Source organism: Grus americana, chromosome 1, assembly GCF_028858705.1.
Source record: "Grus americana isolate bGruAme1 chromosome 1, bGruAme1.mat, whole genome shotgun sequence".
Lineage (NCBI taxonomy): Eukaryota > Metazoa > Chordata > Aves > Gruiformes > Gruidae > Grus > Grus americana.
In genome coordinates, this window is record NC_072852.1 from 75,384,959 (window position 1) to 75,508,912 (window position 123,954).

Genomic DNA, 123,954 nt, shown 5'->3' on the forward strand with positions numbered 1-123,954 from the left:
ATGTGTATACAGTGCCTCCTTTGTGCCTGACACTGAACATCCCTGACTGCTGCTAATAGTTTCGGTCTGCCAAGTGCAAGGCTTTGCATGTTGCTTCTCAGTAGAAGAGAAATCCACAATTTGAAATTGTGGCCTAATCAGGACAGAGTTTGCTGTATTTGTACCTAGTCTAAAGCAATTTATACCTTCCTCTATCTAAAGCGGTAGATTTAATTATAGATTCATACTGCTCATAGTCTGCTATGTCTTCTGAAACTGCTCCTGGAACATAGCCTGATATAACCCCGTGTAACTCAGAATTAGCAACCCAAAGTAGTAGTTACGTGCCATCTTGGCAGCCGGTGGGAACAGTGCCATCTAGTGCCATTATTATAGCAGCGTTAACACCGTGTGGTACAGAGGCAAGTAGTAATCAACTGAGAAAATCATGGTCAGAGGTGCAATAAGAACTCTGCTTAAATTACCCTTCTTACTCTAACAATGCTGTCAAAATGCGTCCATTGAGAACTCAGTAAAATCACCCGCTGTTTTTACTGTAGACAGATTTCTAGACAGTTATCTATGATTATTGCACATGAAATAGCTTCTGCAGATGCCATTATGCTATTACTGCTTGCGGTTTCTAATTACTGCATTTTTTGCTCCTTTTACGTTATGTTGAATTCAAATTCCTACTCTTCACAGAGCAAGACTTGCAGGTATAGAGCAGATGGTAGTTTCCCTTTAAGTGAAATGAATCCCTTGCGCCTCCTTGTTGCTCATCTTCCTTTCAATGTAAACACGCTCCCTCTGTTGAGGCCTCAAGCTGGATGGGAAACAAGTACAGTAAAGTGTTGTTGTTTGGACCGGTTCCTATTTCTAATCTCATTGCTGGCTGATGACCCATGGAGCAAGCCCTAGATAGAAAGCACATGCGCAGCCTGAACATAATTTTGCAGGGTCAGATAAATAGTCCTCTGAATAATTTCTCTATAAGCGTGTGAATCACTGAAGACTGTACAAAAGATCAGGCAGAGATCAGGGTCTCCTGATACCACCTTTGTAATTCCCGCTGTTAGAAAATCTACGTCCCACTCCCCATTGCTTGCGCAATAGAGTAGAGTCAGAACGTTCTTGTTGCTCTCGTGCCCCTGCGTTTAGCTAACTGTCTTCTCAGACCCAGAGAGATTTTGTGTCACATTTCCATAGGGTCGCTTGCCTCAACGCAGCTGCTGAGACTATTGCAGAGCTCAGGTCTGCACGTACAATCTTGCTGTTTCACTACAATGGGAATTTTTGGAAGGTGGTTCTCACGCTCTAACTGATCAGTTAGCAAATGGTCATTTTGGACAACCCATGCAAGCGCATGAGCCGCATTTCACTCGTAATTGCTGCTGGGAAGGAAAGTCATTGAATACATATTTGCAGAGACATACAGCCATAGAACATTTGTGATAAATTTTGATTTTCCATTAACACTCTCCAGAAGTAGTACTATGCTGATTGTGGAGTAAAGAATTATTTTATTTTGTTAATGAAGACATAGAACATTCAAAGTATCTGTAATATAAAATGATTTTATAGATTTTATTTTTTAAAAAACAGCTTCAGTCATCAATTTTGATTGATTTATCCCTGATTTGCAGTGATCAGCTTCAACGATGCAATTTTGGTTGAAGTGCCTCCTGAGGAGAAATAGGTAGCTGAGGTGGACATTATGGCCAAGAGGTGACTAAAGGGACATTAGGTGACTCATGTACTCTGGACTTTTTCCATGCTATGTCTTGGAAAAGAGTTGGACACAGAAACATCTACTTTATAGAGACAGACATTGTCTAGTCATCTTATTGTCTTCCATCTTATAATACCCTTACCCTTGCCTTTGCAACATTTTTGTCACTTTTCAATAAAATCTCTGAAAGCAGTTCAGGACGTTTTGGTAATATGGTACTAAAACCTCAGTCTGCCCTACCATGTAACCTCAAATCATCTTCCAAACCCCAGTCCAAGCCTGGTCCAGAGCTGGTCTTTTAAATGTTCTACCCTTCAGTACTACACAGTGACCTGCTTTCAACTATTTGGGCTACAATTTGCAGGTATTCTACAGCATGTGTTGTATACCATGTCTTAAAACAATTTAGGAGATTCACAACTGTTTGTTCTAAGTGATCTGAAAGAAAGATCTCCGTTCAAGTGCAGGAAGGAGCTTTCCCGGGAAGTCTGAGGCAAATCAGACATCACTCCTGTGCCTTGTCTCTAATGAAAGGACTCCTGGAAAACACTAGTCGCTATTGACAATACAGCACTTGCAAGGACCTGTCCAGTGAATAGTGCCAGTTAGATCTCTTACCTTATAGTGTTTGAAATGCATTACCTCTCCTTTAGCTGTCACTAACTGTGAAAAATACCTAAAAATATATCTTTGACATGGAAATAAGTGTTTTGCTTAGGCTGGATTAATTGTACTCAGGCAGAAAGTGCAGAGAGAGCTGCAAGGGGATACCGGTCTGGAGCCAGAGCTCCTCCTGGTGCTGACCACGGCCACACTGACCACAAGCATCCAACTATTCTGTCAACCATTTTTGTCTTCAGGCTAAATTGCTCATGTAAATACAATTGCAGGCTAATTTTACTCCTGTCTGTCTTGCCATTTTCCCTAATCAAGTACTCTATTAGCACAAGCCAAGAACTTTTTATCTTCATTGATGTGTTTCTTAGAGCTTAGAGGGAATGACACCTATTGGTCCGATAGCAAGCAGGGCTGATGATAGGGAGGAGGAACTTTCCCCTGTATCACTCGCCTTTCTTCCACAGCTCCATATGTAGATAGAAGATGCCTGAATACTGGTACACTTTGTTTCGGTACCAGTGTTGAATGCTTCAGACTATGTATGAAAAGGAGGTTGTTTTAAAATTATAGTGGGATCAGCATTAACAGTTACAGGCCAGGAACTTGCAGGAAGGTACAGCGGCAGCAGGCAAACTCACCTTCCTTGGGAGACTTCATCAGCTTCTGTCTGTGCAAGAAAAAAGTTTATAAATTTGAGACTGTTAATGCTTTTGTATTTTATTTATTGAATGAACATAATAATGTTTTAGCTTCTGAGATTCCCGCAACCTCAATACTTGCTTCAAAAGGACTAGAGGAGAATGTTGTTGTAGATATCTATATAATATAGTATTGAACATTTTTATTGGTGATAGCTGATAATGAAACACAGAATGTTTTGATAAGTGAACTATTCTGCCATTGTTACAAGCTTCGTAAACTTTCATGGTGAAAGCTGAAATGCATATTTGCAGGAGAGAAAGCTTTCTGAACAATAATCGTGTTTTCTGTTCTTCAAAGTGTATCCAGAAACTGTGGTAAATGTAGTGGGAATATTATCTATTATAAAATAGTATTTCAGTTTGGTTTATTTATCAGGATCTCATTTTATTCAGTTTCCCAAGGCATAATAAAATATGTTAGTACATTAAGTAACTACATCTTCCCATACATTCCCCATCTTCTTTTACTTCAATTAATATATATCTCTCTTTTTAGCTCTGTAAACTTCCTCAGAAAATTTGATTCGTAGGGGTATCAGGAATCTGCATCTCCTCCCAGCTTCAGTGAGAATGTACTTAGAAATGTTAGCGCTGGTTCTTAAGAAGGCAAGTTAAAATTTTCAAATATGGGGCCTAAAGTTAGCATTTTGCATTTTGAAAATGCTGAAACAAAAGTCATAGGAATCAGAAAGATAAATTTTTCATACATAAGACTTTTTACAATTTTATCATAATTTTCATCTCAGCAAATATGAGATACTAAGGACTTTCAAAATGCCAGAAAAAAGGCTTTCCAACTTCGTCCTCTGTGTTTTGCTACTAAAAAGAGGGAGGAAATAAAAGAGGGAGAAACAGATAGAAATAGGATGAAAAGGCTGTATTTTTCATAACTAAAAAGTAAAAACATTACAAAAATACTTTTAACTTTTTTTTTTAAATAAGACAAAAGCTTCTCAAAGCAAAATTCCAACCAACTCTATTAGTCATGGATTTCCTATCAGCTAGTATTGAACCATCTTAATTACATACTAGTTACCTGGGCTGAGTGGTAAGGATTAAACAGCATACAAATCTGAGAAACTTCAGAACACAATGCTGCTCCACAATGGACCTTCTCATCTTCATAATTCCTGAAAGTGACCAGATTCCTCCCTCTTTTTTTCCTTGGATCTCACCTTTTGAGTTACTTTAGCCAAATATCCAGTTCAAGTGAAGACACCCTGTCTTACAAGAGGGTCTGCTCAATGAAGGTAAGAAGGATGTGCAACTGTATTTTTCCTCAAAGACACAAATGTTCCTGGAGACATCCTCTAAAATGTCTCTCCTTTCTCTTCCCCTCATTTTTTCTCAGTTTCTTTCTCCGGTAGCTACTTTTTCCAACAACATAAAATTGCCATAGCAACAGATAAAGTGAGTTTGGGGTTTTTTAGTTTAAATAAAAGAGTGCACATACACATCAGCTGCTCAGGACACAATACAGTGTATGAAATACATACTGGACATATTGCATTCTGATTTAATGAACTCATATTTCCATCTAGGATTTTCTGAAGAGGGAAATGGGAGTTTGACCTCCTGAAGATATAATTTCGTCTGTTCAGACATAGCATGTCATATGTTTATGATTCGTATCACTAGTGGATGTTGTCTTATGTTTCAAATCTAAACCCAATTATATTCAACTGCTGTCAGACATCCCTCAGCCATGTCTAGCAGTTAGTTGCCACAAGTTGGCTCACAGAATCTGTCTCACTATAGATAAAAAACTACCCTTTAGTTGGAAACATCTGCTGGATGATGACACATCTACAGACCAGATTTGGATCTGAGTTGTACAGATTTTTAATTGCAGCTGGAGTGATAAGCAATACATTACTTAACACATAACACACACTCGTGCACATTCTAGCTTGGTCTTCCTATCCCTGAGATAACTGGGAGGAGGGATAAATTAGTTCATCAGAATAACTTAATGCAAGATCATGTGGAGTCAATTTACATACCAATTCACAAACTAAAAATTTGGCTCAAGTGATTCTGGTTGTATTTGTTCAATGATCTCCAGATTGCCTCAACATGTCAGCATTTCATATGCAAAGTTACAAAAGAATCCATTAGTCCACTTGAAATGAGATACTGCTCCCTATCAAGCCCATGACTGCTACAGGGACAAGATCTAAACCAGAGAATGAACACTGATGAAAGTCTGTTTAATTCCCTTTTGCTTTTCTCAGACCATTTGCTTTATTACAGCAAATATGATTTAAATAACCCTGAAGTTATATTAATAAATCTTATATTGTCTGCCAAGAGTCTGCCTTGAAGCATTATACACTTCAGGGTGGTGTTTTACTACTACTGTTCTACAGGACCGCTATTTTCACTCCAAAGACTATTTTATTTTCTATAATTTTGTACCACATGGTATTATCTTGTTGCTGTCTTGGAATTGGACTGAGTTGTATTGTAACAATTTATCCCACTTTTTCTTTACTTATATGAACCCTTTGATCATGCTATCAGACTGCTGTCACAGGCTCATGATGAAGTATTACAGAAGTACCTTAGATATATCCTACCAAGGCACATCAGAAAGTGTTTTGGGAGAATCTGTGGGGGCGCCATTCCTTGTGACATAATGTTTCTGCAGTGTGCTGATTGCTGGATAATTTAGGAAATTTTTGTTTGTTTTCATTAATGTGCTTTCATGTCTTCTGCTAAGACATTGCCTTCCACTGCTGTGCCATTGACATGTCCTACTGTAAAGAAGTAGAGTTATTTTAAATTAATCTTGATCCCTTTGACCAACTTCTATTCCAGATTTTAACCCACATAAGTATGGGGTTTAGTAAAGTTCTGTGTGCTCTAAGATGGACTTTAGACTTACCTTATCATTTCCCAGTTTCCAGCAAGGGTCACAGATGACATCAGCAAGAAGAGAATGAGAAAAGATCAGAGATCCAGGACATCAGTATTTAGTACCCACTGAATACAGGGGTTTCTAATAAGGCAAAGAACAGGGCAGAACAAATTAAAGCCTCAATTATTACACTTACACTGCAGTAGTTAAATTATGCAGATGACATATTATTAACTGAAATACAACATGAAGTGTGATGACAATGATTTTAAATATATTTGGGGTTTGCCCCCAATGAAAGTGAATTTTAATATAAGTTCTTTTTTGTTCCCAGAAATCCGAACAGAGACTTTGTTAAAAAGCTTCCAGCTTTGAGATATGCAACTTCAGAGATTGGAGTATGAGGATTTAGATAAAAGGCAGATGTGGGACCCTTTATGGTTGAATGTTTTTTTGAAAAGCAAGGCAACTGCACTACATATCTTGCCTGAAAAAGAAGATATGGATCTTCTTAAGGATTGAATGCATCCTCTTATGGCAGTGGCTTTTTGAAGAATGTATCATATATAGTGCAAATTAAAAAATAAATTTAAAAAGCTGCAGTTTGTGTACAGTGGATGTCAGATTTCAGGATTACTATAGGCAAATTAATTTCATCTTTTCCTGTAAAATACATTTCCTACAGTTTTGATGATTCATCTTTCTTTACGCAATACATTTATCCCAGCATAGAACATAGCACTGCTCAAGTATGACAACTTCTAGAATTACAATCAGTGGTGGACATGACTTCTACAAGATACTTGTCATGATTATTACCCTTTGATCATATTTTCTTCCTGTACACAATAACATAATGTAGATACATGCAAAAATGTCTCAGGCTGAAAATTTATTTCCATACCTCAAAGAAGAAGAGAAGAAAAATATATAGGGTAATATTTTCAAAAATCTCTAGTGATGTACGTTCCTTTCCAAATGTAGCATAGCATGCGTAGCAGTAGGACTCTGCTTCCCTAATTCTATGTGTGAGAATTACTTAAGCCGCTAACAATCATATAGACTCTGTCCTTCTCCATGGGGTGAGACAGTCGTATCCAGAGGTGAATGAGTTCCCACTGTTTAATATACTTGTTTTAGGATAGAAAGAATTATCATCTGAAAATGTATTTTTCTCTCCAAATGCCATATAGGGAGTCTGTGCAAGGGCAGAGACATAAGCAAACAATTATCTGCCATCTAACCCTGGGTGAGGCAAATTTTGTGTTAAGTTTTTAATTCCCCTTTCAGGCATTCACACTGAAATTAGACACCTAAACGTCTTTTTGTTTCCAAGTACTACGCATCTAAAAGCCAAAATTTGTAAATGGAGCTGAACAATCTAGGTGCCTTGTTGAGTTCAATGGGAGAAAATGAACCTGTTCCTGGTTTAGCCTTGTCTTGTTTGCAGAGAGGATAAAATCTGACTGGTAGGTTTGCTGGCTCAGAAATAAGTGAATATTTTCTGGGCAACACACAAGAATAGTCTGAATTGTTCAATGTCAGCCTAGAGGACGCAAATTCAATACAGCACAGATAGAAACAAAAAAACAACTTTCTTCCAGCTACACACAGACACACACACAGACACACACGCAAAATCCACAATGTCATTGTCATCTGTAATACAAGTGGGTCTATGGGTTTGGTAGAATTTAAATTATGGTACAAAAAGTCTACTTTATGATATTTAGGATGAAACTCCTCTACGCTTGGAGGATGTGGAAATCTTACTTTGTTCCTGACAGCCTCAAAAAGCCCTCCAATATTAAAGAATAGAATCATAGAATCTTTAAGGTTGGAAAAGACCTCTAAGATCATCAAGTCCAACCGTCGAGCCAACACCACCATGTCTACTAAACCATGTCCCAAAGTGCCACGTCTACACGTTTTTTGAACACCTCCAGGGATGGTGATTCCACCACCTCCCTGGGCAGCCTGTTCCAGTGCCTGACCACTCTTTCGGTGAAGAAATTTTTCCTAATATCTAATCTAAACCTCCCCTGACACAACTTGAGGTCATTTCCTCTTGTCCTTTTGCTAGTTACTTGGGGAAGAGACCAACACTCACCTCACTACAACCTCCTTTCAGGTAGTTGTAGAGAGTGAGAAGGTCTCCCCTCAGCCTCCTCTTCTCCAGGCTAAACAACCCCAGTTCCCTCAGCCGCTCCTCATAAGATTTGTGCTCCAGTCCCTTTAGCAGCTTCATTGCCCTTCTCTGGATATGCTCCAGCACCTCAATGTCCTTCTTGTAGTGAGGGACCCAAAACTGAACACAGTACTCCACATGCGGCCTCACCAGTGCCAAGTACAGGGGCACAATCACTTCCCTAGTCCTGCTGGCCACACCATTTCTGACACAAGCCAGGATGCTGTTGGCCTTCTTGGCCACCTGGGCACGCTGCTGGCTCATGTTCAGCCGGCCGTCAACCAACACCCCCAGGTCCTTTTCCACCGAGCATCTTTCCAGCCACTCTTCCCCAAGCCTGTAGCATTGCCTGGGGTTGTTGTGACCCAAGTGCAGGACATGGCAGTGAGCCTCGTTGAACCTCATACAGTTGGCCTCAGCCCATCGATCCAGCCTGTCCAGATCCCTCTGTAGAGCCTTCCTACCTTCAAGCAGATTGACACTGCTGCACAACTTGGTGTCATCTGCAAACTTAACCGAGGGTGCACTCAATCCTCTCATCCAGATCATTGACAAAGATATTAAACAAGACCGGCCCCAAGACTGAGTGCTGGGGAACACCACTTGTGACCGGCCACCAACTGGATTTAACTCCATTCACCACAACTCTCTGGGCTTGGCCTTCCAGCCAGTTTTTTACCCAGCGAAGAGTGCACCTGTCTAAGCCATGAGCCGCCAGCTTAGACTCATGGTCTCAGGTTTTGTGGGGGTTTTGAAGCAAAAAAAAAAAAGAGTGTAATCCAAACCATATGTATTTGGCTGCCAATGTGGCTGATTTTTTTAAAAGAACCCCAACCTTTATCAAACAGAACAAATAAAACTGAAAGGTTATAGTGTATAGCATCTAAGCTGCAACTTTGCACGCAGATTCAGCCAAGGCTAAGAGCTACCATGAAAAATCGCAGCATTGCATTTGGTGCCTCTGACTCCAGCATTGCGCCACTTATGCACAGTTGTCCATCAAAGATCAGAAGGTTTGTAAATCCCTGTTCAAGTCCTGTGGCTTTATACACCTTTTATAGCGATGAACTCTAAGGTCTGGGGTTGTCTTGTAGTTCTCCATATAGAGTTCTTCTCTACTTAGGTTGCTCTGTTGAACTTTTGCTGTATATATTTTCCACAACAGTTTTCCCCATAGAAACCAGGAATAATAACTTTCAAAAAAGCTGTGGAAAATATTTCAAATAATGCTAAGCTTCTACTGCTTGCCCCCTCCAAGTTTAATCACAATAAATATTTAAAAGGGATAGAGAAGTTATTCAAAGACCAAGCTGCATTTTCCATTACATTAAAAAAAAAAATAGAAAATTGAGTCTTTGCTACTTCATTAACATTTTCTTGGTAGCTCCATAATTTTTTTAGAAAAAAATCAGCAATATGTAATTAAAACAAATGCAGCAAACCTTTTTTTTTTAATAGGGTTGTAAGCGTAAATAAAATTAATCTTGAAGCTGTGTCACTAATCTTTTTATATGATGGCACGAGTTCTGACACAGCACTATGGGGATTCTGTCACTGTGACAAATTTAGAAGTAAAACAAAGACTTGATAGACCATAACTTATATAATTCACTCCGAACATTCGTTTATATTGCTATATTAGCGTAAAGTCCTGGTATAAATGATATACATAGGTTTAAAATAAGTCAAGTAATTTATCCCCACTCGCTCAGCACAATATCCATGAGAGGTTTTCTCCAAAACGGCTACTTTACTGTCAGCAGTTCAAACAAAATAACCTGCCCGCCTGGGTGAAATGATGGTGATTTTAGCTCTTCACCTAAGAAATGAGACAGATGAGGAACCTGCATGCCGCTACCTGAGTTTGGCTAAGGAGCGGTAGCTTGTTACGGCCCAGTGACTTGACTGCTCGTGTCAGTGTGCCATGAACTAAACATAGAGGGAGACCTACGGACTGGTCTGCAATATGGAAAATGGCGGAGAGAGCTGTTGTCAGCTGAAACCAGAATAGTTTATTATGTGAACACTGCCCAGAGTACAGATACCCTTCCTTTCCTGTTTAGTGAGTTAAATGAACCAAGGCAATTCAACTGGAGAGCGCTCAGCTGGGAGCTATGGGGAATGAATCCATACCCACAGCGCCTGTCAGGTCATTTTCCTCACACTGCAAGTCATAGAATCATAGAATCATAGAATGGTTTGGGTCGGAAGGGACCTTAAAGATCATCTAGTTCCAACCCCCCTGCTGCAGGCAGGGACACCCTCCACTAGACCAGGTTGCCCAAAGCCTCATCCAACCTGGCCTTAAACACTTCCAGGGATGGGGCCTCCACAACCTCTCTGGGCAACCTGTTCCAGTGCCTCACCAACCTCACAGTAAAGAATTTCTTTCTAACATCTAATCTAAATTGACCCTCCTTCAGCTTAAACCCATTACCCCTTGTCCTATCACTACACTCCCTGATAAGCAGTCCCTCGCCATCTTTCCTGTAGGCCCCTTCAGGTACTGGTAAGCCACAATTAGATCTCCCCGGAGCCGCCTCTTCTCCAGGCTGAACAGCCCCAACTCTCTCAGCCTGTCCTCATAGGAGAGGTGCTCCAGCCCTCTGATCAGCTTCGTGGTCCTCCTCTGGACTCACTCCAACAGCTCCATGTCTCTCCTGTACTGGGGCCCCCAGAGCTGGGCACAGTACTCCAGGTGGGGTCTCACGAGAGCGGAGTAGAGGGGCAGGATCACCTCCCTTGACCTGCTGGTCACGCCTCTTTTGATGCAGCCCAGGACATGGTTGGCTTTCTGGGCTGCAAGCGCACACTGCTGGCTCATGTTGAGCTTCTCATCAGTCAATACCCCCAAGTCCTTCTCCTCGGCGCTGCTTTCAATCCATTCTCCCAGCCTATAGTCGTGCTTGGGATTGCGACAACCCACGTGCAGGACATTGCACTTGGCCTTGCTGAACTTCATGCGGTTCGCACGGGTCCACCTCTCCAGCCTGTCAAGGTCCCTCTGGATGGCATCCCTTCCTTCCAGCATGTCAACCCCACCACACAGCTTGGTGTCATCGGCAAACTTGCTGAGGGTGCACTCGATCCCATTGTCCATGTCGCCGACAAAGATGTTGAACAGTGCTGGTCCCAGTACCGACCTCTGAGGAACACCACTCGTCACCGTTCTCCACTTGGACATTGAGCCGTTGACCACAACTCTTTGAGTGCAACCATCCAGCCAGTTCCTTATCTAGCAAGTGGTCCATCCATCGAATCCATGTCTCTCCAATTTAGAGACAAGGATGTCATGAGGGACAGTGTCAAATGCTTTGCACAAGTCCAGGTAGATGACGTCAGTTGCCCTTCCCTTATCCACCGATGCTGTAACCCCATCATAGAAGGCCACCAAGTTTGTCAGGCACGATTTGCCCTCAGTGAAGCCATGTTGGCTGTCACCAGTCACCTCCTTGTTTTCCATGTGCCTGAGCATAGTCTCCAGGAGGGTCTGCTCCATAATCTTGCCAGGCACGGAGGTGAGACTGACCGGCCCGTAGTTCCCTGGGTCTTCCTGTTTACCCTTCTTTAAAAATGGGGGTTATGTTCCCCCTCTTCCAGTCGGCGGGAACTTCGCCGGACTGCCAGGACTTCTCAGATACGATGGAGAGTGGCCCGGCCACTTCATCCGCCAGTTCCCTCAAGACCCACAAATGCAACTCCTCAGGTCACATGGACTTGTGCACCTTCAGGTTCCTTAGATATTCTCAAACCTGATCTTGTCCTACAGTGGGCGGTTCTGCATTCTCCCAGTCCCTGCCTTCTGCAACCTGTGCAGTGTGGCTCAAGCATTTGCCAGTGAAGACTGAGGCAAAGAAGTTGTTGAGTACCTCAGCCTTCTCCATATCCTGGGTAACCAGGTCACCCATTTCATTCTGGAGGGGACCCACATTTTCTCTCATCCTCCTTTTCTCACTAACATACCTATAGAAGCTTTTCTTGTTGTCCTTGACATCCCTGGCCAGACTAATTTCTATCAGGGCTTTGGCTTTCCTAACCTGATCCCTGGCTGCTTGGACAGTCTCTCTGTATTCCTCCCAGGCTACCTGCCCTTGCTTCCACCCTCTGGAGGCTTCTTTTTTTTTGTTTGACTTTGCCCAGGAGCTCCTTGTTCATCCACGGGGGCCTCTTGGTGTTTTTGCCTGACTTCCTCTTTGCTGGGATGCATCGCTCCTGAGGTTGGAGGAGGTGACCCTTGAATATTAGCCAGCTGTCTTGGGCCCCTCTTCCTTCCAGGGTTTTATCCCATGGTATTCTACCAAGCGGATCTCTGAAGAGGCCATAGTCTGTTCTTCTGAAGTCCAGGGTATCGAGCTTGCTGATTTATTAAAACCATTTTCCCCTCCCGCTATTCCTCCACCATGTAGGTCCCTTTGGGGTTAGCCGGTCAAGCTGATGGAAGCCTACAACAGCGTGGAAATCATTGCCAGCTGGGCCGTGGATCTCGCCTGCCTCGGAGCGAGAAGCCAAAACTCAGCGGTTCCGTTAAGATCCGCTCAGAATTTTTTGCACTCCCTCCAGCCATCAGCCGAAGCAGCTTCTGTCTTTAAGCTGCCCATCCGCCACGGCCACGTACGCCCGCTCCCCATCCCCGGGGACAGGCGGGGGCGCGGCGGGCGGACCGGCCGCCTCCAGGGGGGTGCCCCCGCCGCCCTAAGCCGCCCGCCCCTCCCTTCCGGGCGGCGGGGCCACCTGCCCCAGGAGGGAACCCCGGCGCGGCGCGGTGAGTGCCCGGCGGGGGAGCGGCGGGGCCGGGGCCCTCGGCGGGCGGGGTGGGACGGGGCGGGTGGCGCATCCCTCCCCGGCCGTGTCGCCGCGCCGGCCGCCGAGCATCGCCCCCGAGCAGCTGCCCCCGGCCCGGGGCCGCCCGCCGCGTTGCTGGCCGTGCTGGTGCCCGGTTTGGTTCTGCACCGCCGGCACCGAAGCAGCTCCGGCTTCGGGAGATGTCGGTGACGGAGCGCTTGTCTGCTGGAGGGTGACGTGGGAAAATTGGTGACGTGATGTACGTGGGGATACCTGAGAATCGGCCTGTGGTTTTTTTCCGTTCACTTACAGGTCCAAACATACACTGAAACATTTTGAATTCCTGTTATTGCTTCCCCCCCCGCCCAAATTGAAAATCCCAGATATAAAAGATCATTTCAGAGCAGAGCAGAATGTGTTCTGACATTTTAGAGATTTCATTTTTATTAATCCTTTTAAAAATGCATTTCAAAACATTTTAGCTGAAGCATTTCATTTAGAAACAGGAAAATCAAACATGCTGGTTGCTTCCACATTCATTTTATCATTTTTACATTCTTTTTTTCCTTCCTGTTTAAACAACATGGTAGAAATGACAGAGCTGAATGACAGCGAACCATATTTTCATGTTTTGGTAAAGAAAATTGTGACCATAAATACTACTCACTTCTGTCTGAAATTATACATATGTTTAATGTATATACATATATATGTATGAAATTACATATTTTCAGAAACATCACATGACAGTGCTATTTTAGATGATGATGAAATGAGTTAAAGATTTTATTTTCTTTAATGAAACATAGATATATAGCAGAACTGAGAAGCTTTCAATCCATGATCTTTTTTTTTTTCTAAAACATTGAGCTTTAATACATGAATGGGAAGGAAAAAAAGAGAAAAAATGTAAATGCAAGTAAAACATTTCAAGTGCCATGGAGGACTGCTGAGGACTGTCTCAGTTGCTTAGTGTAATGCTGTGTTGATGTTTCAAGTCAATGGGAGATAACAAAAGGCGCTAATTTTCTCTAGATCTGAGGTTTCCGCTTTCTTATCCCTACAATCACAAGGTAAGAAACATCACAGAAAAAGGAACAAGCTGGGTTTGCCAAGATTTTGCCGAGTCCTGCCAGTGTTTGGCCTCAGCCATCCGACTACATTCTCAGCTCAGAGCTCACTGTAATCCCTTCCATGGCATGAAAACGTCTTTGACCGCAATCTGTTGGCAACCATTTACTCTCTAGCAATCTAGATGCAACCCCTGGGTTCTGCAAGGTCTAAGCAAATTCTGTCCCAAGGGCCTCCAGCTCTGGTACCTAACGACTGAACAGCTGTGCCCAAAACCACCCTGCACTACCACATGTCCTGTGATGCGCCACCAAGTCCTGGATCTTTGCTATTTGTGGCCTCGAGTTGTAGGGCTCACGTGAAACTATCGTGATGGAAAACTGAACCTTGGTATATCTTGGTTTGATGGCACTGAAGGAAAATGAGCAAACAAACTAACTGACTGCATGTAGGCGCTCTCTCGGGATTTCTTTCTCGCTAAGTAAATATATACAATGCATTTTGCAGCCAAAAAATATTATCCCTTGTCACTAAGGGCTATTGTATTGAAAATTATATTCCTGGTGTGAGCATCAAGTTAGTTTTGAAATTTATTTCAAGATTTAAAAATCTGTTTCAAAAGAACCAGATCTGTGTGGTCAAAAGTGTGATCAAAAAGTGGGTCTGTATTTTAAGCAGAAATGTCTGGAGGGATCTAGGGTAAAGTAAAATATCTGAGTAGACTTCTCTTTTCTCTTCTGCTCAAGATGATGGAAGACGTGCAAAATTACGCTGTCAAATTCAAATTAGCCAAGATTAATTCAAAAGAATTCCAAAGCCGAGGGTCCCCAAGCCTGCCAAAACTTAGTCTACCTTGTCAAAATCAATTATTTCAGAATAAGCATCTGATAATAGTCCGTGTGCTGTAACACAGCCTCTTGGAATCTTACTACTCCAGTGAGGGAAAAATGAAAATAAAAGCAAGCAGAAGAAATCCCAGGGGACTGTAGCTTCAGGAGGCGAAAAATTGGTGCTTTTTTCTTGCCTGTCTCTTCCCAGTTTCCTGCCCCCTTCAGCGTATGAGAAAGACAAGAAGAGTTTGTGCACTTTGGAAACTCGATAGGAGGCAGCAGCTGATCTTCCCATCACCAGCCTAAAAATAATCCACTCCAGGGCTTGGAGCGGCTTCACTAAGTGGAGGAAAATCCTGCCATCGGGATGATATTGATCACATAGCACAACCGAGTGACAATTTGGGTTGGTATTTTGTTTTTGTGTTTACAAAGGTAAGCTACAGAGCTTGATCTAACATTCAGCAACCAAACGGGGCATGCGATGACCCTCCCCCATTATCTCCCACTAACCACCTCCTCCTCCTTCCCTTTATATCTGTGGGACAGGGCTGCTCCTTGTTCTTTCCTGGGATTACAACTCCAATCTCTTTTTCCTTTTCCTTTTCCATTCACAGGCATTCTCAGCCTTTACCGTCCCCTCCTGCTGATGTTTTCTTTGCTGCTGTTCACAGGGTTACGTTTCTTTTTTTAAACTGTCCTGTCTTGGCATGTGAAGTCGAAGGTTTTACAGCAGGCAGTGTAGCACGCTGATGTTGGAAATCGCATTGTGTTAAGAAGCTTACCAAACCAGAAGAAAAGCAAATGTATTACATCTGTGTGAGACCACTGCAGATGTTTGTGTGCAACGCTTTGCAGTGCCAGTAGCCTGTTTAGCACCACTGCTGTTGTGATTTTCTCTGTGTTTGGAGCCTGATCCAAAAAACCTACTAAAGTCAATGAGATTCTTTGCATTGACTTCAGTAACGTCTGGATCGGGCTGCTGGTATATGCCAGTGAGCCATGTGAATGCTGACCAGTATCAGAGGTAATTCATCACCTTAAGGCCCAAGGTAACTGGCACAGTGCTTAGCAAGGAAGCAGGGTCCGTCTGGAATAGGTGGTCACAGCTTAAATCGGAATAAAGAGGAAAATGATGTCTTGTACGGGATGATTTTTGATAAAGTAGATTTTAAAGGGGCAGCACTTTTTGCCAGTACCTTAGCAGAACTCTTTGCAAATAGTGCATAGACTATAGATCACATAGGTTGCATTAGGTCCAGTGCTTTTAGGAAGGTGAGAAGAACAAACTAGTAGGTTTATACCTAGAAAGGAAAGAGATTCAGAGCACTAACCTAAAATCGGTGGCAAAATTCAGAGTTGGGCCTTCCACTGTGCTTATCCAAACCTATACATTCGTAATTTGAACATAGTTAAAATATTCTCTGTGAAATTCAAGAAAGACAGACAAATTCTTGCTTTTGTAATGACTTAATTATTCAGAAGAACTAACTACTATTGTAAAACTCTGAGTACTTTCTCTATCCTGCATCTGTATGCATACACGTATATATATACACACATGTATATATGCATATATGGGCATATAATGCACATTATATGTAAGACAAAAAAAAAAAAAAAATCCGAACTGAGACCCAAGTATGCTCTGCAAACTGATTTTAATTAGGAAGCGCAGCTATTGTTGTGGTGGGGCTTTTTGTTTGTTTGGGGTTTTTTGTTGTGTTTTTTAATATAGGCAAGAGAACTACTGAAATAAATATTTTTCAAAATATTCTTATTTCCCCCATACAAGGTCCACCTGAGGACTGTATTTATACTCTTTTTTTTATAGTCATAAGTATCTTGCAGAGCATGCTGAACAGAGTGATAATTCAGGTAAGATGAAACTCTTGAATATGAAGACTTTTAAGTGCACTTTAAAAGACCCTAAGGTAACTAAAATGTTTTTAATTAGAATTCTTACAGTTTTGCACTTGGTGAGAATGTTCTCAAAATTTTTATGGAAATTTGAATTATCTGCTATTTTCCCATTGTCTTCTTCACAATTGCTTATGGAAAATATATCTCAGGAACTGGCTTGGTGCCCTGAGAATTCCCATTTATGCTTGTTAAAATGAGATTTGTAAGTGTTTAGGTTCAATGCTACATCATATTAATGTTTACAACTTTGTCCTTTTTTTTTTTTCTTCCCAATCCCCTTTTCTTATTCACAGTGAGTATTTATTCCTGAATCTCTTTTGTACTGATTTCTTTTCATAATATTGTAACAATGTCAGCACACCTTAACCCAAAACCAGAAAGTCTCAACTTGCCAGTGATGGGGATTTTAGGATGAAAATTTAAATGCTTAAAGGACATACTTTTTTTTTAGCTAGTTCACATCCTCATTAAAGTAAACCATCAGGGAATCAGATTCCCAAATGATGTAAAGGAGAGCTGAAACTTGCCTTCCACTGGCACCGTCATGGGCCCATCCTCCTGACTGTTCTTTCCGTTCCCCTCTTCTGTGAAGTTTTGCTCATGGCTTTAGCTTGTAGCTGACTGCTCAGCAAAGTCCATTTTCAAAGGGAGAAAGAAAAAACACCTCTGAAAATTTCTGACCAGTTCTAGAGTTTGTAAAGACTGAAGTTAAAGTGAGGAATTTGTCTGTAACTTTGAAGGACAAAGGCCTTCCAGCCTACAAGTGTTAAAATAAAAAATTCCCTGGGGTTTGGCACCTCTATTAGGGTGCTGAGTGTAGCTGGTACCCTCAGGTAGCATGTGCTTGTTATCTGAAGATCTTTATCACATCACTGCACTTCCCATGACTGAAACACCAGGTTAAACCTAGTATGCTTGGCAACATTATTAAAAAGTATAAAATTCTTGCTGTAATAAGTAAAGCGAATCCGTTATAATGCACTCACTTTGGTGTAATCACCCCAGCATAATTTGGTGACCTACTATATTCAACAGAAAGAGAGATTATCTCTAAGAAAGCCATTTTTTGTAATGACTATGAATAACATTGTCTTTTTAAATGAGTATACAAGGATCTCAACAGTTATTCTGAAAGGCTGCTACTACCTGGTGAGAAATAGTGGACAATAACTTCAGATGACCAGAAATTTCAAAACAACTTACTATCCTTTCACCTGTTGTCTCCTGAATATTCATGTTTGGGCTATGCATTTTATTGTTTTAACATGGCAGTCGGACTGCTCCCATTTTTTGGCAGACATTGCTGTTTGTTAGACAAAGCCATCTGCCTGTAAAGAAGGCTTCAGCTCCAAAGTTTCCAACCTGAGCTTGTGCTTGGCAACCCATACGAGAAGAGGCCTTTGTGCTTTCCAGTGGCTATCCCTTCCTTTGGGATACTTAGATTTGCTAAGAAATTAGCGGACATTTCTCTGCTGTTATGCCCCATGGGTTCCTGACCTAGTCCTGCATGACCTAACTTTGGAATTGAAGTATGGCAGCTCCAACGCTTGCTGTGAGCTGGGCTTCTTATCTTGGGAACAGCACCATGGTGATATACAACCATTAATTCTAAGACTGAAATAATATTTGCCTGGCTCTCCACTAGACTGTGCAGCCTACAGTGAAGCAGGCAGCTGCCTAAAGCAGCAGACAGCTGGGGATGGTAAAACCATCTGGCTTTGCTGTTTAATTCATCTATGAACAGTTCCAGGAAGCCCAGCCCTGTGCTCTTGCTGGTGCTACCAAGGAAGGGGTCTGGGCAGGTGTAGAAGGGCAACTGCTGCTAGGGAATGTGATAACCTTCTGAGTTGCAGCAATCGCTGCTTTTCTCTCTGCCATCCTTTAACAACAGAAGTCTCTTCAACTCTCTTAGTGTGGCTCTGCAGCCCAGTTTTTCCTCTTTGATCTCTCCTGGCATGCTTACTGTGGCCTAAAAAGTCTGTCTCCTCATCTTTGGTAAGGAGAAAATCACCTTTGGCTACACTGTGGGAAACTTTGAGTCAACTCTGTATTCTGACTTGCTTAGGGCTACTTCAAAGATCTTCGGCATGACTATTTGTTACAAGGTTAGACTGTTGTGCTTGGGAAAAATATAAAAAGTCTTCAGTGTGTTTAATTATGTACTTGCACAATGCTCAGCACTGGATGAAACAAACAGCACTTCCCCACGTGGGCAAGAGACTTCTATTCACCTCTCTGTAGAGCTAGTTCTGACTGAAGCCCAGCATTGGCTTACGAGAAGAGTTAAAGCCAATGGAAGAATAGTTTAATTATTATTAAGGGATCCAAATTTGGTCAGCGATCAGTCATAAAATTGTTCCGTCTTCCTTTCTAAACCCAGCTGCAGTTTTTGATGAGTTACAATGGTAAGCACACCTGCAATTCTTTGGTTTTTTTCTAAATTTGTTATTCTTCCATTTCACATTTTTGTTTCATGAAGTGAAATCTTACGGTTTTACAGAAGAGGATGGAATAGTGCCTTTTCACTCTGCCTTTCGTTGGTTATCTGCAGTCAAGGTCTTCCACACTGTCTTCATTTCCAGGCTCAGTTTTTTGAGTGAAAATTTTCAAAACTGGGATTCATTAAAACTCACTGTAGCTGAGACCTTTTAAAACTCTTTGCAATTTTCAGAATTATTAAAGATCTCTTTAGCCTTAACTCCCAGTACTGAAATACTGTTTGAAAATTCAGCTTAGACTCTCAAATTACTCTGAAGCTTTTGAAGGTGCTACTTGCACTGTTTGCAGCCCTAAGAATGTGTTCATCTGTAGGTATGCTGAACTTTGCAAGCATGGGATCTGAGTGTGGGCAGAAGAAATTTTTCCTTTGTATTATCAAATTTTCCTTTGAAGAAGACTGAAGGCTACAGTGTTTCCTTGGATGAGCAATTGCATCTGGAAACCTGTCATGGTCCAACTCCTGTTAATGTTGGTGGAGCTGCACAGGCATTGTTGTAAAATACCCCATACTGTCTAGAGAAATCAAGGACTTGTTCTTCTGCCTTAGGGTCTTTTCTTTCTGTCCTTCTTTGGAAATGAACACATCTTGTTAAACCTTGAGGCCAATGAAAATAAGCTTCGGCAGACATGCCCTGATGCAGCAGAAAGTAATGGCTATTTTCAGCTTTGAACCAAACGGGAGTCTCACTCGCATTGACTGCAAAGCATCCTCCCTTACACGTCAGTAAAATTTCATCCAATATATTTCCTCTATCTGTGAAACTTGAGCGAAGAAGTAGAAACTACATGACATGTTTTATGCCTGGGGTGGTGGGCCTGTGCATCAGTGCATCTCCAGAGCCTCCTATGTATGTAAGTTTTCCAAAAAAACAGAGCAAGGTCCAGTGGTTTGGGTCACGTTGGCAAAACTGTGGAGGGTATATTGGATTTGCCTTCTGCACCAGAAATGGATGGGAAGGGAGTGATGGAGTGGTTTCTTGCTCCCTGTGAGGCACACTGGAGATAAAATGATTTCTTAGAGCTGTAATATACTGCAGTGTATTTTCATACGCCACTCTTGAAGATACAGAGAACTGCTAGCAGTCTGTCTGTGTAAACTTCAGAAAGTGTCTAGGAAAGTTGGCATACATCAACAGGTGCAGAACACGAGTCCTCCACTTCCAGTCGTAGTTCATTTCTAGCACAGTGGTGATGGACAAATGGGTGGAAGAAAGGAAGGGAGGATGGAAGGATCGCTGGACTATTAATGCTTCTACAGTTCTTTTCTATTCCCTGTCAGTGCCATACTGTACTAGATGTGTGTCCTGAAGTGGGTGCAGCTAAAAAGGGAAGGTGAGCGTTCTATGAGGCCAAATCATAAGCTGCAGTGGGTCACAGCATTATGGCACTGATCAGAATGTTTTGATAGACTTTAAGCCTGTGAAGGATTAATAAACGTGGTCACTGGATGTGCTGATCAATGATAAAGTGTTTTCTGATTTAAAAACATAGGAATTTATTGTCAATTAACCTATCTCATTTCATTGGCAATGAAATCTTTTTTGTTTTCTGGTTGTTTATTTTTAACAAACTAACCAACATAGGGTATTTGATTTTCTCTCTCATTTGAAGATAAGACAATAAATTTCTACCTCTTTTTTTGAAACAAGCCTGTAACAAAAGTATTGTGAATAGACTACTTATACCCGCTCTTGAAAATCATCAGCAGTATGATGGGACATCGTCCCTATACATCAGTATTAACAATAGGACCAGATTCTTTCCTCAGCCCTGCCAACGTGCAAAAGACACTTGGTTTCACGAGTGTGTTATTGGACATACTCCATCACAAAACTGGGCACAGCACAGACTCTTGTGAAGATGCAGATGTGATTCTTGAAAGATGCATCTTTCTTGAGAGCTTCTAGGGACTATTCTTTGAGGCGTGATATGAAACTTCTACAAACTGACGGTAGGTCCTAGCTAGCAGATAGCACTCTCCATGCAGTTAATAGTCGTTTCTTCCATGGGAACGTCTACTGCCTATATTCTGTTTCCCTTCCAGAAAAATGGAAAAAACCCAACAGTTCCCTTAGCTTCTCTTGGACATGGTTTTAATCCTTTCTCCCAGATTTATTTTTGTCTAGAAGCCAAAAGCTACACTGGAAGTCAATGATTCAGTGCTCATTTGAACCCAGGATCCTCCTGCCTTTCGGTACCAATCCAACCACTAGACCACAATAGCATCTTAGGCTGTCTCAGAAAAGAGTTGTATTTGTGGGAAAGGGAGGAAAATTCCCAGCAGAACTCCCTTGGACTTCTGACCTTCGATAAAAATGAGGAAACAACGCTTCTGATTTTCAAGAGATTATCATTACAATTATGTTTTTCTTAAAGGAGACATGTCAAACTTTTACAAATTAAAAACAAAGACTCTCTCTGTAGTTTTTTGAAAAGTTCCATATTTGCTTGGCTAATAACTCCTCAGTCTATTCAGAAAGAATTCATATTAACATAATGTTTCTTTCGTGTTACTAGTCATATGCATGTATGAATATATTTTTATATAAAAATAAAATAATTGAATGATAGTGGTCATATCACTCTATTCGTTATAGAGAATGGGCCACACTCTCCATTCAGTTGTGTTCTGCTGAAGATTGAGTGGGTTGCCTGTCAGCTTTTGCACCACAGTAAGTAAATGCATGCATTTTTGCAGGATGTGGTCCACAGTATGACTCTGAGTTATGCTTCTGGCAAATCTCAGACAGTAAATTGCTGATATGTTTGGAAAAGGGACTACATTTGTCACATTCTTTTAAATTGAACTCCTTTACAAATTTCACTGATATATTTCAATATGGATTATGCTTTTCAGATCCAGCATAAAGTTAGTTAAAAGCAAAAAGGGGGTTTAGCAGAGGTTCAAAGTGCGTCTTTGAACTCTATTCTTTTGAAGATCTGTATGTTTCTTTTTCCTCTAAGGGAGTACTTGAGTAGTTTATGCTTACCTTGTTATGCTTAGCTTCTTTAAACAACTAGGCTCTTAGAACTAATCTGAACTATTTGCAGAAAGAAGGAAAGTCTTTTTCTCCCCATTCAACTAACTTTTTTAAAAACTGTTCATGCATTATTTGCATGTCTGTATTGCTCTGATACTGCAAAACTCATTAATGCTAGTGTTGTTGCAGAAAGATGCATTCACCAAAGTATACGTATGCTTTGCTGAATTAAAGATATTCTTTCCATTTTAGCATGAAAATTTGTGAAAAAAGATGTGAGCAAATGAGTTCATACAACCTATTCTACAGCACTATGTTGCTGTGTATAAGTCTCAGGAAAAGAAACCAGCAAGGAAACATTTTGGTTGCAATCTTGTTTCATCTCCCTGTAAAGAAGAATGAATAAATAAGCCATACACGTGTTGATAAAAAACAGAAGCTGGCCATAACTCTGAGTCATACTATGGCACCCACTCTGCAAGCACGAATGCATGAGCTTATCTTGGTGCTCATAATCTCATAAGATATCATAGAAGATAATCTCATAAGAAATCATGGAAGCCAGAGAACTGCTTAGATGAAGCTAAGCATGTGCATAAGGACTTGCAGGATCAAGCGTAAATGCTGATTTACTGCCTATGCAATCTTCAGTACAATTTACTTTGATTAAGAGTTTGGCAATTATCTGTAATGATTAGTGTATGTGACCATTGTTCTATAGGACAAAGAAGAAATACAAAATATCAGTGAATGCAAAGCTGCCAAATCACAAATATCAAAGGTTCAGAGCTTGCACTGGGAATGCAGTGCAACAAATCATATGAGCAGAGATGCTGAACAGAGAATGTTGGCTCATCAAAGAAGCAGTCACACACAGGAGTCAGCTTATGTGCGTTTGACTTTTCGTATGAGAAAGAAAATATTTTTTTTCCAAAAGTTTCTTGTTCTTTCTTTACATTCTCATAAAGAACTTGCAGCATAACATTTGTGCATAAAGTGAACACTAGAAGACATTGCATAGTGTATTTAATGAATATGTACTAAATAGTACATTCAATATAAACACAGCCTTCATTCTAATGTGCTTATACTTGATGGGGCCCAAAAGCATTTTCAAAATGCAACTAAATTATTCTCTATGGGTTGTTCAGTGTGCTCCATCTGTATCTCTTTATTTTGGTTATTTTGTGTTTAGCTGAAAGGAATGCTAGTAGTCTTGGTAGTCAACCATTGCTTCAACATGTCTCTTTTTTGTAGTAGTCAGACCTTCTGGAAGCGATGAGGCTCGCATTTTGTGGTAACGACAATGCTTCAGCCTACAACATCAGTGCTGGTGTCCTAAGGAATGTCTGCTTTGTGGATGCCCTCAACTTGGTTCCCCATGTCTTCTTGCTATTTATCACCTTCCCGATTTTGTTCATTGGTGAGTTATTCCACAGAGCTGTGCAATCCTACAAACACTTGAGCATGTATTTACACTCAGTCATGTTTATATGTGCTTGGAGGCCTGCGGTGCAAACCGTTGGATGCTTTGTATTTATTAATTTTAAAAAAGAAGAGACAGAATGGCTTGGCCCAGAGGACCCTAAGCCAACCCACTTGAAATGTTGCGAATTTTCGATATAAATCTGAACTAAGCAGCATGAAAAGATGGATGAGAACCAGAGAAATCAGATCCAAATGCTTTGAAACTTCTCTCTGGAGAAGTTTTCTTCAGATATGAAATTGGCAACTTGCAACCTTAGCTATTATTAGATATTAGAAGACTTAGGACAGTGGGTCTGAATTCCCTTCAAGTTATGTGAAGTTCAGAGAATATCCAAACTGTGCAACTCGGATCTAAGGCTAGGAGAAGTGTAGGAAACTTTTAAAACAGATCAAATCCTTCGTTTGCAAACATTTGTAAACAGAAGTAGAGGAAAGGAGATAATCTTTTTCCAGAGGAATGAAAATAAGAAATGATAAATCTCTTGAAGAATTTAGGAGAGTGGGGTGTCTCTAAATTACATATTCTTGTTAAAAAAAACATCTAAACTAGTACTGTCATGATACTTTTTCTCTATAGTTGTCTCTCTATCCCATTTATTTGCAGTGATGAAATAAATACATTGTAATGCTTTTTCAGAGCTGTCAAACAGTGACATTCTAACTGATTGTGGGAGATAAAGAGACTTGAATAACCATCAAAAAGGCAATAAGTATTAATAAAAATAAATATTCTCCTGACAACTGCACGAGAAATGGCATGTGACTTCATCCATGCTACCTTCCTGGTGTTGTGTATACACATAGTAATAAATTTCTTCCATGAGGAAGATTTGAATTTGGGACTATATTTAAACTAGAGATTTAAGGACTGCCATTATGCAAAAAGACTCTGAAGTGATTGAATAATAGGCTACAGGCACTTGTGGGCTAAGACACTCAGGACCTAGCAATCAAAAATATAACAATATCCAGTGACTGAAAACTAATTAAATAATTACGCAAGGGAATAAGAAACAAGTTCTAACAAAAGAATAACTAAAGACTGTGAAAAAATCCCAAGAATTATGGAGGACTGTCCAACAGTGCTGGATCTTTATGTCAGTGCTGGATCTTTCTTTGAGATGAGATGCAAGTCATCCTTGAATTACAGGGCTTTCTGCAGAAGTGTTTGATGGAAACTCAGTGCAAGGTCTGGGGGCAGAGATAATCTTTTACAACATTCTGTGTTATGCATCAAGTGGTAGCAGACTGCTTTAATATTTTACAGGTATTAGCCAATCAGTTTTGAAATAGCATTGCAGCCACTGAAAATTCCCTCTATTTTCTAACAATTTTAGGAAAAAAAAGGTAATACTTTAAATTGTATGGTATGTATGTATGTAATTTCGTACCTTGATTATCAGGACAAATAGTTGTTGAACAGAGCATTAAAAGCCAATGGGAGTCCACAGTACCGACTGACTCCAAAACCAAAAATTGATGATGAACCGTGTTTGTGCAGAAGTATGGCCAAAGAGGAAATAAAAATGAAAAGCAGCTTGGAAGACACAAAGATAGGAGCAAGGCCAAAAAAAGCCACATTTGATTTGGAAAATCTCAGGAAACTATAGAAAATGCTTGAGATAGATATGGAGAAGATAGAATATGTTGTTTCTGCAGCACTTTGCATATTAAACAAGGATGAATTGGTGAAATTCTGAGAGTTTCCAAGAATTAATAAACTTGAGCTCTGGTTTATGTGTTTTGGAGTCACCTGATGAGCCTCTAGGCATGATGAGATGCTGCATCCTTGTATATCAAAAGCATGTCCTGGATTTTAAACTCAGTTCTGCAGTTACTGAAAGAAACAGGTGCAATGCTCACTGCCCTAGTTAAACTTCTTTGGTTTTAGTTTTGGTTTCTTTTGTTTTGTTTCTTTACTTCCCCAAAATGTGCTGTTCTTGGGATTCTGTATGGGCTTTGGTAACCCTGTCGGGGAATTCCAGGAGCTGCCTTACAGTAAGAGGGACATGTACAGCCATTTGGGCTGACTGACTCCGGACGGCCCTGTACCAGGGTTGGAAGGGACAGAGGACAAAGCAACATGCATGACAAGACTTGCCATCATGAGAGGCTAACGTCTGATCAGTCCTCAGCTCCCCCCAGCACTGTCACATCCATCAGGTCCTTGGTGTCCTGCTTCTTGCCAGGTTGCTGGCTTCAGAGAGGATCTTGATTGAAAAGGATAGAATCATAGAATCATAGAATGATAGAATGGTTTGGGTTGGAAGGGGCCTCAAAGATCATCTAGTTCCAACCCCCCTGCCATGGGCAGGGACACCTTCCTCTAGACCAGGTTGCCCAAAGCCTCATCCAACCTGGCCTTGAACACTTCCAGGGAGGGGGCACCCACAACCTCTCTGGGCAACCTGTTGCAGTACCTCACCACCCTCACAATAAAGAATTTTTATTTGTTTGAATTAAATATATCTCTCTGAGGCCTCATTGGAGGATGCAACTTTTATATCAGTTGGAAACTTCACCCACTCTTGTCTGTGACCGGGAAAGACATGATGACACCATCACTTAAGATCTGTCAGTCCCTGTTGTGCAAGGGTGAGACTCTGAGATCTTTCTTTTGGTTTTCTCATCTTTGTTCTTGGCCAGGGACCTCTTCTTTTTGGGAAGTCTGTTGACCTGTTGTCTACAGGATCAGATCTAAATTATGGGGGGCTACATGGCAACTCAGACACTCCTGGGTCATCTTATTAGTAACAACGGCCCCCCATAGTCTTGTAAGTTTGTTTGTGTTGATCATATACTATTAAGTGTGACCTATGGATTAGATCGAGGAATTGATAACCACATCACTCACTGGCTGGCTGTGTGATAACTTTCCTCTTTCATTGGTATTATTTCCCAGGCTGGGGAAGCCAAAGCTCCAAAGTCCAGATTCACCACAATACCTGGCTGCATTTCCCTGGACACAACCTGCGGTGGATCCTGACGTTCACCCTCCTGTTCGTACATGTGTGTGAAATAGCAGAGGGCATAGTTTCTGATACGTAAGTAACAGTGTCTGGTGGATAGCTAATTGCATTCATTAATGTATACTGATGATGTGTGACAGGCTGGCTAGTAAGGTGTAAGAAGTTTTTCCCTAAAAACAATGGGACATCATTTCATGAACTGTCCATATTTTAATGGGATGAAGGTGAAACAATTGTTCTAGCACATTGTTATTCTCCTCTCAAACTACAGTGGTAAGTAAATATTGACAAGTTAAAGAATTCACATGGAAAAAATCTTTTTGTGTCTAGGAAAGTCACATTTTTCCTCTTAAATAGATTAGCAGAACACCTAGGAATATAACAATGGTGAAAAAAGACACCGAATTCACTAATTTATACCTTAATTATTTTCAGACAAATGAAATCCCGCCATTTGCATCTCTTTCTACCAGCTATAATGGGATTTGTGGCTGCCACAGTATCCATAGTCTATTACCATAATATTGAAACATCTAACTTTCCTAAGTTACTGTTGGGTAAGTCTAAGTCTGATATTTATGTACTCTTACAAAACCCAGTAGTTTAGCCAAAGTCAGCTTGCTTAGATTGAAGAGGATGGTGAAATGCATGAGAATATTAAAAGAGAGAGGAATAATTCTCTGTTCTTCGTACTAGTATTATTGTAGGAGTTATTGTACCTTTTATAAGCTACACAATGAAAACTATTTTAAAAAATTATCACAAAAGGAAAAGCATAGTATGCCTATTGTATTTATAGCATAAGCTTTCATGTATTTTTTAACACTGCTCATTTTTTTGAGGCAAAAACTTGTTTTCATTCAAAAGGGCTATTTTAAAAGGCCACTTTTAGTAATAATCTGATCACAAACCATCCTGTGCAGGTGGCTGTTGTTTCTCAGCATCCATTGCTGTTGATTCTGAGATTACCCAATCTAATGATGAATTCCACCTCTAATTTTTTCCCAAGGTGGGGGGAGAGGGTTTACTTTTATGAAATTAAATGCTACCTGGTATTCATGATATCTGTCTCAGTCAGGAGATGGTCAGAAGAATTTAACTAGACATTGCAGGATAATGTTTCATAGAAGTATACAATCTGAATTACCTATAACTCAACAACCTGAAGTAGCCATTGACAGATATGAACCAGGATGAATGATATAATTAAATTAAATGAACTCTTCTTCAAAATGAGCTTACCTGCAATGCACTCTGGTTTTTCAAAGAGGCGATATGATATTTGTCAAGTTAAGTGACTTTTTCTTCGTTTCAATAACAATATTCCCCTTTGGATTATCTTCAATGGACTTTTGTAGTTGTGTGAAGACCCACCATTGTGGATCTCTTTGAAAGGTGGTGGCCCCGGAAAGAAAATAGTGACCTGGGAAAGGAAAGTGCAATGCAAATCTCTCAAACCCGAGTTCCTGACTTGGGCTGACATGACACTGTGCCAGCCTGCAGGCTGGTGATACAGAGGATGCTTGCATTGAATTAAGGCCTTTTTTTCTGTTTGAGAAGGCTAATATTTCTGCAGCACTGTTATAGCTAATTTTGTTTTGGTTTGTTTTGTTGTTTTGTTTTTAAATTATGCATGTGGACCTGTTTTACAGCTCTCTTTCTTTACTGGATAATGGCCTTTGTCACCAAAACGATCAAGCTTGTCAGATACTGCCAGGACGGCGTGCCTTTTTCTCAGCTGCGTTTCTGCATCACTGGAATTATGGTCATTCTCTATGGGCTGCTGATGGCTGTGGAGATCAATGTCATTCGAGTTAGGGTATGTGGTTTCTTTATCAGGATCTGAGAAGATATCAGTAGTATCTCGGGATGAAGATGGGTCTTTAGTCCCAGACACTGGCTTGTGTCAAGTTTAGGCCCAAGTTTAGCTTAGCTGTAAATGTCTGGTTAATTCTATAGAAATCAAGGGCACCTGGTATCTCTTTAAAATGTATGTCCTTGATGTGTCCCTGGACGTGGTATGTGCGTGTGCCTGTGTGTATGTATACACACAGAGTGCCTACATATTTGTATAGATAGATATAGATGCGCATTTGTGCATGTAAGGGTCTATGTGTGTGTTTATGTGATCTATGCAGTATATGCTGTGTTAATGCAGATAAACTATATATGTAGTGAACGTATAAGTTAGCACACGTTCTTACCCATGATAGTTTAAAATATAATTATATCCCAAGAATTCTTTTTTGTTGTTGTTCAGCTAGAGATAGGTGGTCCTGGTAGGTTACAGAGCTGTGTCCACATCCCATATTGTTCAATTTCTTGCCAATTATGCTGTCGAAATGGAAATGCTCCTATTTACATCCAATTTATATTTAAATTCAATGTATAATTACCTTTAAATACAAATTTGACACTGTAGTCATATTATACATATTTTTTTCTAAAAATTGCCGTTAATAAGATAATTAATTCCTGAACACGTGCTGTCTATTTTCTCCTCTCCAGAGGTATGTATTTTTCATGAACCCTCAGAAGGTAAAGCCACCAGAGGATCTACAGGACCTGGGGGTGAGGTTTCTTCAGCCATTTGTCAATTTGCTCTCAAAGGCGACTTACTGGTGGATGAACACTCTTATTATATCTGCTCACAAGAAACCTGTGGACCTGAAGGCAATTGGAAAGCTTCCAATTGCAATGAGAGCACTGACAAATTACGTTTGTCTCAAAGAAGCGTATGAGGAACAAAAGGTAACCAAAGATATTCATGTCACTCTTTGGCCTTAGAAATTACAGTGTAATTTTTTTTTTTTTTTTTTGGTGCTTCTATAAAACCTTAGTTTTAGGAATTTTTAACTTAGGACTGTTTGTTCCAAGGTGAAACATGGCTAAGGAAGTTCCAATCCAATGGTTGCTGTTTGATTTTAAGTGAATTTACAGCAAGGGAGAGTTGCCAGATTGAGAGCAACTGGAAACTAAAACCATAACAGACTGATCAGTTGCTAGATTTCATTTTAAAAGTGAAAGCTTTGTTTAAATCTTAGCTACTTATGACAGCATCTTAAATTAGAAGACATTGTGTCCATAGTTTCAGCTGGAAACACTCATCCTCTTTTTTTTTTTTTTCCAGAAAGAGAAATAGCCAAAACCACACATCAAGAATAGCCAAAACACTGGTGTCTTGTCAATGGTGTTTTTAGTCACCAATCCAAAACACAGCACCATACGGGCTGCTATGAAGAAAATTAACTCCATCCCAGCCAGACCCAGTAGAAAAACCATGGCTGGGCAAACTCACTGGGTAGGGCAGGAGTTTCCAGAGAAACTTCTGGATGCATTTAGGTAAAACTGTGGCATTTCATTTGTGCTGAAAGCTGGTGATTTCTCCCGAAAAAAGAAAATACTTTGTTTTGAAGAAAGGAAAGAAAAGATTCGAGAGCCTGCCTCCCTGATTTGTACATATATATCAATTCTCAAGCATAAACAGAGAGAATACAGGCATTGAGAGGCCACTTTGGAAAATGTAGCACGTATAAATCCCTTTCCTGCACCCACCAGATAAACGCATTTCCAAGCCATGTACAGTTGAGAAATGCAATGCGAGGGGAAGCCGGGAGAAGCAGCTCTGCTCCCAGCAGCTGACGGAGCTGCAGACTCCTTTCTGTGCCCTCTGAAACGAAACCATAATTGGGACAATTGTTTCTGTTTTAATAGATTCAGGTTGCTTCTCTTCCCTTTTGTAGTCAATGCTTACAGTACTAGAGACCAAGACCCTTCTGCTTGAAGCAGAAAACTACTGAGTCATTGGGCCTGACCTTTTCATAGCAAAGGAGAAGTGCATCCCTTAGGCCAGCTCCTTAAAGAAGCATTTGGTGCCTGAATCTCACTTAAAGAGACCAAAGAGTCTTAGGCACCTACATGCTCCAAGGATCTGAGTCTTTGTGCCATTCTTAATGACAGGTGTGATGACTGGGTGCAAGAATTTGTCTGTAATTCATTTACATCTGCAGATACTGTGTGTGCCTGCACAAATATGCGGTTCAGATGCCAAAAGGCAAGTTAAGCGTCCTATTGCTCATGTGCACGAGCACAGACATTCAGTGGGTAGCTTCCCTCGGCATGCGTCATGCGCATATGAAGTCTTGCATAAACGTACCCATGCAGCTACATGCACCGACATTTATATAGCTGGCTAACATCAGATTTTTTTGTTTCCGTAATTGTTTAAAGTCTTGAGATTACCACAGCCTCTAGCACATTTGTGCTAATATTCGAAACCAGGCTATAACCCTAAAATAAACTGATACTTCATAGATAAAGTAAACCAAAGGGCTAAAACCAACGCCAAGAGCCAGGCAGTGGAATTCACTGCAGTTCACTCCCACGGAGAAATGTTTTGGTTTGTGCATGGTTGGCCCAGAAAACAGCCACAGAGTTAGGAAAATTCTTCAGGTTGAAGTGTGGTCTGCAATCTGGAAGAGATGATATGTCACTATCTCTGTTGCCAGGGTGTATTTTATGCTAATCTTCTGCAGCTGGTGAGGGGAGCCCCCCAGCATCCTCTGGATTAAGTGGGGTTACCCCCGCCTATGCCTGGAGATAACTGATCTCAGCCGTGCTCCGTGGCCCTGCAGAAAAAAGCTTCTGTTCCTTTCCAAACCCTTCTTATCACGCCTTGATGAAAGATGCTGAACATGACCATGCATACTCTGTATTGTAAAACGCCTTTGAGATAGCTCACATGATGTTGTCTTGCTATCCCTTCTGCATGCTATGAAAACTGACACCAGGTGAAGTTCTCCACCAAATAATAGCACACGGGAAATGAGTCAGGTTAAATTTTGACGGCTCAAATTCACTGTTTTCCAAACCTGTGTCCAAGCATACAGGAATGTAAACTAGAGGGTCTGAGATTAACTTTTTATGGCTGCTATATTCTGCTAAAATAGCATATTGCTACTTGATTAAACATGAAGTCTGTGAACAGTGGATGGAACCTTTTCTTGTTTTCTTTGATGTCATTGCACAAGTCCTGAAAGCCATATTCAACTATTTAGATAGAATTCTTCTGACTTTTTTGCCCAATGGCACATGAGATCTAAGGTACCACTTCTCAGTGACAAATCTGAATTCATTATTCTGTTCTGTGCTTTTTTACATTTTCAAATTTTCATCAAGCAGTTCTTAGCATTATGAATACAGTCACTACTGAAAATTCTTTAGTTATAAGTAATTTTTCAAAGCATCAAGTAATTTAATTTTAATATCACTTTCATGCTACATGGTGTTTTATAGAATTTTAAAGTCAGGTATCAATAATTTTATTATAATATTAAGCAATATAAACCAACACAATACAAGGTTAAATAACCAGTGATCGACATTCTTTTAGACAAAGACAAGAAAAACCTAGGCAAGTGCCACAGGTGAGAGCAGTGATCCAGCCTGGTAATTCACACAACAACAAATGCTACCAACCATACCAACAAAAGTAACCCTTGCAAATTTAAACAAGGCACCGAGACGCGTAGTTGTGTAAACTGGTTAAGCTCACATTTGTGTTGCTGCAACTCTTCTCTGCCTTTATTCCCCTCCTTTTCTGTAACTGGATCATTTTTAACATTAAGTTTTAAGATTCTTTTTCTCACCTTCCAAAAGGAAAGCATGTCCTTCCAGCCTCCCGTGCCCAGGAGGAGAAGCTCTTGGCTTCGGGTGGCTTCCCAAGCCACAGAGGCTTAAAGGGACTGGAAAACTGCAGAAAATAATCATCATGGTAGTCGTGCTTTTCTGATGCCGAAAGCCCAGACAGAGCTTTTTATTTAGCTATTATGACCTTGGCCAAACTTTCAATTGCAGATTTACTGAAACATGTCAGTGGTCATCAGAGAACTATAATGAATGGTGATTGACAGATCATCCTTCAGCACCTAAATAAAGGATAGGGTTGGCACATACGACATACTATATGCAAGCCCATAACACTGGGCTTCAAGAACCATTCTGGAAAAGAGCATAAGATTAGAAGAAAAATCCGCTGTCCTTTCCCCCTCCCCATTAGATACTTCAGCTAATTTGAAGTCCTGATTAAAAAAGAAGAAACGACTGTGTTTAGCAATAGAGATTATTAGATAATTTAATTTAATTTAATTAGTATTTTTTTCCAATGAAAGGTAAATAGATTTCATGTAATGATGACAATTATGTGAATTGTAGTAGCAGTGAAAATGGCTATTGAAATAGTAAAATCTTATTAAAGAAATTAGGACTTACCGTTGCCGTTTACCAAATTTACCATTAATTGAATGCTGAGAATAGTATGTGCAACTTTTTCCAAAAGATGGCAGATGTGTTTTCCTATGAAGCTAGCTTAGCTCCTATCAAGCTGTTAAAGTGCATATTGTTTATTTGAGGAGGATGGCAGTAGCCCTGTAGTGCAGTCTAGCCGAAAGCCCATTAGGCAACAAATTCAGAGCCTTTGGTCTGGGAACCTCACATGAGGCTCTTGTGTTCTTTCCCTCATCAGAAGAAGCAGTTTAATTCTTACCGCTTTCTGAAGTGTTAGCTCTAATTTGTCCCAGTGCTGCTCATTTCTCTGTAGTGAGCTTCTTGGCATTAGGTATGACCAGCCTGGCGTAATCTCTAGAAGCCAGTAAGCAGCTATTTGGCCCTCCTGTACACTTGTACATTTTTGGCACCATGCACATATTCTATCTCACTGTTGAAGTGGCATAAAAGGAAAAAACAAGAAAAGAGGCAAAAAAAAAAAAGACTTGAGGCAGCCAGGCAGGGGACAGGCATACTCACTTTTCTTTGGTTAATTTGCTGGAGCGGGGGGTTGTTATTACTGGGCTATAGTTGAGATGTCTCTGTGAACACTCAAGAGGGCTTGGCTTGGGTCACAACTTGCAGGCATCCGTGCTACTTGAAAAATGACAGATGCTTTTTTAAAGTGTCAAAAGCCGCTGCCTGAAGTGCAAGAAAGCACTCTGCAGACCATGGATCTGTTAAATAAAAATCTTTCTTCTTTAGATTGAAGGACCTCAGAAATATCAGAACTCCTCTGACTAGATACAGCAATATCTGCTGGTTGGTGTTTTTGGGCAAGAGATGTGATACTGCATAGATTCACAGAACTGAAGGCTAGAAAGGACCCTTAGTTGATTTAACCTTACCTCTCAAAATAGCCTGTTACTTTCACCTTTTCAAGCCTTGTAATTAGTGATTGGCTGAAGTGTGTCTTCCTGGAAGGCATCCAAGAGACACAAAAAATCCAGATAAATTAAACTATATTCTTGTAGATGTCTGTCCATGTTTTTTTCCTTCAATCTCTTTCTCACATCAGGAGCCTTTACTGGATCAAGTGGTTTCACAGCTACCATGAAAGTCAAGATAACCCATATGAGCAAGGGCTTGAAAGATCAGATCTTTTCCTGAGTGCATGTGGGAAAAGCAGCGATGGCTACGTGCCAGTACAATTAATCTGTGTTTGCATTCCTGTGTTCACAGGTTCAGAAAAGTGTTAGGATTTAGAGGTTGAGGAACCACAGTTACCAAGAGGAGGCAGAATTTGAATTTGCTGTGAAGAACATCTGAAATCTGTTGATATCTACAGCATTTTTGCTATCTATCTCATCTACTCCAAAGCACCCTTCAGGAACCGTTTAGGCATGCAGACAGGAATGAAATGGAAGTTGCTGTATACAGCCAGGGAGGCTGCTTCCTGGTACATTGATACCTGTTTCTTTGTTTTCCAGAAAAAGGTAGCAGACCAGCCCAATCGGAGTCCCTCCATATGGTTAGCCATGTACAGTGCTTTTGGACGACCAATTCTTCTCAGCAGCACGTTCCGTTACTTGGCTGACTTGCTGGGTTTTGCTGGGCCATTATGCATTTCTGGCATTGTCCAGGGCTTCCAGAATACAACCAATAATACAAATATAACAGAAAAGGTAACCTGGCAACATGGATTAAAAAACTGTGTTTGGTATTAGTTCTAGATTCATATCAGGTATTTAATACATCTGGCTGCATGCTTTTATACATCTATGATCATCATCGTATTATTTCATTGTTTCTTTCAACCAAATTGAGTATTTTTTTGTGAGAGACGGTCAAGTTATAAGCCTGAGCAGTAGAAGTCTTTGATATGAATGCAACACAGGTAGTGCAGGCTTCCCCCAGTTGCCCAGCTGTCTGCCTCTTGGTGGAGTCATCCCTGAAGTTCTGGGGAGAAGGAACAGCTTTTCTGCTCCTCTTCAACCCTGCCTCCTCGTTTCAGGCAGGACACCCACTGGTGGTGCCTCAGTGAGGCATCCAGCAAGGATGAGTCTGGGAATTTTGCTTAATTTCTGTCCATCTGTCCATTTGTAGTTCATTGACAGGTTTGAGCTCTCTGCAATCTCTTTTCCACGAGGAAGCCAAGAGTTGGAGTTGTCACTCGCTGTTACTACACTGCTTGTTTCTGTGATGAAATGCATTGGTGCATGTCAGAAGTTGAAAATCACCCACTTTATTCAATGGCACTCCTGATATTAGGGTTGCACAAAAGATGCTAGTTCACAGGTCATTTCAAGTTTCACCCAGACTGAACTTTCAGAGACCACCTCTAAGCATTGAGGAAGCCTCTGATACAGAACATTTTCTATCATCAGAAAAAGAATTTATTAGTAACTAGTGAAAAGATACAGGTAAAATTAATTTACTAGCTGACAGCAGAGAAGACATGATGAAGAAATTTTCCTACATCTGTCTTCTGATACAGAAACATCTCCATACACTTTATGCAGTGAGTGTTTTGTATTTGAATGAGCAGATAGGTATGTAATGGAATAAGATTTTCCCCTCCAGATAAAGCGTTTAACTATCATCACTATCCAAACATCTTCTCCTTGGCTGCTTGCTCCCAACATTCATTTCCTTGACTGATGGTCTGAATTCAGCCATTGCACCAAAGAAGGAGAGTTTAAATGTGCAGCTTATCAAATAAAACTCTTTATCATCCTTGAACCTCTACGTGTTGGATTTGAGCCACAGAGTTAAAAGGCAAAGTGCATATTTTGCCTCAGAAATGGTTGGTTGTTTTTTTTTTTTTGTTGCATGTTGAACAAACAAGGTATTTTAGCTTGAAAATTATCATTTCTGGATCTCAAATTTAGCATTCTGTACCTTGTCTGCTTCCTTTATCTTTTGTACTCTTCAGTCTAGTGGTTTTAGTTGTGGGGTTTTTAAAGTTTTAATCAACATTGGCTGAAGGGAAGATAAAAATCGTTGGAGAACTTGAAACCATTCCAAGAGCCTGGCTTGGTGACAGTCACTATTTCTCTTGGATACATTTCAGAATACATTTGCTTTTAAATTATGGATTTTGATAAACTTTCTCGTGGTTGTTCTTGTTGTTTTGTGTTTCTCCTTTAAATTCTCTCTAGTTTCAATTAATGTGAATTAATTGAATTATATGCTTATTCCCCCTTAATACCCGAGAACTCTATGTACATTGATAACGGTGTCTACAACTGTTATTTTATTGTTGATATCCCCACTATGTAAATGTAGGGAAGTTGCAGCTGAACATTAAGAGAAGAGTTTTCAAATATATTTATCTGACCAATCATGCACTTAAGCAACCCTCGTTTCAAAGAGTCTTGGGCTAGTTGAGCAACTTAGTCCTATTATTTCAGTGGGATTTAGGTGTCTTACAGACATTGGACCTTTTGAAAACAATGTTAGGTGCTTATAGACACCACTTCCCAAACCTTTCATCTCAGAATCAGGCTGGATATTTCAGTAGAACAGGCTTTTTCCCTTCTTTTTTTTTTTTTTTTCTTTTTCAAGAATTTCAGTACATCCTGCTTCCAGCTGGATCGGAAATACCAAAGGAACAGCCTTTCTTGCAGTATTTTGGTACATTTCTTTCCTTTTCTGTCTGAAACGGAGCAGCACAGTGAACGTAAAAACTAGAAAATAAGAACAAATAAAGTCATTTAAATAAGATTTTTTTTTTCCCTGTTGAGGCATTTAAATGTCATTTTGTGGGGAATACTGGCATATATATTCTTATTTTATTCAGAATTCACAGGTGTCATAGACTATATTTCTGGAATGAATTGTTTCCGTAATATACAAATGCAACATAAGTAACTATTCCCATATAATAAAAAATATTTTCTTGCAGCTTCTTTGTGATGCAGATGGAATGAGCTTTATTTTCTACTGAGTAGCATTTCTATCGTACAGATGATCAGAATTCAATGGAGAAACTAAAGCTAAGACAAACATGGTGATCCAATTGTCCCTTTCCTGCTAAAAACAATTAATTTTGTAACTGCTAGAAATTAAGATCCTAAGTCTTTGGAACATGAGCAGAGTATTTAATTTGTATCCAAATGATTTTTATACATGGGACAGTGAGAAATCTGATTTCCATAACTTTCCCATAATACCATCAATATTTTTTATTCTAATGCAATGACTGAATTTCCTTGTTTCCAGTGTCTCAAGAATATACAATCCCTCCTATGTCCCATTCATAATATTTTCCTTTCTTTTCAGGTGAAGGATCCATCAAATTCCTATCTTTCCTCAGAGGAATTCCTCAGGAATGTTTATGTTTTGGCAGTTCTTCTCTTCCTGGCCCTTATCTTGCAGAGGACATTCCTGCAGGCATCCTACTATGTGACTACAGAAACTGGCATCAACCTACGAGGTGCTTTATTGGTGAGCAAAGATGTTCCCATGATCTACCCAGAAATTCACTAATAATAACTAACTCCAGCTTCATACTTTGACTTGTCTTGTTTTTTATCTGAACACTCAGTTAACATTGTTTGAGAGAAGATACGCACTATATTTTTATACAGAAACATGGAAAAAGTAATGTCACCGACACAGCCAAAATGATGGCAGCATTTTCTTTCGCTAAAAACTAAACCCAGCATACTAACATGTAGTAGTTTAACACTCGCTCTGTGCATATGAGAACATATCTTTGCAGATGATGTTAGATATACGAAGATAAGCAGTGTTGTTTTGGCTCTGCGTCTGCTTTGTTCATTTGCTTATGAGGTTACTTCTGCTGACTGTGAACAGAGTCATCTGCAGAGTATCTCTGGCCGAGCTATGTTTTATGGAAACACTGTCCATGTATCATGAAGGGTGATTCTGAATATCTATGCCCTTTTGCACAGAGCCCTGTGGGATGGGACAGGAGTGATTCACCTCCAAAACTGTGTCTCTAAAAGCGTCACCCGTTACCCCTCTGTGAAAGTCGTGCTTATGAAGCGGAGCCAGCAGCTCCAGCTCAGCACGTGGGTGGGTTGTTGCGGGGATCTTCACAGACCCAACTCCACAGACAGCAGTAGCGCTCTGCAGACCCAACTTCACAGCAGCAGCACTGTGTGCAAAACAGAAGCTGGAACTGGTGTTTTGCCAGGTGTAACTAACCATAGGAATATCATCTCAGCGTGGAAGCTTCTGTTTTTTGCACGCACTGTGATTGATGTAGATATTTCAAACAATTTCTGCCTTCTCCCAGGACAGATGGTACAGACTTGGTGAAGAAAGAGTACCTGATTATTTCCTTGTCCTTTTGTGACTCCCACTTGCCAAAATGGGGACTCTCAGGACCGTGTGCAGCTGATGTAATTCACCATGGTCTGTAGGCATTTCTGATTAATTCTACAGGATCTACCTTGCTTATGGACAAAACAGAGCAAAGAGCACAAATTATTTTAAAAACTTCCTTAAAGCTGCAGTGTTTGATATTTGGTCATAACTGCAAACTCAGCTCACAATATTTGTCTTTAAAATTCTGGTAGATATAAACCCTAATTAATTTTAAACCCTGTTAAGCTCCTACAAATTTTATGGAAATAGGTGGCCAGGTAAAGGAGAGAAACCCAAAGGAATACATACCCACCCTGATCAAAACTTCATAGCATGAGTTTAACTATTTTGTCAGAAACAGGGATCTCTCTGACAAACAGTGTCACAGAAAAGCTGGCTCACCGAGTGTTTGTTAAATAAAGATCTTTGCCCTAAATTTTGATGTTTTGTTGTCACTGTGTTCTGTTTTAGGTCTGCGTTAAGCAACAAACCTTTTAAGAGGAATTGGAGTTTTTTAAAGTCAGTTCTCTCTCTTGTGCTTTCTCTCACTCTGTCTCCATCTCTCTCTCTGTCTCAGGTGAGAGACCAGGAGAAGGGCTGTCTTAGGTAAAGACTGATATCGCAGTTTGAAACATCCTGCTGCTACGGTTGTTTTATAATTATATAATTTTCATATCTTCCGTTTTATTCCTTTCCCACAGGCAATGATATATAATAAGATCCTGAGGCTTTCCACATCCAACTTGTCCATGGGAGAGATGACGCTGGGACAAATCAATAACTTGGTCGCCATAGAAACAAATCAATTAATGTGGTTCTTGTTCCTGTGCCCCAATCTGTGGGCAATGCCTGTTCAGGTAGAGCATCAAAGTTAAGGGCCTGATTTCAGAGGTCCTCCAACCTGGTTGAAAAGAGCATATGTCTGTGAGACTCCTACAGAGGGTGGAGCACCTCTCCTACGAGGACAGGCTGAGAGAGTTGGGGTTGTTCAGCCTGGAGAGACCTTATTGCAGCCTTCCAGTACCTGAAGGGGCCTACAGGAAAGATGGGGAGGGACTGTTTATCAGGGAGTGTAGTGACAGGACAAGGGATAATGGGTTTAAGCTGAAGGAGGGTCGATTTAGATTAGATGTGAGAAAGAAATTCTTTACTGTGAGAGTGGTGAGGCCCTGGAACAGGTTGCCCAGAGAGGTTGTGGAGGCCCCATCCCTGGAAGTGTTCAAGGCCAGGTTGGATGAGGCTTTGGACAACCTGGTCTAGAGGAGGGTGTCCCTGCCCATGGCAGGGGGGCTTGGAACTAGATGATCTTTGAGGTCCCTTCCAACCCAAACCATTATAGAATGGTTTATAGATTCTATGATTCTATGAAAATCCAGAGGGGAACTTGGACTTCGCACTCATTTGCCGGGAGGACTAACAAGCAGAAACGTGGCCCATCGTCTCCTCCAAGGGCTGGGAGGCTGGCTGTCCGAGGGCCAGTAAAGAGAGAGGATTTTTTTTGAGCAGGATTTCCATGTCATGGATATGATCTGTGACTTTAAGAATGATGACCTGTCATCCTTTCACTGCTGATATTTGTTCCACTACTGACAGGAGTCATTGCTTTTATTTCTGCCACACAGCAGCAGCACAGGCATCTGACCAGCGCCAAGTATTGCATTTGCAGTGTCCACTTGTAAACTGTGTTTTGTGGCAGGAGCAAAAAGCAACTGAATCCTGCTCAGTGACTGACAGCAGCCCCGACAGTGCGCTGCACGAAATGCTCAGAGGAGCTTTCATCTAAACAAGCTTAGTTACTGTAAACCTCTGGTTCTTAACAAGGCTGGGAAAGATCTGTAGGCAAATCTGTAGGAAGGAAAGGTAAAAATTATTAGCCTGAAAGAAATCTTTGAAAGTACTAAATGACTTAATGACCTAAGCTACACTGATTTTCCATGAAGCTTGGTCTCCTGTAGCACCTTCAAAATTTTAACTTGGGGTAGGATTGGCATCATCCTTACCTGTAGATGATACTGCCAACATTAAACAAGTTTAAAAAGGGATAGAAGCCACTCTTACAGTAGATCTGTTTTGCTGAAATTCCTGGAACTATATCAGTAATCTATTATAATAGTCAGCCATATTACTACTACTAATGGAAACAAATATTGATTTTATGTGTCTGTCTGAGGATCGGGTAGGGTTTAGAGAGTCAGAAAATAATTTAAGGAGAAAAAGACAAAAAAGTGTGCATGGTAGCTGAAGTTAGAAATAGTACAGAGAGTTTCATCTTAAGTCACTATTTCATGTCCAGTTTATTTGCAAGTGTTGCTGTTAATACTTTGAATGTTATTAAATGAACAGGTAGTCTGATTCCTGTGGCTAGTGAATAATTACATGTAGCCTAAATTCACCACTCATTTGTCTTTTTAATAGAGTCTCTGTCTCAGCTACTGTAGAAACGTCATGGCCTTCCTCAGCACTGCTGTAAAAGGCCGGTTTGAGGAAGCTTCTGACGATTTTGCTGGTTTCTGTAGTTCACCTTCAGGCAATGAGGAGACAGGGAACACAGGGGTAGCTTGCCCATAGCTTTGTCTGGGAATGAGCATAGCATCACCCATGACTTTGCCTCTGCTGAAGAACTTGGTGAGTGAGTACCTGTGGCCTAGGCTATGGAGGGCTCCTTCTGCTCTTTCGCTCTATCAATTGTTGCAATTACCTTACTGTCACTATTACCATTACCTTACTATTACCATTACCTTACTATTACTTACTGTTTCCTTCTCAAAATATTATGCAACTGGTATCAATGACACTGGTGGTGTGGTAACATGTCTTTCTGCCTGATTAGCTCAATCGGCTGCTTTTTGGAAAAAACAAGGAACTTGGTAACTATGAGCTGGATTATAACTATACCACTCTGGAAAAGGTGGTGGGACTGTCCTGTCTTGCTTTTTGCAAAGGACTTGAGCTTCAAGGGATGTCCCAAGAAACGGCAATTGTCAAGGCTGCCCCCTCCTCAAGCAGAACAGCTTGGAGCAAACACTGAACATGTATCTTTCCAGTGTGAGCCAATATAGCTATAGCCTGCTGAAGATTGCGGTGAATCTTAGAAAATAGATTGTGTATCCACCAATTATGGCCTGTTATTGAGTACAAAAACTGATTGCAGGGTCAGTCCCCCAGTAAGGGCTTCAGTTTACCCCAAGTTCAAATTGCTACCTGTAACCTTGTATTATTCTGCTAAGAAAATGGCATGTAGGTATGCTAATTTACATTATAGAAGACTTTAAAGCTAAATTATGCTTTGAAAATGTTGAACTCCACTGATTCTTGTTTCTGATACTGTATAATAAGAAGGCAGATTTAAAGACAGAATTGACTCATTGAAGAGATAGCAAAAATACAAAGTAGGGAGCTAGTTCTCTCTGTCCTGTTACTAAGGTCATGTCTGCACTATGAAGTGGAGCTTTTTATAAAAGCATTTATGTAGTAGCGCTTGTGTTAACACAGGAACCAGAATCACGGTAGCAGCGTCAGAGACACTCCCGGATGAACCTTTGTGGGAAGTGTTGCCACGCTCTTTGTAGGGCTAAGGTAGCATCTCGATATTATGCCACAGAGCTACGTGGTATTGATGCAGAAGCTCAGGTTTGTGTCACTGGCGGCACATCTGCATCATGCTTCAGTGCCTGTCTAAGATGTGCCTCTGCCTGCAGCTGCAAGAGGACCACTAGGACAGAATGCAAATGTGATTCATGACTGTCCTAAGACCTTTGAATACTTCCAGAGCCGTGTAAGGAGCTCTAGTGTAAATAAGAATTGAAGCCCAGTGATTCTGTAAAATGCCTTGGGCCGAGCACCATCATTTTAGTGCTCCTTTAGTTCTGTGGAAACCTTATCTGGAGTTAGGAGTACCAGGCACTAACACAAACTATGCAGTTAATGTCAAAAAGAAAGGCTTCTGGGTTCATTTCCCACACTTTCCAAACAAGACCTCTGAAGTATGGGCTCAGCTGATTCCTACAAACATTTTAACTGTTTATTAGGAGAACAAATACTTTTTTTCTTGCTATCATTCTGACATATTGATATCCACTTTTTTTTCTATGTTGCTTTTTTCTTCATAGATAATAATGGGTGTGATCCTACTCTATAATTTACTCGGAGTGAGTGCCTTGGTCGGTGCTGCTGTCATTGTACTGTTAGCTCCAATACAGTACTTCATAGCTACGAAGTTGGCTGAGGCTCAGAAGAGCACTCTCGTAAGTAAATTAGTTCAGTGACATTTGTGATCCAGAAATGAGAATGTGGAACCAAGGGTTCTTGTTATTAGTGAACGTTCATTGCAGAGGTTTGGCCAAGCTGTCCCTTAACTCCATCGTCCTTCCCTTTCTGTTTTTCTGTGGCTCAGTATCTCTCCCTTCCTAATGTTTGTCAGACATCAGTCTAATAGGAGTATGTGGGCCTTGACCTGCCTCCTCTCCAGAGAGTATTTTTCACCCAGCTAGCACAGGTTAATCTGAGTTCAATTCCATGAAAGGGTGTTATTCCTACATTTAGATGTTGTATTTCATGGGATATTAGCAAACAGTACAAACAACTGATAAATTATAGGAGGACAGTATTAAAGAATGTGTACAACCCCCTAGAGACTTTATGCTCTCACCCTAAGCTTTGGTATTCCCTAAAAGTCAGCTGGCATTGCTGGATTAATATCTATTGTACATTCTTCAGTGCTGTAAGTTTATTTTGCTGTCTAATTTAGTTCACCAATTAGAAATGTTTTCTGATACTTTATCTAATTTTTAACTTTATTCTCTTGATCCTTGAACTTTTTAAATCAGCCTTTGATGTTTGTGTTGTCAAATATTTAAAGGTCCTTGTTATCTTAATATTCAGTGAGCAAATTATACATTCATGGACCTTATCTTCAGCACACTTCAATCCTGTTGAATTATGCCAATTTATACCAACAGAAGATTTATCTTTGCCTAATTTCAGAAACAGTTGAATCTTTCTTTTTGCTCTTATCTGGGTTCCTCTGACTCATAACATCTTTTGGATTATGATTTTACCAAAATTTAGGATTACTGTTTTCTGGTGAGGGGCAAATAGCTAAATATATCAATAAACATCTCATTCATTTTCATGATCAGTCTGTATGAATCCCAGAATGACTCTTGTATCAGCAATTACACACATGTAGTCTTCTGTTTATTGTTGTGGACACCATTGACCTATTAATCTCCCTCCCTGAGTTTCACCCTCTGTTTGAAGGATTTGGATGTTTTGGTTTATTTTTTTTCTCAGAACAGGGTCACTTAATTTCCTGCCATGACTATAAGCATTTTAATATCTCCAAAGAACATGGAATTTTATATTGTTTTACTCAGTACGGCAACTGAAAGCCTGTAAAAATCACAAACAAACAAAATTATAAATCTTTAATCAATTTTACAACAGAAGTGAAGGGAAAAGAGCATTCTTATTAAAACTACAAACGATTATCAATTTCTTATCCTTGTTTTCTTTTGAAATGAAGGACTATTCTACTGAGAGATTAAAGAAAACCAATGAGATACTAAAAGGCATTAAGTTATTAAAGCTGTATGCCTGGGAGCACATATTTTGTACTAGCGTGGAAGAAACAAGAATGAAGGAACTCACCAGTCTCAAAACCTTTGCGCTTCATACATCTCTTTCCAGTAAGTAACTATGTTTTTAGCCCTCAGAAATGGATCCTGTTCTTCATGTCAACATTCCTCCTGACTTCCAAATAAAATGAGATACAGCTGTGCCTATGACACTTTTTGTGTGTGTGGAATGTGATTAAAATAAAAAGGCATGACAAATCTATAACACAGAAACTTGAAATTATGGAGCATATCTTGTTGGTTTTTTTTTTGTAGTAAGTTTTCTGTCACCTTCATTATGACATTACAGTTATGAATTGTTTTATAGTAAAGAGGCTCTAGATAATATTAGCAGCTCTGATTACAGGAAAGATAAATTAGTGTCTGAAAGAAACTGTATTTTCTGTATTGCAGAAGAGCTGAGAGGGTAATGTTTTCATTGTGCTGCATCATAATTGTGCATATAAAGCTTTTTATCCCAGTTCACTAAAGTATACAAATGAGATAATTACTTGGCTTATTTGCTTGTGTGTTTAAGATCTCTCTCTGTCATGGAAGGATATTTCTTCCTGCAGAGGAATTTTCCTGTGGGAGTTTTAATTACTTGAATTGGAAATAACTGTATTCTTCTGATGCCATACAACTAATTGGAAAACTGTTTTTTCTTATTTCATATAATCTGATGCCTATTTTATTTCTCTTTTACAGTTTTTATGAATGCGGCCATACCAATAGCTGCTGTTCTTGCAGTAAGATATGAGTTTTTTTCACTTTTCCTTATGAAAAGGGAGAGGAAATGAAAGGGAGAGAGAAAGGGAGAGAGAAAGAGAGAGAGAAAGAGAGAAGGAAGGAAGGAAGGAAGGAAGGAAGGAAGGAAGGAAGGAGGGAAGGAAGGAAGGAAGGAAGGAAGGAAGGAAGGAAGGAAGGAGGGAAGGAAGGAAGGAAGGAAGGAAGGAAGGAAGGAAGGAAGGAAGGAAGGAAGGAAGGAATGGACATGATTGTTATTGTAGGACATATTCCTCACAAAACCCGCAGATGAATTAATGTGCCCCTGCTAACTGTAGGATAGCATAAAACTGGAAGTGCCCATTCCCTGACCAGCTCTAGTTTGGATTTGTAAAACAAAAAAGAAATATAAATTTTTACTATAAGAAAGAAAGAAAAAAAGTCATTGCAACTTGAAAGAAGACCCATTTTGAGAAGCTCTCATTTTCAAGGGTTTTTGGGTGGCTTTGCTTTTCTGTTGTCCAGCAGCGAAAATCATCCCTGTTTCAAAGTGCATTATAAGCCACCATTTCAATTTTCAAGAAAGGGTAGTCTGCAGTTTAAGGAAAAATAAATTTTGCTTGTCCTCTGGCCAGGTTTAAATCTTGACCTAATGCACTAGAGGAACTATGGCATGCCGGTCAGTAAGGAGTCTTCATAGACCAAATTCTGAGGATGTTACTCAGAGTGTGCTGCAGTGTGTACCAGAATTGGATGAAATATGACCATAGTTCTGCATCTGTGAAAAAAACCCATAAAATTTATTAGATTCTTACTGTTTTTTTCTGCGTTGTGCATTTCCTCTAAACCCTGAAGTCAATTACAAAACTTTACAAAACTGAATGCTTTGATTTTACAAAGAAAATTTTTTCATTCTTAAACATGCAAATCTCTTGAAATCACTGGCAAGTTCTTAAAATATTTTTCACTTTAATAGAAGACACCTTTCCTTTCAGTTTAGTGGGATTCCCAGTAAATTGAGGTATATAGTTATTTGCCTTAGTTGAGCAAAATGTTTTCCTTGCTCTCCTTGTCCACCTTTTTCAAGAGTGCTTATCCTGACATGCTCTTTTCCTGATGTGACAGACCTTTGTGACATACGCGTACACCAATGACAAGCCGCTGCAGCCTGCCCAGGCTTTTGCATCACTGTCCTTGTTTCACATCCTAGTCACACCACTCTTCCTGCTCTCCACCGTGGTTCGTTTTGCAGTCAAGGCTATCGTAAGGTAAGTGGCCCTTCTGGTTTGTTTCTCCAACTCTTGAACACCTGCGTTCAGTAATACAACAGGGAAGGTGCTGGAGAAAAAGGTTGTTTCTTCCTGCTCACGTGGAAAAGGATTAAGAGGTGGGATTCAGATGTTCACAAATGTGAGAGAAATCAGACTAACCATTTCTTTTTACTGCATGATACACAGACAAAGAAATGTTCCCTTCTTTTTATAATTTCACCAAGTTTGGCGGTCCAGATTCAGGGCTGGACTGTCCTTCCTTGGCATACGCTCCTTTTCTCACAGTGTGGCCACCCACCATCGCCCTTACCTAGTAGTTTTCTGGGCTCTTGTCACACAGAGGGAGCCAAGAGACCGGCCTGAAGCTGCCTAGCAAGACTGGCCCTGCCGATGCAAGGAAGAGCAACTGGTTTAACTCCACCTCAACAGAGGGTACTGTGGTGGGTTGACCCTGGCTGGAGGCCAGGTGCCCACCAGAGCCGCTCTCTCACTCCCCTCCTTCACTAGACAGGGGAGAAAAGGTATAACGAAAAGCTTGTAGGTCGAGATAAGGACAGGGAGAGATCACTCACTAATTATCGTCACGAGCAAAACAGACCAAACTTAGAGAGGGAATTCATCTAATTTATTACTAGGCAAAACAGAGTAGAGGAATGAGAAAATAAAATCAACTCTTAAAACACCTCCCCCCACCCCTCCCATCTTCCCGGGCTCAACTTCACTCCCGGCTTCAACCTTCCCCCCCTCAGCGGCACAGGGGGACGGGGAATGGGGGTTACAGTCAGTTCATCTCACGGTGTTTCTGCCACTTCTTCATCCTCAGGGGGAGGACTCCTCTCACCATTCCCCTGCTCCAGCATGGAGTCCCTCTCACGGGGTGCAGACCTTCAGGAGCAAACTGCTCCAGCGTGGGGTCCCCCACGGGGTCACAAGTCCTGCCAGCAAACCTGCTCTGGCGTGGGCTCCCCTCTTCACGGGTCCACCGGTCCGGCCAGGAGCTTGCTCCAGCGTGGGCTTCCCACGGGCCACAGCCTCCTTCAGGTGCCTCCACCTGCTCCGGCGTGGGGTCCTCCATGGGCTGCAGGTGGAATCTCTACACCCCCTCATCCTTCCTCCATGGGCTGCAGGGGGACAGCCTGCTTCACCATGGCCTTCACCACGGGCTGCAGGGGGATCTCTGCTCCGGCGCCTGGAGCTCCTCCTCCCCCTCCTTCTGCACTGACCTTGGTGTCTGCAGAGTTTCTTACATCTTCTCACTCCTCTCTCCGGCTGCAAAAGCTCCCTCTCTCTAAGTGTTTTTCTACTTCTTAAATATGTTATCACAGAGGCGCTGATTGGCTTGGCCTTGGCCAGCAGCGGGCCCGTCTTAGAGCCGGCTGGCATTGGCTCTATCAGACACAGGGGGAGCTTCTAGCAGCTTCTCACAGAAGCCACCCCTGTAGCCCCCCTGCTACCAAAACCTTGCCACGCAAACCCAACACAATTGTGCTCTAAGTCAGAATTTGATATTGTCCTGCCTAGCACTAGCTTGGATTCTCTTAGGAAAGAGAGTGGATGGAGGAACACTGGGCACTGAAGGACCAGTTACTCAAGGGAAACTGAGACCGGCAGGGCTTCTCTTATAGAGGAAATGCCGTTCCTCCGAGTGGCACCGAAGGGACGCAGGAGAGGAAGCATGGCGAGGCAGACATTTGGGAGTTTAGGCTGTGAGGGTTAGGGATCTGCATGGCAGGACAGCGAGGAAGTTGGCACGAAGTGAAAAAGATTTAAAAAAAAAAAAAAGGGAAAAGGAACTTGTGAAATGTGTTGCTCCATCAGAAACTTATATGTACCAGGCATTTACGTCTGCAAATAGCCCGACAAAGTAACTTCCTCCGTGCTGGGCTATAGAGCACTTAATCTCAAGGGAGCTGGTTGGTAGTAAGTCAAATTTCAGACTTTTGGCTGTTGCGTCAGTGGTCTTTATGGAAAGAGTCATGGTCACGGGGCAGTTACGGAGACATACACACTGCCACGACGTCCCAAGAGGCACGAACTGACACCTGACTGGCAGTAACATGTCAGATGCCAAGCACTAGCAGAATGTGAAGACTGAACTACCCTTCCCACCCAGAAACATAGTTTCTTCTTGCCAAGATTGAGGCACATCATTGGCAAAGGATTGCATTGCTGCCTGCACTGCCTCTTTTTGGTGGGTAGCAATAATAACAAATAGCAGTCAAGGCAACTTCAGGCTCCACAGCTGTCATTTTCCAGTACCACATTCACTTAAATAAATAAATAAATAAATAGGGTTTATTTTTATCAAAGCATCAGCAGGGCCACATGACAGATTTTCACTCGGTTGAAAATGATTTCTGACTAGTGGAAAATCTCAAGTCTCCTTTGTAAATCATCCCAGCCTCTACATCTCTGCGCTATGTTTAGCATAGCCCTGATATCAAAATGGTGTGTACATTTTCCTTAGCACTGCTGGCCACCCCAGAGGACATTATTTAAAGACTATATTTGCCAAAACAAACTTCACCCTTTGGCAAACTTATTTCCTAACATCTTTCTCCCATGAACATCATGTCCCCCAAGTGAAGAATAAAGAATGCGTGCTTGGCCACTCCATGGCTCTATCATCAATCAAACACATGAATATGAGTATGCACTTGTTTGTGTTATGATTAAGTGCTTATACTTCGGTCAGAATCTCCATTTTATTGTAAAGAGTAGTTCTAGTACCGTGAAAGCTTTGAGGGTACCTGTCCTTATTAAAATGCAAAGTAATGGTTGATGTCTTCTTAGGCAGATGATCAGAACAAGGTCTCTTAGCTCTACAAGAAGATAAATTCTTGCTTGATGCACTTACATAAGACCGAAATTCTGATATGGGAGTTAGATGCATAAATTTTCCTTTCAGAAGAGGAGATAGGAATACGTATACTGGCAGGAGGAAATAATGACAATAACAGTGCTTTCTTGCTAACCAGTATCTCTGTGGCTTGAACATGTATTGATAATTTCATACCAAATGCTCAGACAGGACTTGAAACAGGACTAGTTTCGCACTTGCAGATTAATGTTCAAATCACTGATCTCAAGTCATGTGTCCTTCTGCTTTCTCGGTCTCTGGCTCAAGGCACCTTGATTTTAGTTTTTGCAGAGTAACATAACTTCACCATGACCAGCGGGTGCTTTTGTTCATCCCTTCCCCAGAACAAAGAGCTATGTGCTTACGGCACTCTGAAATGAAGTGGGGCAGAAAGAGAATCGAATCCTTCTGTGATGAAGAACGAATTGAACCTGTGCACTGTATTTCCCAGGGGACTGTTTTAAGAAGTAGGCGAAGGGAGTGCTTGCTGTATTTCTCCGAGGCTGGCCATAGCTGTGCTGATTCGTGCAGTATTTGGTCCTGTTTGCATGCAGCGTATGCAAAAGCTGTGTTCAGGATGCACCTAGTGCATTGGCATTTTCAGAGGATGGAGGTGGGTGGATGACTCATTTGTGCAGCCCGACTGAGTGTAGACATGAGAAAGGCACAGAAGAGATAAGCCTGCCAAGATGGAAACCATTCCCACAGAGCTCTAGTGGCACTCACATGGCTAGCTCTCCTCTTCATTCCCAGCTACCAGTACGATGTTTAATTATTTTCATCTGTCCTTCTTCCACATAAATATTTTTTCACTTGCCATCAGGGTGGCAGTCAGTCCAATAGGAAACCAAAAGCATCCCATGAACTTCTTTTGGAACACTTCTGATACATCCTGCTGGCTGGATTGCACAAAAATAGAAATGTACTCATGGAAACCTGGGTTTATTTAACTCACTGTCCTGTTTTCTTTCAAGTGTACAGAAGCTGAATGAGTTTCTCCTGAGTGATGAAATTGGAGATGACAGCTGGAGAGGTGGGGACAGCTCTGTAGCTTATGAATCCTGTAAGAAGCACACAGGACTTGTAAGTTCTGTTTTATGACACTGAGTTTCAAAGCAGAGAGGCCCTATAGCCCCATACAAGGCCAGTAGGCTAGCTGATAGGGCTCGGGAATTTTGGCTTCTAGCCTGACCTTAACATTGCCCAGTTTTGCCTCTTCTATGTCAGGATCTCTGTGTTTCTATGACACGAAGGGTCCCCAAACACATTTAAGCACTGCTGAAGTGCCAGTAGTAATAAAAACCCCATAACACACCAACACATTTACACATGATTCAACTTCGTCCTTCTCAGTTTCTATAAAAGGCCCAGGTGCATTTCCTGTGGTTATGGGATTTGTACTCTATATTTCTAGTACAACCCATTATATGTTGGGCTTCTTTAGGTAGGACCAATTCCTGCTTTGGGAAATTCAAAATTGGAGGTGCGAAAAACACTAAACTTTGTGAAACAGGAATTCATTCCAAAATGCTGTTTCTGGAGTGCTAAACATATAATGAATTTGAGTAAAATTTGAGGGCAAAATAACCTAAGGGTTTGGGAATTTATTTTTTTTCATTTTGATGTTTTTCAACTGTTTCAAACTGATTATATCATTTGAAATGTGACTGAAACTTGAAGACAGCAACAGAAAGAAAGGACTAGCACAAAATAAGTTTTATTTTGAGCTGAATTAAATTAGTTTGCCAAACTGAAACATTTTTCTTGTTTTTCTGGCTTAGCTGCTATAATAAAGGAAACAAAAATGAAATTTTTTCAGCATTTATTTTGGTTCTCTTGTCCACCTTTTGCTCAGCCCTACAGAGAGAAACATAGTGTAGATGATGGGGAGAGGGGAAAATAAAGGTAATATCTGTAAAAGTTAAATCATTCACTGTAGACAGCCCAGCTCTAAGGAATCTCTAAGATTATGCCGATTCAGCTCAATATGGTGGTGCTTACAAATACCACAGGTAGCTCTGAATAAGCTAGCTCCACAATCACTATTATGCCTTAGTGAAGTACTCTGCACAGGCTCATTTGATACGCTTCTCGCTCCTGCAGCTCTTCTGCTTCCAAGAACCAAACTGGTAACTCTGCATGTCATTACACTTTTACTGACACAGCTTTGTTTGGAGCTACCTCAGGTAGGGCAGACTTACCTAGTGGTTTGAGGAGGATGACAGAGTTGAAATTTGGGATGGTAATGCCTGGGAAACCAAAAATCAGATATTTCCTGTGCTTCGGTTAAGGGTGTTTAAAACATTACAATAGGTGCATCACAGCCCTGTGTCTGTATTATCACACGTATTTCTGGTTTCTTCTTGTGACCTAGAATGTTGGGAGGAAAGGGAATGGATTGTCTATTTTATAGGGAACCAAATGCTGTCCTCTTTTGAGAATTCCAACTTTTCTCCTTTCTTCATTTCACTATGTAGCACACCAAGGCCATCAACAGGAGGCAGCCCTTGAGGTATCAGCTTGAAAGCTATGAACAGCCAAGGAAGCCAACGCGTCCTGTGGAGATAGACGATATCGCAATCAAGGTGGTTTGAAAACATCGTCTCATTCTTTACGAGGAACAGGTCCTCCTGCAACAGTACCAGATAGTGCCCGATTGCTGCTGTTCTTCCAAAGGCAGATTGTCCATTGCAAGAACAAGCTCTTAAATAAATTAGCACTTTAGCCAAATATAAATTGAGAAGGATTCGCTTCAGACAATTTAGTGATTATAGTGAATCCCTGTCTTCTCAGGAAGCAAAGAGGCATCATGAGTCTAAAGGAACAAAACCTAGATAATCTGATATGCAGAAATTAATACAGATTTTTCTAGACCTTCCCTTCATGCACTTCCCTTTCACTCTTAGAACCAAGATCAAAATTTTTAAGTAATTTTTTGACATTTATTATGATGTGTCATTTATTATGACATTATTTTAAGTCATGTTGGCCAACTTTTCCCCACATACGTGCTCTGTGCAAAGAGTGTTTCATGGTCCTGTCAAATCCAAAGGAAGTATACACAAAAAGGCTTGGGTCCACTGGGGAACATTTTTCTTATGTCCAGAATAAACCTTGTGAATATTCAATTTGTACTTTGGGAATCCATTCACAAGGGGCCATATATCACAATATACAGAATGATTCATTCCTTGATAAGCTATGCTATTTAGATTGTCACCTGTGAGGTCTTGTGATCATTATTCTTAGTCTTTAATCTTTCACTTGACAGAATGAAAGTATTTGGTAAATAGAGTTCAACTCAAGATCATCCTTTTATTGCATTTCATACACTATATATGTATTTGTGTGTATAACTTCTCTTATTCACAAAGTTTTCTGAGTTTGGCAATCTTCACTAACCGAACTTGCTTTTTTTTGTGTGTAAGCATACCTCACCATGTCTATTAATCACAGGTTTACTTTAGTAACATATTTTAAATCCAAACTAGACATTCTATTTTTTCCCCTCATGTGTTTATATATCTGACGTGGTAATTGTTTTGTAGGTGACCAATGGATACTTTTCATGGGGAAGTGGTTTGGCTACATTGTCCAACATAAACATCAGAATCCCAACAGGTAGGATAAATGCACACCTTAAACATGAAATATGTAATGTTAAATTGCAACTAATTCTATTTCTTAATGTTGTGAAAAGCACAAAAACACATACTTAGGTTTTTATAAGAAAAAACAAAGATTAAAAATATACACAAGGTCTTGAACTGTATTGGCCATATAGCTATATCATCAACCTTAAGTACTATAAATAAACAAAAAATTACATCTTTTTATGTACCTATATAGTTTGTATAGTTTGTATAACAGCAGGAACAAAGTAAAGACTAAGAATAAATATGAAAATGATGGTTGCAAAAAAAAAATTATTTTTAATAGACAAATTTAAAAAAGAAAGAGGGAGAATTCCTCATTTAAACCAAGGGTCCATCAATTCAGCATTTTATTTCCAGCAGTGGCTACCAGTGGGTGCACAGGGACACAGCAGTCATATATTATACTTCTCCTACCATTCTTCAACATTACAGTCTCCCAGTTCACAACTGTTTTCATCTCAGAGAATTCCTTGAGGCTCACACAGTTTGTCTGTCAAGAAATCCTCAATGAATTGCTCCTTCAATTAATTTCTCTTTGTCCAGATGAGCTCATGTCATTTCTTGCATCCTCAATGTCTTTTGTCTAGGAGTTTCACAGGTTTACAAAACATTGATATGTTTTGGAAGACTAACATAGCAAGTGTGAAAAGTAGCAAATAATGATGATAATAAGTAGCAATATTAGTATTACTGTAAAATTCCTAGCACTGTCTGTTGGTATTTCATGTTATTAAACAGTGTTATATTTTATTTCTATACACTGCCAAATGCTTAGTTTTAAAATAGCTTATTATGTTAGGTTGACACATCTTCAATATCGCATAGTTATTAAGTAATTTCAAAGTACTAAATAATCCCAAAGTCTATATCATTTGGTTCACTGTGGCATTAGATATCCTATACATGGATAAACAACACTTCTTTGTGCTGGCTCAGTGCAACATACAACACCTGCAGAAGGTTTTTGCTCCAAGGAGTTTACAATCTAAGGCCATGGGTTACAAGGTGGGTGAGTCAGTCTGAGAGTTCACCTCCTTTAGATGGAACAAGACCATTAACTCCCCGGCTGGTGAGAAGCTTACCTGGCCAAGGCACCAGCTAGCACAGTTAGTGAGTTCAATTAGTTTGTGGGAAGATCTGAGAAGCACCATCACCACTACGAAAGTAAGAAGGGGGGGGGGGGGGGGAAGGAGGAGTGCAGAAAAGAGTAGTGGATCTTCTTTCAGTTGCAGTCACATACTAAATTGGCCCAAATTTTCTTGGAACCCCAGACTGAATAATCACTCCCCACTTTATATCATTTGACCCTAAATTACTTCCATAAAGTGGAGTTTTGGTAGAGTCATCGTCCCTGGAGGTGTTCAAAAAGCATGTAGACATGGCACTTTGGGACATGGTCTAGTAGACATGGTGGTGTTGGGTTGACAGTTGGACTTGGTGATCCTAGAGGTCTTTTCCAACCTTAAAGATTCTACGATTCTATGATAAAATAGCACACTCCCATACAATGTGTGAAAATATATGTCGAAGAAATAGTCTCATTCCTTTGGAGATTAGTGTGTACTTGTACTGTCCATTAATATATATTACCATAGACGAATATATGTGATATTGTGCATTTACGTAGTGGATGCTGACAAATTTAACCAACTAGTTTAAGTGGTCTAGAATTTAATCTAGTTGGGCCTTGTGGACTTGAGTAGAATTGGTTCTTTGTTCTTTTTTGAACATGTGCTTGTTGTTATTATTATTGTTGTTGTTGTTGTTATTATTATTATTATCATCATAGGTCAGATGACAATGATTGTGGGTCAGGTTGGCTGTGGCAAGTCATCACTTCTCCTTGCCATATTGGGAGAGATGCAGACGCTGGAGGGAAAAGTTCACTGGAGCAAGTATGTTTCATATAGCTACTAATTGCTGTATTCATTTAAGAAGGAAGTAGTTGGGATTTGCTGGGAGAAATGTAAACTTCATGTCTCAGAACTGCATGTGAAATGATTGTCGTCACCCAGATCCTCCCTGGAAGGCATCACCTGCAAACTTATGAAGGATTTTCAGTGCTGTTTTGTTCATGGTTCAGAGCAGGCAGAGCGGAGTGCCTCAGGAAGGAAAAGAGGCTAGTCTGGTGGTTAATATCTAATATATCAGCCCTAGCAAATGACCTGAATAGAAAGCATATACTATTCCTGTTATGCAGTAGTCTTCAGTGGTGGGAGTCGGCTCTGGGTATATGGTACTCACTACAACTGAGGTCAGCGTTGTTATGCTGCTACTGTACACACCTGTGAAAGCACAACAGGCTGGAGCTTCTTCTGGTCAAGTGGTGTGGAGGGTACCAGCATGCAGGAAAGGCTGTCTTTCTCACCCAGTGATGCTGCTGCTAGCAGGAAAAAAAGGTGATATAACAACACGTGAGCAATGCTTTTCCCCTTCCCTGGTATCTGCCCAGCCGCAGCTATGGAAGTGAGTGTTACCCTTCACAGTAATGCTTTCAGAAAGCAGCCTGAGGACACCGAATAACTAAAGAGTAAAGACTCCGAAGAAGCTGCTGCTGGAGAGGGCCTGTGAGGTCAGGCCTCGGGATCCACATGAGTTCAGACCCGGTGAATGAGAACTTCCTACGGCAACGAGATGGGGCAGCATCCGCTCTTCCAGCCTGGGCAGGGCAGAGGCTGTGGAAGGGATGTGCTCTAACCCCAAGACTTGTTCTTTGATTTTAAAGATCAGTTCTGTTTCCTTAAAACTACCAAGCCAAACTCTTCTTAATTAGGTTTTTGAGAAAAAAGGGTTAATTTTATCACAGAGACCAATATTTTGTTGTCCCATCCCTTGACTAGCAACTTACTTTGCCATCTTTTTCTTCCAGCAACGTTGCAAGCTGGATATTTTTGCTTTTTCTGTGTTAGCATGCGTGGCATTTTCTGTCCTCTAGCCATATTTCAGTGTCTGCTATTCTAAATGTATGATCTCACTGGAGTAGCAGGTACAGTTGGAGCCAAGGCAAGACTAACTTTAGATTAATTATATGTGAGTTTAAGCTTTGAAGGAAGAAGAATATGTGATTTATCACAGTTAATTACTTTGAGAGACATAATGAAGATTTTGACTTTTCTGAGTACTTTAAGAAAATAGAAGGAGTGAGTAGAGTGTACCTTGAAATTACTCACACAACTATTTTCAAAGATATATTTGAGAAAGACTCAAATTTGTCCTGGAAAAGATATGGGATCTTAGGAAGATTAGAGAAAATGAGAAATCTTAGAAAAATACTAGAGAAAGTTTATGAAATACTATTTAAGTTTCACATTGTTCAAGAGAGATTAAAATCATATTGTCAGTTGATTAGCAGTCTGTACATAACCAGGTAATTCAGGTTTTAGCAAGCATCTCAGGCCTTACTGAGTGACTTTTTATCATTGCAAACTGTAATTTGGTACTGTGAAACAGGTGATGCAAACATGGTTATATTTTGCTGATAATTTCAGACTGCCTGACAGACAGATGAATACAGAAGGATACTTCAGGTATTTAACTAAGTGGATCCCATACTTTACAAAACCATCATAAAGGTCCTGTTTACTTTCTTAAATCCCTTTCCATGTGATTCCACGTGCATGACTAATGCAGCTACTGATCCAGGGCAGGCTAGGTGAATTCCCAAACAAATTCAGGTGTAACAACACAGTAATAGTAATGATGGATAAGATTTCAGCCCCAGTTATATTGGGGTAATCCTGCAATGCATCACTGTGAAAGTCTATCATGGGACTTGAATACCCTGTTGCTGTTGTGTACATTTCCTGTACATTGAACTGTTTTCTGTGCAAACAGGTTGCTGTGTACTAAGTGAACAGCATGGGAAACACAAGAACTATGAAATCAATCCTCCTATATGGTCTGTTCTGCCCTCCAGCTTTGGAAGGCTTCAAGAAAAATTAGGAAAAGCCAGTGCTCCCCTCAGAAGGATTGCCAAATACAACTACTTACCAAAAGGTTGGAACCACAGTAGCTCAGAGAAAACACAGATGGATAAATGGTCATCCAGATAAATGTCAGTAGCCAAAGTCAGCATACCTATTAGCACTGCTGTGTTCCTATGGCTAATTGCAGGGACGGGAATAAATTCGTCCAAACTGCTGGATATAATTTATGCAGATGCTCAGGCCTTGTTCTGCCTCAATTTTTTTGCCTATATTAGCAGGGAAAAGGGTTCATTCTGCCGTTACAATGGTATCCCAGAGATTCTGTATCCTTTTATTCTCCTCCCTTTTCATTTTGTAGACTGAGGGCCTTGTTCGAGATGCATTAGTCTATTTTAATATCTCCAGAGTTAGCACAAAACTTCAACAAGGTCTCTTTGACTTTTCCTTAAAACTTTTATTTAAATTAATTTCTGTATTATTTCAGCTTATATATTCAAAATCTTATAAAAATAACTGATCAATCTACTCAGTTTGGTCTTTCCTACCATATCAGACTTGAATTTACCATGCCACATTTGGGGGAATATGTATATTTTATAGTACAGAATAAAAATCTGTATAAATAGCCACATTTCAATAAATACAGACATTAGAGTGAAGATTACTAATCCCACCCCAGTGGGCAAATAAAATACTCTTTTTAGAAACCTCAGGAGCTTCAGTTTCAGTCCACTCCCATGCCCTGCAATTACATCACTCTCTCAGATCCAGTAGGGTAATAAAGAACAAGACCAAATAATTAATCCCTTCATTTGTGAAGGCCCCAGCTCAGCAAAGGTCTAATATGTGTTTATTCATGAGATTATTAATGAACGTGGGTTCTCACAGAAATCTCACTCATAATTTGGGAGAATTAAGGTGTATTTGTCAAGCTAAGCATGGAATGAAATTTCTAACCAAGGAAGAAGAGTTTAAGAAACTGATATCCTAAAATTAGTCCTTGCTCATTCAGGTAATCTATTTGATTATAATGGCAAGCATATTAAATCTGCTGTGGAATTGCAAGGGGTCTTGCAAGGCTTGTGCCCAGTTTTTGTTAAATTCTATGTCAGAAGGCACCCCCAAACGTATACATGAAAGCATTATCCCTTTCTCTACCATTCCAGTGCTCTTCTGATAAAAGTTTGGGGGCTTTTAATAGAGGAAAATTAGGTTTTCTCCTTTTTTTTGTTTGGCTTCACCTAATTTCCAACCTCTTTTTAATCTCTTGTTAGACTCCATCTTTTGCTTTCTTTTAACTTTTTTCCATTGTAGAGAAGACCGGAAGCTTCTGCTGAATAAAGGACCAACTCTGGTGAAGCAATGTCTGTTTTGAGCCTCAGTTTCTGGCTCTCTGAGCCTTCTGAGATAACCAACAGGGCTATTCACCTCTGATGTAATATCTTCTGTGGCGATTGGTGCACAAAGGAAACACATGGATTGTGCATTTTAGGAGGCATGAATTATCAAAGTTCTTAGAAAGCTGATATGTAGCACAGAAAGCAACATGTCTCAGTTCTATCATTTTGGGAAGATGCTCAATATGCGAGTGTGGCATTACGAGGGCTCTGCTATTAGAATTTTTATGCCCTTTGCCACACTTGGATCCTCTGCTTATGAGTGCAGCAGCAAGCTGGTATCCCAGCAGACAAGCAGACACTTCTGTCTCAGCAGTACAATATTCCATCTGGAGGATTTTTTAGGCTTGGAAGGGGAGGATTTGTTTGTTTCGTTTTTTTTTTAAGTCAGGCAAATAACACATTCATATCAGTTTTCTACTCCCTTCTAATGCCTGTTTCCATTTACCTGGCATAAACTTACTCTTTTAGGTTTTGCACTTTGCAGTGATGTGTTGCCATGCCTGGACACGAGCACCATTGCTGATCCAGAACTGCTTTAGCTGCCATTCCATGCCCTCGACAGTGTTAATAAGTCAATTAACAGAAGGAGCTGCAAATCATTCATGTCATTACTGCCATTGCATGCCCTTCAAAATGTATTTCATGGATATGATCCTTAAGACGTGGAGGTTGACAAGGAAAGCCTAGGTTTTGTAGTGCCATGCATGGCTTGATGCAGCCTTACTGCTATGAACAGGTTCAAAATCTGATCTGATTCAAAAGTGTATCTGCAAAGCTTGTCTTTGCTCTGGGGGAAATTTGATGGTAGTCACCAACTTTTGCAGGCCATTGGCATAATATGTGGAGAAGCTAACTTACTGCTTGTCAACCTTTTATATGCACAGGTGATATTAATTTAATTTTAAATAGGTTTTACAATACACTTTTTATTTTTAATACACTTTCCAATAACATAACTTGCCTGTTCAGCTACTACGCACTATAGATATGAAAGTGTTGTATTTAGAAAAGTTATATACTTTTTATTAGACCTTATTTATTTTCCCTTTAAGTACAAAAAAGCCCAAAGCGATGTTGAGTTCTTAAAATATGTACTTAACTCCAGTTTCCCTGTATGTAAAACTTGCACAAAGTGTTATTCTTTATTTTTCCTGCTTACTAAATGTCACTTACCATAACTTACAGTGTAAATGAAACTGAACCTTCTTTTGAAGCATCCAGAAGGTATTATTTCTGTTTTTAGTGTACCGTAATACACTCATTCATTTCTCCAGAATTCCCTCAAACCTTCATCTCTGTGTTTTCTTACCGTGTCGATAATCATTTACTGTAGGATTAACTGACAGATTGTGTTAAATCCGGTGGATCCCAATCTTCTCCAGCCATTGTACCACTACCTCAGTCTTATCTGAAAGATGTTCAGTGCTCCCACCTCCCATTTGACATCACTGGGAGTTTAGTGTGCTCTGTATCTTGCAAGACAGGGCCTCTAGATGTAAGACATCGTTATGTATACCCTCCCATGTGTTTGCATGTTTTCTGATCAGCACTGGGGTTTGTGTTGCTTGTAACCCAGCTCGATGGCTGTGTGGCGGAGCGGGACACACAGCCTCCAAAGGCGACCGGCTGTGCTCCAGCTGAAGCCAAGCAGTGGCTCCATCCCTGGCTTCGGTGAAAGGGCCTGCAGGTTTAAAAGAAGGACAAGCTGAACTAAAAGCACATCAAAAATGATAGAGAAGTAGTGGCACACATAGCTGTGGTTGGGAGCCACACCATGATTTGCTACCTGATAATCCTGAAGACATATTTCATACTAGCGCATACTGAACTGCTAAAACTCCTCTAAAATTTTTGGGATACTACTGACTGCTTCTAACCAGCTATTTCTCATACCTTAGCACCCTCTCTCTCAATAGCAAATCCTAGGTGCTTACATACAGAGCTATGTCAAATGTTTGGTTTGAAGCAATACCATCAAAGAGACTGAAAAGGAAGATAAGTGTTCAGATCCACAAGTCGGTACCAGTTCACACCTCCTTCCTCCTCACACATCTCGGGCACCTCAGAAAAACATCTGAAATGACATGACCTTTTTTGCCATACAGAGGCAAAACAGCTAGAAGTAAAGAACATTCATACCCCTATTGTACGCATTTCATCAGGTATTTAGACACATTTAAAGTACAAATAGTAAGTACTTGGGAGACTGTAGTGATTCCTTCCCAATCTGTATTGAATTGCTCTCTTTTCCAATATCATGTCAGTCCACTGAGGATCTAATAGACTTAAAGAAAAAAAAATTCACTGAGAAAAAAGTATATTTCATGTGCATGGCTATGTGAAATAATCTAAAACTTCAGAAAGCAACAAGTCAAGTGTCTTGATGCCATTTGAACAGTGCCTTTTCACTACCTGTTTTGACATTAGAGAAAAAAATACCAAATAACTATTCTTGTGAGAATTTAATAATTTTGATTATTTATAATTTGCCTTTGGATTGAAATTGCAGTTACTAAATCGAGGTAGGTACCAGCCATTTATAGTAGAATAGAATACAACCTAGAGTGTAGATTTTGCCATCGGGGAGAGAGTGGGTGCTGTTCTAATGAAAGCATCTAATTTAAAATTCTTCCCTTCACTTTTGTAACAGTTGCTTTGCCTGTGTGTTTCCCTGTATTTTTATGAATGTACATTCATAAAATTAATCTAAAGAAAATTGATTCTCAGACATTTCATAATGTGAGTGCTTTGCTTTTTACTAATGCTCTTTATCTGTCTACAGTAGAAACAGATACTCAGTGGCTTACGCAGCTCAGAAGCCGTGGCTGCTGAACGCAACCGTGGAGGAGAACATTATCTTTGGAAGCCCATTTAATAAACAGAGGTAAATATCAACCCTCTTGCAAAAAACACCTGGCAGCTTCTTTTAAAGAGGTTTTTGACTTCTCCTTCTGGAGGAAGTTTGTAGGTTCCGAAAAATAACAATGCACATTAACCCTGAAGTGGAATTAGCTAACCTGACTTTAGGCATCTCAAAGGAAGGTTTCTATTTTAAATTAGTCTTTCAAGGCTCTCCCTCTAACCAGAGTGCATGTCTAAGATGTTTGTGAGAAATCACATAGTGGCAGTGGCTCTCCATGGAATGCAGCAGAACCCATATATGTATTTTTCAAGCAGCTAAAGTTAGGTGAGATGAATCCCATCTTTGGAGACTACTGACATATTTTTGTTTCACTTAATGGAGCCTGAGGTTGCCAGAGGACTCTGGAAATAGGGATTCTAGGCATGTTTCCACTGAGTTTATGTACTAATCCTGCTGTGATCAAGTTACTGGAACAGTCACTTTACAAAAACACTGCATGTATGAAGATGGGGTGCCTCAAGGAAATAACCTTAATTCTTACTTTAGAAATACAGGACAAGGGAGCGTGAAAGCTGAGGTGCACAGCTTCCGTTGTGCTTATCCAGCACTTGCTTCTTGTGTCCTTCTAAAAGGTCAGCTAACAAATGCAGTGGAAAAAGTGACTTGACTTGAGGAAAACAAATTGCTGATGTTTTCAAAGGCAACACTCTCTTTGTTTTAAGTTATTAAAAATACATCCCATTTCTCTCAGTGTGTACTTTGTCAAGATGTATGACTCCATTCCCACTTAATAAAACTTAGCAATGACCAAATATTTCAAAATCCAGATAAACATCTAAAATTTCAGGGACCAGATTCTTCAGCTACTGCATCCATCAGCTTAATTTCACTCGTATCAAAGGGGCAAGGCCAAATTACACCACTCAAATAGTCTGATCCCATCTGCTTATTAGAAGATCATCTGTGATAATACATAGACCTAGAAATCTCATAACAAATTTCAAGTTTTTGCAAGTGGTTTCTGATTCTGGCAAGATCAGAAGAACTGTAAGGATCCTTTGTCCTGTAATCACACTGAAGTAAATGAAGAGGCACCTAAAGGGGGAAGAATAATAACTCATTGGAAAATGGCTTCAAATACTCCAGAGTCCAGCAAAACAGCTCTGCAATAGGGAGGAATGTACTCAATAATTTACGTCACTGAATCTTTAAAAAGTAGGCTTGCCAATAAAGATCTCTAATAAATATGTCATTTTTTACAACGCTTAGTTTACAATGCTCCATGATTAGTTGCTGAATAATCATTTTGCCCTACTTATTTTTGCAATTATCCAACCGTCACGGAGACATAATAACTTAGCAGTGAATTCGAGCTGGAGGTTTTTGTGTTAGCAACGTAAGTGACTGGTTAAATAATTGCAATGACCATATTGTTTTTACAGGTACAAAGCTGTTACAGATGCTTGCTCTCTGCAGCCTGACATTGACTTACTGCCATTTGGCGATCAGACAGAAATTGGAGAAAGGGTAAATAATATGAATGCTTTTATGTCTGCTTAGCCTGTGTATTAAGGCAGTGGTCTCTAATGTCACTTAGAGAGATCTAATCTGTATTGGACCGCCAGCCTGGTACGTAATTGTAATTCACCAGGGTTTACTGCAAAAAAGTTAAAAACTTTTTTCCTTCTTCAGCTGTTTCTTAAATGGGATTTTTTGATCAAAGTCTCCTACATTTTGCTTGCAGAATTTGATGCTAGTATTGGTTGCATTTTTCAATCTAAGAAGCCTACTGTGCTTAGAGAAGCTCTTCATAATTTACACTTACCCATGATTAGTTGCTTAATAATAATTTTTCTTCTGATATTATATGAGGATTATGCTTGTTTATCAACAGGATTAGCATTTTAACAAAGCTTTTTATTTTTATTTGAACTCTGTATAATTGTAAAAAAACCACATTTCCAAAGTCCTATCAAAATGTTTATTCAAAGATGCATATTTCTGATCCATTATACTCATTAGGGGATTAATTTAAGTGGCGGCCAACGACAGAGAATCTGTGTAGCTCGAGCACTCTATCAGAACACCAACATTGTCTTCTTGGTAAGATTTTTCTTTTTCACATGGAAAGTTAGTAATAAAACTGTCAGTCTTTATATTTAGCTTTAGAAAAATTTGTGTTAGATTTAGAAGACTATAGAGACTTGTGTTCAACTCCAAATCCAAATTATAGCAATAGGAAATGAACGTCCACCAGAGGCAGCATCGAAACATACTGGGAGACTGATGAACGTGGGATTTGCTACAGAGATTAACACTGGAAGAGTAGAACAGACTGTCTAACTTCTGCTCGCTCTCAGTGGTGACCTACTATCACCACAGTCCCACTGAAATCAGCAAGACTTCTGATAAAGAAAAGCACTATACTGCAACTACTTGTGAGCAATGAACATATTGAGGGTTCAGCGCTCTCCTGCAGAGTGCTGTGGATTTGGACAAACTTTCCCTTCTGTTTTACTAATTTGAAGGCATGTCAGGAATTTCAGGAAGCTACTGCTCATGAAGGCGCAGTTTGAGCCACTTCAAAATTAACCAGGGACTTTGGTTCTCAGAGAAAAAGTGTTTGCATATAATATCCTTATCTGAATGTTGCTAGCCACACTCACTCAAAGTGAAGACTAAGCACATCTGCAGTTTAATTTAAGCTTGGCTCTGGATCCTGGCATTTTCAAATTTGGGCTGGAAATTTCAGTTCTAGTGTTCCTGATCAGATTTACTCCACACTGCCAGTGTGGCACCAGCACTGCACTCATCTAGACACAAAAAAATTAACTGAATCTATTGCTGTGATTTGAAGAGTAATGGATTCTAGCTCACTATTTCATAGTGCAGCCATCTGACTAGGTCTTTGTCATTAGAGAGAGATGAAACACTAGTAATGGCAGATGTTTTGTATTTTTAAAGAACTCTTGAAAGAATAACCCCTAATTTTTCTATCCTGGTCGATTATTTTTTGTATTTGATTTGATTGCAGGATGACCCATTCTCTGCACTGGACATTCACTTAAGTGACCATTTAATGCAGGAAGGGATTCTGAAGTTTCTCCAAGAAGACAAGAGGACTCTTGTCCTGGTGACACATAAATTACAATATCTACCACATGCTGACTGGGTAAGAGATGAGATACCATGATTAAGATTTGCTAATGATGAATGTACACTTGAAGTTAGCACTGTAGCGCTCAATGAGATCACTATTTTCTCTCTAATAGAGTCCTTCCTTCTTAATTCCATATGTCAGGTGGCTAACTGCCACTTTACATAATACAGATTTTATAGTAGAAGGAACAATTTAATTTTGACATTATTTGTATAGATTTTTTTGATTGAAAGCCACTGGAGAATTATCACTTAATTGCAAACATGACTATTACTTTTTATGTCTTGTCCATGCTTTTTATAAGGACAGGTAAGCATGGCTTACAGAAGTTTCAGTTTATGAGCTGTGCAAACAGCTGTTATTTTCCTTTTTGTGTTTGTCCTATTAAACTGTTTTTATCTCAACCCATGAGTTTTCTCACTTTTACTCTTCCGATTCTCTCCCCAATCTCGCCAGCGGGGAGTGAGCGAGTGGCTGCATGGGGCTTAGTCACTAGCTGGGGTTAAACCACGACACAAACTTAAGAAGTTATCAATAAAATATTGAATAAAATGAACACAGAAATTTGCATAACGGTAATGTCACCAATACTGAGACATATCCTGCAAGATCCAGGTCAGTGTTTATGGTATCTATGTTGCTGAGTAGACCTACTGGATGCTTTCTCCTCTAGATCATAGCAATGAAGGATGGAATGGTGCTTAGAGAAGGGACACTAAAGGATATCCAAAATAAAGATGTCGAGCTATATGAACACTGGAAAACTTTGATGAATCGTCAAGATCAAGAATTGGAAAAGGTAAATAGGAGCATTTGGGCAAGGATGACCTTTCTGAAAAGAAATATTTTTTAGTTAATTTCTAAAAAAACCAAACCATGTCATAAAGGAAGTTTTAAACTAGACATTAGGGGAAAAGCACATGAACCATAAGGAGCTTTAAGGACTGGAACACATTGTCTGGGAAGTCTGTGGTATATCCGTCATGGGTGGTTTGTAACGACACATTAGGCAAACATCCTTTTGAAATGCAGTGTACAAATGATCCTTTGCCGGGGTGAGGGGCAGGTAAGAGACTTCCTAAAGCATCTCATAGCTTTTTATTCTGTTATTGCCATGAGCATTTAGGATTCTCTAAAGACTATTTTTGAAGTTTTTATCATTCCAGAAGAGAGGGAATGAAAGAGTAGAAGAGAGAGGGAAGAAAGTGGACAAGGCGAGATTTTCTGAAAGATAAAATACTGTGCTTTTGCATTCTGTGAGCTAAATCATCCAAATAGTCTCCTTGAGGTTACGGTTGATGCTACCACAATGGCATACAGCTAAGCTCTCTAATTAATAAGTAAGTTTTCTTATCACAGGATATGGAAGCTGACCAGACTACTCTTGAGAGAAAAACTCTTAGAAGGGCCATGTACCCCAGAGAATCCAAATCACAACTGGAAGATGAAGATGAAGGTATGTTTTTTCATTTCACTTTATTTATTCTATCACCATGTGTCATTGCCTTTCCACTTGAACAACTGGCAGTTCATAGCAAGGAAGTATGAAGATGTTGAAGACACTTGGTAATAACAGTGCAAAGTCCAATACTTTGACCTGTTTAGAATATGACTTAAGGGATTCTCCAAAGATTTCTCTAAACATTGCACAAGGATAAGGTGTACCAAACCAAGTTAATTTCTTTGCTAGCTCATACTGCCTGGAGGTTGTGAGGGGTGAGATAGAAGTAAAACAATGGTAATAATTGTTATTAATGCAAATTAACTCTGCCTAGTCATTGGCACAATAATGTTAGATCATCTGTAGCCCTGTCACTCTGTTCTGGGGTCTTGATATATCACCACATGATTAAACTTGTAGATGTTTTCGATTTCTTTTTAGATATGGAGTTAATCTGCTATCTGGGAGAAATTTTAGGCTTTCTTCTCAAGCTTAGCTTCTTGTTCCTCCCAAATCTTGGTGGTTTTAGAGGCTGCAGATTCAGATTCTTGTCACTTTTAAAGTGGGGTGAGGGGTGGAGGCAGACAAACGGTTGAATATTGTCAGCTGGCAACAAGACCCATCAAGAACATCCCTGGGATGCTTGACCATGCCTAAATGGAGCAGTCAGTCCTGGCAAGTAGAAAGTTTGTGCCAGGGAAGAGAAGAGGTGAACTGTAGGCTTCATCTTAATTCAACAGGAGCACTAATTGCCGGGATTGTCATGATGATGTTGACTGGAGTGATCACAGAATGTACAAAGGCTATTAGCAAGCTCTTTACTGCTGCCTTGTGTTTCATCTGGCAATGCTCATGATGGATTGTCATCTTAAGTCATAGGTCTGTAGGTCCTGAATTGCTTCATTTTGAAGAGATTTCCAGTCACTGCACAATAGGCAGAGCTGGACCTCAAAGCCCCTGAGATGGAAATATTATGTTGGCTTCATATTTCTTTGGCAGAGCTGAGCAGAACACCTCTTACTATGTCCAGTCATCAGTATACTTTATCAGTTAAATTCTTGGAGGAGTTTAAATTGAGGACTTTCCCAAGCTCCTCCTTTTGGTCTGTGCAAGAAAGCCTTGCCAAAAACCTGTATCTTCTTTGTGGGGTAAGATAGAAAACACAGGGAAAAAAAGACATGCCCAAGTAGTCCACAGAATGCCTGCAAAAAAGGATCATTAAGATCATAAAACACATATCAATAACTTCAGGGCAGAAATATAACCTGACATTGCATTCCAGGTCATCCACACTTATTATATTACCTAGGGAACATACACAAAGTCTCTGTGTCCCAAAAAGTGTAGAATTTCATCTTTCAAAAAATCACTTACTAATTAATATTTAATGTTCAAAATCAGAAATGGGTGGAAATGCTGTCACTTCAGAGCTGTCAAGAACAGGTCGACATTTCTCCTCCCCAAGTGCAGCCTGCGAGGCTGTGATGTATATTCTTATTACCTGGAAAAAAAGTTATTTTTAAATGCAATGTTTATGCAACTATGAAATATATGTTTCCCATAGCAGAAGTCTTCCACCAACTGTATTTCAGTGTAACGTGAACAGTTACTCAAAGAGCACAGGGGAAGTCTTATGAAAATATCTCTGAATTGTTTGCTGGTTTTAAATGACAAATTTAATTTTGCTGTTAAAATTAAAATTCAAAACAAAGAAGTCAACCAGATCCAGTAAACCCAGGTATAATTCTTCGTAATGAATCCAAGCTAACTTGATCAAATGTCTGAGTCACAGAGGAAGAAGAGGAAGAAGATGAAGATGATAATATGTCAACTGTCTTGAGGCTCAGAACAAAGATGCCATGGAAAACCTGCTGGAGATACCTAACCTCTGGAGGATTTTTCTTGCTCTTTCTGATGATTTTCTCAAAGTTGTTGAAACACTCAGTTATAGTGGCCATAGACTATTGGCTTGCTACGTGGACATCCATGGACAATGCAAATGATGTCAGGAGCGTTGATGATGTTAAGAGCACAAATAAGGTGGGCCATATCTTGGAGCTTGACAGGGAAGAAAAAAAGAAAAATGTTCTAAAGTAATTATTTGCTGTTCATCTAGAAGCCAGCTAGATTGGAAAGACAGGTAGATATAGTAAGATTGATTATTATATAGGATGGATTAATTGTTTATGATAAAACATAAGACAATTCAAATTTTATCAGTCTTTTCAAACATGCAAAACTGAAACAGAAGCATATTTGAGGTCAGAAAAATGATTGACTTTTCAAAGGAAAGAATCTCATACTAAACTTTTGCATCTGGATTTTTTAACACCTAAGTGAATGACCCCATTTTCCTAAGTACTGGCTGTCCAGTAATGCCCTGCCAGAAAAAAAAAAAAAGGTCTTCGAATATACTACTTAAATACAATCTGCTTATAGCTGTAAATTTGACTCATATACAAATATCTCGCTGGAATCCACTTAGTAAACTTTCAGAAGGCTTAAATGTGTTATAGCCCTGGCAGATTAGTTTAGGATTTGGTCTGGGAATTTTAGTGGTGCTTGAACTTAATAAAGTGGAAATTTCCAACATCTCTCAAATGCGTTAATTCTTGAGATGTTCTACTTTGGTTGCCTGAGTTTCTTGGCTAACAATTTGCGTACTTTTGTATTCATCCAGTTAGTCTACCTTCACCAATTCTAAGTACTGTCACTTCAAGGTCTTGAAGGGTACTCATCAGTAGATTGAGGGATCTTAGAACTGCCAATGTGAACTTAATGAACTGCAGTTCCATCATAGTTCTTTTGTTTCCCAAAGACTATATGAATATAATTATCTAAGTGATGTGACATACTAGCTGATTGGTACTAGGTACCTTGAGAACTTCCTAGTAGAAAAAAGAAATGTGTGTTTATTTCTAGAATTGATGTATTTGTCATTTTATTAGACTTATCATGTAGCTGTCTTCAGCATCCTCTCTGGAGCAGGGATTGTCCTTTGTCTCATCACATCTCTGACTGTGGAGTGGATGGGCCTCACAGCAGCCAAGAACCTACACCATAATCTCCTCAACAAGATCATCCTTGGACCAATCAGGTACAGCAAAAATAATGTTCTTCCTGAAAACCTACATGGCCAAAACCTGTCTTGGTTTTATAACTAGAAGGATACTCCTGTGAAAAGCTCTTGTAATTGCTGTGTTTACCTCAAGGCTTCAAAAAGTGAAAATAACTAGTGAAGTGTGTTTGGGGGCAGGGGGAGGGGGGAATTCCATGTCAGAACATCTCACATTCTGCTCCTTTTTTTAATCTGGCTGAAATATGTCAGATAGCTGGCACCCCCTTCAAGGCTGTTGTGTCAAGGAAAGCTTTTGAGTGCAGTTCTAGCTCTGTGGCATCCAGCTCCAACCCTGCCAATGGGCATGGAGTCTAACGATATGGACACCAAATTTCTTCTGATGGCCAGGGACAAGTTCCATGCATGATAACCACTGTCTCTCCAGGCAGCAGGATGGCCAAAAGGATGCCTGCATAATGAATACAGTAATCACGGTTCTTTGATGAAACAACAAGAGTCCTGGTGCCCAGTACTGTGCAGGAGGTTGAGTAGCGGCCAGGGACAGGCAGTGATTCTTGGAAGGGATCTTAAATCTTGAGGGAGCATGGATGAAAAAGCAAGCAGCAAGACGCTAGGTTTTTGGAAGAGGAGACTTCAAAGTTTAGAGGGGGGGAATGCCAAGAGAAGCATTTGGATAGTCAGGATGCAGACATTGTGATGTGCTGTATTATTCATTTTTATTGCTTGGTTTTAGAAAATGTTGGGACACAGCTCTGTGTTCTGTCTGACTGGGCTTTTTATCCAAAACTGGAATTCCTTTTCAGGTAACTTTTTGGTTTTCATTTGTTCAACAGGTTTTTCGATATGACTCCACTGGGGCTAATTCTAAATCGCTTCTCTGCTGATACAAATATCATTGATCAGGTAGTCATATTCTGTTTTATTACATCTCGGCTTTGTAAATTTTCACTTAGCTACTGAATAAGATGATGTATTAAAATATCCAGTAGAGAAAGGCATAGCAAAAACAGACTCTGGGAATTACAATAGACAAATTCAAAATAGAAAGTATACACACATTTTGTAATTTTTGTAGGGCTACAAACATGGTGGGAGATGGTAGCTCTTAATGTCTTCATATGCAGACGTGTTGCTTCTGTTGGAAGATCTGGATTAGCAAAACATCAGGTTTTGGGCTCAAAACAGGAAACAGGGTAGAGTATAATAACTTTAACTATATGGGAGTACACATGATAAATAGACGTTCCATCCTGGCTGTAGCACATGTGAATTTAGAACATTCAGGGAGAGGAAGGGATGCTTTCACTATGGCTTTGAATTAAAATGTTTGGATGAGTAATAATCCTGAATGCAAGGGTGATGGGAACATGGAGGGGAAATTAGACTCTGAGAAAAAGCATGCTGTTTCTCTAAATATTTGGGATCTCAAGAACAGTTTTCCCTTTCTTGCCTGTTACATAAATGAGGTGGAAATGGCTTCTATTTCCCCATGATCTTTAAAACACTGACCTTTAGAAAAAACCCTACTGACTCATTTTTTAACTTCTGCACATTTGAGTAGTAGACCCACAGAAACATAAAGGCTCCTGACAGAAGGAGAATATCAATGCGTGCACAGTGGTATCGTGCCACTTTGCCTGTAGTCCTCTACAGGAAAATGCATATCGTGGTACTACCGGTGACTTTTGCCTTATGTTTGTTTTTTGTTTCGTTCTAGCACATTCCTCCTACCCTGGAGTCTCTTACCCGGTCCACCTTACTCTGCCTGTCAGCCATTGGAATGATCTCCTACGCCACTCCGTGGTTCCTTGTTGCCCTCGTGCCTCTGGGGATAGCATTTTATTTCATCCAGAAATACTTCAGAGTTGCTTCCAAGTATGTATTAAAAAACAGTCCTGAAAATTTCTTCTAAAAAAATTGTCCATAAGAATTTTGATGGAACGTGAGGTTGTAGGAGCTAGTATAAGGGGAAAATAGCCATGGCACCCTGCTTTTGATCCTGAGGTATGAGTTTGAGACACACATTGGAGGATGCGTCCAGCTGACCCGACTACAAATGGGGTATTTGGGGAAGTAACACTAATTGCATCACTTTTGTACACTGTTGGCTACAGAGTCAGATAAGCATGAAGTTTGTTAATCAACTGAGCCAGCTCGCATCTGGTCAAAGCTCCTCTTTGACCTTTTGAGGGTTAGTAGAGAATGGAAAATAACTTCCTGAATTAATGTCAGTCACGGGTTTTTTTTTTCATATTGGGAAAAAAAAACTCCACAGAAAGTAATTTCCACTGCACAGCAACATTTCATATTCAGAATGGTTTGCTGGCTATAAAGAGTGCATTTTTTCAGCAAAAAGAGTGTCGTGATTTCTTAGAGTCATGCTTCTAGTGCTAAATACATTATAAAATTCAGTAAAATATCTTAAGCAAGCCATTTGAAGTTTTTTCTTAAATTCAGCCAGTCATGCTTCTTTTTTTTTATGATCCAGATTTCTGGCTGGATTTATGCCACTTTCCAATACTTAAAAACACCCGTCAAGCTGCCTGCTGACCTGCAGGGAGGCCACAATAACCTACCATCATTAGCAACTGTCACTTCTGGCCCCATCTTTGCAGTATGCACATGGTAAAGCATTAACTGCTGTTTGGTAGCATCCAGTTAAGAGACACGGTGATTTTCAACTGAGCATTCCAGTACAGTTGACTTCACAGACAATACTTTCATTTAGGTAGCCTGAGAAGGAATTATGTCAGTTATTCCCCTTACAGCAATGGAGCAAGAGAGGCACAGAGCAACATATCAATAATTTAGCTTCACTTTATCCTACTTTTCATCAGCTTTCCTCAGAGTTTCTGAGGAGATTTATTCACAAGAAAACTCTTTAATCAGAATCCACAAAACAAAAATGTTTAATTCTGAAATAATTTGCTTAAATTCTCTCAGATTTTTCAGAAACCTTGTTCTTTCCACACCAGGTTTCCAAACTAATGCTGTACATGGCAGTACACCAGGTCTCAAGGTGGCTAAGGAATCAGGAGAACTGGTTTTCATTCTTCAGTGCATTATGGTCGTCTGAGTGTCACCCTGTCCTGATACACATAGCAGTGCACACTGTTTAAACTTCTTACTTAAAATACATAAGAGTAGGCAAAATCTGATGTCTGAGACCCCGGGAAATACTACAGTTTCTCTCTGTGATTTTATATGTGAGATTAAAGTCTCCATCTGCCTCCAAACCTGGTTTTCCCACCTGCTGTATCGATAGCCATACCATGCAAGCTAGCAAGAAGTTGATCACCCCTGTGGGTCAGCACACACACGCACACGCACACGCACCTATTGGCTCTGCAGTCGCTGATCTTTTGCAAGTCCGTAACTACCTCATTCATTTTATTCCCTTATAGGTTTCTGGGAAAAGCTGTATCAGCAAGTGCTTTTTTTTTTTTAAATCTGTTTAAATTAAACTCTTTTAAATCACTCATGAAGCATCCAGGGTTGACTTGTGTTCTTTAAATCCACAATAGAAATTAATAAATCCAATTTATTTCCAGAAAAAATAGTCCTGGGAAATGTAGGATGAAGGAATAGCTTCAGCCAGTATTTATAACTTACTTGCATGCAGTACTTTCCAGGCATATAAGCTTCACTAATTTTTAGAAATGCAAATATTTACAGTGTTTCTTGCAGCACTTTGACTCTTTGTTGTATTTTCCATTACATCTCTCAAAAACTTCTGTATATTTTCCATCATAAATTTGAAAGAGAGCATATTTATCATCAAAACATAACCAGCAACTTCAGTTCTGTATACTGTAACATTCAGCATTATGGAGCAGTTATTTCTCCTGGCCTATCCAATACCCTGTGCGAACATAGTAGGATTTTAATAAAGAGTTGAAATATCTAATGATCTGGCCTCTCTTCTGTTTATACAACTGGCTGCTATGATAATGGCAGAGTGTTACAGAAAGATGTATTTGTCTCCATGGTTTGGAAAACGTCCCTGTTTCAGGAGACTGGAACTTTTTAGACTTGCATATCATCATTGCTCCATGCAGGTCTTGAAAATGCCATTGCTGAATAACTGAGGAAATTTCTCATTCATATTGTTTCTCTGTCAGTGCTGTCTCTATTTCAACCAATGAGATAATATTAACACTACAAATAGAAGGTCTACTATAGTCTGTTATATTTTAGGTTCAGCACGTTGTGGTACTTACAGATACTCAAAATGAGGCAAAGTTAGTATGGAAAGGCACCCTTTTTGTTAGGCCAGCGGATACAGTTGCAATAAAATAGATAAACTTGCAGATACACAAACTCTATTTTATACCTGATGTGAGAGCCACAAATAACATGTTATAAAGTTGAAAATCAACCGTTCTGAATTTAAGTTAATTATATTAATAAATTAGAATGTTTAACAACAAAAGGTAATTAGGATCTGGCTAAAAGGGACAGTAGGGTTTTATCCAGGAGAGATGTGATGTCATTATTGCTGTGGGACAAAGAGAAGCTCAGCTGTGACCAAAAGCTAGATCTCTGGAGGTGGCTAGGAGATGATTCAAAGGCTCCCACGGCAAAAGAGAAATACGGTATTCCCATGTCAGTGTCTTTCTATACTATAGAAATACTATATTATGTGATCCTGAAAAGAGTATGTGCAATACATAAAACGTCTATTCTTGTCTGTTATGCAGTAAAATTTCTACAGACAGAGATGTTTATATTCTAATGGCTGCCTGTTGTTTTTCGTACTCCCAGGGACCTCCAGGAACTTGACGACAGCACCCAGCTACCTTTACTCTGCCACTTCTCTGAGACAGCTGAAGGCCTTACCACCATCAGAGCGTTCAGGTACGTAAAACAAATTATTAGAGAGAGGCTCAGGTTCCTCTCTGGCCGGTGCAGCTTGTTGAACCATGTCTGAAGGCAAATTATTGGATTTGGTAGACTTTAATTAAAGTATCTCAAAATAGAGAAGAAATTTTTGTTTTCCTGTTGCTTTTCCACATCTCTCAATGCTTGTGCATATTTTCAGTAACACACTCATTTATCTGTATTGGTTTTCCACCGAATTAAAGTTGATGATTTTTTTAGGATGCAGTATTTGAACTTTTAAGGTGTTTAGTTTAACCGTGCCTTACTTGGACAGCAGGGAGCTCTCCTTTGCCAGGCAGGCACAGACCCCTCTGCTGCACCCTACAAGCTGTGCTGTCCACATGCCCCTGAATCATTTCTGTATTTAACCAACTCCTCAGGCAGGGAAACATCATTATAGTACTCTCCAACTGAAAGTCAGTATGCAACTAGAGAGACTTTCCAAGAACACTATGGCAGAACTGAACTTGATCTTAATATTGTAAACCAAATAAACAATTAAAAATAAATTCCAGAAGATTCAGAGAATTTTTCCAACTTTCCATGCATATATTTTTTCTCTACTTACTACATGAAATATAGGCTAAATTCTCCTTGTAGATTCACTTCATTATAGCCGGCATGACTGTCAAAGTGCCACCTTGATGTTGTCCCCCAGTAAGTGCAACTTGCACTCATTCCGCACAGCGTAGAATTTCAAACCAGTATGGATCACACCGCACTGCTATTTACACACTTATTTGATCAGCTTAAGACTGCTTCATCACTTCAAGCTAGCTTTAGGACCTTGGCTATTAGTTCAGAGTGCTGCAGTAAGGACAAGTAAAAATGTAGCTGTGTTGAAGAGACGTGAGCCAGTGGTCAACAAGAAATGTTGTAGCAAGCTTTATCAACCAGAATGATGCGTTGAAATAGTAAGTCATAATTAAGGCTCGATGCTGATGTATGCTGAGTGCTTCTTGAGACGTTCAGAGTAGCCTTTCATCACGTTATCTCCTGAGAAAGATGAAGGAGCTTAGCACTTCTTGGGAGTTGTTCAACTCTTCTTTACCTTACGGCAATGTGGGCTTGGATGTCAGAAAGCAAAAGGCAGCCCTAGGGAAGGACTAGGCATCATAACCATCACTGGAGTTTTCCAGGATATTTGGTGCTAATCAAAGCCATTTCATTTCCCTGTTTGTGCTTCACTTTCAACCAAACCTGAAGTCTCCAGCGTTTTTTGTCAGCAAGCTCATATTTACTAATAGTCGAGTTAGTCATTCTCTGCAGTTTGAGTTCAGTATGTTCCAGGATAAAACAGAGCAACCTCTCATATAATTTACCACAAAGTAGCACAGTTGGATCAGAAAACAATTTCAGTGACCTTTGCTGTTTGTCATCTGACAGGATAAAAGTCTAAAACTGCCCAGAAGATGAGCTGGACGTGGATGAAAAGATACAGACTTGAGCATGTCAGATTTTCCATTAGGAAAACGGGAGTTTTGCTGCCAGAAAGGCAGACGAGTAGAATATTCAGTGCATCTTTGCTCCTCCCCACGTCATCACTGTTACCAGTTGTTGTTTTGGGGAGGTTGCTTGCCATGTTTACAAGCTGTGCAAAGGGAAATAAAGTATCAGTGGGGAAAAAAGAAAAAAAAGAAGAAAAAAAGAGGTTTCTGGCAGAACAGGGGTTACAGGTGCTTCACAGCAGGGCCCTGAGATTTTGAAATGGAAGAGCTGGCCATGATAAAACAGACAATAAGCTGCTGAATGAAGTTTGGCTAGTTCCTTCAAGCGATGGCATCTAACGGACAGTAGAATATGAAACAATGAAATGGTTTCCATCTGACTGCAGGTCATATCTAAAGTACTGCAAGGCACCATGAATTTAATACACTTACACCAACAGAGATTTCCCCCTCCCTCCCCAAAGTGTACCTGCGCTCTTAGGTGCTCTGACATCCTTGCACTGGATTTTAAACATGGTGGGCATCATATGGGGGAGAGAGAAACAAGTGACAGTGGAGGTAACACCGCTCATGTTTGTAATTCAGAAGTGATCAATAGTTCTCCCCGTTGTAGCTGTCTGAGTTGCTTAGGCAATGTGCGACTGGCTGAGAAAACAGCTGAGCTGAGTAGCTGAAAGGTATTGATCTACAGTCTACATTAGTTGAAGCCTTAGAGATGTCACTCTGGTTGAAGACTCCTGCAACTGGCCAGGTAACTTCTGAAATCAGATTTTAAGCTGACAGGTGAGCCCTCTGCTCTTGCTAGTGGCTTGTGAAGACGAAGAGATGGGCCATGGCAGCACTCACCTGTGAGAGGACTGGAGGGCAGCAGCAGCCACAGTCCAGAGCTACAAAAGCAGATACGCTCTGGGAAGTAACACGTGTCCCTAGCACCCTGGCACTGCAGTCTCTTTGAAGGGACAGGCCCTTATCCAAAATCTAGTCCAATATAATTGCTTGTCGAACAAATTCCTCCCCGTTGCACATGTAGCTCTACCTGGTTAAGGAGAACACTGGCAGCAGGCACGGTTCCTTACAGAAGAGTTTCTAGCCTAAAGTTTGGCAAAGGCAGAAGGGCAAAAAGTTTGTGTCTGGGGGGAGAGGAGGGAGAGGAGAGCTTAATGTTTCATCCTTTTGTGTATGAGTGTGTAATGTGTTGTAATATAACAACTTTGCTCTTGGCAGGCACGAAGCCAGATTTAAACAACGTATGCTGGAACTAACGGACACGAACAACATTGCCTACTTATTTCTATCGGCTGCCAACAGATGGCTGGAGGTCAGGACGGTACGTTCAGTTTAGTCCCAGCCATGGTTTTGAAACCTTGGAAGCAAACAGAGACTTTGCCTGATGCAGAGAAGATAATAACGAGAATTAATCTCGCAATGAGATTATACACACTGTTCCTTAAAATAGATCGGGATTGTTTATGTTAAACCCATAGGGCTTTTTCAGCTTTCTTGGCCAGGAGTAAGAAAATACAAGTCTCCCTCATCATTTGCTGTTGTGAATGCTAGTGTCCGAAGAGAGTGCAAGAACAAACATTTACATAACTTGAAATAAGGCTTTCTCTCCTACTGTGCAGCATCTGCAGACCTGCTGCAGCAGGACCTACTTTCAAAGCAGAGCACAGCTTTTAGGTAGTTTTGTGAACTGTGCCATCATTCTGTCAGGGCTGTTTTAGGCACCACTGAGCTTCCAGGTCCTGAGGTTTCTCTCCAGCAACAGGCTTTATCCCACAGCTGTAATTTAGAGCCCCCATTTGCAGTGCCCTTACTGCAGCTGTGAGCCCATACTGTGATATTTACAGTACTGCTCAATATCATGAAAGATTGCAGAACTAGACTCCAACTGAAAAACAAATGACAGTAGGGCACAACGCAGCCAGTGCCAGTGAGACAGGCTCCTGGCTTTTACGGGGGCTCTCCAGGGACAGTATAGGAGGAGGTTCCCTGCTTTGCAAGGCAAGGAGAGGCAAGCAAAATCGCTGTGATTTCCTTATTCATCTGACACGAAAAAAGCAGTGAATAAACAGAGCAGTGACCTGATTCTGCTAGACACAAATAGTAACAGGCATGATTAATCCTCACTTCAAAGGCTATATCCTTACCTTCATTTCCTGGTACGCTGGTGGAGCAACAAAGTTGTGCTCCATTTCTTATGATGGCACAGCTTTCCCTCATGCATGAAGCTTTCAGCTTCCTACAGCATCCAAGATCAAGCTGAACTTGCTTTCAAATCAAAGACAGATAAATAACAGAGCAACAACCAATCCTGGAACAAACTGTGGCAATTCCTGCTAATGTCTCACAGTCTTAGACTTGCTTACATGCAGAGTGAATTTGATCCAAGAATATGCATCGCTTCATCATAGCATTAGAAATAACGTGGTCACGCCAAGGAATAGTTTATTTAGCTCTGCCTAATGGCATAGTGGTACTAATATCAGTCAAAACTTTGTAGGGTTTAATAGCAACTGTTAAGTCCTGTCCCCACTGCTGATGGAGACTCGAGACCACTGTGCTTCTACTTCCCTGTAGATGTTAAGTTTGAATCTGTCATCTGCTCATCAACACTTTTTACAGACAGATGAACTAGGCAGCCTTCATTTAAAATCTCAGAGGGAAAGATTCCAGGCAGGATATTATCAGACAGGAGGAAAAAAAAATGGATGGAAAATGCTAACCCTGTAATCCAAAGTAAATATAATGCAGGAGCAGTGGGAGAGTGGGAATACCAGCAGTCTCATGAATCAGGCACCTTGACAACTACATGAGATCACATGTGGCATTCACTTCAAAACTGAGGTACACATCAAGAAGATGGGTTCAAGCTCCTGCAAAGCTTGTGAGAAGTCAGATCTTTCTCATACAGCCTACAGAGCAATTTCTGTAAAGCAAGTCATCACCATGCAACAGAGCTGAGATCCTTCAGGTATCTACCACGGAATCACTCTGAAACTCAAAGTGCTGTGGCAGGAGCAAGGCTTAGTAGCCCATTTGCAGCACCACAACTACACTGCTATACTGCTTTCAGAGTCCACACTGCCAACACCCACACGGTGTTTCACTGCAGGCTGTGAGTGTCTAGCAGGGTTAGGGATGCCTTCACCACGCACAGTGTCCCACTGCATGATGTAGACACTGTATGTCAGTCTGCCCACTTCTGCCAATAAAACATCTGCATGACCTGTATAAATTCTACCAAAATTCTTCACGGACTCTGTGAAGTTACTGATACTTCTCTTTTTCGGGGAGGCAAACTCATGTTTGAGAAGACCTGAAGGAGAGTGGAGAGAGTGGAACTGATTTGTTTTAGTGGTAGGAATTAGCGGTGTTATTGTTACGCCATCCTTAAGATTATTTTTTTTTTTATGTGCTCATTAGACTTTTTGATACCTGCTAGGTTTGGGGTGGCCACAATGAGATACCCTAGCCCAAATGGATTTGCAGAAAATACTGGCCTGTTTCACTTGTGTTCAGCAAGTTCATTCAGAGTGTTTCAGGCTGGGCACCACCTGATCTTTTCCAGGAAAAACAATTAAGGATTAGGTGTCATTATAGAAATAATCTTCAATAAAGCGAACCTGCTCTGCAACTAAAGAAATTTTCTTGTTGCTGCATTTTAATGTTGCCTAGAATCTTACTCTCCCCCTTCTCTTGTTCCAGGATTATCTCGGTGCATGTATAGTTCTGACTGCAGCTGTCACTTCCATCACTGAAGGGCCTAACTCGGGGTTTGTGGGGCTGGGTCTCCTGTATGCTCTGACGGTATGTACCAAAGCAAAGCGTTAAGAACTTTCAGACCAACATACTCATTTTATAATATTTTTAAGAATATATATATGTGATTATCTTCCAGCTTTCTTAACTTTGAAAAAAACAATCTTGCAAATAATGGATTCGAGCCAAAGTTGAGAGAGTTCAGGGCAACTTGGACTTGCTTCAGGTTTTATGAGCCAATTAAAAAAACACAACCATTCCCAGGCCCTGTGTGCTCCCAAGCAGAGCAGGAAAATTAAAAATGCGTAAGAGGACCTGCTGTGCACTCTGTTTTGCACAACACAGTGTTGGTTCTGCCTGTACATGGTAAACCTGCCAGAAAATACTATTCCACAGGCTGTCATAACCTGGGTAATCTTTAACCAAAGACCAAATAAAATAATTGCTGGAAAACCAGAAATACCAGTTCTACCTTTGGAGGGAAACTACTGGGATGCCCAATATTGTTCATGCAATTCTGAATGGACTGGGACCTTTGGGGCTGGTAGACATGGTTCATTGTGACAGGTAGCAGTAGGAAAGCGGAGGAGATGGAGATAGGAACAACAAGATTTTGGTGGCATACTAGCTGATTCATTTTGACTCTGTCGCTAGCATTGAGCTATTTGAGCTGAGCCATGGAGAAGGAACAGTGATTTAATGTACTAGGCTGTAAGACAGGCTGAGAGCGCATCATGAGCACAGAGCGAGTACGATCACCATAGAGAGTAGAAATATCACTGAATTAACCACGGGAGCAGGGACAAAAGCAGGATGAGGATAGCGGCAGGAAGAATGTTTGAAATCATGGCTGGCATGGCAAAAATCTGTCTGCTTTACAGCACTGGTATGAGGGAGGGATATGGGTATGGGTCTAACACCATGAGTTGGCTTTGCATGTAAATGCTGGCGAGCCTATGGTTACAACACAAAGTTCTCGGCAGCTGCCGTAGGGTGGCCTTAGATCCCCTTTGTGCCGCTGTTGCAGCAGTGTGAGAATCTGCCAGCAACTGAGAATCAGTCCCAGTGCTTCAACTTCACTCCGAAAACATTCCTCGTAATCCTGCTTCATTAGCAGAGATCTGGAAGCGCCAAGATGTCTGCATCATCTTTGGCTTCTTTGTATTTAGTCTGTCTTTGCAAACAGATCATTAGCGTAAATTAGGCATGTGCTGAAGTCTGGCACAGCAGAGGAAAAACCGCTGTAGTCACCAAGTGATTACCTGTCTCTCTCCTGCCCCACGATAACGCTGATGAAACTTTGAATGCAGTTGGATCATTACCTGTGTCCCCTGGCACAGGTTTTTGTATCATTGCTCTTTGGAGCTAAGATGGGCCTGACGTTTGGACCTGGATGAGAGCAAACTGTTTGTACCAACATTGTGTTTACAGTAGACATCCATAAGCTTATTCTCTCCCCTTGTATAAACACCGCCAACTCCCTTGCACAACTGCGATGAAGGTTGAAATAATGACTAGAGCCTTTTGGATGCCAGGCTCTGTTATCAAATCTGCCAGCTCTCTGATTGCAGCCTGCTACTCTGCAAGCAGCAGTTCTGCAGAGTCTTTAGCTTATCTGCAAATGTACCCATTTCCGTAACTTCCCGACTCAAAAACTGGATGCAGAACAAGTGGGTTTCTGAACAACAAAGAAAATACTTCACCCTACTCCCTAGAATAATTCTGTCAAGGATAAAGCAAGCAACTAAATCCTCTAAATTGACAACAAATCTTATTGCTGAATCTCAGTAAAAAAAATATAATGTATGCCTATTGCATCAGTATTAGGTAAGTGGAAAAGAAGTGGGTCTGGGTGATTTATTCATAATACATTTCTTATTTGGCAAATTCAGCAGATCTCCCACAAATAAATGACAAAATCTTTCTCTCAATGTGTTTGTGTACAGGATGTTTTCACTGTCTGTTTCTAAACATTTATTCAGGCATGTAAAGTATCGCAGTTTTTAAAGGTGCTTGGCAATCAACTGTTCCTGGTAAGATCAGTGGGGTTTTTTTTCAGATGAGCACCTAAATACAGACTTTAGAACCTGCATTTAGGAAATTGCTTTACAATTTTCAGCCTTAAATAGTCAGGCCTGGCTAGAGATCAGTTTCTTTAAGCTACTGGGTATTGTTAGACGAATTATCGACTATTATCTACTACAATGAATACCTTTACTATCGATTAAATCCTTTTGCTTACAAATGGGATTAAAAACCAAGAAGAAAATACCATTGAGCTGATAATGCATTATTTCTCGCATATTTTTATGCTAAGAACCTCACATTTTCCACAGAGTAATAGAAATGAGTTATCTAAATATGCACAGAAGGAAACAGAAATGAAATGCCCGTTGAATCTTTTCAATGTATTTGCAAATAGTAAACTTTCTTAACCTTTATTTGCAGTCTTTGAAAGATTGAAAAATGCAGTATTTCCAAACAGTGATTTTTTTTCTGTGTTCGTGTGCTTAAAGAAGATGCCTTTCAGTACTGATTACTATTAGATGCTGAGAACAAGAGATTCCCTTAATCAGTCACATCTTCAGACTGTAGGTACAGCCTTTCCATAGTTCTCCTTCAAAAAACAAGGATGAGAATACCGAACACTAAATTACTATGTCAGGGTTGTTTGTATTGGAGTATGACTGGCTTATTACATATCTGATGCTGTTGCACTGAGTCTTGAACGTCAATAAGAGACCCACAGTGCTGAGTCAGGCCAACGACTATTACAAATTTATCCAACCTTTATTCGCAAACAGGTAGGCGAACAGACAGAAGGCTGAACCCTGTCCTTGTTTTCATTTTGTGATGCAGATAACCAACTATTTGAACTGGGTGGTGAGGAATCTGGCTGATCTGGAGGTGCAGATGGGTGCAGTAAAAAAAGTGCACAGCTTCTTGAACATGGAGTCGGAGAACTATGATGGCTACTTGGGTATTGCACTCTAATCTTTTTGGGTTTTAATGTGGTAATGTGAAAGCACAGTAGCCTCGGTCATGTAAAATGTATAACGAAATCCATTCGCATTGTCATGTAGGAACTCCCACTGATCTTAGTGACAAGGATAGACAAAAGCCGCTATAAGATACATAGCCCATGTTAGTCAACATTAAAAAACCCCTACCAAATGCCAGGGAGCCAAAGCATGGCCCTGTAGGACAATCAGAAAGTACGAGGGCACGGTTATAGATGGGATGAACAAAACATCCATGTGCCTGTTCAAAAACCAAAAATATAGATAAAAATTAGAAATGCATCATCAGTCACATGCTTCAAAATCTCTGGTCTTTGCAGCAAAAGGGAACTACAGGACAGGGGCGTGTTAGCAATTGGACCTCAGCAAGTCTTCCCTGAACTGCACGTTGCTGTTTATACTCCCCATATTTCAAATTGGCTTTGACTGGTATTTTAGATGTGCTTGAAGTGCAAGGCCAAAAAAGCTCTCAGGTTAGCAAGCTTCCCTGGAAAGTCAAGCCCATTAGTCTGGAGACAAAACCTGCCTGCGTATTTGCAAATCAGGATGAAATATGAGCTGTGATAATGTCAACAGCTCATGTTGTAAGGCAGTAACAACATCCTTCCTTGCACTGCCCTTCCTGTGCCGGTTACTGACCGAAGAACATGTTAACACTGCGCCGACACTACATTCTTCTCTGCTCGTTTGGCTTCTCCCGTTTCATTGCCAAGAGCCACTTTAGCATTTGCCCTCTCGTCTTACGTGTCAAGATCTGGGAGCTAAGTGCTAACGTGCCTGCCCGGGCGTTCCCAGCTCTCCCTCGGCAGGGAAGAGGAACTCTGTTTCTTGAGTGGCTTCAAGACGGTCCCCAGGCAGGAGAGAGGGGGAAAGGGCAATGTCATAGAGGGTGACCCTCTGATAACATCATGTTGATTTGGTTTTCTGTAACTGTTTCAGATCCCTCGCAAGTCCCCAAAGACTGGCCACAGGAGGGGGAAATCAAGATTGAAAATTTGTGCGTTCGATACGAAAACAACCTGAAGCCTGTTCTTAAGCATGTTAAGGCATACATCAAACCAGGACAAAAGGTACCGTGTCAAGCAATTGCCTATCATCCTCATTCTGGAGCAGATCCTTCCTTATTGTGTTTTCTTTTCTAAGGTGCAGAAGAGCAAGAATAACAACAATTTGCAGTGACAGCTATATACATTGATGGTCCTCTCTGAGGTCCCCGGGCATGGGTCAAGAAACTTATACTGATGACATCTTATTCTTGGCTGGGATCAGTTTTCCCTCTGAGAGTCCCACTTCTTTCCAAGTCCATCTCCCTCACATAGAGTAAGCCTAGGTGGCCAGATGACATTAGATGAACACCAGACTGGAACTGAGTAAAAATGCAGGAATATCTCACATTTCAGCATATAGTGTCGTTGGAGTCCAGGTCAAAATGCTGAAGCTTCAAAAATGTTTCTGGGGCAAGTCCTCACGATCTTGAGAGGCAGAAAAGAGTAGCGTGCTTGCCATGCTCTTTTTGGTTTTTCCCTGGTGTCTGCCACTGGCCATTGGGAAGAATCTTTCTTCTCACCAGTAGGGCAGTCCAGTCCAGCTTTCCCAGAAGGACTGCAAGTCTGATTTACAGGTTCCCTCCATAAGTAAGTAACATCTTGCTTGCTTTTGCAGGTTGGGATCTGTGGTCGTACTGGCAGCGGCAAGTCATCCCTGTCTTTGGCGTTCTTCAGAATGGTGGACATATTTGATGGTTAGTTTTCACTGGAGTATGTTGTCACTCCTGACCTGCTCCCCCCTCATTTCTTCAGAAGCAGCAAGGAGACCTTTTTGATAGTTTATATCCTGGCTCTCTGGCTCAGAAAAGACTTGATTAGAATGGGGCTTGTTATGCCTGATCCTTCAAAGTACAAAGTGTCCTATTGTGAGTAGCACTTGGCTCTTCCAGGAAATATTACTCACAGGTTATACTTCTAATTTTTTTAATTTTTTTTTTGCGTATGCTTTGACAAAACAATATACCATTTTTGAGATCGGAGGAAAAAATATGCAACTCTCTGGAGCCTCTAAATTTCTCCCTAAAGAATAACTACATTAAATTATGATAGCTGTCAAAATGCTAGTAGAATAGAAACTAGAACTTAACAAGTCCATTCCCTTGATATTTGTTTTTTATTTTATTTTGGTTTCCCACAACTATAGCAGAAACTGACTAAAGGTTTTGGAAACATTTTGCTATGTTTTCACTCCTGCAGCATTTCACTCTCTCAGCTAATTGAAATGAACTGGTATGTGGCAATATGCACCCTGGTATTTAAAATACGTATACATGTGTACTGTTGCAGGAATATGGAAACCTACTGGAAAGTCATCTTTTTGTTTCAAAGATTTCCATCTTTCTAATTTAGCTTTTGTACATCGACTGTTTGCTAGGGAAACTCCAGTAGGATGTCAGAGGATAAGTAAATCTGATGCAGCTAATACTTGCCTTTGTTGTGGTTCTGTGCCTATAGGTATCTACGGTAATAGGTTTCTGATTCATGCCCGTGATTCATGATTATATAAATAGTGCAAACAAATAATAGTGGCCATAAACAAATGGCCAGTTTTAAGTTTCCTTCTACTTTAATCTTCTTTCTGTATCTTTTCTTTCTCTGTTCCTTCTGTATCCCTGATTTTTCCCAATGGGAATGCCTAAGTCTTTTCTAATCAAGCTCTGTTTATCCTTTGTGCATATCCCTCTCTCTCTGTCAGCTAGACCCATATTTGGCCTCTCTGCTGGTCCACTTCTGGGTGGAGTCCTGGCTCTAATAAAAGTTACATAACAAGATTTCGAGTAACTTTACTGGAGCCAGATTTCATTCATGTCGTCCATCTTGGTTCCTTATGGCTCTGTTGTTTCTTTGAATTTGTATGTGTTCCATGTTATTCCCCTACTCTCACTTCTTTCTTTGTTCTTTACTGTTTCCCTTTTCTTGCCATCTGTTCAAACCACTTCTCATTTCTCTTCTGTCTTGCTTGGCCATCCCTCTTTACTTTCCCAATTTCCCAACTCCTCTCTAATTTACTTTTTTCCCTTAGGTCTCCTCATCTGCTCTTCTCTTTTCCTTGAACACCCTGGCTTTTATCAAAAATGCATTCCTCTATTCCCAACGCATGCCATATTAATTTTTCTCTCGTTAGTCCACCTCATCTTCTGCTAACCTTCTCTCATGTCCTCATTTGTGAAGAAAAGGAATTGCTTAAGTTTATGCAACCACCGATGTCTCATCCTGAAGTTTTATGACCTGATTCAGACTTTCTGAAAGTCTGAAAACAATTGGACTTCTTTGCACTCTATGGATGAAATCTTGGTTCCTCTGAACTTCTAATAAAAGCTTAAGACTAATGGTAGTCCAACTAGGTAGTGATTAAGTCTTTCATCGGAATAAGGCCACATAGAGTAACCTGCAAGATGCAGTTACCATGCCAGTTGGGAATGACAGAAGAGGCATACGGGCACAGCTTTGACTATCCATGTATTTGCCAGTTCACGGTTAGTTTCTCACTGTTGGGAGAGAGAACTGATGAACTTAATGTTAGGTACTTCTCAGGGCTGAGTGCAGCTGCCCGGTGAAGTAATCCACAGGGAAACTGCAGAAGTAAGCCTGATGAAAATACCCCTTACCATATCCTCATTCAGTTTGCCCTGGCCCATCCCTTCCCCATAACCCAGAGGAAGTTTCTGCGTCCAGGGAAAGTCAGCAGGGTCAGTAGTTCCTGGCTTTTGTTTGAGGATTCAAAGGAAGAGATTCCTTCTGCCTTTCTCACCCTCTTCTACTTACAGAGCAGCCGACTGGTTTCTCTTGTATGTTTCCCCCATCTCCCTCACCTGAATTATCAGCAGTTGCCACACCCAGCACATCATAAATCAGATTTTCAGATGATATCCATATGGTCGTTGACCTGAAGTAGGGCCTAGAAAAGGAAAAATCCTCTTACTTTACCAAGTATCCCAGCTGTTGCAGCAGCTTCTTGTAGGGGAATGAACTACTAGGTTAAGGAGTGATTAATGTGACTGCTTCCAGTAATCTTACGTTAGCAGAACAGTATGTGGCTAAGTCACAACCAAATACTTAAATGAAACGAGCTGTAAGGACCAGCATGAATGGTACTGAAATGCCTTAGAGTAGGTCATCCTTTTTGTTTTTCTGAGCTGCCTCCTGTTAAAAAGTTAATGCTACTCCATTCCTTCTAGAGTTCAAAGGATACTTTTGGGTCCTGATGTATGGATTGCAGATACGTACATATGCAAAAGAAATTGTGCACAATCTCAAATTAAATACCTTCTGCAACTGTTAAAGTGAAGGGAAAAAGAGAAAGGCACAGGACGTGGCTAATTACAAAAGTTGCTCTTGTTCTCACGCTGTTTGGCTGTAAAGCTCAGGTTGCCCCATAATAAATTATCCTTCTGGTGCTATCATTAATTACATAACATGGAAGCCACGTATTTCCTTTAAGGGAGGGTGGGGGAAAAAGAAAAAGGAAAGAGAGAAAAGCACTAATAAGCTGGGTTCCCTCTGGCTTGTGTTACTACATACATTCACCTTCCCCATGGTTATACGACAGTGCTGAGAGATCGCAGAGGCACACTGCCTCACCATCTGGAGCCCAGGCCCAACTAGCTGTTTTGTCTTTCTGCCTGCTACCTACAGATCACACGCTTTGTGCAATTCCCTCACATGTCTTCTGCATGGTGTTTTAAACAGGGAGGATAGTGATTGATGGAATAGACATCAGCAAATTGCCTCTTCATACTCTCCGTTCCCGACTCTCCATTATTCTCCAGGATCCAATATTGTTCAGTGGCTCCATCCGGTAGGTGTATGCCATCAGGGGGTGACAAGCAGCGTTGCATGGCGTGTTTGTGATGGGCGCTGTAGAACAGGAAGGGATGCAAAATGGAAGCAACCTTACTAGCTCAGTCCAGTCTATCTACGCAGTCTGTCCAAGGGAAGTCAAGTGAGAGACAGAATGCCAAAATGTTCCTTTACAGAAGACCCGAATGAACTGTAATTGCAGTTACAAGACTCCTGTTATGGTTTTCTTTGCAGCTTTAATTTGGATCCGGAATGCAAGTGCACCGATGATAGACTCTGGGAAGCTTTGGAGATTGCTCAGTTGAAGAACATGGTCAAGTCATTGCCAGGAGGCCTTGGTATGTCTGAACCAAGTCTGTAGGAACATAGGCCAATAATGAAATTACGCATGCACGAGCATCCACACATATAAACAGATACATGGGATCTTTCACTCTAACCAGCATGCAGGAGTTGACAGGCACCTAATGAGTATTCTGTCTCTACGCTAGAGAGAATATTCTTACTAAAAAGCTGAAGAGTAGTCTGGTTTTCCACTCATTGCAGAAAAATTCTGCAGCAACTCAGCATCATACTGGGCTGACTAGTCAGCAAAGGGTTAAAAAAGAGCAGTTTTACCTCCACTCCTTCAGCAGAATCTGGCTCTGCCAGCAGAGCTGTAGGTCTTGTCTAGAACACTGATGGAGCATTTTCCTTATCATTTCAGATCTGGTTCATGAAGAAAACTCACGTATTTCCTTCCATATTAAGTGTATTTCATATTACTAAGATACTATCCTGCAGCCTACCAGATTTGCTGTTTGTGCCAACTATTTGCTTAATGATGTATAGCTCCTTTCCCAAGAAGCTGTGCTCACTTTTCTTCGTATCACTCCATTGCAGTGTTCAGTCAAGATTATGCTTATTGGCTTTTACAGGGATTTTGCTTGACCCTGGAACTGTGCGCAAGCAGAGCTTTCACGGTGCCCACTCAAAATCACTCGGTCCTGACTGTATGAACGTACAGCATTTCAGTGGTGTGACATTCAAAGTAACTGATTTTATTACAGATGCAATGGTGACAGAAGGAGGAGAGAACTTCAGCGTAGGGCAAAGGCAGCTCTTCTGTCTGGCCCGAGCCTTTGTCCGCAAGAGTAGCATTCTCATCATGGATGAAGCCACAGCATCTATTGACATGGCCACAGTGAGTATAGCAACTAGCATCATCGATGCATGAATCTACGAGGAGGCATCATCTTCCCTCAGCCACGAGATCTCTTTAGTAGAGAAAACTGACAGCTTTTTTGCTTTTCTCTTGTGTTGTTTCAGCTGTTTCTGTTGATGTGTTTTGGGGTTTGATGCCTATAGTCAGGGGAAAAAAAGACTAAATGTTTTAGAAAATCCCTGCTTTCACCAATCTATCTGTACAGTGGCATTTCATTACTGAGAATCTGGTGTGCAGATCAGAGATAGTATGGAATATGATCTTCTCTCCTATGTGCTTGAGGACACATGAATTAAAATGTAAAAGGAGGAAGTAACTGAAGTAAGCCTTTTCCTTTGATAGGAAAACATTTTGCAGAAGGTTGTGATGACTGCCTTTGCAGACCGCACAGTTGTAACAATAGCGGTAAGTACTGATGCCAGCAAATGCTCTCTTTCCTCATTTCCCAGGCACTTAATCTTGCCTTTCGCCAGTTAAACATCACTACATAAAACTAACAACATCACAAAATAGAACTAAAACACAAGGTCAGAATATTCCCAGATACTAGAATGAGTCAAGACGCATACTATCAACCTGAAATTTTGCAGTAAATGCTATCTTGCAAGGGGGCCAAACTAAAACACATCTGAAGAAGGACTTTACAGGCAACTTCAGCCTCTACACCGTCTCCAAGAAAATCTGAAGTCATTCTCGCTAAAAAATTGAAATCGAACCCATGGGTTAAACCATTATTGAAAGTTGAGTCAAAATCTAGATTTGCATTTTGGCTCTGAAGTCTGTGCATGTGTGGTGTCTACAATCATGGCATGGATTTATAAAAGGAGCTGAGATTTCAAAAGCTTGGTGTGGTTTCTCAAGTTGGGTTATCTTTCAGAATAAAAAGTTGGTTTTGCGATAAAGGTTTTAAAAATTGCTATCAATGGGAATTGCTCAAAAATTAGTATCTGTTCAACTAAGGGTTTCTGATGGTTTTTCCTGTTTTCCTGCCATTTCTAGTGCCCCAGAGTTCCATATATTTGTCCAGGTGTGTACGTGTATGTGCATACGTATACATGCATATGCACCTACACACGTACACAGTGTTCCACCTTGTGACGGCAGGCTTACTCAACAAACAGATGTTCTATCCATGAGATAAATACGTGTTTCAACAGCTGTTTCATTTGCTTTGTCTGGAATCTAGTCCTGCGGTTAGAGGTTAGAGTTATACCTCCTGGACTCTGGTTTCAAGCCTGTCAGTGACTAGTTTGTGTCAGGCAAACCACTTAACCTAGCTCATTTACAACAGGCTCTAAGGTTCTTGGATGTGTAAATGCTGAAGATGCTAGCAGTAAGCACATTCTCCTTCAGTTACATGCCATTCAAATTTTCAGTATTGTCCTTCTGACTGGAATCTCACTTTTCTTTTGCTTTGCCTTTCCAAAGTCGGTGTCTGAAGCAAAATGGCACATGTTAATATTTAACTTTCCTCACAGAGTTGGCTTCATTTCCCTTCTCTCTTCATTCACAGCTGATCCTTCCTTCACCCACTTGTTTTTCTTCTCTTTTTTCCAGCATCGCGTATCTCACATCTTGGACGCCAATATTGTCCTAGTCCTTTCTGAGGGCTTTCTAGTTGAATGTGACACTGCCTCAAACTTACTCCTCAAAGAGGACGGCCTGTTCACCACTTTGGTGAAGACTCACAAGTAGACTCTCTCAGTCCGCACTGCTCACGAGACTTCTGGCTCTTTGGTAGTTATTTTTACCTCTTTAGTTTCCTTTCACTCTGCTTCCTTTCTACGGCACAACTTCTGAGATGGCAGTGCAAGAAGGTGTTTATTGTGTTGTTTCTGGGTTTGCTTAATTTCATGACTATTTATCCTAGTCATATTGAAGTAAAGCTTAGACTGCAGCTAACATTGAATCTACAATGTCAAAGGAATCCACCCCATAAACTAATCCCTGACCTTCAACCTATATAGTGAAATATCACACTTTTAGAGTTCACCCTGTCTATACCTGACTGGCTGTATTCACACGGCATTGAAACCAAACTCAGTCTGGTTTCATTCCTGTTGCCTATGGGGATAAAGTATTGCCTGTAGCGCACTCAAATTTAATCTCAGAGGGAACTAATTGATTTACAGGAGGAGACAGCCCAGGAGTGCCCTAAGATAGAGGCAGAGCAGTCAGGGTAGAAGGACCAAGGAGCGGAGCAGGACGCTAAGCCACCTGACAATGCAGGCATTCCCAGGATGTTTCTCGCCCATATTTCCTAAAGGGAAAGATGTATTTCAGTGATGTCATAGGATTTATTCCAACAGCTGTGCCGTCCATAATGGCAATTAGCAGACCGAAAGTGAAGCGCGTGCATAAGTATTTTCAGGGTTGGTGCCAGAGGCTGTAAAGTAATTTCAGATCTCTTCAGGTTAAAGATATAGTACAAGGACCTCCAAATACCACTGTAAACAAGGACAGCCTTTCACAAACTTGGTATGCCTTGCATTAGGCCCACTAATGAACTGCAGTGAGAATTATCATAATGAAAACTTCTGTGTGCTTTTCTTTATGGCAGCATCGTGTTCACACCATCCTAACGGCAGACCTGGTCATCGTCATGAAGCGAGGGAACATTTTAGAATATGATACGCCTGAGAACCTACTTTCTCAAGAAGACGGCATCTTTGCTTCATTTGTCCGGGCTGACATGTGAAGAATCACATGATGCATTTTAATGGCTTATTTTTAAACAAATGAAATGCAAATATTTTCTATTCGATGTAAGATCACTTTTATCTTTTTTTTTTTTTTAGAGCTTCTTTCTTCACACTTCCATCTTCCAAAATAATAAAACCTATTGCAATGCATGTATGCCTCAAAGCAATAAAAATGTCACTTCATTCAAAAGCTATTAAACTTCACAATCACACACATGCACACAGAGGCAGAAGTTTTCATTTCCTGGGAATTTGGCATTTTCCTTAGATGTTTTAGTGACTTTATTTTCTTTTATAGAGAGCAAAAGAATGCACTGCTTTTATAAACTGCATATGTTATGCTGGAACCGGCCATCAAATCGTGCAGTTTGTCAAGGAAACAAGAGATCCCCAGAAGCATTGTGTCCCCAGAGGGGAAAATTTAAAAAAAAACCAAATCCAAACCCATCACACTGGGGGCAATCTGCTGCATTCCAAAGGCATAAACTTTCCTCTTCAAGTTGTAGTGGAGGAGCCGTGAATGACGGAAAGGAATTCCATCAGAAATAAGGAAATTTTTCCTGTCCTTCACTCTAGTTCACACACGATAGTTGGCACAGTACTATTTTTCAGTGCAATGATGGCTTATCCCTACAGCCAGTTCCTAAATCCATATTTGTTCTGCAGACTTTCCTCAATCAAAGATGCAAATAATCTTATAATTATGCATGCTTTGATAGACTTATAGAGGAATTTTGTACAGTATCTTAAGACTTTGTATTAAAAATAATCTGAATTTATAAACTTGATATTAGCCAATCTTTTAAACATGTCCACTAAAATATTCTACCTAAACCGGCATGTAGTTAGCCAAGCACTAATTGTTTTGTATGTCTTTAGTCCTTCACATTATTTTTTATCCTGAGACAACCTTTTGTTTCCTTTACATGTTTCTAGAGTATCTCTAAATCAGATCCAGTCTAAGAAGGTATGATTTTTAAATTATTTCTGTATCTTCAAGAATTTAGGTGCCTTTAGATACATATTTACATCATGCAGCTTTGAAAAAGTTGCCTGCACTTGACTAATGCGTATGGCTAGATTCTGAACCATGACAACTGCACAATGGACAGTAAACTTCCAGGAATTTCACAGACATACTTCCAAAGGCAGAGCTTTTAACATCAGCTTCACTAGTAGTATTTAGGAAGAACACGAGGTACACTTCAGCCTATTCCTAGTGTAATTAAAAGAGCATAAGGCACAGTACTTAGCAAAAAAAAAAAAAAAAAAAAAAAAGCTATGAATTTTGGAGAAGTTGTAGGACTTAAAATTGGGATTACATTTAGTCTGGTAGTGTATAAATGATACAGTGGTTTATCTTCTTTTTTTTGGTTTGGTTTTTTTTTTCCATCTTAACTATTGGGAATAAAAGCTGTGTGACACAACTAAAAAAAACCCTCAGTCTTGAACATTTTATGATGGGAAGTACTTCTGTGATTTCCCTGTCTACTGCTGTGAAATGTTTTTGCTCTTTTCTGGATTAATTCCCTGTGTTGACCTTTGTCATACAAAGAAAATAAAAAATAAAGCAGATGTTTACAGCGGAAGCGCATGTTGTTACACAGATTTCAGAGCCAAAAGGCCAAAATCATTCTTGATTTAATTTCATTGTCTTCAGTGAAAAGCTAATTAGATTCATTGCTGTCAGACTCAGTCACTATGAAGATGAAGTATAAATAACTTTGTTTATCTGTGTATCTTTAATGACGATGCGATCCTGATTTATTTTAAGTGGTGCCAACCAGTTCAGAGAGATCCTGGTTCCCACTACATTAAATGGCTGCCATGGGCCTGGGATTGTGTCATATATCTTGTAGTACTTAAGAGGGGTCAATAATTAGCACCTCTTTCCTCTTACATTTGTTCCAGAGCCATTACAGGTGTAAGAAGCACCTTCTTCGCTCATCCATCCCTCCAGAGCTATAGAACTTACCACTGCTGTTTAAACATGTAGAAAAGAAAATACATTATGGGATGAGAAAAACCCACCAGCATGCTTCATTCATTTTGATGGAGGCACGCAGGAATCCTGGCCCTAGTGTTACGTTAACCACGGTCAAAGTGTTTGATGATCATTGTAGCGTATCCCACAGCTGCCTAGCAGGTTTCAAAGCACAATTTGATTCCTGAAGCGATTAATCCTATTCGACATACACAAATCCCAGGAGAGACAACAAACATAAACCAACCGCTATAGAGGTACCAGACCTCCTTGCACTATAGCCACTGTGCATATGATGTTACAGAGTCACCAAGGGCTTAGGCTGAACTTTGCTTTTTTGCGTTTTCCTCTAATGGAGGAGGGTGTTCCCAACAGTCGTACAGCTGTTTTGTTACTAAGAAGGGTGTAGAAGGGATGAAGTCTTTGAAACAGATTTCTTTTAATTTCATGTCAAGGTCTGAAATGTGTCCCCTTTAGGAGCAGTTTCCTTAGGCCGTGGTGCATACACGGTAAAGGAAACATCAGCCTGGAGATTTTGCTCCTTTGACTCTTGTCACACTCCCCTTCTGCCGGTCAACACTTATTCTCTTGCCACAGCCTCCGTGCTTTTTTTTTTTTCTTCACCATCTCCTTGTGCCATACCCTCTTTGAGGTTCATGCTTGTACCCCCGAATGCTCCTCATTCTGCCTGTGGCCTCCCATGCCTTCCTGATCGAGCTCCATACCTCTGCTCTGTGTCCTCTCTGCCACAGCTCTGCACGGTCTCCCCTCCCCCTGGCTTTCTCGAGCTCTTTACCGTAACACCCCTCATCTTCAGGGGGACACTTACTCTAGAGTGATCATGTTTTGGGGTTGTGGGTTTTTTTCAAGCATTAAACTAAATGAGCTTTCATTATTGCAATATAATGCTCCGGGATGATGAAGTTGCTCCTTTTACAAAGGAGCTTTAAATGCAAACTCTGGCCCTGTGTACATTTCTTTTAACTACGGACGGAGGAAAATCATCTCTGTGACAAATCCTAAATTATGTTTCTCACCTCATCTGCATTTCTTTTTCTGTTAAGTGTTTGTGACAGAAGAAGTAAAAGGGAAGGAGTAAGATCCTCTGTTGCCAATGCAACTGCTTGTGGATCCACAACAGTGTTTCTCAACCTTTAAGTTGCGACCACCTCCTTGAGCCAGCTCTAATGGCTGGCACGGATGAGACTGCACCTTTCCTGTATGTGACCTTTCATCAGACTCACAACAGCTCGCTGCTCATTACTGCTTCTTCCAAACCAGAAATACCCTGTACAACCTTTGTGTTTATTACTGAGCCAAAACTTCAACGTGCTGGGAAACCCACTGTAGGGGTTTAAAGTCGCTCTTGAAGCAGGTCCACGAGCCTCTGCCATAAAGCAACGCTGCCAACAGGTAGCAAGGGGAAGCTTTTCCCTCCTCAAGATCCAGCACTTAAAACAGATCGCTCCATCTATTCGCTTTGCTGGGGATCTACATCAGCACAGTGGGTGCTGGGATTCGTCTACGGTGAATTATTTTGGTGATGTTTTCTAGGCAATCACAACTTGAAAGATGATGAGAATCTCCTTAAGAATAGCTTTGCCTGAACCACTTGTGTTCTGATAATTGCTATTTACGCTTCAGGGATTTTGGGAGCATAACAATTATTTGGACTTGACATTTCAAACACTACAGTTGCCAAATAGGAAAGTTGTTCGTTTTTTGGTTTTTTTAAAAGAAATTAAATCAAGTCAGTGGCTGTGAGGACTCCTAATTCTGAGCTGAGTTTCTTGCTGACTTTTTGTAACTTCAGACTTGTTTTAGATTAATATTATATATTATTTCAAAGAGTCCCTTATAACTAACTATTCATAGTTTGCTTTGTTATGAAGACCTCTTAAAACCACCTGGGTAAGTTTTGTATTTGATATAGAGTATATTGTCTGTATATGTGTGTGCTTATACACAAACACACATGTGATCTTTTATTCTAAAGAAGCATAAGGTACAAGCAACTCAAGGTTCATTTCCTTTCTGTTCAGAAGAAAGATTTCTAAGAACAAAAGCATGCTTTTTTCAATGCCAGGCAAAGATCCACATCACTTGGTCAATGGGATGACTGACCTGATGGAGGTGCTCGTCTCTCATCCACATCTGCAGAAGGAATCTAGGCAATGAGCTTGAACTAGATGTCTGCCTTTTCGATTGCTAACTTTGTAGCCTCAGGGAGCTCTGAGAGGTGGAAATAAGACAGTCGGTGGGATTTTTAGCCACGTGTAAACCAAAGAGGACGCACTGATCCACCAGCATTTCCTGCAAGGCGGACAGCCTTATAGAAGTTTGGGACAGCTCTAATAAGCCAGGGGCATACGCATGGCAAAGTCTGCAGGGAGAGGTTATTGCTCTGTTTGGCGAATTGATATGCAAAAGAGGTATCTCAAGTGTTTATAAGTTCTAGTTTCATTGCAGATGTGAAAAACCTCTTTATTTGCAAGAGTGTACCTGCTTTTTCCAACTGTAACATCCAGCTGAAAGAATATATTATCAAAGACTTCTCTAGCACCGGGACGAGCCCCTTTTATGTTAGTGTAAACTAACAGAACATCTCTGCTATAAGTTAATACACTCCCACTGAATTCAATCACTACCAACGTGCCCAAAGGATTTGGCATCTCATTATATGTAAAACCTCTGTCAGCAAAAAGTAATTATATTGAATTATGTTTTCACAGACAGATGACCTCAATTTTGAATGTGGTCAAGCAGGTCTCTTCAAACTTCTTCTATAATATATTGTTTTAATTAATTGTGTTATTTTTGCTTGCTAAAGCAATGGGCTCTTGTGCTTCGTTGTGTAAAGATGCCAAAATATTCACATACCATTCTGCTAACGTGTCATGAGAAGCTGAAGGAAACATCACACATACATTTTACGCAAGCTAGGTAGGAATTTTATCCCAAATGGTATAATGTATTTGAGGCATACAGCTACCTTTATAAAAAAGCTGTGGACAAGGGCCATGTTTTCATTATCACGTTTCCATTATTTAGTGGCAAAAGTTGGAGCGTGTTTCCCTTGCAAGCTCTATGGCCCAGCATCCCCAGTGTGAAACTGCCAATAGAAATCAGTTCTCAAATATCTAGTGAAACCACACTGCTACTTGTTAAAATCTCTCTGGAGCAATGCTTCTCCCATAAAATGTGTTTAAAGGCAAAAAATTAATTCCGCAGCACGTTTGCTATTTTATATTCTCAAGTATCTTTTGAAAGCCTAATTTAAAATCGAGCTATGGTATGTAAATTCTCTGATGCGAGTTCAATGATGGCATGTAAGAAGCTCTTTAGTTTCTCTGGAAATAAATCCTTTCAAAGGCAAAACTAAGAGAGCACTAAAAAAAGTCTGAAAACAAAACTGTAAATCAAATTCTTCATTGCCATGCAAACATCCCAATCATTTCCACATTGGTTTTTTACTGCTCTGTTTTTTCTCCACCAGAACTGACCTCTGTGTGGAATTGTGGGGAAAGATTATCAGGTTTTCAAATTATCAAAAAATTGTTGTGAGGCAGAAGTTCTCTGACTCTTACAAATTAGCAATGTGCTGATGCTGTTTTGGCAGTACAGCTTAGAGTATTGGCTTCTACGAAGCCGTGGAGTTCAGAGAAGTTTCCAAATGTAATCATTCAAGAGAAGAGAGATTTTAAGAAAAGTCTTAATCTATTTACTACACAGTTATTAATTAGTCATTATTGATAGCATCTGTCTACTGCTAGACACTACCCCTGCAAACATAACAGACATTCCTGGCAGGAGCCGTTTATTTCTGTAATATAAGAAGTCACATACTGAAGAGACTATAAACAAGCAGTCATTAAAAAAAATCTTATTATTAATAATTAGTTTCTATTTGGTGTATTGACACTCATCATGTGCAAGATGCCCTCTTTCATTTTCATTGAACACAGAGATTTGCATCCTGTGAATTACTATACAACAATGCAGCATTCAGCTCACGTTACCATGTTGCACATTTCACTTCCCAGTGCATTCATTCCCATGTATGTATATTAATCATTTTTATATTAAAAAAATTACATGGTTATACATCCTTTGGATAAAAGGTATAAATAAGTAATGAACAGTGCCAGCTAGCACTGCCCATAAGACCGTCTCATAGCTATTCCCGTGACATTTCTTAACTCCCCCTTTAATTTACTTCAGGGTTTTCTGGCTGTACCAGCTTACATCCATAAATATAATTTAAACGTCCAGTAAAATATTTAACCATGTAACTAAGGAACTAATGCAGCTTAGTGTAAATGACATGGTCCAGAACCACCACCCTTCGGTATCACAGTTACAGATGCCCCGAAGCAACATATTCTTTGAAAAGCAGAAAGTTACAGATTCATGTATAACGGTTATATGTGTTTTTATCGTACTAGCTAGATTAGGCCCTTACTCTTTCAGCAATACCAACTATGACCATTAGACTTCTCAATCAGAGGCAGGAACCTGAGGCTCTAAGAGGTTCTGCGTACTGCAGATTTTCATGGCTGAATCATTCACATTTGGGGAGATCTACTCCTCCGGGTCCCACCATAGCATCCCGGATCAGAGGGCTCGGAGTTGCCAGCTGTTCTGTGACATGATCGTAAGATGAGAGATAGCATCTATCTTCCACCAATGGCATAATCTTAATTTAACCCTCGCTCTGCAGCCAGCAGAGATAGCTGGTGTATCAATCACTTGTAGGCAAGGGGACCTGGAAGCGCAAAGATGGAAATACATAAAAATTCCATTTCATGAATCAAAAGAAAAGTCTCCTTCAGCTGGTGATATGGCTCTCTGAGCCAGCTCCGGGCTTCTCAGAAGAGGAGACAAAATTGTGTCATGCTACTCTGAGGCCGAAGCCAGCCAGAAGCTTTCTGGCTTGTGTTGCACAAGAGGAATAAGCTCAGTTTGGACAAGGAGATGGAATGAAAAATCCTTGATACCTGGCTTTGCTGCTCGAGATACCACCAGAGGAAAAGGAGAAGAGAAATGGCAGCTACTGTTTGTCCCAGCAGTCGGAGTCCACACACTCTCTCAGCTTCCAGGTTTTTGCTGCCTCCACCACTTAGCCTCCTGAGGCAGCCCTACCTGTTCCTAGAGCCAACCCTTAGGCTCTACCTACACTGCTAAATAAAATGGGAAAAGTGGCTCAGCCCACCTGTGAGAGCATCTGTGTGTCTAAAACCACAGCTATCCCAACACAAGGTTGCCTTGTCCATCCTGCACATTTAGCACAGTCTCTGGACCATGCTTGGGGCATGGAAGGAAGCCAAACCCTCATTTACCTTTTCTCCACTGCCCCGGTGATACGAAGTACAGCACTGAAGCTTCCCGCCAGCTCTTCCACCCCAGCTGCAGGGAGGCACTTTGGCACTGGCCAGCAGGTTAGGAGCTTGAAGGAAGTCCTCCCATGCTGTGGTTTGACCAGCAAGTGAACTTAAACCATTTGATGTCTCCATCTGTTGTCTGATCATAAGAGTTTGGCAAGGAGTGGGAAGAGAAGCATCCACAGCTCCATCAGCTAGAGAAGGCAAAGAGTTCACACCTCTACTCAGCTTACTCAGAATTTGGCCTGGCCTGTAAACTTAGAAATGGGAATTATCACAGACAGATGAATCAGCAGCCGGTTTTTCCATAGAAAAAAAGTCATGAGGGAAATAGCCAGGAGCCAGAGAGGAGAAGCACCTAAGGGAAAAAATACTCCAGTGCATTAGCAGCGCAGCTAGACACTTATTCTTACCATGTTCAACCTACTTAGAAGCTGATTTCCAGCCTTTCCATAAATTACAGCACAGGGAGACACACAAAAAAATCCCAAACTGGTCTCTTCCCAGAGCCTCAGAGGAAACCTCTGTTCCAGGAAGGGGCGTGTAATGTAACAGATGGACTTCAGGGCATCAGGTATCAGAACAAGGCTGTACCACTGTGACTATTGCCATCTCACGCTGTAGCAGAGACTGACTTGGGCAAGTCCCCAATGTGACAGTACAGTATTTCTGTACTTTGAGCTAAAGGCTTAAACTGAAATATGTGGGAGCTAATATCTGCCGTGAACTGAAAAATGAGAGGACTACCTAGATTTGCAGGTCAGGGATACCACAGTCTAAAAGGTGGGCTGGGTAAAAGTGTTGCCAGCGTTCCTGATACGGAGGTGTTGTGGCAGGCTGAGTCTGCAAAGTGCAACCTTTGGTTTTCAGCCTGCACTATAAATCAGAGATCTGGGAAGAAACAAACACACAGCTAAAATTAAAGACAAAGACAGGGAGATCGATAAGTAGTGTGGAGCTGCAAGAAATCTTGGTGGGTTTTGCACAAGGACTTAATATGATGTGGTCATGTCTAGAGGGAAATGAGGCCAGGGCTTATGGCAGAGAGTGAGTATAAGGTATATCCTGCAGCATAAGGCATTTCTTTCAACTGCCCTTTTCTTGGCTCATGCATGTCCCTGGAGCAGAGGTGGAGTTAGGGAAACAGAGGCTAAAAGATGTTGGATTTCATAAATCAGATGACTGTAGGAGCTATGTCATTTGGATGTGATCATCTTTATTCTCTTCCCTCCCCCCTCTTCTGTCTGTGCAGGCCAGGGGCTGCAGCCCCAGCCCCAAACCGGTTCCCTGCCTGCTCTCTCACGCTGCGGGGCTGAATGCATTTCTCTAGGACCATGCCCTCTCTCGCCGATGCATGCTGATGGCCCATGTGCTCACCTTCTGCAGTACCAGGTGAGTCCTCAGAGGACAGCAGCGCTTCCTAGGAGAGGCCACAGGAGCCAGCGGGGAGCGTCTGTTGCAGTGCACGCAGCAGCAGGGGCCCGGCTCCGGGCAGGTTTGGCTGGACTATCGCTGCCCACCAAGCCCACGGAGCCACCTGTGAGCAGAGACACTCTGAAGTCAGCCTAATGCTGATCAAACTATAGCAAGCTCAGACCTGCTTGAGGAGCTAAGGACATGCTCTAGCGGACATAGGTGATGCCAGTTAAGACAGTTCACCCAAGATGGTGCGGGTGTCTCTTTCTTCCCTGTGCTACGCAGGGAGCAGATACAAAGGTAGGGGATACCTTCGCCATGGCCAGCCGTGCCCATCAGCTCACTCAACTGCAGAAGCTAAACCATGACATATCATCCCATCTGCTACCTGGTGACTACATGCAGGGGGACAGAAAATACTAAACTCCCGGTGACAAATGAACCAGACCACATTTGTTGGCACTAGAAGTACTGTAACAGAGATTTACAGAACTGCCAACGTATTGCTAGCTTTGCAGAGGGTTGATAGCCTGCACCCCATGGCCTGACACCCACAGAGAAGTCAGAGTACCAGATTTCGTCAAACAAGGCTGATGTATCATTTCCAAACCAGATAGTTTTAATGGGAAACAATTCCTCTGCCAGCAAACCCCCAGAACATCTACAAACTTCACTATGCAACTTAGTAATATTGGACGAGGGGCACTAGTTACATGTATTTTGATGACAAAGACTATTTTTGTCCTGCTGCTCTTGCATGAAACAGGAAAAAAAAAAAAAAGCTGGTTCAGGGTAGCAGACGCCCTTAGTTTGCAGTTTCTGTTCTTTCATGTTTGATGGATCTACTGCCAGTTCAGCTGGGGAAGAGTTCATCCATGCTATCCGAATATGGCTTATCAGCTTTGTGTCTTTGTGGAAGCCTCGTGCTGAGTGCATGACATCTCTGGATGCCTGCAAAGTCATCCTATCTCTAAGCTAAGATTAGAATTTCAAACAAAACTTATTACGAAGCAGGATTTTCTGAAAGGGCAGGACACAGCTATAATGTGGAAATTTCAGATTCATGCCTAAGCACATTATTTAATCCTTTTTTAGATAGGCATAATTGTGAAGTGATATTTACCACAATATCAGTAGCTCTTGTGGGTGGAGGGGAAAGGAAACAGCAAGAAGGGAGACGCACGATGGGCTGCAATAAAGCTAGACCCAAACCTGCCATCAGTTCTGATCATTTTTTGCCTGAAAAGGCTGTGTTCACAGCACTCAGACACTCTGTTCCTTACAAAAAGGGTTAGGAGACATTTTTGGGAGATTTTCCCAGCTATTACTTAAATCTCAGACTTAAATGTGCATGTGGCAACCAAGCAAGTATTTCAAAGGGCAAAGGGGAACATTTTTAGCAGCTGTCACTCTCCAGAGCATATTCATACACTGTAACTTGGGGAAGTGGATGCTGTGCTCAAAATCATGTCTCATGTTTAACCAAGAAGAGGGAATAGTTCTGGTGCTCCTGATCTTCACATCCCGGCGGTCATGGCCCAGCAGGCTTCCTCGAAGCTAATCTCAAGTGTAAGAGAGGGGGAAGGCATCCCCTCCTGTGAGGGAAAAGCTCTTTCAGTATTGAACAGGCAGAGATGGAAAGACGGGATTTTATGAGCATTTTTCTTCCAATGTATCGTGTAAAAGGATCAATAACTTTTGTTTAGTCATACTGGGGTTGTGCTAAGACTGTTTGTTGTGTGTTTGATGGGACTCTTTCCTATTTCAGCTACAAAAAATCCAGGCTCTGCATGGTGCCCAATTAAGGGGGAGGAAACCCCCAGCAGGTTAGTGGGGAATAAGTGGGGCTGAGAGGTCGTAGGGGTGTCTGACAGTACCAGCACTGGCAGCAAGTTGTTCCACCTGACCAGCTCGAGGAAGGTCCCTCCTTGCTCCCACCTGCCCTCAGAGATGATTTTGATCCATTTTGCCAAACTAGCTGCTAATCCACACACTAATTTTGTGTCACACAGCCCCAGGCGCTGCCAGCAGAGATGGGGCAAGGAGTGCACTGGCAGCAGCTCCCGTTCCCCCGCACCCCAGCGCGGCTGCGGGGCCTCGGCAGCGTGAGAAGGGGCTGAGGCTCAATGCAGCCACAGTGGTGGGTCACGCTCTAAGATGGCAACTAAATAAAAGTGGCGTTTCTTGGTGTTTCTGTGTCCCTGTTTATAAAGCTGTGGATTTCAATAACTTCAGAGGAAACTGTGCAATTGGGCATGTGATATGAGTAAATTTGTGTCAGAAGCAAAATAATGTAATTCAAGGATCTTATGAAAAAGGAGGGGGGTTTCCATGCAGTTCCCAGACAGTTCTTTATGTTTTTGAGATGCAGCTAGCAGCCATACTGGGGGACATCAATCTTGTTTCTAGCCCTAGCATGGAACAAATACTTCATAGGAGCTAAAAGGGAGAAAGGAGGAGGAAAAGGATGAGGAAAAGGATAAGGAAAAGGAAAAAAGGAAAAGGGAATGGAAATTTTTTTCATGAAATCAGTTATTTCCAATAGTTACACCCAAGTGAGATGCACTTTTGGAGGCTGCATCAAATGAGTCAGCCCCCCAAAACCTGTCTCTGCCACCCCATTTGTAGCAGCCTAACGTCCCGAGTTCTCTGAGCCCAGCCCATGAAGCGTCATAGCTGGCACCAACGACGCTGATCCTGCAGATACCCACCCAAGAGACTTTATGCATTTGTACTCAAGAGTCTGGTTAGAATCTAAAGGTAATTGGTTTAGATCCTGATTTTTCAGATCGGAGCTGGTCATCTGCCTAAAGTTAATTTCATGCACAGATGTTTAGCTAATTGCCTAATATGACTGGGGCTTAGAGTCAGTGTCTTTTCTGACTACTGGATATCTGGTATTAGAAAAGGATAGTGCTGGAAAAGTTTCCAGGAATCACTCATCTATTTAAAGTCGAGCACATGCATGTGTTTGACAGGGTGGATATCTTCAGGCCGAGGATTACATTGCCTGTCAAATGCACCTTCTCAATTTTTCCAAGCCTGAATACACTTAAAACCTTCCTGACTACAGCAGGCCTGTCAAGAGTTTCTTTCTTGCTCTAGTTTACAGAGAGGAGGTATTAAGTTCTGTATAAATTTTATACTGTATAGGTCATTCACTTGAGCGATACACAGAAAACTTCAGAAACCTCCCCGCTGTACACACACACACACACATATTCCTTGGGCATGGAGGAGTTAATCCGACACAATGAAATCTCTACACTTTGCTTCATTAAAATCTAAATTTAGATCTTTTCATAAAGTTGATGTACTGTTTATTCTTCCTACTACAAACCCTAAGACTTTGGAAAAAAAAGCTGCAATTTCCAAGAATGCAAGTTTCCATTAAACACAAGAGCCAAAACTGTAAACCTCGACCTGTGGGAAAAAGAATGAACTTCTACGATTTCACTGTTTGTTTTTTGCCATTGTGCGTAATTTCTCCTATGCCCGTCCCATCCACAAATACCCATCTGCCAATGCCCATTACACCAGCTAAACATTATAATCGCTCTGACTGTGCCCAACAAGAGCTGTCAACCATAAAAACGAATGTCTTTTCTTTTTTCTGTTTGGTTTTTTTTTTTTTTTTTTCTTGCAGAAACAGGTAATTAAGTTTGTCAAAAGCAGCAAAGGCCATGAGATCCTGGCTTTGGTCCTCCAAACACTTACGCACATGCTTCGCTTTCTGCCTGCAAACTGTCTCAGCGAGATTCGAGGTGAGATAAAGTTAAAAAGGCACAACTCTTGGCTTACCGGAGGGAGCAAAGCAAGCGTGCCGCTGCCCGGTTGGCTTTGCGTACCCGGGCACCGCCGGCTCCCTACAGAGAGGCCACAAACAGTGTAAGCACCTTGCTCCCCCGCTACATTTGCTGTAGCCCCATCACCCCATCAGCCGCGGGTACCGCTCAGCGCAGGGAAGCGTCTGTGTGTGCCGGTGCCCGTGCCCCCACCCGGCCGCGCCGGGCCGCCCTGCCCGCCGCTCCCCGCAGCCGCCCGCCGCTCAGTCCAACCCCGGACCGGGCCTGCGGGGCTGAACCGGCCGGGCCCCCCGTTCCGTTCCGCTCCGCCCGCCCCACTCCGCTCCGCTCCGCCCCGCCCGGCCCGGCCGCGTCCCGCCCCACCGCGCTGCGGTAAGTGGCGGCGGGGCGGGGGGCTGGGGGCGGCGGGCCGAGGGCCGGTTGAGCCCCGTGCCCGGGCGGGGGGTCCCTGAGAAGCGGCGGGGGGTCAGGCAGCCCCTGCCCTCCCCCGGTGGGACGGGCCAGCCGGCGGGGAGCCGCGGGGAGCCGGGCTTCCCGTAGGTTTGTTCTGTCACCCGTTTGGGGACAAAGATTGGGAATAAAGGGAGGGTTTCCCCGCCTAATCCCGGAAGGGAAGGAGAGCTGCGAAGGGGAAACGCGACCGCCTGCTCCGTGGAGTCCCGCTTCCTGCCTCCCGCACTTCCAGCTCAGCTCCTCCTTGCGATGCTTGCGGGGGACTGGACAGGGGCTCTCGGCGGGGCTCCTGGCTGCGCTGCGGGCTACAGCCGTAAGAAATGAGCCTCCACGGTCTCTCCGCGGACTAACCTTGGTTCAAACCAGAGAAGTCTGATTCTTCAGGTCCTGAAGGATGCGAATAACTTAGTGCTGCATGTCGCGGTACCCACCTGGGCACGGCTATCTTCTGGAGAAACAGCCTGAGGAACCAACCTGTCGTATGTCATGTTACTTTACACCAAGTTTGCAAGACTGTTCTGCAGCCTCCCTTCCTACAGGGAGTGTCAAAATAGCATCTTTCATTTCTGTTGTGAGCTGATACCAATTGCTCATGTAAAAATGATGGTCTGAAAGAGGGAGGGCACTGTAGAATAAGTAGTCACACAATGACATTTAACGTAATGGTTGTTGGGGGGGGTACCTAGTCGTACTTGTAGTGCATGGGTGACAAATCTGACCAGGTTCTCTCTTTTTGCAGGGTAGAGTGAGCCCAGCGGAGACGCGCTAGAGGGACCACCACCCCATTTCACATCTTGCTGAGTGGACTATGGTGGCAGGAAGATGTTGGCTCGGAAGAGTATTATCCCTGAAGAATATGTGTTGGCACGGATCGCTGCTGAGAACCTTCGCAAGCCGCGCATCCGAGACCGGCCACGCAAAGCCCGCTTCATCGCCAAGAACGGGGCATGCAACCTGGCACACAAGAACATCCGCGAGCAAGGGCGATTCCTGCAAGACATTTTCACCACTTTGGTGGACCTGAAGTGGCGTCACACGCTGGTCATCTTCACTATGTCCTTCCTGTGCAGCTGGCTGCTCTTTGCCATGATGTGGTGGCTGGTGGCTTTTGCCCATGGCGACATGGACCCAAGCACAGAAAACGCTACAAACAGCACAAAGTGGACACCGTGCGTGACGTGTGTCAGGTAAAGTAGTACGGTCGGTGGGATGAATAAAGGGGGGAAACAGAGCTGCCTGCTGTCCTGCTGATGCCTAAAATGCAGCTTTTTGTTTACATGAACCATTGTGTTTGGTTGAGACAGTTGAAAAGTGCAGTGTTTTCCTCTAGATTAAATTCAGCAAGCCTTCTGGGCTTGGAAAATACTGTACTGTAGATTTCTTTGATTCCTTACAGGATCTGAAAGAGAGGGAGACCTGCTGCTTTTCATGTGTCTCCACACTCTGTGGGTAACATACCTTGCCTGTCGAGATAAGAGCCTGCTACAAGGGTGGGTATGTGTTATATGTATTGTAACGTTGTCTACGGCAGCGGGAGCATCCCCGGCATGGTGTGAGCCGCGAGCCGCGCCGGCACAAGGTGGCTACCCCAAGACCGGTGCCTGAGAGGCAGGGTACCAACCATGGGGGTCAGGCAGGGTACCGGCCATAGGTGTGAGGCAGGGCTAGCAAGAAGTGTGCCATTTAGGGTAAAACTAGATGTCTTTCAAGGTGACTCTCATAGCTAAGTATGGGGTGCTTCAAAATACCTTGATGAAGCCATGGGCCAGCAGTTTGACAGAGGAAGTTTTCCACAGCATGGATGATGTGTCAGACAGTGAAAGTTTAAGGGACGACTAGATTAAATGTCACCCGCTAAAGTATTTTACTCTCCGTCCCCAAAGCCACAACAATTTTCAAGGCACTGATAAACTGACACATACATACACAGAATAGAAGAGTGTTTGTTAATTGGAGGTGGGGTAAGCAATAAGATTGCTTCATCATCTCATCAGTAAAATCTCTTTTTATAGCACTAGGTTTTTAAGCAGAAAAATCCTGCTGCAGATCAGCTGCCTTTTCACACTGCAGTGTTGTGAGGGACTGGGAGGGTGCTGCAGGGTCTGCTGAGACATCGGAGTATCCGCTTCCCTTTCCCCCATTCTCCTGCACATAGTTTTGAGGCACCTCACCATGTTTGAAGGGACGTTGTATCACGAGGGAGTGGAGATTTCATTCTCCCTTTGTTTTGACACTTTTTTACTAAGTGGGGATTTTCCAAGCTAAAGGAAATAGGGATTTTTCCAAGCTAACCTTCATTAGGTTGAGGGGTAGGGGCGGAGGGGATGGGTGGGGTTGCTGTCATATTTCTTTTCCACTAACTCATCACAAGCAGTGGCCTCTGAAATGAGACGTCATGCCCCAGCTTGCACCCACTGGGCTGTCACCCCCCACGTTTCTGGAATTTGTGGGATTTGTCCAACCCGAATTAGCAAATAACTACACCCCATCAGCTCTTCAGGGTCAGCTAGAGGAACATCCCTCCTCCGCTTGTCTGGCGTCCCCCTCAGCTTGGCCCACCCCATGGGGCTCCCCACGGGACTCCCGGGTCACCCCACAGAGCCTGAGCCGGATGCCCAGGGCTTTGTGCCCCTGGGACGAGGCGGACCCACGGCCGCGGCTCTGCCCCTCGCTCCCTCCCCGTAGCCCCAGCTGTGGCAGCCCCACGCGGGCGGCTCTTCCAGGAAGGCTGCTAACCTCTGCTGCAAGGACTAGGTTTCAAACCCTAGGAGGTGTGTGAAAAAACAGAGCAAATAAATTGGTGTAACTTTCTGGTTTAGCCCATGACAAAGAACACACGTCGCTCCCTCGTGCGAGTACCTGGGGTGGTTCAGCCAACAGCTGCTCAAGTGTCCCATGTCCAAGCCATGGAAAATCTTTTCCCTTCATAGCGAAATACTTCATCTTGTTAAATCTGGCTACCGCTTTGGACAAAGTCGTGAAATAGCAATATGACATTTTTAAGAACGGTGAGTTGTTTGATGTAAAATATACTTAATATTGCAATGATATGTATGCCAAAATAATGGCAAATATTTTTTAACCTACTTTCCTGAGATTTAGGCCCACAGATATTTCAGGAGAGCTTTCTTGGGTAGGTGCCATTACAGATTTACAGGAAACCTGGCTTTGGAAATTTCAAGCAGTGCCTAGAACTTGCACAGCACTTCAATTTTTCAAAGTACTCTAGAAATTTCTAAGTCTCACAGCTCTTTGCCAAAGAAAGCAAAAATTATCCAGAGAAGAAAACTGTTACACAGCTCTAAGGGGAAGGACCTGGGAATAGTGTGATTTTGAGTTTCTGACTCCCTCTTCACATGGTCAAAATGGTGTACAAACTTGCTGCTTCAGTTACTTCCACTGTAAAAAGGCAAATTCTCTTTTCTTCTTTTTTTTTTTTTTTTTAAGAAGGAGTACTGTTAAGGGAAATCAGAATATTTACTCCACAGAGCTTTAAGTTGAATTAAGCTGAATTAAGTTTAAACCAGAAGCTTCATTCTGCATGTAACTAAATATTCATGAACATAGAAATCATGCCATGGATTCTGTTAATTAAGTTCTTCATCCTTGATTTCTTCAGAGTGAAATGCAAAACTAAACCCCTTAATACAAGGGAATCTGCCAAAGATTAAAAAAAATTGGAAAAGGCAAAAAAAAAGGGCAAAGTTCTTTCAAAGATATTTCTGCAGAGACTGGCTGTTTTTTTGAAAGACAAACTTCCTCATTCTACAAAAATTTATCCCTGGTATTGCCTATGCTATTTTAATGTCTCCTCATGACCCCAGGTTCACAGAAAATATGGTGAGAGAAAAAAAAGAAAACATTATTTTAAAGCAGATTAATTGAAAAGCAAACCAAACCAAATGAATGGTTTAGAACCATCTTCATGGGCAGGACATATTTTCCATAGGTAAAGCCATGTTGACCATGGCAATGCTTCAAATGTTGGTGAATTGCACTGTGCTAAAAGGGTGACTATGATATTAGTTCATATGAGACCCAATGTGCTGCAAGTCTACCAGGTAGACCCCAAGGTACTGATTTTAGAGATAAGAGACTTTGGTGAAGGATGTATCTGGTTATAAAAAGAAATTACAGGAAATACAGGGGATATGACATTGTGGACTACTAACAATAATGTATTTTGGAAAGTTTGTGGGCAGCATCCTCTAACGTCCAGCACTATAGCATATTAGGGACATTTAACGTAACCCACACTTCTGTGTTGAAATTTTCCAGCTAGTCTTGCCACGGCAGTGAGCTAAACTCAAACCCGGCATCACAGCGTTGTCCTTCTGCTGGGATGTGCAGAGGGGACCGTGGAGGCCACTGGCCTCTCCCTGCAGCCTGATGCTGCGGGCTCAGTCACGAGGCAAGCAAGGGTTTGGGAAGTGTCATGAATTTGGGAGCGTCCCCTTTCCCTCAAGGAAATCTTGCTAAAGAGGGTCACGACACAGAGAGGCAGATAGCAAGACCTAAATGCTGCAGTTTTCCCAGTTTCCTTTCCCTGCACAGGCTGGTGGAAGAGTCTCCGTGTGCCAGCCAATTGCTCACCTATCTCCAAAACCAGCACTCTCCACCAAGAGATTTAATGGGATGCAGGTGGTGGAAAGCCCAGGTGTTAGAGCACTGTCAGGCAACACAATGGGTGGTATTTGTTCCTGAACAGAGGATCTAGTGAGTTTCTCAGGGTCACCTAGTGTTACAGACAGTCTTTTAGGAGCTCGGGCTCTGAGGTCTTCTCTCTCACCATCAGATACTGCGCTGACTATACAAAAAAAAGTGGCCGAGTGTGCAATGCTTTTGCTGGTGTTACCAGAAGGCTTAAGTGTACCAGAACTGTACAAATAGGTCCTTAAGTTTGTTTCTGGAAAGTACATTCTAGTAGTTTTTCAGTTTGTGTTTGATGTCCTTAGAGTTTGTGCAATCTTCTTCTCCAGGTCTTTCACTTCCGCTTTCCTCTTCTCCATTGAAGTTCAGGTGACCATTGGTTTTGGGGGCAGGATGATGACAGAGGAATGTCCCTTGGCCATCACGGTCTTGATCCTGCAGAACATTGTGGGTCTGATCATCAATGCTGTCATGCTGGGCTGCATATTCATGAAAACTGCGCAAGCTCACAGGCGGGCTGAGACCTTGATTTTCAGCCGGCAAGCGGTCATTGCAGTTCGAAATGGCAAACTTTGCTTCATGTTTCGAGTGGGAGACCTAAGAAAAAGCATGATCATTAGTGCCTCAGTAAGAATCCAGGTTGTGAGGAAGACTACAACCCCTGAAGGAGAAGTCATACCCATTCACCAAGTAGATATCCCTGTGGATAACCCCATTGAAAGCAACAATATTTTCCTCGTGGCTCCCTTAATCATTTGTCACGTCATAGACAAGCGGAGTCCTCTTTACGATATCTCTGCTGCTGACCTGGCGCTCCAGGACCTGGAGCTCATCGTGATACTTGAAGGAGTCGTAGAAACGACTGGCATCACGACGCAGGCAAGAACCTCCTACATAGCAGAGGAGATCCTGTGGGGTCACCGCTTTGTGCCCATCGTCACCGAAGAGGAAGGCGTGTATGCAGTCGACTACTCCAAATTTGGCAACACCGTCAAAGTGGCAGCGCCACGTTGCAGCGCTCGAGAGCTCGACGAGAAGCCGTCCATTCTCATCCAGACCCTGCAGAAGAGCGAGCTGTCCCACCAAAACTCCCTGCGGAAACGCAACTCCATGAGAAGAAACAACTCCATTCGGAGGAGCAACTCCATGCGGAGAACCAATCCCTCCCTCATCGTGCCCAAAGTGCAGTTTATCACGCCCGAGGGGAGCCAAAGCGCCTCAGAAACGTGATGCACAGCTTTGTGTGAGGTCGGTGGGCTTCGGAAGGAGGAGGCACCTGTGGTATTTTGTTTAAATTTTCTTACGAAAATGAGAACACGACGCAGAAAAGAACCGTGCAAGAACTATTTATTCTATTACTTACTGAAAGCACCACCTAATGGCATTAGGAAACACTTTAGCACTTAGTGTATGAATTAATAAAAAATGGCACGTACACTAAAGAAAACACAGTTCACTCATGTAATATAATGTGTATTTATACTTGGTTTAATGGCATGCTAATTTTTCTAATCATATTTTTCCTATCAAGGGTCTCTCTTATCTTTCTCTGCTGGCTGTCACAAAATGTGGTTTTTTCTATGTAAGTGGGTTACCCATCTGCAGGCAGAAGTGAGTCCTTTTTCAAAACTGCTGTGTACAACAGCTCCCACAGATTTTGTGCAGGATATTTGGATATCGATCTTTTTGGGGTGAATTCCTTGTTCTCTTGAAAGGAGTAGCTAAAATCCTCGATGATTTCACTGGAGAAGAGCCAGGATTTTACCTTCAGTTTTCCAGATCTTTTCTTTCCATTGATTTATGGCAAAGGCATTTTGAGAGCAAATTCAGGTCAGCTAAAGTGACCAGACCACTCCACAAAAATCTGGTGCTGCTTTGGGCAGCATCGGCAGAAAAACCAACTAAATGGGCCGGCCTATCGCTCTTCTTCTCAGGGTGAGATGCTCCGCTGCGGGACAGCACGCGTCTGTAACGTAGCTGTAGCCCAAGCTGAGAAACTCAAGTCCTCCTGGCTGCCACCTGAGCATCCATTTCACTGAAATTATTCAGGTTGAAAAAAAGCACATGCCTTTTTAACACACCTCTTCATATTGGTGGAAGACCAGATCGTGTTTTGTTTTCTCTTATAGATTCATACACTGAAGGCAACAAGTGTACTTCCTTCACTTACAGTACTTTTTGTAGGATTAAGTCTGTTTGCTTCAGCAGAAGGTTACTCTTTGCCAGTGGGAATTCATGAATGGGAATGAGAGGTAACCATGCCAATAGTTTTCAAAACTATCTAAATAGTTTTCAGGGGTACATGGCTGCTGTTGCTGAATTACTACTTTTCAGCAGTGTCTCACCTGTGTTTTTATATAATACGGCATTGAGAATTGATGGTAAGCAGCTTTTATCTTCAAATTAAAATGGGCATTTGTTATCTAGACCCCTCCCAAAAATGTCACCACAAGTTTTTCTACAAGAAGAAATAAATGTATGACAACTAATTGTACCACATTTGGTAATGCTAAATTGACGCACATTTTTTCCCTCTGTGACTAAGAAGTATAATTATGGACAAATTACAAATTCCTGTTCAAATTTCTTACCGGAGTTGCCTTATTACGTCTGTGGCTCAAGAGAAGTGCTGTCCCTGTGCTGATTCTCTGAGCCACTCAATCACTTAAATACTTTTATAATTTTAAATATTTGCTTGCTCCTATCAGGTAAAATAGTCAAAAGCAATGCTGGATTCTCATTCTCATTGGAAGTCAGTTCATCAGCACTTGTACGGACGGTTTGCAGGCTCTGTGCAGTGCTGGTGGTGGCACAGAGGGGCATTGCTCTGTAGTGTATACTCCCTACATTTGGAGCAGGTGCTCTCCAGAAAATAAACACTGACAAAATACTTCATCTGAAGCAGTAGCGGAAACTGAAGTTTCTGCTAAAAGCATTCATTCCCTGGCCTGCCCATTAATGTTCTGAGAGGATGGATGGTGAACATCTGGAGATATTAATCTGTCCATTGTGTGTCCAAACAATGAACATCTGTAGCTTCCAAGAAGAGTCAGAGCGAAGCATATACAATTTGTCTCTGGCCTCCATTTCCAGGGCTGTGAATTTATTTGAGGCTGTCTGTTTGATAAATGGCTAAGTCAGATGCTGTACAAAAGCGACTTTTCTACAAAATAAAAAAGTGACAATAATGATTTCTTCCGTCTCTGATTTTTCCCTATTTCTTTCCCTTTTTTTCTTTGTATTCTCCATTCATTCTTCCATACTCTCAGTCCTTCTTGTATTGCAGCCTTTTCCATGGTCCTTTTGAATAATAATTTGATATTATCTCAATACTCTCTCAGTATTTCAGCTGAGATTTTTTTTTTACCCACAGCCATTTTCTGATTTTCTCCTTAAGTACATTCCTCCTTCCAATTTTTATTTTGCCTTCATGTCTCTCTCTGCTTTACACCTAATGTACTCTCTTTCCTGTAAGGCTATTATAGGAGTATTGGTATTTTGAGGTAACACTAAGGCACCTCAGTGATATGCAAGGATGCTGAACAGATAGACAAGGCAGACCCTTGTGTCATGAATGTCATGTTCATATGTGCTGTGCTCCTGCTCCTTGCAGAAAATCCCTTCGTGCAAAGCCCCTTTCTTGAACACGTTTTGCAGTCCTGGAAGAGGCCGGCAGCAGAAGCGGTCAGGGTAAGCCACCCAGCTGGGATGTTTTGGGGCCAGGACCTGTGTTCCTCACTGAAGGACAGGTTTCAGACCCAGCTTTGCAGCATCATGCCACCCGAGAGGGGATGAGCTGGCAGCACCATGGTTCAATATGTTTAATTATTTATTCTTCCTGGCAACTTTATCAGATGAAAAGGGATTTATTTTAAATTTGAAGTTTTCTGTGTTTAAAGTATGCTGTCAAGTTAAGAATGACAGTTGAGATTTCTACCAAATACTGCTGACAGTTCATGCTGGCTTTTAACTGTCCATCTCTCTCATTGATAACAATTTAGAAAATTAGAAGCAATACTGTATAAGCATCACCTGACTGCCATCCCTTCACACTTATCTGTGTCCCTACCATTCCCATTCCCCTGTAGTATGGTGTAACTGGAATTGTGTTGTTCAACATCGCTTATTCCGTGCATTTAATAAGCTTTGGCTCTTTAAACAGACTACCAGGACTATGTCGCTGTCACTGGTGGAGCCTTCTGTGGGGAGCAAAACTACTTCCAAAGAGCAGAAAAGTGATTATAAAATCCTTCTAGGACAGGCGTAGTATCTGGAACTGCACTTTATTTTTTCTTTCTAGCCTTAACTTAAAGAGCTTCTCTATTTCAAACAAAAAAATGGCAGTGAGACCCTTTGTCCTCTCTTTGGATACCCAGAAGATTCAGAGTTAGCGCGGTGGGGACGTGGAGAGCAAACACAGACAGTGCTTACAGGGAACATAAAGCTTAATGCTCCAGGGTCGAAGCCAACCTCCAAGTAATAAGATTTGGAGGAAACTTTCCCTGTCGGCAGGTTATTCTGTACCTGTGACCTTCAGCACTTCTTGCGCTCTCTTTCGAAACATCTGGTGTGAGCCAGGGACAGAGGCAGGACCCAGGTGCCAGCACACGCTGAGCCGGCCGGGTAAACCAGGTCTCTGCAGGAGGGCTGGCAGACGGCGAACGCAAGGGCTCTTCCTTTGCTCCCGCCCAGAGCGATGCCATCCAACCCCGCAGTGAAGCCAGACACCGGAGAGCCCCGGCTGCGGCCAAGCCTTGCCAGGATGCACAACCGCTGCCCGGAGCCCAAAAAGTCTGGCTTCAGAGAGGAGCCCTCAGCACCCGTGGCGTGGAGGAGAGCACTGCCGAACCAGACAGGGCTCGATGCGGGGTTTGGGGCTGCCCGCCGGAGGGGGTAACCTGGCTGAGCGGGACTGCTGGGGGATCTGCGCCGCAGGCAAGGCGACAGGGTTGCCCTTCAAGCGTAGGCTGGGCTGGGGCTGCTGACGATACAAGCGGGGTAGGCACCTAAGCCTTCAAAGCTGATGAAAATAGGTTTGTGACTCAATGAGCAATAACTGGGTGTATTTCGGGTGCCATGGGGCACCCTGTCTGGCCCCCAAAGCTGCTTGGATGGCCACTGGTCTCCTGTCAGGGCCACAACAGTCCTGCCCACTCAGAGCACCCCTCTTGGGCACCCTCCGGTGCACCCAGCTGCATCCTGCTCTGCGCACCAAACCCCCCTAAAGCCGGCTGCAAGTCACGCTTTGAACCTGTCCGTAACGCTTGGCATCGCTGCGGCCCTGTAAAACGATCCCCCTCCTGAGTATTGCTTCATGGGCACGTGTTGCACCACAGCAGTTTGCCTTTGCGAACGCAACTGCTTGGCTACATCCACAGAAGGATCCAAGCTTTCTGGGATACTCAAGACATCGTACAGCCAGGGAGCAAGAAGTATATTCAGATTCAGCTAATACCTCAGGTATGTAATAGGCCTTTATCCTAGTGCCATGTCTTACTGTAATCCATCAGGTCATTTCAGAGGCATGGGACTCAACCTACCTCACAGACATCTTGAATGTATTTCACAAAAACACACACCTTTATCTATATTGCATAAAGTTCAGGCAAGGAATTATGCTTTTGCTTTTCTATCTGAAAATTGGTATGCACACGCCATTCTTGCTGACTGAAAAAATATGGCTAATTTTGCATATCTTTTTCTTCCTTCACAAACTAAGATTGAGGACATTTTGTGCAACCAGTTTTCAAGCTGTCCAGTGATTATTATTAGCAAATGCTTGTTGCTGCAAGCTGAAAATGTAGTTAGTGCAAGACCAGAAAGGAACTTCGACTGGAGAAATAAACATTAGATATTACATGATGAAAGGAACAAAGCTTTCATTATTTTTGACAAATTGTATTCTCTGCGGAGCCTGATATTTTCAAAACACTGGTGGAGGATGGAAAGCACCATCAAGCAATAAATCATGCCCTGCTAGACTCTGATTTTGTGCTGTGCTACTATTAGCAACAGGGGTTTGTAGCCCCAGCAGGGCATCCTACAAGTGTGCAGCAGCCTGGTCTCCGGATGCTTGCAGTCACCGAACATGGTGCTGGGGATTCGCGGTGAGCTGGGTGGGGGCTGACTCCAGGAGCTGTGGTCACCAGTCTCTATGGGGAGTGGTGCTGGGGCTCGCGGATGCGGGGTTGGGGCTGGAGGCAGCGATGACCCCAGTGTCAGTGCCCTGGGTTGGTGGCTTGTTCCCTGGAGCAAACTGGGAAGCCCTGTGGCTCCCAAGGTGCTTTGGACAGTGATTCACGGGAAGGTATCGTTCTTCATGTCAAGCTGATGGAGGGCACTCTTGCTGTGTGTGATGGATGGCAAGGAAATACAAAATGATGATGTAAGTGCCCACTTCCCTAAACCTGATTTCCTGGTTTGGGTTGCTTGCATAGCCAGGTGAGAGTTAACTTTTTCTCCCCCAAATGCTTATGTTAAAATATATTTTCCATATATGTGTGTTTACATCACATCCAGACTAATCTAAGCTGATAGGCAAGAATTTCTAATACCCCTAGCATATTAATTATGCTTCTCAGCCCTATCTCTCTGAATTACGTTTCCTACTTCCCCTTAAGAATTCTTTGAACTTAAAAATAAAAGATTTCTCATGTGATAACTGGACAGTAAAGATAAAATATGTTCCCACATTCCCTTATTGGACAGTGTAGAGAGATTTGCCCTGCAGAGATGAGATCAGGGCTGTGCAAGAGAAACAGCCACTGAGATTGAGGCACTCACATTCAGGACACATCACCAAGGGGCTTGGATTAAAAGAAATATTTAAAAATACAAAGTATTCAGTAGGTTTCTGGCTGTGGACTCTCCTTTCCGGCCATGGATGAGTTATCAGTTAACAGTGAAGGGAATATGCTAGGACCATCAAGACATACTACAGCGTAAGAAAGAAAAAATCCATGCATTCAATAAAAATAGTGTCCATACTTTAGTTGTTGCTACCAATAATTTTAACATTTAGGTTGTTAAAATTTCAGAGGCAAAGTGATGGTTTCTCTCTTCACCTTTAACAAAGGTTTGACAACTTTTTTTTTTCCGTCTACTGTAAAAAAGAGTTGATCCAACTGAAGATATTACTTCTACCCACAAACCTGGTGTAGTTTTCTGGTGGATATATGTTAGCCTCAAAACACTTTTCTGGGCTCAGTGAAGGAGTAGCTGTGCATGATGTCATGGCCTGTGCTACTCAGAAGGTCGAATGGGATGATCTAATGGTCCCTTCTGCACTCCAAATTTATGAATAGGGAGAGTTAATGAGTTTCAGTCAAGAGAGAGGCTTCCTCTGATTCAAAAATCTTAAATTAAGCTCCCACTGAGGAAACAAACATTAAAAAAAACCCCCAAAAACGAAAACAAACAGGGTTAGGCATCACCAAATGGTTGATTTATTTTGACAAATGCATTTCAGTGCTAATTACAGATCCTTCAAACAGTACTGACAAATGTCCCTGGAGATAACTTGTAAAAATTAGGGTATCTTATCAATACAGGAGTTTACTTTGCTTCGTACTGTTGTTAAATTTTGGCTTAGTAGCAAGGATGAGAAAGCCAGCTTCTGTGTGGGCCCAAGTGCAATCGTATTTCTTGGTTTTATCGTCTGAGATCTATTGCAAAGATCATTAAATTGAGGAATGGTGCTGGAGTGACTGCAAAGGGCTGTCGTGGTTTGGGGCTCAATGTCTTCCTCACCCCGGGAACACCACTGCTCTCCACAAGCGCTATTTTTGTAACCACGTTAGCCACGAAAATTAATTGCATCCTTCCATGGCCCCGCCTTGTTATTCTTCAGCATATATTTTTTGATGTTAGGTCTTTGATTCTGGGTGATCCGGGTTGATCTGTCAAAAAGGGGTTGCTTCTGTTGACTGTCACGGTTTTCAGATTCAGTCAAGGCCAGGATTTAAAGCAAAACTGTAACACCCAGTAAATGAAACTCTACTGAGTTTGAGGGAGACCAAGTGATAATTCTCACAGCATTTAAAAAAATATATCAAATAATAAAAGTTGTTCTATGCTAAGCTTTAGCCAGTATTTCTAAATTATGTTATAAACAGATACTATTCCTGGCCGATGGGATTAAATTGTTTGTGATGTGCTATTTTTTCCATATACAAAATCTCACCATATTCTCGAAATCTTTTGTGTTAAATTATGAGAGTAATAAGATTTCTGAACTGAAGCTGTCCTTATAGTCAGCCCCTTTGTACTGCCTATACATCAACATGAAGAATGGAATACAAATCTGAATGTGCTTCTTGAAATATATAATTTAACCTAATTTTAAAGACACGAGTATCTTTCAGTTTATTGGTATTAAATATGTCGTTATCAGTCATAGGGTTTCTTCCTTCAGCAACATTAATCTGTTCAAATATCAATTCAGATATTCTGGTTAAAGATAAACAGGTAATGAGCAAAGAGTAAGTTTTCATTTTGATCAACAGTTCAAATACAACAAAATTGCTTATGATATTGCATCATGTTTCTGTGAAGGTTTGTAGTAAACTGTGCCACTGAGGCCAAGTTTTTCAGTGTGTCCTTCTTCAGGGATTAAAAAAAAGAGCCTTCCACAACCAAATTTATTGTGGTATGTCTTGAGGAATGACCCCAAGAAAATATATAGTCAGACACAACTACATTTATTACTGAGGTCCAGCCCATTACTACACTTCAACTTGTGCTCGACTTTGAAGGACAGCTGTCCCATCATTGAGCACGTAAGGCTATGTCCAATATTAAACCTGTTTATTTTTCACTTGAATAACAAAGTTTGACCAGTTTCACTGAGGCCAGAGAATCCCTGCAAAAGCACTGATGTGGAGTAGGAGGTTGCCGTCCTTCCCTTAGGAGCATGGGCATGGTAACACTGACCCAACTGCGTGCTGTGTATCTACACCCTCGCTGTCTCTAGGCCAGGGTTAATTAGCACAGGACTTCAAGTTAACGCTTGAGTGCTTTGTTCAGTCACAGCCTGAGGTATGAACTCCAGGCTGACAGAGAAAACCTACATATGTCACCCATAAGACATTCGCAGAATTAAACCAGGAGTAGTAGGATGACCACGTAAGGCGACAACGCAACTGCCACCAGTGGAGCCACGTGACCCTTATTTGTGCCCCTTCTGTCAATGAAAGCTTCAAGAAAAATGGGCCACCTTCTGGGGTTTTTCTTTCCTTTCTGCAGTCCTAGCAAATGTTTCACCCTTGCCTAATTAAACTTGGAGACAGTGCAACTCAAATCATACTCAACCCCTGAAACATTTCATCACAATAGTTTAAAACCTCTCACATTTATAAGTAATGGAAAATCCTACATTTAACACACAAAGGGCTATGCTGTACGTTGCTTTCAGGGGGGTTGGAGAAGGTCCAGGGCTAATATACTTCAATCATATCGATTGCTAGAGTAAAGGCAAAAAAACAGAGAAATGAGAAGTTAAGATGACTAAAGATTTCCTGACCATGCACTGAATGGTAAGAAGAAGTCTTCAAAGTAGAGGTGGCAAAAAATTTCATACACAGACATGTACAAGCGTAATAATTTAGCAGAGAAACATGTAGACTAAGTGAACTGTATATTTCTCATTTCAAATGACACATTTGAACACTCGTTCACTGAGAGGCTGCTAGTGGTGTCCACAAAATAGAAAGAAGATCATCTTAAGTAGGTAGCCACACCTTGCACAGTGCTTGCAATTCACTGCAAATCACACAGCTAGCAACTAGTGATAACTTCTTACGTCTTTCCAACATAATACATCTGTGTATATTAAGGCATTCTTTCCTATGCCACTTCAAGTACAGGATTATTAATTCATCAGTAAATTTCTTAAACTTAAATTCTCCTTGTGTATATTATCACATCAAGGAGAAAAGCTTGTTTAACTTGGTATTTATATAAATAGATGTGTATATATATGTGTGTGTGTGTGTATATATATATATATATAAAAAAAATTATATGAAGAGGTGGTTGCTCTGCTAGATTTGATGGTAGGGGTTCTCCAGGTTATTGTTACTTTGGTTTTCCAACCAAAAGATTCCATTTAAAGTTTAGTCTCTGGCCGCACACACACAGATTTTATATATTTTTTTATATATATATATGTATATATATCACAAATCCTCATGTCTCAGAGACCACCCTCATGTGCATTAGAGAGGAAAAGACCATCACTGCGATGGACTTCTCTCCCATCCAGGGCCTCGACTAACTGCATTGACCTCTGAGCAAAGCTACCAGCTCCATCTGTTTGTGCAGACACTAAAGAAGGTCCGACACAGCAGAAGATGCATTTTTTGTTTGGGAGAACAGGCTGTGAAGGGGGAATTTTCATCCTTATTAGGGCAGCCTAGCAGTGATTAATGTGACATGATGTCACAGGAGAAGCACTGGTTTTGAGACTGATTTTTGTTTGTAACTCTTTGCAATGTGTTGGTTTAGATTTCTGTCAAGTGTCTCGGAGAGCTTCACGTGACCGCTTTCCTGTTTGAAGTTTTCAACTTGACTTACATATGTATGCGGTGGTGGAGCAAGGATGGTACATGCCAGTGTGCCATCTGGAGAGAAAGTGAAACTTATTTTTCTTTCTCCATTAGGATTTCCAGGCATTTCATATGGGTACTTCAGAAATGTCATTTGGTATGTAACACAGGGGAAATAAACAGTAATGGAAAAACGTGTGCATGTACAAGTGTGCGTGTGCAAATACACATGCAAAGACTGTTTTGCTCCTGAACTTTGAGAAAAAGGAAGTGTTGTTTTAGTAGAAACAGATTTCAGACCTCCCTTTGAAAACCTTGCCCATAGCAATTTGGCGCATGAAATCATCAGGGGGCTGTGGCGGTTCAACTCAGTCAAATTGCCATACGTACGGACCCATCTGCCCAACACCATCAGTCAGGCATGCGCACAAAAGAGGGTACAAATGTACATTCCAAGGGGTGAAATATTTGTTAGCAAAGCCACGGCAGGCTTTTTAAAGGCTAACACTCACTCCTAGTACCCTCTCATGGCCCCAGGGAGCTCCTCGAGTGCCCACAGCCACAGATGACGCCGCATGGGGAGCTCCACACACCGTGCAGGACGCGCACTTTCAGTCGTGAAAAGCGGTAGCGACCACACCGCTACATGCCTCCCCATTCACATCAGGCGAGCCGCGACGCGCTTCCAGCTGGGCTGCATGCCGTGGCCGTGCAAACTTCACAGCGGCAGTGAGGATCAGCCCCGAATCTTCTGGCCCTCAAAAGCACACGTGCCTAATGCCACCCCAGGGAAGGCTCGCTCAGAGCTGCCAGAAGCACAGCTCAAAGGACTGTGAAAGACAAACCAGATTCCCGATCCTCTTCCACAGCTTTTGCTTTGCCTTTTGCTAAACAATCGATTATTGCGTGTTGCACACACTCTGAACCAGAATAGTCCCTTGTGCCCTCTGACTGAGCATTAACAACCTGGATTCTCACTAATAAATAGTGGATAGTGAACGCTGAAACAGCTCCTGCGGTGTCGGCTGTGCCGCTGTGGTGAGTCAGCTCAACAAAGGGCTGCTGGGCAAAAGAAAGAGAAAAACCAGGAATGGTAGGACAATCCGTCCTTCAGCATACGGAGTATTGTAAAGGCACAATGACAGGGCAAGGAGTCCAGGAGTACCGAGGAACAAACTACTGCAGGAAACTTGAAGGAACACATCATCCAAGGGAGGAGAAGACAGCTCCTCCAGGGAACCATGCTAATGTGGGAACGCACTGAAGAAGTCAAGGGATGGATGGCTTTCAAGGAAAGCAGAAGCGAATATCAGCTGTTCACATTTTTAAAAATATTTCTTACTAAGTGTACTATTCTTTTTGGTAAAGTAAGTGTGATTTTGGTTTATTTCATATCAAAGACTTCTGAAAGGGAGATCTGCAAGTACTGGATTCCAGTTGCTGTGCGGGGTAGGACATGATAGGTACCTAATAAAGTGTGAACTATAGAGTACCATCTGCTAATACGAATAAATGTGAACATAATTAAAACACTGAGGATGACAGTACCCAATGAGATAGACAGAAACACCTAAGCACCTCTGGAATCCTAAACAGTTCAGCAGTCTCTGTAGACTTGCTTTAAGTCCCCTCCAAATTAGAAAGGTTCTCAAGAAAGCCTCTAAAGTTAAATACATGCTAAAGAGTCCAGAGTGCAGGCAGGAAGAACACTTACAGTGAAAAGTGGCAGGAACTCCAGAGCATAAATCTGTCTAGCAGGGGAGTTTTCCTAATCCTGAAGCAGCCCTTCCCAGGCAGCGTGGGTCTGTGCCTTCCAGCCCCGGAGAGTTTTTTAACCCTAAATTTGCATAAAAACACAAGCATCTTTGTTTAGACATTTCGGTGCAATGTTTGCTGGAAAAGAAAACAGCAGTAAGGTTCTAGCTGCCCTTTCCATATGACAGCAGTGTACTGTGGTGTCATAGGTTTCCGGTAAGAAAAGGAAGATTATGTAGCAAAAAGGAGCTCAGTTAATAAAGAAATAAAAAAATACATCAGTAATCAAGTGAACAAGATTTATCTTTCCCTATTTTATACCTCATGGTTCAGTATTGGTTTTGAAAGCATTGTCTCCTTTTCGACAGAGACAACTCCAGACACTGCGGGGAAGACTGGTGCTGTTTGAAATGACAGATGTGAAAGCTGTACAGTGAAAATAAATTTAGGTAGGCTGTTTAGATCACTTATGTGTATTTATTTTAGATCTGTCCTTCCTGTGAGTCTGTGAAGTGCCTTCCAAATGCTGTGATTGCAAGCAGCTTATATCAGAAAACAGTATCAGGTAGAAAGTAGAGGTCCAGGTTAGTCAAAATTTGTGATTAGTTCTGACATAATCTGGACATAATGTGACTTTTTCTAATCCTAACTCCTAACTAGCACAATGCAGTCATTATGGAGGACTTCAGGTTTTCCAGATGCAATTTCAACATATTTTACAAGCATTATTCACACTAATTATGCTGTATTTCCAGAAGATAGAACAAATATGTGTTTTAATTTTATAAACAAAGCAGAGTTTGTTTCTGGTTCAACAATGCAATAAGTACACCGTAGTCACAGCAGGCACAAATCATCACTGTCCCCTTATGCCATGGATGCTGCCCTGGTTTGCACTCAGGTCTGTTGTCTCTGGCCCCCAAATTCCCTGTGGGAGACTGTATGAAAGCAGGGATGGGCAATGGCCCATTTCTGAACTGGGATTTCCAGAGCTCACCACGCTACCTGCCACCAAAATGCAGCCAAGGTAGCCCACACCAGCTCGGTCTTGCTCACACAGGCACTGGAAGGAAAAACCCTGTATATCCACTGTCACAAGCCAGTTTAGCCCTAAGCCTAAAGGAAAGACCCTTACAATTACATAATTACATGTACTACTGGAAGTCAGGGAAAGAAAAATTACTTCTCTCATCTAAGCAAAGGCCCAGTAATCACTTGAGAAACTAAATGTCAAACAAGAAGCATCTCCAGGGTACTGAGCATTCCCAGAGGAAGCGAGAGACACATTTCTCCTTGGGAAAATTTCCCACTGGCAGAAAGCAAGGCCATCACGCAGTTTACATAACAAAAAAATTGAACAGATCCCAGTAGTAATAGATCAATTGAGGTTTTGGGGGGGTGATTGTTTTGGGTTGTTGGGGTTTTTTTTGTCTAGTTCACAAACCTGAAATTAAATGTCTACAAACAGTATTTTATATTATTTTCCTGTTGATATGGCTTTCTCTTTGCCATTTAAAACCGAAGAGCCAGGATTGCAATGCAAAATCCCACCAGTATCAAAACAAGACAACTTTCTAACATACATTTTTATATTATATGAAAGGAATTGGAAAACATGATAAGGTTGTAATAACTGGAATCACAGGAGCTGGTTTACTGCTGATTTCTCCTCTAGAACATGTCCCAGAGTACAGGAGAGGGAGGGTCTGTCTAGTCCTTTGTGCATCAGCCAAAATTGGATTTGTCACAAAAATGAAGAAACAACTAGACACTCAAAATAAATGCCTTGTTTTGATACAACCTTTCCTTACTGAGTGCTAAACCCCAACATGCTAAGGAGAAGGATAATTCTTCTTTCCCTTGTATAATAAAATGAAGTGCTGGAAAATGACTACTTTCTTAAATAAGACCCTTTTCTTTCCTCAGTCTAGTCCTAGGTTTTGGTTACCCCCCCACATATACACAAACATCCCATCTTTTCCTCTGACTATAGTCAGCCCTGTCCTCTCCCACTTCTTGTTCCCATATGGGCAACTCAGTGTCAGCATGGAGCTCCTGGTCTGGACCCGCAACGTGGCTCAGGCCACCCTTCTGGAGACAACGTGACCATGGTGCCCCATGGTGACCCAGCACTGGCAGTCTTCTCTGGTGATCAGCCTGGCAAAAAAAAAAAAAAAAAAAAAAAAAAAATCAGAGATGTAATTGAATTCCAAGAAACATTAAAAATAAAATTCTGTTGAAAAGCCATAGACTGTGAGAAGACTGGGGAGGTAAGGTTTAAATTCCATGTCTTATCTGTTCAGATTTCTCCAGGGTGAGGGCTTTTGGGGTTTATTTCTCACTGGGACAGGAATGTCTGATCACTCATGGAATACTATTAATTTGTTAATTTGTAAATATTTGTGGCCTGGAATTTGACTGAAGATGGTACACATTTTTTTTATTTTTTTTTTTTTTAGTCTGTAGCCTTACCCCACATTTTAATGTCATGGTAAGACACAACTATGACATTTTTGATACTTTTGCTTTGATCTGAACTCAAGGAATCACAGAAGTTGAGACAGAGATACATTACATTTGTCTTTCTCTTAATGGCATCTTTCACTGGATTCATACTTAATCTTGCTGGAAATATATTTATCACACCAACTGAAACAGCCAAACTATTTCTGCCAGACTATAGGAGAGGGTGAAATTATAGCCATAGGAATCAACTCTAATTAGTGATCAAGCCTGGAGTCTGTTTATAAGACTGGCTTTACAAGAAACCAAACCATAGAAAACCCCAGACATCCATTCTTTTCCACTAAATACAAAGCTTTGGGAGAGTGGAAAATTAGAATAAACATTCTTTACTCTGTCTGTATATATCTATATAAACACATGCATATGTGCAGCTAAAGGAACAATTTAAGCAGTGAAGATTAACGGATATGCTACATTAGTCCTTTATGTTGATTTAAAAACTGCAACAGATTTCTTCTGAAAGTCTTTAAAAGGTGGATCCTGACCTCTGCGGTAGCATTGACTGGATGGAATCATAGAATCACAGAATCACAGAACGGTTTGGGTTGGAAGGGGCCTCAAAGATCATCTAGTTCTAACCCCCCTGCTGCGGGCAGGGACACCCTCCACTAGACCACATCGCCCAAAGCCCCATCCAGCCTGGTCTTGAACACTTCCAGGGATGGGGCATCCACAGCCTCTCTGGGCAACCTGTTCCAGTGCCTCACCACTCTCACAGTAAAGAATTTCTTTCTCACATCTAATCTAAATCGACCCTCCTTCAGCTTAAACCCATTACCCCTTGTCCTGTCACTACACTCCCTGATAAACAGTCCCTCACCATCTTTCCTGTAGGCCCCCTTCAGGTACTGGTAAGCCACAATTAGATCTCCCCGGAGCCTTCTCTTCTCCAGGCTGAAGAATCCCAACTCTCTCAGCCTGTCCTCATAGGAGAGGTGCCCCAGCCCTCTGATCAGCTTCGTGGTCCTCCTCTGGACTCTCTCCAACAGCTCCATGTCTTTCTTAAAGAGGATGCAGAGCAGATCAAGACTCGTGTAAGAAATACAACATATTCTCTCTGATAGAACAGTATTAAGAAATAAACCACTGAGACAGTATGTCATCCTTCAGTGACAAGGAACTGTTAGATCATGCTTCATTCAGAAGAGAAGGTATATTGCAGCATATTTCTTGTTGCACTCATCAGTAAGAAGGGCCGATCATTCACCAAATATTTTTGCAATCCCTTCTCTGAATTTCCCAGCAAATGTGTTGTTTCATAACTTAGCAACGTCCCACACCAATGGTGATTTCTCTTACTGAAAGGTATGGGATAGCATTCAATGAAACTCACTTACCTTCCTCATGCTTTTGTCC

General features: G+C 41.4%; 2 protein-coding genes and 1 long non-coding RNA gene across 16 annotated transcripts; 2 read left to right on the forward strand and 1 right to left on the reverse strand.

Annotated features, from left to right (window-relative positions):
- The first annotated feature begins 12,769 nt into the window (after positions 1-12,769).
- On the forward strand, positions 12,770-91,672 carry ABCC9 (ATP binding cassette subfamily C member 9). 14 transcript variants are annotated; one of them, XM_054823372.1, is made up of 43 exons: positions 12,770-12,840; positions 14,970-15,167; positions 21,781-21,855; positions 23,422-23,587; positions 26,555-26,696; positions 27,057-27,178; positions 28,274-28,440; positions 29,130-29,372; positions 34,376-34,570; positions 37,170-37,334; positions 38,924-39,079; positions 42,332-42,466; positions 43,747-43,909; positions 44,546-44,586; positions 45,689-45,831; positions 49,669-49,777; positions 51,172-51,279; positions 52,243-52,315; positions 54,140-54,245; positions 55,839-55,877; positions 58,862-58,900; positions 60,459-60,560; positions 61,982-62,066; positions 62,562-62,642; positions 63,574-63,711; positions 64,373-64,498; positions 65,059-65,155; positions 66,933-67,180; positions 68,089-68,237; positions 69,053-69,122; positions 69,937-70,094; positions 72,984-73,076; positions 75,773-75,875; positions 78,257-78,358; positions 81,170-81,290; positions 82,270-82,400; positions 82,993-83,071; positions 86,067-86,175; positions 86,412-86,515; positions 87,227-87,360; positions 87,724-87,786; positions 88,939-89,118; positions 89,942-90,072. In XM_054823372.1, exons 4-42 carry the CDS (start codon positions 23,443-23,445, stop codon positions 89,074-89,076), a joined length of 4,722 nt encoding a protein of 1,573 aa, XP_054679347.1. In that variant the 5' UTR covers positions 12,770-12,840; positions 14,970-15,167; positions 21,781-21,855; positions 23,422-23,442; the 3' UTR covers positions 89,077-89,118; positions 89,942-90,072. The 14 variants fall into 14 exon arrangements, with proteins under 14 accessions (XP_054679347.1, XP_054679404.1, XP_054679459.1 ...); XM_054823429.1 differs by lacking the exon at positions 88,939-89,118 and having other exon boundaries at positions 12,771-12,840; positions 60,462-60,560; positions 89,942-91,672; XM_054823484.1 differs by lacking the exon at positions 55,839-55,877 and having other exon boundaries at positions 12,771-12,840.
- Positions 91,673-95,769: 4,097 nt separating this feature from the next.
- On the reverse strand, positions 95,770-102,999 carry LOC129210234 (uncharacterized). Its single transcript, XR_008578350.1, has 4 exons — positions 102,666-102,999; positions 98,826-98,985; positions 97,407-97,642; positions 95,770-96,832 (listed from the first exon to the last, which is right to left on the reverse strand). It is a non-coding gene; the product is annotated as an uncharacterized LOC129210234 (long non-coding RNA).
- A 129-nt stretch (positions 103,000-103,128) lies between these two features.
- On the forward strand, positions 103,129-110,961 carry KCNJ8 (potassium inwardly rectifying channel subfamily J member 8). Its single transcript, XM_054835951.1, has 3 exons — positions 103,129-103,602; positions 103,863-104,310; positions 108,103-110,961. Exons 2-3 carry the CDS (start codon positions 103,946-103,948, stop codon positions 109,001-109,003), a joined length of 1,266 nt encoding a protein of 421 aa, XP_054691926.1. The 5' UTR covers positions 103,129-103,602; positions 103,863-103,945; the 3' UTR covers positions 109,004-110,961.
- The last annotated feature ends 12,993 nt before the right edge of the window (positions 110,962-123,954 follow it).

Coding starts and splice junctions, on each gene's coding strand:
- ABCC9 (XM_054823372.1), top strand. CDS start 23,443: ATGAGGCTCGCATTTTGTGGTAACGACAATGCTTCAGCCTACAACATC. Junction 55,878..58,861: donor AATACAGAAGGATACTTCAG/GTATTTAACTAA, acceptor CATAACTTACAG/TGTAAATGAAACTGAACCTT. Junction 63,712..64,372: donor ATCTACCACATGCTGACTGG/GTAAGAGATGAG, acceptor TTTCTCCTCTAG/ATCATAGCAATGAAGGATGG.
- KCNJ8 (XM_054835951.1), top strand. CDS start 103,946: ATGTTGGCTCGGAAGAGTATTATCCCTGAAGAATATGTGTTGGCACGG. Junction 104,311..108,102: donor CCGTGCGTGACGTGTGTCAG/GTAAAGTAGTAC, acceptor CTTCTTCTCCAG/GTCTTTCACTTCCGCTTTCC.